The 107,913-nt window shown below is 38.6% G+C and overlaps 1 protein-coding gene across 1 annotated transcript; it reads right to left on the bottom strand.

Moving 5' to 3' along the window:
- Window positions 1-8,236: 8,236 nt before the first annotated feature.
- On the bottom strand, window positions 8,237-96,951 carry LGR5 (leucine rich repeat containing G protein-coupled receptor 5). The gene is made up of 18 exons (XM_075149899.1): window positions 96,740-96,951; window positions 59,970-60,041; window positions 45,272-45,343; window positions 43,593-43,664; window positions 32,508-32,723; window positions 29,653-29,724; window positions 27,013-27,081; window positions 23,925-23,996; window positions 23,026-23,097; window positions 22,850-22,918; window positions 22,630-22,701; window positions 19,601-19,666; window positions 19,317-19,388; window positions 18,353-18,424; window positions 16,307-16,432; window positions 12,311-12,456; window positions 11,235-11,318; window positions 8,237-9,428 (listed from the first exon to the last, which is right to left on the bottom strand). Exons 1-18 carry the CDS (start codon window positions 96,949-96,951, stop codon window positions 8,338-8,340), a joined length of 2,727 nt encoding a protein of 908 aa, XP_075006000.1. The 3' UTR covers window positions 8,237-8,337.
- Window positions 96,952-107,913: the final 10,962 nt, after the last annotated feature.

Genomic DNA, 107,913 nt, shown 5'->3' with positions numbered 1-107,913 from the left:
TGTAGTTTGGGAAGAAAGTTATTTGAAACCAGGAGGTGATATAGAGTCCCCTTCACCGGGATAAATGCAAGCAAGAGCACATGCCCCCAAAACTGCAAAGCTTTCTGGAATCAAAACCAATGTGCCCGAGGCACAACTTGGCTATCACTTAGCCAGAAGCACGAGAGGAGTGGGACAGAGAAGCAGGTAGAGATGGCAGCGAGGAAGTACCAGCGTCACCCAGAGAAGCAGATTTTGTATGAACGGGAAGGTAACAGAGCGTTTGGGTGAATCTATGGCTGATCAGAGAAATTGTCCACAGCTGCCTTCAGGGAGACAGCATTTTGGAGTGTGCAGTAAACAAAGGGGATAGCGCTAAAAAGGTATCCTTACTCTCTGAGAAGCCCCTCCTCACTGGGCTTACACAGGCAGGGTATTTCACCGTATCAGGGCATTTTAAAATATGAACAGGCACATGGGGATTCCTCTTCTCCCACAGGAAACTCCGATTGACTTCAGTTGTTGCTAGAGTTAGACTATACTGTAAACGAAGTGCCTAAACCCTGCCCAAGGAGGGGAGAAGTAGGCCCTGGCCTTAAATTCATACTGAAGTTGAATGACATTAAATGGATTCTCATGAATGTAGTCCTATTTTTGCCTTTTAAAATATTAACAAATTGGGTCAGAATGAAAATTGCTAGATTAAAGACTGTTCCTGAAAGTTGTGAACCGATATGCTTTCTTGCAAACTTTGACTTGCTATATTGTCTTGTTTTTTGGGGTAGGACCCAGTATGATGGATTTTAGATCTTCAAGTGTGAACATAAGTGATGACCATTTTGGCAGCTGGAGCATCTCAAGCCTCTCTATATTCCACAGTCTAGACATAGGTGTTAAATTTGTCTGCAAAACGGAGACAAGTCCCGTAGAAAATTTGATGTTTTATTGTTTTCTTCAAGCTTCTACAGTTTTCAAGCAGCTGTAGGTGAAACATGAGGTAAGTGTATAAACCCCATTTTTAAGGAAATGGCTTTGTGTCTCATTCAGTTCTAGAAATGGGTCTTCCACCTTGCTCATCTATCACACTGAATTTAACAAGTATCAAATATACCATGTCATCACCAAACAAAAGAGTAAACGTGTAGAACTATGGCTACCCTAGTGGCAAGCAATGGCCAGTTTCCTTGAGGAATAGTCAGTTCAGAGAAATCTGTGTATAAAGTTTGTATGCAGTTACACTTTAGTGTTGAGGAATATGCTGAAATCTCACGAACTCCAGAATATTGCCAGTTGCCCAAACCTACAAAAAAAAAAAAAAATCCCACAGGAAAATCCAACAATATGGAGGACTGTCTGTATACTGGGACAAGTATATATCAAATAAAGCAAAACTCCTCATACTTTGCATTCAGAGTAGGGCATTCAATTAAGTCAGAGAACTATTTTCCGACTTCATGAATTAAGATGCTGATGGCTGGCTCTTCCACTTGGCTAGTTTGCCATGGTTTAGACATGTTCTCATCAATCATCTCTTCTATGTACTTCCCTGGAACAATGATCTTGGCTCCTCTTTTGTTTGCTAACTGATGACGATGTTCGGGGAGAGAAGTGCCGAGGCATTTGTTAACGTTGCAGACAAGACTTATTTCATATCCTAGAATTCATTTCCTGGCCACACAAAACTTTCTGGAGTTCATTTTCATAGTTAACCAGAAAAGAGGCCTAGGAGGATTTCACAGAAGGCTGTGGTACTTCCTACAGGAGGCGAAACCTCTGTTTCTAGTAGAACAATCTCCCCAATTACTTTTTTCTTAGAAGGCCAGGAGAGCTCCTTCCTCCAGGAAAAGGTCAGTTCATAAACTGGAAATGCTGATAACAACTGCAGTGACATCTATAGATAGTCCTGAGAAGCTGTTGTTATGCATGGAACCAAATCAATAACTGCAGACACCTGTCAAAACAGTGATTACATATCAAGAATGACACCAGACGAAAAAAGAGATGTTTGAAACTTCCTTCAAGTATTAGTTTTGGAATCCTGAGACTTTCAAGGCCAGTTGGAGAAGACTCTTGGTACGTGCATGCATAATACTTAGTGAAAGTCTTTAGATTCACAGATGGACATTTTTTTCCCTTGTTAATGAAGCATATTTTTTGCTTGACAAGTGGAAAGTGTTGCCACCTGTGAAAAGACTAAATACGGATTTTGAGTGGACTCTTTGTCTGTGACTGAGTTTTTTAGAAATCCTGGCTGTGGGCCAGCTCTCAAGAGGAATATTCTTAATGTTTGTTTTTTCCTATGACTGAGATCGGATCCTTAGATAATTTTGACAATGCCACAACAAATTGTTTTATGGAGGGAACATACTCATATTTCCTATGTCTCCAGAGTCACTGGAGCACAAGTCTGTGATTCTCATTATGTGAACAAGATGTTCTTACTGTTGATACTGTCTTTTCTTTCCAGTACGCTTGCAAGTGTTAGGCATAACACATGGAATTCCTTCTACTTTATTTATTAGCACAGGTAAATCTGCATTTTTCTTTAAAATTTCTGATCTCATGTAGCTGGGACTCTGTTCAAGCGAAGACAGATAAAGAGTTGAATCCATTTCCTAGGCTTAGTTTAGATAATATACAATAATACCCAGATTATTTTTTACAATAACATTGTTGCAGAATGACGGATTTGTCCCTTGGTTGGCATATGTTACTGGAAAAGAACATGAGGTGCTATTGTGGTTGGTGGAGATGCTGGTGGAAGCAGTGCAGCTCTTCTGGAGTTTGAGAGCTACGTTCTCCTGCAGCACCTGAGCATCTGCACAATTACTGTGCCTCATGGATCTGGAAAGGATTTTCTAACACTGTTGTTGTTGCTGCTGTGATCCTAGTTCTGGTCTTTTATTGTTAGCTTTCCCATATTCATGTTCTTACTCTTCTCTCTCCACTTCCGTGACTTCCAATGCTTTCCTGAAGGAAGAACATTAATTTTGCTACAAACATTTTTAATTATTTGGGCCTTTCTTAAGTGGTTGAGTAATGAGGTTTTCAGCAAGACCTTAACTTTCATACAGCAACCTAAACTGATGACAGAGAAATGTCTGATTATGAGATTATTGTTCCAATGTTTCACACAACAGTCAGCAGAAATAAGTGGTGCCCAATACTGTAAAGCTGAAATTCCCATTACAGACGATATAGATAGGAGATAGTTTGACAATTTGTGCAGCAGCATCTTTCTTGCTGTCTAGTATACGTAGGCCACTAAGGAAGAAAACACAGAGCAGCAGCAATAGCCAGGACTGCGCAAGTGGTTGGTCTCAATTTGAGATCAAGTATGACCACCAGATTACCCAGGGATGTTTTCCCCTGTTTTGGGAACAAGGTCAGAAGCCGCAGGCCCAGCTGATGCGGCATTTCTCCTGCAGCGTCATTCTCCGTGCTTCTCTGATAGTGTCTACTAAGGCTTGGCCTTTATCCCCATCCATTTTTCTTACAGATGATCCCATCTTCTTTATGGCTGTCACTTGTATCTCTGACTAGCTCTTTTTCTTTTGCCATTCATGTATCTGCAACTTCCCTGAGGACCGAATTCCCAGATAAAACTCAGTAACGTATCTAGTGTGCCAGAGTAGTGAGAAGGTGGTGTGCTCTGTCTGCTCTACCTAAATAACCCATCACATGAGCCTGCAGTAAACTCTCCTTTAGCTGTTATTGCAGATAACACTACATGTCTGTTGTGTGAGTGCTTTAAGGGAGAAGTCACCAATAGTTATGTGACAGCACATTGCCCAGAACACCCAAGTTGTGACTACAGGCACTACCGTTCACTATTTGGTACATAAATTAATAAAAATCTTTCTTCCACATACCAAGATGTATAACCTTGGTGCCTCTTTTTCCCTTCTGCACTGACGCTTTCATTAACCAGCCCATTCTTCCTTTGTAGTTATTCTCTTTCCCTTCTATGGTCAAGCCATAGTGTTTCCCTCTTCAAATAACACAATATCATTCTTCTCCCTCATGGCCCCCGGCTCCAATATTCCTTACGCTGTCTGGTGCAAATAAGTGCATGTGAAAGCATCTTCACTGCCTGTTTTCTTACTGTTTCAATCTCCTCAGCCATCACACTGCTTCCATCCTTTTGTATCCACTCGGAGCTCTTCATCCCTCACAAAACTCCACCACCCTTCTTAATATCCTATAAAACTCTGCCCCTGTTTGCATCCTGTCTGTTGAAGCCCTCCCTCCTCCCCGGCTTATGCACTCCCCTATGCTATCTTTGTCACGCTTCTGTTTTTATCCTCCTAAAGACAATTAATGCCTTTCTCATTCCCGTTCTCTGCTGGTTCTGTCCCACCTCAATAAGACTATTTTGCAACCCACCCACCAAAATTACTTCTTCTCCACTGGCCCTTCTGGCTGAAATGACCCCATCCACTCTAGCCTCCTCATCTACGATGAGAACCTGCACACTCCCTGCTAAAATCAATTTACATCTAGGATCATTTTACTTCCTCTTTTTTAATCTTCGTAATTCATTGCTTACCATATGGAGTGAATTCCTGACTAAACAATTGCTTTCTCAGAGTTTTTACTTCATTGGTATTTTACATCTTTCTTTCAGGTACTTCACAGAAATGACCTACAATCACAATTTCTGAAAAACCAAGCACGTATAACTGTCCTGTGCTGCAGTCCCTCCTAACAGGAATGCATCCACTGCCTCGCCTTTCCTTGCTGCCTAGGTGATGACATGACTGTGCTTAGCTGCTGCCTGTCTTTAATTCAATGGAGCTGTAACTTCTAGTGCCGCCTGAGCAACCCGACTCTTGCCAAGTCCCATGTTTTAGGCTCCACTTTTCATTTGCCCTTAGCACCTTCCTCCTATGCATTTCATACGTGATGGTGCTACTGCCTCTCCGCCGTGTATCAGGTGACCTTTGCCAGCTGTTTGGTAATCCCCTGACATGCTTCGTATGCCACATAAGGGATTGGAGAGAAAAGGAGGCACATGGGAGAATTTGCTGTCTCACCAGAAGCAGCAGCCTAGTGCAGCAGAACCTCATCTCTCGTGTGGTCCAATACGGTCTGAAGCCCACTGGTAACTCAGGCACGTTCATCGCCTGACCTGATGCATGCCCTGGTCACACGGGCGGAGGTGCCAGTCTCGCACGTGGCAATTGTGAGACGTTGTCACTGGGGTATGGACAGTGTGTGCAAGGAGCAGGATCTGTTCATAAGGGTCTGCGAGTGAAGTTTTGGTAAAAGGCTTTGTGTTGAAATGAAACACTATTTATTTTTTTTTTTCCTCCCTGGGCACTAGTGAGAGCACGCAACCTGTAATTTGTACTTCGCCAAGAATTTCTGACATCTAGGGAGGGTAGTGTAAGTATTACAATAACTTGGGAAGGATTAATTGAGGATGCACGCCACTTTGTGAGGTGTTAGGTCCTGATTAAATGCTCTTTACTGTGTAGTCACATTTTATTACAACTTACATATGTTTGGAACACTGATAGAAAAGAAAGCATGTCACCTATTTACAATCACTACACATTTACATTATATTATTTACAGATAATGAATTTAGTAATATATATGAGCAGAAAATATAGCAAATATCAATACGAAACTGTACAGGGCTTAATCTCACGTCCTTTACTGTGGTTGCATTTCACTGTAATAATAAATACAGTTCTATATTTACACATTTTACTTTAAAAATCTATTAAATGAATTTTAACAATTTCAAGTTTAAAATATCTGATCAAAATATTTCAAACATGCTTATAAAAATAAGACACAAAGCCTTTAGGACTTTCTGCAAGCTAAAAAAGTTCTGATAAAAGAAGCTTTCTTTAACTAGTCTTTAGAATTATAACATTATTTTGCTTCTCAAATCACTTTACAAACTTCTTAAATATAGCGAGCTGAAAGGAATTTCACTGACATTAAGCAGTGCAGCACAGATGGACTCCAGTTAAATTAAAGCTAAGTAAACATGGTAATAGGTATTGTGCAATGGTTGACTGATCCTCTGTTTAATCCAAAGTGGTTTCAGGCATCGCTCTCCAGCTGTATGCTGCGCTGCTTCAAAAGCCACAAGAGATAAAGGATTAAGATAAGTACTCAGCTGACTTTATCATACATAATTTCGGCATTGGTTCATTTTTTTTTCCTGAAGGATGAACATGTCAGCCAAAGTCAACTGATGCCATCTGTAACTGCAAAACTAAAAATATGCCAGTGTCAATGGACAGGAAAATCAAGGCATATCCATTGTTGGCAACAAATTCTTCATTGTGAAAATCCATCCTTTGGGTCCCAGGAAGTTTTATATACAGTAACAGATGAACAACAGAGATCATCTGTAACTGATTACCTTAATTACTGCGCTAGCCTAACCTTGGTAAAAGGTTAGGTTGGTTAAAAAATTCAGAGTGGCCATTAACTGAGCAGTGAGTACTGGGCTATTAAATGTTAGTCCTCAGGGAGCTATTTTTAATGACAAAAAAAAGTAAATTTGTGCACTTTCGTGTCTTAAATGATCAGCTCACTTGAGCAAAAGGTGCCAGCTTTGAGAAAAGAATACTGGAATATCCCCTGATGAGTTGGCCAAGGTCAAAGACTGATATTCTAGAGAAGTGAAGGTGGCTCTGTTGTCTGAGATATTTTGACAGTAGACTTGTCAAAGACCTGAAGTCTCTTCTCTCTAACTGGGATGCTTCTGATGTGTAAACATACATGCCTTGATTCAGCAAAGTATTAACAGATTTAAAGCCAGAGAGGAACTCTGTGTTAATCTAATCTAACCTGTTCCTAAACTAAAGCCATCTGAAGTCCCTGAATTCCAATAGCTGCTCCAATACCTTTTTTGGCAATATATCCAATTTGAATTTAGAGATTTTTGGTGACAGATAGTTCCACTAGCTAGTGATCATCACTGTCAACAATATGCACCTTTATTTTCTATGCTGCATATCCCTAATGTCAACTTCCAGTTGATCTTACCAGATTCTTCTCCTCTTGAATGAGTAGTCCTCGGCTCTCAAACTTGTTTCCAGAAGTAGCTACTTATAAATTGTAATCAAATCACTTCTTTCTTAAGCTGCTTTAAATTTATGATATTCATATCCTTTTCCATTTCACAATGTTCTTTACAGCATATGAATGCAAGAACTGTTTGAAATACCCCAGTAGTGCTTGCATCAGCGCTAAGAACACAGATCATACAACATCTTCACTCCTAATTGGTATTGCCTTGGCTAAGGATCTTGGCTATCCTTAGCCAAAAGGACACAGTGGCCTCTAAATCTTCAACTGACTAGTGATCATGAACTAGAAGCTTTCTAGAATCACTGTTTCACAGGACAGAGATCATGCCATGAGCAGGACTACAGCTTTCGGTCCTAAACAAATTACCTAAAATGAATGTTTCTATGTGAGTGCTTTTGGTGTCCTTTAATTGCCCTCAGCATGCCAGTCTTTTTGTATTGATGACTTTCTATGTAGTGTTTTCCACTCTGAAATTCTATGAGTCATCTGCCAATTTTATCAGCAGTAATTCTGGGAATAATTCTACTGGCATGGTAGCAATTCAGGACCAACCTGTGCAGAACCTCACTAGAAAAATATCCATGTGACAATGGCTTGCCATTTACAATTACATTTTAAGCGCTTAACAGGATCTTGATTAACTTCTTTCACACCATGTTAATTTTGTATGTTTAGCTGACAATTAAAAACGCTTTGTCAAGTCAGATGACTTCTAAAAACCAAATCCAATGCCAGTTAAACTATTAAATCAGCTTTATCAAACATGGAACTTCACCAAAGTCTATTCTGCAGAAACCTTTAGGACTTGAACAGGATTACTCTTCCATTTAGACACCTTGCTGAATGAAGGCCATAGACAGATGCTTATAAAAACAATCATGGCACTGAAAAACTATTATTAAAATCAAATTACAATAAACAGGAAAAAAAAACTCAACCCTTGAAAACAAACTGTATCAGGTGATGCTTTGGAAAAAAAGCTTACCAATTTAACGTGCTATTTTCGCTCTTGACCAACTGATGCCCTTTCTGAGTAGTGCTACTTTAAAAGAGAGCAGCTGATAGAACTGCACAAAATGCAGCAGCTTTCAGTTTCTCTCTTCATCCCAGCATTTTGGAAGCAGGCTGAGAAGGCTCAGGTACTGGGTTTTCAGCCTGCTGCAAGTTTTGTCATTGTCTGTTTTCTGATGTGTGTAACAATAATTCAGAGGCACTCTCTAGCTTGTATGCACACATCCATACTTACTTTTGGGATTAAAAATCTTGTAAACATAGATATTTTCTGTATTGCCAATGACACTAGCGACACGGAACAAATGCAACTGATGAAAGATTGCAGCTTTCTGTCATTTGATAAGATGATGGCATTAGTGAATTGCTGGTAGGCATATCATATGATATGCTGGCACTTGTGAAGGTTACCAATGCTTGTGTTGAGTCACAAGATTGTTTTTCTATGTCTTCTGAATTCACAGAGATCAGACTAGCATGTTTTGATCTCCTCCATAACAAAGTTTGCTTTCGCAGACTTCCCAAGTCCTCCTTAAAGTGTGGATTGAAAAGTATATAAAGGAGTGGGTTTAGGCATGCAGGCAGTGGGACAATCACTAGCAGTATTGACTTAATCACTTCTGGGCTGATAAAAGTGAGGTTTAGTAAGGAGGAAAAAGATAAGAAGGCCACAGGGCAATAAAGAATGCAATTAGTAAAAAGTAGCAAGGCAATATGTTTGACCATAGAGCAATCCCAAATGTTGTCTAATTCTCCCTTTTCTAAACTACAGTAGAGCTTTGTATAAGCAATAGTCATTACCAGAAAACAAAGGGAGTTCAGCAATACCAGTGCTACCATGTATCCCATAGCAGTGGGTTCTCCAAATGGTAGTGGTAAACAAAGCGGAGAAACCCCATACTCACTCCCAGTGAGGAGTGGTATCACTGCAATGATTAGTGCCAACATAAAGCAAAAGAAAATGGCAATTTTTACACTAGCAATGGAGGATTTTGTTTCAAACTTTGTAGTGTGCTTTACAGAGAATGCACGTTCAAGTGCAGCTAGGGTAAGGAGGAAAATGGAAGCCTCTGAAGCAAAAATGGAGAGAAGGCCAGTTATTTGGCAACCAATTCCACTTTCCCACTGTGCTCCGTACTGAGCAAAGCTACCAAAAGTTGATGCATCCACACTAGCCAGTACTCCGCTAGCCAGACCCATCAAGGCATTTACAATAGCTATTAAACCGATCAAAAGTTTTATGGAGGACATATACAATGGAGATCTGAAAACTGTAGCAGACACCAGTGCATTGCAAATAAAGGTCAAACCCACTATGGTCCACACTCCAATTCTGATCAGCCAGCTACCAAACAGATGGTCACATGGTTTGAAGGGACCTGAAATGACAAAACAAAAAAGGCCAGGGAAACCCATGTAAACTAAAAAATAATTATGCGCTTTCTAAAACATTAGATTTCATGCTTCTTGCAGGTTCTCAGCACAACCAAGCAGTGAATTTCAGTCCAAAAGGGGAGCTGGAAATTTGCTCTTCCTTTGGAGTAATCCGAGACTTGATAACATGCTGCTAAATGCATGTTGCATTACTGGTGCACGAGTCTTTGTCCATCAACCCGAATAGTCTGTGGGTTTCTTTTTGTGCCTAGCAGTACAAGTGCAATGTGAATGTCCAGTCTGTAGTTTCAAGAAATGCTGTGATTTTTGTCAATGTCTGAAAAAAGCTGAAAAAGATACCTCTCACTAAACTAGGACAGGTTGCTAATGAGTCCTGGTGAAGTGTGATGTAACGGATACAGACAGATGCACTTTGGCTACCTTGTAACATGTCATTACACAGTCTAAGAAAATTGAGGCTGTCTTTGCATTTGGAAAGTGCTGCCTTTTTGGAGGGGCTTCTGATGACCTGTGGCTGAAGTCAGGTCATTATAATTGAAGCCTGCTGTGTATTCACATAGAATTGAGGTGCATATGCTGTGCGGTTGAAGCTGAATGCTCTGCAGTCTGAGAAACATTATTTATCTTGGTACGAGCCAGCTATGCTCTCCCAAAGCAAGTCCTTCACAGTGGTCCATGAAGACACAAACCCCGCAGCTGAGATGTGTTCCATATGACTACAGCTGTTGCCATCAAGTAGGCATAAGCATCTATTGTGTCAGTTTGCAAGTTTTTCTAAGATACCATTTGAAAGATCAGCATGGAAGCTAAATTTTCTCTTGGGTCTGGTGATAACTTACCTTGAAGACAGAGACGTTTTTGTGAACTCAGTAGTTATATTTAGGCCTAGGAGAATATGTAATGGTCAAATGGTTCTAAATTCTTTGGCTTCCTGCCTTTTCTATTCCTCCTTACATAACTTTTAAAAATTTATTATTTGCTGTTACAAAGAATCATCTTGGCTTGGAATGAATGCTGAAGTACTAGTTGTCAGTTGGGTTTTTTTGTTCATGTTTCACACTGAAAGAACGGCCAGTGAAAATGTTTGCTGAATCAAACAAGCAAAACTTATGATCACAGCTGTTAAAGCTAGAATCGACCTTCCAAAGACATGTTTCTTTCCTTGCCTTAAAGGAAACTTTCAGTGGAATTGGTGGCCTGTAGCTTTGCAATTCAATCAACGTATTCCTTTTTCCTTTCTGCCACACTGCGAAGCCAGGGATGCACTATTCTATAAAGAAAATGACAGTGCTGGGGGTCCTTTGTGATGGACTGAAATACCAACACAGTAGTGTTTGGTATTTCCTAGACATCGAAATAAACTGTGTGTTGTTCAAGAAGCTCAAGTGTAGAATAACTCGGTGAAGTTCAGAAGAATTACTTTAGCTTTGCAAAAAACTGAGTGAGCAAAGATTCTGCTCTCCTTCATCATCTGTATCTTGGTAGAAGTGTCTTTCCCTTCTCATTCCCTTGATAAGGGGATCAATTCCTCCGAAAAGGGGCCCGGAGTGAGGATCTGCTTGAGGACTGGGTAAAACTTTTGTTACACTCATAGATGAATTCAGTAGCTGAATAGTTTTCTGGACTTCAATGCAAAATTTTGTATTATTGTGCAATGTATTTGTATTAATCTCACCAAATTATTGCAAAACATCATGTTACTGTCCTAGTATCAGATTCAGAGTTTCTTCTGCATCTAGAATATCTGGTAATACTGTGCTCGGATTCCTATCTATCTGGCAGTTTCATACCTGGAGAAGGTGAACACTGCACTGAATGATGAGCTTTCAAATCTTCTTCAAAGTCAAGAAAAAAATCTTCAAAGTCACGCTCATCTGTGGGGGAGAAAATACCCAGATTTGATACTGTAATTTTCAGGAAAACTTCTTTTAGTACAAATTGCAAAAATGTCTGTGGTATTTAAGGCCTGGTCTTGTCCCTTTGCCTGCCAAACTGTGAGCAGAAGCAGACGTACGCCTACTTGGTTTTGAATTACTGTACTCGGGCACCATCACTTCCCTGAAAATAACCACTTAGAGGTACATTCTCTATTACCTAATCTGCAGTGTGACGACTGCCTAGGAAGGAGTTTAAAATATGAATTCTGCTGTTGTGCCAGGCTACTAAGAATTAACCCAAGTTTTTCTGTGTTTCCTATGTCATCGCTCTACCATGTATTCTTGGCTCTATTCTTGCTGGGGCTAGCCCTGAACTCTGAGACTTACTGGTTTGCAGGAGCGGAGATGGCACAGAAAGCAGCAGGATGGTGTAACATGTATGTGTGCACCTATGTAACAGGTAACAGGTCAAGTAACAGACCTTGTGCTGAAGGGGAAGAAAAATACAGCAGTCTTCTGTCCTGCAGAGCAGATGCGCTCTCTGGTACCCAGGAAGTGCTGGGAAAAAATATCGGCAGCTATAGCAAAGTAGCCACATAAGCTCTGTGACTAATCCTGAGGCATGTGGCCAGCAGGAGAGCCAAGGATGCGTTGCTACTTCCAAGGCTGGCAAGAAACTAGATCTTTGCTGGCCTGTTCTTGTATGGGTTACATAACATCACCACTTTCTTGTCTCTCACATAATGGGAAGATTTAACTTCCCACATTCTTATAGTTATTATTTGGACAGAAAGATGAGCGAGTGAGATTTTTGAAAGGCAGACCTGAAAAAATGAGTTTGCTAAGCATAGGAATGCTTGATTAACATATTATCGGGCAAGAGAGAGGGAGAGGCTGCCTCTGTGACTGTAAAAGAGTATTGGATTTCTTTAACATCACAGGCTGCTCGCAGCCTTCAGGTAGATTTAAAAGCCAAAGATGACGATTACCTTGAATTTGTAACAATCCAGCATCCTTCCTGTGAAAATCATCAATGCTGCTATTCTCATCTTTGTTCCATTGGCTGGAGATTCTGTAGTGGCTCTCACAAGCTCCAAAGGCACAGCACTGATAAGCATAAGGCATTTCCATGACCCTTTAGAAGAATAAGGAAGCATGCCATGATACTGGTTAGTACCAGAGTTACTGGATTGTACTGCTCCTCTACTGTTAGCACAAAGGAACTTGATTAAATAACCATGACTGAAAGTAAAAATATCTATGGGTAAAAATCAGTCATGATAATACAAAATGAGGACTCACAAATGAAATTCCACATCAGAAACGCAGATGATTTCTAGGCTAGTTTTAGTAAAGGCACAACGAAATTTTCTTATGCATTTTCATGGGAGATATGAAAGTGGGAGATATGTGCCTCGCTGTTGAGTGAATGTTACTCCTAGAGCTGTATTTCTATTTGATGATTTTGAATGATTTTACAGTGTAACTCAACAGTTTCTCCACGTTACTTTCTTAACGGTTTCTTTTAAAAAAGCAGATCCAAAGATCACAACTGCATCTACCTGCCTAACAGGCAAAACCAAAACATCACCTCCCAAATGGAATTTCTCCAGTTTTGGGAGAATGAGATCTTTCGTAATTCAAACTTTATCCACCTCTTTCCACATCCAACTCTTTTCACAGTAAGATGGCAAAAAGGAGATTGTCTTTTGTGCACATATCAAGAAAGCAGTGTTCTAAACCAAAAGGTGAATGAGTCAGAAAGGCACTGTGTGTGAAAACAGATGTCACTAAGGAAAAGGTTTTACTTTATTAATCGTCTCAGAAATGAGCACGGTCATTGCAGGACACTGGATGGCTCATTCCTAACCCTTTTAAGATCATTGGTATTCCTAACACATAACTGGGGATAGGTCAGTGAGTTTCAATGATTTTGAGGGTTTCTTTTGTCAGAAAATTGCTCATTTCTGGTATGTTTTGAATTTAATTCCTTTGGGGATGTGCAAATTCTGGGGTAGCATGGAAGAACTACATATATTCAAGTTCTATAGATGACTGCTTCTATTCCTTAGATATATTTTATACTTTGGAAGCAGAGATATTTAATTTGCACAGTTCGCCAATAGTACATAGCAAAACCTAACAACTCACCTTAATTCCAAAAGCCCAATAAACCAAAAAATTCAAAGATAAAGAGGTGATTAGAAGTTATTCTGACTTAACTTAAAAGGAATAAAATAGAACTAGATCCTCCTATCAGATTACTTTCAACAGGTTAATCACGTAAATTAACATAATGAGCATTCCAAGCAACCTCTAACCCCCTGGGAAATCTGCAAAGAAATCAGTCTGAACCAGGCCCAATGCCAACAGGACTTAAGCTTGTGCGCTAGCCAAAAGCTTGGTACAAAGGGGAACAAATGGAACCCTAAGCTTTAAAATGATTTTTAAATTAGTGCATTTTGGGGCACATACAGTGCTGGAAGCAGTCCTTTTTATGGCTGGTACTTATTTGATGTGGGTGATTAGATTTGGACTTTGTCAAATTAAACTCTTTCAGAAACACTGGCTGAATTTATTTTTATATACTGCTTATCTTACTGATGATATCTGTATCCTTGACAATTTTTTTCCTGCAGCAAGGAATGCCTCTTCTTTCTGTTTTTAGATTAAGCAGCAGAGAACACAACCCCACAAAGGTGTGGGGTTGATGGTGAATGGGAAGGCACAGCTACGATAAATGGAGTAAATCCCTGAGTTCTTTACAGCCCTGAATCAAAGCACCAGATAAAGAAGGAAGGAGTGGCTGGCAGCCTGACTTGACTTCCTCAAAACTTGCCATAGCAGGCTGGGCTCAGCCCTGTAGAGCGCTCTCTTGCCATTGCTGGAGGTGGGGCAGAGGATGCTCAGCTCTTTGATGTGTCTGTGTATTGAACAGCAATGACCCATTTAGATGAGCAGGAAGCTTTTATACAGGAATTTGTCTTTAATGTTGTAACCAGTGTCTAGTTCCAACAATTACAAAGGGTGAAATTTCATTTTGTTTTAGATCTCTGTTCAAGGTTGGTGCTTCATGCATTGTCTGTGCAGTGATCCTGTGTGAAGTCCTGGCCTCATTTTGATTTATGGTAAAAGTCCTGCAAACTCCAGGTCAGGACTTTACCCCATTCTCTCCTGTCTGGATATAATTTGTTCTTACAGATGTTAATCAACTCTAGCTATATTAATCACACTTTTTATACCTTTTTTTAAGACTTAAACTACTGCCTGACACTTCCTTGTTAACTACTTACCCAGACTAAATACGCTGTAGTTGCATTTGAGCAATGTACATAATTTTATTGATGGAAAAATCATATGAAGTATAATTTCGATAAAAGAATTAAAAATCTTAGCTGTACATAATTCAGTTGAATAGTGGATTATTCTAGGACTACTGCAGCACCTCTTATGCCTCTAGGCCATGGTATATACATCACTATATATTTGCTAGGTTGGAGTAATCCATTTTCTTGTGTTTTCATTCTTTTAAAGAACCGTCAGGTATTTTAGAATTGTCACCTGCCTCAACGTGTGGGCAAAGTCAGTGAGAGAAGAAAAACTGTGGCAGAAGCTCAGCCTCAATCATTCATGATTTCTTATGGTACTTGCCTCTTGACCTCTAAGACCCATCTCAAGGTCTCTAGTGTAAGAGAGGCATAAGGCCTCTAGTACTTTGAATGTTCATGTTATAAAATAGTTTCATACACTGTGATGAAGTCACTGCCCAATGTCCTCTGTGACAAACTACAAATATTGCATTTATTAAGACTTTTAAGGCATTGTTTCCTAACCTTGGAACCATTTTTTGCAGCTCTTCTCTCAGTTTATATTAACATGCCATCATAGAAGTATTCTAGTGTGGATCCCTGCAGTGCTGTACGCAGAGGTTTAATCAGCTCTGCACTTCTACTTATGACTCCCTTATTGATAACTCCAAACACTCCAGTCGTTTTCATTAGTGGTGAAGTCTCCTTGAGTTGTCTGCTTGCTAAGACTCATGGGACTATTCCAGTGCAAAAGGCAAATCTAGTGAAGACATAAGGATGGAGCCTCCATCCTTGGAGATATTCAAAAGCTGTCTGGACGTGGTCCTGGGCAACTGGCTCCAGGTGACCCTGCCTGAGCGGGGGAAGTTGGACACGATGACCTCCAGAGGTCCCTTCCAACCTCAACCATTCTGTCATTCTGTAACTATGTCACACTGTTTAATTGTTTCAAATTTTATGATATCAAACTTTTTACAGTAAAACATGGAAAAAATACATGTTGCACTTGGCATCCTCTAATTAAAATATAAAAATCAAGGGAGAGTTAAGGGACACTCCCAAATACCCTGAAGTCAGAGGCAAACTCTCTTTACTGTGATTTCTGTATGGTCATCCAGTGACTGGCAGAGCTGCAAATGATCTCTAGAGAACATTTCCTTCCTGTATCACAGAGCATCCAGCAGAAAATTACTAGCACCAGAATGTTTTAGTAATAATGGCAAAGTATTATCTGAATCTTAGTCAAAAGATTACAGAAAAAACATGTTCAAACAAAAGAGGTCAAATATCTTGGAACTTCAGGAGTATATTCTTCCCTTGATATTTGCTCTGTTCTCATTAAGTATAATGGAAGTTTTGTAAGCACAATCCAGTAGAAGAAGGACATATCGCTAAGCTGCTAGCAATATTGTTTTAACAGCTTTTGAAACATATCACCAGGAAGCAGATGTGGCTCATATTAAGCAAGTACTGGGGTTAATATTTCAAAACCCTTCATAGTTTCTTCAGTTGAAAGTGAGCATAATAAAAGAAGTCTATCATTTTTATCATATTTGCTTTAGTTTTAATAGCACAGATCAAAGACTGACAATACGAAGTAACATGCGTTACACACTGACACACCTTCCATTGCACATGATCACAAATGTGGCTTATTAGTTTTAATGATATACTCACTTGAGTTCTGGAAAATTTTCAGATGATATCAAACTTTGTAGAGCATGATTTCCTGTTAATTTTAAATGAGTTAAACCATGTAGCCCCATCACAGGAAAAGAGGACAAAAGGTTGGATGACACATCCCTGCATAACAGCAAATAAAAATCAGCTTATGAGTTCATTTTTTTTCTTCAGCACTACAAGTGTCACATTGGAAAACCAGGTTACACTTTTCTAACTCAATCAAAAATGACTGCATTAAACAGAAGCCCCAGTCAGCAGAACAAAGCTGCAGCATCACTCAGGAGTATGCACCTATGTGTCCAGGAGAAAGCTAACAGTAATATCTAGCAGTTAGCTAAGTCTCTGTTGCCAAATTTTGACTCCAAACATTCATAGTGCCAGTTCTGAGACTAGCAAATGAGTTTGAAATCTGTTCATTAGATTGTTTGAACTAAAGGGAGCCACTACCAGAACAGCTTCCCACAGTTTAAAGGATTCAGTGGGATGCTAGAGGGCACGGCTGCCCTCAAAGCTCCACAGGGGGCAGGTCAAGTGTACGGGGAAGATGTGTGTTTCAGGGTAGGACGGGTGTGGGCTGGAGCAGATGAAGGTGACAGTTCTAAGCTGAGGTTTGTCTAAGGAGCCGAGGGAAGACAGTGCAGATGAACATGGATACATAACTTGGGGAAAGTAAAACAGGTGAACAAAACAGTGACAGTGATCAAGGAGATATGGTAAAGTAATCAAAGAAGGGGAAGTCCAGAGGTATTCTGTTCTCAGTTTCTCCCTCTCTCTTCCATTTATTCTGTGAGCCTTTTCAGTCCTCTTCACAATTATCTACACTGCAATACTTAAGATCGTCAACAGTCAAGGAGAAGGAAGAAGGGGAGTCTAATGCTTTTATGCCCAAGGCTGAACAGCAAAGTTCCTGTCTCTCGGACTATCTACTGAAATCTAAGGGCTAGACATAAAATAAGATATGTTGATGGACGGGTCTTCTACCTATCTGTCTGGTTTAGTGTGTGTCCTCTTGCTCACAACATAGTTAAATACCAAAGGCGAAATTCTGTTCCTACTGCAATGGTAAAAATGACCACTGACGTCAGTCAGACCAGGGTTAGAGACTAGCATTTCAGGAAACGCTGGTACACTGTGTTGCTGTGTGTGTGTTAAAGGGCTTTTTTCTTTAACCCTCTCTGACTGTTCTATGCTATTGACCAAAGCTACAATTTATTGCTCTCCTCACAAAGTAGGAAAGTTCTGAGGAGGGACCCAAAAGGGATGTCATAGACAATATTGTCTTTATCGACATTTTTCAGTGCACCATTCAGAGGGGAGGCTTTGCACATCGACAGAAATGAATACCCCTTTCCAAATTTAGGTTTCCCAGCAGCTACTGCATTATCTGCGAGCAAATGCCCAGCAGTGTATCTTTGTGACAACCATGCAGCAGGATAACTCTAGAGGAATTTTTTCTCACGTCTTCCCCATACACCCAATGCCTCAGGGATTCACCTTAAAGAGGCATTATGGGAGTGGGAAGTAGGAAAAAGTTAGGAAGGACTAAGAAGTGCTTGTGAACAAGGCCTGCAAAATTGGCTGCTGATGTTTTGACAACTAACTACTCTGGCTGAACTTATTATAGAAAAAAATCTATTCCATCAAATGAGGAACGATGAAATAAAGATGCATACTGGAAAATGTTTCTTATTTATTTTTTAATCCAATTCCTTAGTCCTGAAACACAACTAACAGGAAATATTCCCCATTGCTACAAGAGACTAAACTGCTAACAAATTGAATGAAGAAAGGCAGACGCACTGATATTCTTCATGGACCCCAAATCACTCTGATTACACAGTGTTACATGCAGCTTTGCCATAATACCTATGGGAATTGGTGAAGTACAAGAAAGTAGGCCTCTAGATATGGATTCAACAGACCAGAAGATTAGAATAGAGAAAGCCTCAATTTCTGCTGGGGCACTAAGTTATGAAATTTTTGTATGCTCTTGCAAGAAAAAAGTGAAAATTTGAATGTAAAAGATATACAAATACTTACAGTTTGATCAGAGATGGTAAAGAGGAGAAGGCATTGGGGTGAATAATTTTAATTTTGTTCCAAGCTAAATCCCTACAAGAAAAGTGAGTGGAAAATTACATACCCACTGAGTGAATATGGAAGTTTTCATACACTTGATTAGGAGGCCTAAATATAAAAAAGGTATTAATTACATGCAAATATTTTCAATAAGCTTCTGCATATCTCATAGTGCAAAATCTTTTTTCCATTTTTAAACTACATTAGTCAGTTAATGGTGTTAGTTATTAAACTGACAACTTTCTTAAAACGTCTTAATGTCTTCTACAGCCTAAGGCAGTGATTTTCAGTCTGTTTCAGAGCTTCCTAAGGCAGCAAAAAGAAGAGTGGGGTATATGGACTACTTCTAAGAGGTCCTCATGATGTGACTAAGAAGAGGAAATCCATTGTCAATAGGCTTAACTTCCTAATCTCAATCTTCACCACCCCTGAAAAATCAAAAAGACTGAAAGCAACTCTTAAAAAATGTATGGGTTTGATCCTGCAAAAACTTACAACTATGAGTAATTTCTTGACAAAATTACTCCGCTAGCACATGTGTCTGTGTGAAAACTAGAAACCCGCACACGACTGGACTCTATTTCTTAAGACGCTGTTCTCTATAAAAAGATTTCATGCTCCCTAGAGCTGATTATTACGTGAATCTGCCAACAGATACCAGCTCTGGCTCAGTATCTCTCTCCACCTCCATCAGAAACATTTAGAAGTAACAGCTTTTTTAGCTATAAGTTTACATCTTTGAATTCATTGCTGCCGATGCTAAACTTCACAACGTTTGTTCTCTTTTCACAGTTACGGCCTAATGGGTGAAAGATCAAAGTGAGGAAAAACAGAAACAAGGATGTTTTGGGGCATACAGCAAGCAGACAGTATATACCCCATGTTTTTGAGAACCTGGGTGAATGGCTGTTAGGGCTGTACTCACAGAGACCGAAGAGCAGCCAGCTGCCGAAATGTGTCTGCTTTGATTTCACTGATTTCATTGTGATGCAAGTCACTGAAATAGCAATAAGAATCTCCTCAGTTTCAAAGGCACTTGGAGGACACTTCGGGGTATTTTAGATTGTGTTTATGATCCACTTCAATATAGTGTAAGGGTACGTATTTGGGATATGTCAAATCGGCCAGCAATAACCAAGTTAATGATGCTCAAACACATTTGTATATAGATGCTTCTTTTTAGGCTTTTTAGGGTAGTTTGACGCTTACATTTTTTGGAGTTTTTTACATGCAGTAAAACAGGGTAAATCTTCCAAGAGGTTGTAAGACAGATCCCTGTAATACACAACAAAAGAAAAGATTAACATCAAAGTAAAGTTAAAAGAAAAAGATCTTTCATTGTCTTACTTCATGCTCAATTTAAAATAACTTGTTTTTATCCACACTCACAGAAGAACAGAAATGTGCAAACTCAGTTATAATCTCTCATCTGTCAGATTTTGATTTCTAACTGAGGAGGAGAGAGGAGAGGAAAAGGCAAGATGTATTAACTCCATATCCTACGTTTGCAAATTCCTTGCATTGTCTAAAGATTTCCTGCCTGAAGTCTAGACTTCTGCTGAGCGTTTTCCAGTAACGATATTGGCCATCTGCTCATAGGGAATATTTGATTTACATCACAGACTTCATATTCATATTCATTAAATTCTGACAAATATTTAAACCATTTAAAATAATCAACTAAATGTATATACTTATATTTTTTCAGAGAAGATCCTGTATTTTTCTGGTAATAATCACAATGGACTGTAATCAGTTTTCCATTCTACACTTTTAATTAAGCACTATTGCCTCTGATCCTTAGACTGTTATATCTTATAACTGAGGGAAATGGTTAAAAAAAAATTGGAACTAACTTTGAAATCAATCACTACATGGGGAAAAAAACCTTAAAAAGACTTGAGCCAAAACTCAACAAATTACAGAATAACTGAAACATCTGGACTGATTTATAGTATAACATAACTAATCAAAACCAAGCCCAGGCAATTTGCAGAAATTGGAGGGGGAAAAAAAAAGGAACTAAACACCCGCCCCCACCACCCAACAGTCTCATCCTATATATACATGTTGCTCAGGGAAAACTGAATGGGAAATTTGCTAATGAAAAGAATATAGAAAAAAAGCTTACACCTGTAATTAGGAAAAATTACAGTTATCAGGAAAAAAATTACAGGAAAAATTCCACAGTTATTCAACATTATCACGTAAAAGAGCAAACTCTTTTCACTCCTGTTTCAAGTTCTTTAAAACTGGCTCATCTCCATTCATTTACTTCCTTGGTAAAATTTTATTTTCACTGTTACTATTCCAATAGGGGCATTTAGACTATTTAGAGGTTTGTGGAAGTGGTGCAAGTAATGACCGTGTGTGTTTTTCAGGTATTCTACTCTGCTTTTACTGTGCACAAAGGCTGCCATCAATTTATGTATATTTTTTGCTACAGCAGGGAAGATTACAGCCTCTGTTTTTGTATTTTTTACAGGTACTCTATGGTCCACATCAGACATGACAGAGGAGAATTCAAATGAGCTGGAGGCTTTTAGGCCAAGGTAAAAGATGTTTGGTATGCCTGGCGGACTGTGGCTATTCTGTCATGCACAGATTTGTGACTTGGGTCTTCTTAAAAGTATGTTATCAGATTGAATTTTGTATGTACTGACACTCCCTTTTTACACACAATAAAAAAAAAAACCCAAACCGAAACCCTTCTCCCCTTAGTTTCTGTTAGAGCTCCAGGAAATATTTTACTTGTTTATTTTTAAGGATTTTTTCCACTTTGTTAATACATGAGGCTCTTGGCATCAGCAGAGGGCAAGTGGTTTTGGTTCCCATGTTGAGGTGCGTACCCAACTGCGCTGAAGGTAGTCTCTCGAGGACTGCTGGGACCGTGTTCTCACATACACCTTTACTGCAGGTGCGCAGACACCCACGAAGCCTCCGTGTACATTAATCCACATTTGGAAGTATTGGTGGTTAGGTAGGATGCACAAATTGTCTTTCAAAGCAGTGTTTGCGCTTGTAGTGTTTGTGCATGTATCTGAGCCAGGAAGCCCCTTCAAGATCGCAGTCTCCAAGTATCTTGTGGGGTTCAGCGCACCGTTATACTTCATGGTACAGGCAAAACTAAGGTGCAAACCTAAATGTGGGCTTGGCAGACTCGTTCCAATCTGATGGGAATGGGGAAAGAGCATCTCTGAGTACATGAAATTGCTGTTAAATTGGTTCCCCACCCTTTTAAATATCAGCTCAAATAATACAGGGTGATACTCAAAAATAAAAAATGTGGATTTCCGATGGACAGTCCTACTCTAGTAAGAACTGTACAAGTTATTAATTACTATAGTATTTATTTTCCTTCTGTTTTGAGATTATTCATTGTTTTTGAATAATACAGGACATACTTAAACTTAAGTCTGTGTGCAGACTTTCTTCTGGCAACAGACTCTGTTTCTGTCTTTTATCATTCTGGAAATGATTATATTGTGTTCATCAACTAAAACTTAATTTTTTGTGGAAATGTTCATGATATCCATGCTGGTATTCAAATAATGTGTTATAATTAGTGCTATTTCGATGTTGGCCAGAGAACTAATACCAAATACATTCCTAGTGATGTAATTCATAGAGCAAAGTGCTGTTGGCTCATTCTCAAAGAAGCGGACACAATGATTACTTTCGTTAGTGATTAAGCAAACTCCAAGGAAACCTCCAAGCTAAAATAATATTGGTTATTTATTATAAAAACTATGCCCCAACTATGCCAAGGAATAGTCTATTAAATTTCAGTCAGCTACTTGCGTCTGGTTGGAAAAGAAACTAAAAGAGCAGCATGACAAGGACTCAAAACAGCACTCCTTACTCAGTTATATTTTCCATTCACTTCACTGAATTATCTGTGTCAGTGAGGAAAAAAAACCCAGACTACTCTAGGAGAGATAGAATGAATGAAAATAAGGTAGTTCTGTTGCTTTTTAAACAAAATCAAGAACCGTTTTACCCTTTCCTAAAAATATGCAAAGTAATTATCTTTTTCGTCAACGTATGGGAAATCCTGACTGATAAGTGGGTTGTGAACTTTTTGAGTAACACGGGGGCCCACTCCCTGAACTGAATTCCTAAGAAGTAACGCGATACAAAGAAATAGCAGTAATTGGGTAATTTTGAAATCATAATGATTTCATTTGTCCATTAATCTCTTGCATTAATGTAATTTTAATATTCTTACTGAAACGTACAGCACTTGGAGATTAGGTAACTGGTCACAAGCTGATTTGGGGAGAGAGGTGATCTGTGCTCCTGTGAGTGTTCTGTTGAAAGTATTTATAAAAAAAAGAAAAGAAAAAAAAAGATTACTTTTTAAAGATTGCAAAATAAATATGTTTTTTAGGACATTCTTTAGAGTAAGTCAGTATCCAGAAAAATAAAACAAAGCAAAAATACTTCTCTAGCACTTACAAACTCTCCAGACTTGTAGTCCCTGTCAGATCAGGAAACTCTGTTATCTGTGAAGCACCATTTAAAGTCCTAGAATTTAAAAACATTATTTCAATACAATTGTGGTGAGGGAAGTGTGGGACAACTCTAATATTGCAATATATGAAGACCATTAAAATAAAAAAGCAAACACATACAGAGTTCTGAGTTCTGGTAAGTGTTGAAAAGCAGATTTTCCAACAAGCTGGATAGGGTTATCATAAAAATGTCTGCAAAAAGAGAACAAAAAGACATTGTATGAAAAATATTTTAAAAGATTCTAAATATATTACATTATTATACTATAAGCAAATAAGTAAACACCCTACGATAAATCAAAGACTGTGCACCTCTGGTTGTAGCAGAGGTGCACCTCTGGGCTTTTCTCACCCAGTAATCTATATTAATCAACCACATTTCACATTTTGAATATTCAAGTAGTCATTGTTTTCTTGGTTTTAAAGCCAGAAGCCAGTCAACAAAATATTCCCTCTTCCTCCCAGGTTTGCAAAGATAGAAATCCAAATATGAAGAACTTTGTTATGACCTGAGACAAATTTAAGGTTAGCAGGTGAAGAAGTCAGAACTTTACCTACTCGGAAGCGGTTCCCTTGCACTTTTGAAGTCATGCTGCTTTTGCTCATAGAATAATATTGCTGAAGATGAGTCACTATTTTTCTTACATTTATTTTACAATTTCTTATTTTGACGTTTGCCCATTAAATGCATTCTCATGCAAGACAATGGGAACTCAGACTGGAATCCATCGAGAGTAATTTTTGCTAGCTTCTACATTGCCAGTAATGCTAAGAGACTTAGAAGAAATAGTTCAAATAAAAGGTCAAAGGCCAGAGGCCACCACTTGCTTCCCTTAAACAGGGCACGCAAACTGCCATTCTTTCCACGAAGTTGGAAAGATATGAGCTTGTTTGCTTGTATAATGATGTGCTACACAGTATGCGCACAAGAAGAGCTATTTGACAATTAGCCACAAATACGATACTTAGTTCCACGTTCTTTAATAAGAAGAGTCATTGAAAAGACTCTTATCACTTACATTGTAATAAGTGATGGATTACCCACAAATGCACGCTCAGGTATTGACTTGATGTTATTGCTATGAAATCCCCTATAAAAGGAAAAATGGTTTACAGAGTAAGAAAAAAAAGTCAAGGCGCAATCTGTATTCACAATGCACAACAATTTTTTTTGTTTGTAATAAGAAAAATGTCTGTATGTAAAGGTATATCCTTGTTTTCTGGAATAAGACAGAACGGAGAAAAGCAAAGAAAAGAAAAGCAACGAAATATCTGGAATTCTGCACTTTTCTAAATGAACAAAACCATTGGGATGAAGTAAACTGCAAAATGGCATTTTAAAATTCAGATGCCCTTAGTAGGAAACTGCTTTGTAGCTGTATATCATGTATCTATGAATCTATGTGTGTATTTATATAAATATAATGTAAATATACACACGCACACACATGAACTAACAACATTAATAGTTAAATATTAATAATTAAATAAGAATAAAATAGTATATGTATTTCCCCCTGTATGTGTTAAACGGCAACTATTTCTTTTGTAAGATAATAATGTATTACACAAGTTTATCATCAAGTAAATGATTTTATACATTATATTGTAACATGTTGAGCCTCCCACAACCACCTTTTTGTGAAGTATTTTAAATGTGGACATGAACAAACTATCCAATGTAGTTGTGCCTGCTGGATAGAGGGCCAAATCTTTGTCTCATCATTAATTACTGGATTTTATTCATATGAGTAATTCTCCATTGTGAAAAACAAAAGAAACAACCAAGATTTCAAAAGAACAATGATGATTTGTGTGGGAAACTCCCATTAGTTCAGTCGGGTATGAAAAAGGCTTCCCAGCTTAAATTTATGCATTTACAAAGCCTCAAATTGTTCACTGATGCAAGCACACTTGGTCAATACTTGAACACATCCCACATTATTGGTTTTACTTGTTTAGGCATTGTGCTACTGCTGACGAACTACAGAGCAAGGCTCTAAATCCTTAGTTCTTTTGCATGCAATAAAAACTGCATCCATGCAGATGTAGCCTCTAAGCAATATGAGGATCCTGTTTAATCTAGAACCAGTAAACAGGCTGGTTTTGTGGCTGTATTTAATGGGATTCCTTGCATGGCAGAAAAGCTAAGGAAATGGTATGACTACTTTCCAGGGCAGTATCTGGCCACTCTTCACCATTCTGATTTGAGTTACAGTGAGGGAGCAGCCCCATCATCAGCCAAGAGCAGACGCCAGTGCATTTATGCACAGAAGAGCCTGAAGCATTTCTGAGCTGGTGTGAAGAGAGCACGCTCACGGCTGCAGCCTGTGTCCTGGGGCACTGTACCCAAGTGATACACCCTGTCTGAACTGAAGGCGCTTCATAGCCTGTCAGTTCACATATTGAGCAAAAGAGCAGTAAAATCTACCTGCACCCCTGGGTAAAAAGACTCTATTAAGGCCACACTGGGAAAAATGCTTCTATAGGCATCTTCAAAATCCAGTCTGGAAAACATTATGTATGCATTAACTTTGGCTAACAGCTATACCCACTTACTTTGGAGAGATAACTACTCCTACAGCTGAGACCTTGAAGTACAGAGCATCTGGGACAACAGTGCCCCTGTAGCATCAGTTATGGCCCTGACTCGCTGGCCACTTGCCAGCAGATCTCCATCTCTGACTGGCTGCCTTGGATGCCTCCAAGTTGTAGACAAAAAGCCATAGCCTGTGTTTTCAGTCCAGATGTAAATTCTGAGAGAAACATGAGGTGCCACCCAGTGAGATGGCCCTGCAATGAGCTGAACCTCTGCGGGCCTGGGCTCCCACTTGGGTGAGAATGGCAGGACATGCACAACCTTGTGGGGGACACCTTGTGCTTCTAAGATCGGCTTCCAGGGCCCAAACAAAGCACTGAAGCACATGGTCTCATGGTCTGTGCTGGATTTGGGACGTCAGGTTGCAATTTCACACTCCAAAGATTCTTGCACCTTCAGCTTACCTGAAAAGTTTGATATTTAGAGGTGAAGTCCTACAGGACCAGTAAGTAATCTCAAGTACATCAGGCCGTTTGCTGGACTGGGCAAGGTGCATTTACTGCAAACCTGGGTTATCTACATTTGGCTACTGACTCCAGAGGTCAGCAAAAAACCAATCCTTTGAGGCCACTGGATTTCACACCAGTTATTTTAGCCGACAGATGACGTAACAGCAGCTGAGAACAGTTGGGCTGAGAAACTCATAGCCCCACTCCCTTCTCCAGAGCCGCTCTCTGCCAATACTGGAGGTGCTGAACTGGAGTCAGCACTGCCTGAGGATCCCTGCTTTGGAAAAAATCCCAGGTAACTACTTAAAGTGGCTTTAAGATCAGTTTATGATGTAGCAGGGGTACAGCCGTGTCCAACTCCTATATGATTACCTAGTTTTTTCAAAAATCTATGCTGATGGTACCAGTAACATGGTAAATAATTCAAATGGAAAGAATTCTGAACATACGCACTGATGTGTACATTGCATGTATGATGTGTGAATATAATTTCATTCTTTTTTTATAATTCAGCTGTTTCTTACAATAAACTTGGCTGGTTTCTTTTCATTGTTGATTTTTTGTAACGCAAACTATGTCTGTGCATCCAGAAGTGTTTTATTTACAGCATTACAAAGGACTATTTATATTGAAAAGAAACTGCTTTAATTTAATGGGAGGGAGGGAGGGAGGGAGGGAAGAAGGTAAAGACATTTAAACCTGATGGACTAATAACGGTGCCACGCTTTCTTCTTCTTAGACTAGAAGACTGTGATATATTGGATTGTTTGCAAAATCCAACTGTTGTGTTTGGGACTCAAAGTGTTTATTATTTACTGTATTACAAGGATGAAGTTCCTGGAAAAACCCACTGCACAATGCATTATAAAAGTAAAAGTTGTCAGAACCTGAATGCTCTAAACTGAAGCTTGAAAATGATCTTTTATGCATGTTGGCATGTTTATTAGTTTTTCCTAGGATATCAGTTTTTGAGTATTACTGATAAAATCACCAGCATTAAAAAAAATAATCACACACTAGACAAAACATCCTCCTTCCTAATATGAGATCTGTACTTACAGTTCTTTTAGGTTTGTTAGTGTCCTGATAGCAGTGGGGAACTCGTCCAGACTGTTGTAATTTAAATCTCTGTGTGAAAATAGATTTTATTATTTAGGTTATGCACTGCATAATGGATAGCATAGAATGGTTGGCATTTGTAATGAAATATCATCTTCCATGCATTGAAGAAATACATACAGCCAAAAGCCAGGAAATCCTCAGAAGTGTATGGATGTTTTCCAACAAACTCTATTTAGGGCACATTATCATTCCTATTTTTTATCAGCATCCTATTTTTAGTTATATCTTAGCTATTCTGCAATAAAGAACATAAGTGGATTCAGATACTACTAAGGGATTTGCTGTTTTGTAAATTGCCCATCCTTTTCATTACTTGAAAGTATTAATGGGGAAAAAAATCTTTCAAACAGAATATTCAACAACTTTATACAGTGAGCTGCATTTTACATGGCTAATACATCTCACTCTAAAGGTTTCATTTGCCTCTGACTCACTGTCTAGTTGTATTAGTCTTTTTTTTTTTTCCTGATGAAAAAATCTCTGAAGAGATTTTTCCCAGTGGTTAAGTGGTAAAAATAAGAGATACTGGAGTTTGGAGGGTAAAAATGATTAGGGGAAGTTTTCCTCTGGCTAAAACAAGTGGGAAAACACACAGTAAGTTCAACTTTACCATTAACTGTATTGTTAATTTTAAGATTTGTCAACATTCATACGGAGAATGTTTCTAACCACACAAATTGTAAAAATGGTAGTTTAGCTAGGGTAGTGACCTCTGCTTTAAGAACTGCTCATGCTGCAGCAGTAATTAGACTTTATTCTGGCAGGCTGAATGGCTGCCCTTAGCACGACGTGTGCATCCTTTAGCATTCAGGAGACACCTGAAACTAAAATTGAGACATGTCAGTTTACTGTGATGCTCTCTGGCACTGCTTTGTGAAGAATATAGTCTGAAAAACTTGAGCAAAACCTTTTTGAACAGGCAAAACACAAATCACAGTTCACAATAGATTGAAATTGAAATAGTATCAGGCTGAAGTAATGCAGGCAGGAAACTGCTGTCTGAACTCAACAAGGCTTTCCTTCCTGCTTGTAAATCTCTCTCTGCTGCTTATTGACAAAAAGAGATTACAGGCATGTACGGTTTGGTTTTGCCCTCCAGTGATATGTGATTTCCAGACCTATGCCTCGATGCAAACAAATGACCTTAAAGCTGGCATCCATCATTTACACCAAGATCTCTTTAGATGATCTTGAAACTATCTGGAAACCAGTCTATACAGTATGCAGTTACTGTGCTTGAGGCAAGTGCTACATTCTCCTATTGCAGTGAAGTGGCTGCACCTACACTTATTCCCAGGTTCCTGACTGTCCTCTGTGTTTCCATCTCTCTCATGCCAGGTGGCTGGGACTGGGTTTGCAATTACTTATTCCATTGTTTTGTTTTTCCCCATTTTTGACCAAGTGCCATGTGAATCTCACTTATAAAAACAAAACAAATGATTACATTTTCCTTCTCCCTTTCCAGTCCCCCTTTCCGGTGCTACACTAAGGGACTTCCCCTCAACTCACAGCCGGCTAAAAGTCAAAATTGTAAAATTGCAATTCAGTGCCAAGGGATCAATGTAATCAAAACTAGGGATAAAAAAAAAGCCCAAAACTTCTTGCTTTCTGATCTTAATGAAACATGAAAGTGGGCAGTACATAGTTCTGTGGATACGAAAGCAAATAGTCACTTTTAGACTAGCATTATTTATGTTTGAAACTGTCTATTTGTTCCTCATAAAAGGCCTTTTAGCTTCTGTCCTAGTTGGGTGAAATATCTAAAATCTCTGAAAATGATGCAGTTGATTGTGGCAGGTGCCAGCGGGAAGGATACGTAAGGTTTTACCGTCCCTGTAGCATTTTTGGGGTCTGTGGTCCACTCTAGCAGACATCTTTATTCGACTAACTCTGTATTGAAATACTTTGCGCTAACCATCAGCACTGTGTTCCTGTTTGGTATTCTTCTGTAGAATTATTTTTTGTTAGAAAACTCAAGAAAATTTGAATTGGTCTGAACAGAACTATGGAGAAAACTTGAAGAAATTTCAGTCTCTACCAGTGCTATTCTTTATCAGAGCTCTTTAAAGACAAGAACTTGGATCCAACTGAAACATTCCTCTTCCCCCCCTTGTAAAACACATGCATAATTTGGCTACCTGGCACTTTTGCTTTTTCCAGGGATAAAAAAAATTAAAACTGTCTAATTTTATAACCCTCCTCTATGGCGAGACAGTTTCTTAATGTTAAAGCTTTTCACTGTGACAATTTCCCAATCTAGCTATTAGCTTTATTGATTACACAAGACAAATAAATAGTACATAACTGTTCATGAATAGCCACTTCTTTTTCAATGCTTAGTACAGTTTTCAACTGTCCTTCAAACAATTTATCAACTGACAATGCTTATTAAGAAGGCAAACTAATTTTATAGTCAAAAATAGGATTTGCTACATAGAGTCATTGTAAACCATCACTTAGATCCTGTAGCGATTAGGCAAGCCAAAAACCACATTTGGCTTTTAGGCTATTTTTATTCTTTCAGAATATTAATGAAAACACTGAAAAAAAAAGGAAACAAATAAGAGGTCAACTCACAAAGTCTCTAGGCTGTGGAGCCCATCAAAGCATTTCTTTCCCAGGGAGTAGATTCTATTGTTATGGAGATGTCTGCAGGGGAACATTAAGCACACAGTCAGGAAAGCACACTGCGCACAGTGGACTTAAGCAAAACATTTTGATGGTTAAATCAAAAGAAACTTATTTTCAGGCATGCACTGATTATATGCAAGTCATGCTTTTGCAAGAGCATGTATAAGAGGCACCTCCGCCGCCCTCTCCCCTTTTTCCCGGTATCTCCCCACTCACGCAGGCTTCCATTTGGTTTCATAGAAGGGATTTGTTTTAAAACCACCTAGATTGTTTAAAAAGGGTATATCCTGGAGTTCCAGGTTGGGGTTTGGATATTGAATACTGGGAAATTGTAGACATATTCTCAGTGGTCGTTAATTAACAGGTTGCCTCAAAAACTGTGTGTGGGGTGAGAGGTGTATATTTGGAAGATATATATTCAGAGGGTGTTAGAGGGTATGGCACAGAAAAGGAGCAGGTGAGGAGACGGATAATACGGCAGACAGGGAAGGGGCATTAGGCTTGCAGAATGAAAGAAGAGTCAAAGTCATAGGACAAAAAATTCATAGCTTCACTGAGATGAGTAAACTAACCAATCTTAAAAGTGCTGAAACTTGCCTTCCTTTGAAACTATAACAATGAACAACTATTTTCTCAAATGTTTAGCAATTGAAAGTAATTTTGTTATATATTTCAACCAACCGCCCCGCACGAAGGATCAGAGTGCTGCCTATTTCTAAGACTTTTAGACTGATATGGAAAAAACCCACTCTGTGTGAAGCTCACTAATGTGAGTAGATACAACTTGGAGCCACTTCAGTTTGTTTTTTAAAAAGGATGCCTTTTTCCCAGATTTTTCCTTTTATTTTATTCTTGACACACTACCCTTACAGTGGAGGGAAACTACAGGAGTAGTACTTTAAAAGAAAAGAAGGGTTGTGAATGAAGGGCTGCCAGGCACTTCCCCTTCAAAGCTTCATTCTGCTCTGAAAATAATGTTAAAGATCAGAGGCTCTCTGAATGTTCTGCAGAACCTACAGAAATTGTGTCTACCTGTCCATAAAAGGCAGGGATTCTGACGGCAAAATGCAAATGTTCTGTGGATTTTCCCTTTCCTAGGAAGAAACCTAATCAACTTTGTTTTTAAATGTAGTCACTGACCTTTAATGCTTTAGTTAGCATGAAGAGTGCATCTCCACATTCCAATTATGTTTGATCTTTAATGATAGAGCTTCAAACCTGCTCCAATTGACCCTGCATTTTTGCACTGAGTTGAAAATTTGCCAGACTGAATAGAGTAGTAAACAAAAGAAAGCGGAACCACACACAAAGATTTCGATGAGCCAAAAATATCAGATGTTGTAGATCACAAGGAATGATTGAATTATTAATCAATATGAAGCCCAGAAGATTAGAAATAAGCAAGGCAGATCTAAAATAAGGAAACCTAACTGAGCAGAGGCAATCAGGGCATGAAAAGAAATAATTTTCTCCTGCATTTCTTAACTGTCTTCTTATCACTGTATTTCTGATAGGGATCTAGAGAATGATGTTCAAGACAGTCTTTTGTCTTTAGCATTACTGAGATAAGCCTAGAAGCTCAGTCAAATGACAAGTCCATCCACTCTTTAACTTGAATGGGATTGATACTTAATGTAAACAGAAGGCAAAGATTTTGTGGCACAAGGCAGCTCTTACCCTCCATTTTTGGTGCCCTATATGCTTATATGAATATATTATGCACTAGGCAGAGATAATGATTTTAACTGTCAATAGAGAACCCTGGCGTGTGCCAGGTTCAATGCTTACACTGGGGCTAGAATATGCTAAAATCTGCTAAATGTCTTACAAACTATGGTTTCAGACAGCTTGTAAAGTTTGGCTATATTATTCTCTCTTTAATAATGCTAACATTTTCCAAAGTATCCTGAAATAACTTCTCCACCTCAGTTCTCCTCCTCAGTTTCTCCAGCCAGTCTAAAATTTTTTCCACTTGGTACATTCCCAGAAGATAAAAAGCTGAAACCATGCTCCATAGCATTCCTTCCAGATTTTGGTGCAAGCTACGCATGTTTCATTTAGTTGAACTGGTATGCAAAAATAACAAAATACAAAACTACATATATTTTCTATGAAGGGAAATGCATACTTTTTCTACTGGACGGCATTCTTTCCAAGTCACCCAGAAAGCTTTCAGCTAATTTCCTTTTTCTAATCTTCCCTCATTCAGCGCACACTGCCTTAGAGTCTTAGAGGGCACACAATTCATCTCTTCCTGTTTGTTTTGCTGACCAGATAGGGTGATTTTTTTAATTCCCTTACATAGTTCTTTACTGGAGATGGAAACTTTTAAGCTAGATAAAAACAAGTGATTTAGCAAATGCTAGTTTAACTGTAGGAAGATGTAAAAAATCTGTTTATCCAAGATAATTTTTTAAAATTTTGTTTTGCAGTACATATACAATCCAGAAAATTTATTTTTCAAAAAGAACATTTTCTGCAACAAACGGAATTGATGTCTTAGTAAAGGAATATCACTAAGCCTAGTGCAAATGTAAACGGCAAACTGCAGACTTATAGCCCTAAGATATCAATTTAATACTAAGAATGTAAGACAAAACAGACGTTTAATTAACCCATGTATATACCTCTTTACCTATCATTTGCCAACTGGGGAGGGACTAGGGGTATATTTAATTATTAAAGGTTGTCTCAGGCAACATTTAAATTAAACATTGCATCTTCAAGTAATTTATCACAAAATGGTCAAAGTCCTGCAAAGAAGCGGAGATTGTGGCTAAAAAACAATCAATAAAACTTACAGAACTACCAAACTAGAGAGGTTTCCAAAAGCATAGTCTGGTATGTAATGAATTTTATTCAGTGCCAATGTCATTGCCTGAAGTGCTGGTAAACTTCTAAAAGCTTGGACGGGAATTTCTGTCAAAGAATTATCATCTAGCCATAGGTGTCTAAGAGAGACCAAGCCATTGAAGCAGTTGGGGGGCACATAGTTGATGTGGTTGGCATCCAGACGTCTAGGAGAAAAAGAAATAGAGAAAATTGACTCTGAGAAAAGAACAGTGGACTTACACAATGGATATCAGAAGTTATCACCAAGAACACAAACCCAAAGGATGGACATGGGTTGCCACATCCATTTTTCATTTTCTGGAGATTCTACATTTCCGTCTTGTTTGCAACCTCACGCCTGAGACCTCACATCATGTTTACAAGTCTCCTTGTCAGCTGGCTCGCTGCAGGCAGCTCTCCTTTGGAGCCATCAACTCACTGAGAGCACACACTGATCATTTTTGAGCAGAGCCTCTCTACAGACCAGGTACGAATTTGTTTCCTTTCCCAATTACTTGAAATTATGGAATAAAAAAGTGTAAAAAACTCAGTTAGAGATTCTCTTTCAGAACCTATAAATCACTGAGCTGCAAGCTCACTTGGGTTTCCATACACTAGACACCCATTCTAAGAGCCAAAAATAAAACTCACTTCTGAGTCTCTTCCCGTTTTACCTTTTCTCACATATTGTTTATTCTAACGATTCTAATCAGCACTGAAGTTCACATTTTTTAATAGTGGAGCAAAATGTTTTTAAATAGAGATTAGTGTTGCTAATGCGATGTATGTATTTTGAAAAACAAGTTATTAAATACACTTCAGTTGCTGCAGAGCCAACAGAGGGAGCTCAAGCGCACATCGTACCTCTTCAGAGTCTGCAGGTGATATCCTGCTCTCACACTTGTGTAGGGAAGGATTAAATCTACTGAACCTTTAGCAGATGTGGCGCTAGAAATATTGTCATTGGCTTTTGCTTTTGCTCTGTTTTGCTTTCCCATTGTGATGCTTTCAGAGAAATATTTAAAAGTGTGCTTCAGATTTCTGAAACTTCATGAAACATCCAGATGGTGATCTGTACTCTGATACAGTTTTTCTGCTTTTAATGTGTTGTAGTGACTTGTACCTTGTTTGGAACATGAAAGCCACGTTCTAAAACTTTTCTTGAAGATGTCTGTACAGGGGAGTAATTAAGTGAATCGTGAAACAGAAATAAATTTAAATAGAGTTTGAAAACATTACAGAACAAACAGACACACCCAGGGTACAAAGAAGTAATTCTGTACAACCTAAATTCGGTCTGTTTGAGAGAAATGCAATACTGTTTGTGGCGGGCATATTATTCTTTTTATTTAAAGCTGCTTCTTCATTTACAGTCATGTAAAATGTCGGGTCCATTCTATCTCCTGCTCCATGCTGCTCCTACCTACTGCATGAGAACAAATAATGACTGCTAAGGCTCCGTGCCAGGCTGGCAAATTACTGAGACAAGGTCAGTTGGAACAAATTTATAAAGTTCAGTGTCAAAGCCCTTGTACAATTAAATTTTCAATATAATAACTGACATGGCAGGCAGCAGAGACGGAGCTTCCAAAATAACTCAAGGGTCTGTCAACAAATGGGTGAGGCTGGAAATGTTTAGAAATACTCATGCTGTACCTCCCCCATTCCCCAGGCAACAACCATGCTACGCCTGTGTTTTCAAATAAGGTATAATTTGAATGAGTAGATGGGGTTTCTTTGTGTTCAGTCAGGAGTAAATTTCTTCCCTGGGTGATGCTGGTATGTAAACTAAGAAGTTACAGTTGCCTTAGTTTGACAGTTACACTGATTAAAGAATGGAGGCTTTATTCAACCTAAATGTGTTCCTGTATTACAGTTAACATCTTGTTCAATACGAAGCTTGCCTGTGCAGTTCTGACATCCCCATTGACTTCACAGGAGTTACTCACAGGATGCCTGGCTGCATGGCAAAGCCAACAGTCAGTCATTTATATGTGACCCTGTGGCTGAAATGGCAATACTTCTGCTGTCGTCAGTGAGACCAGGGTTTTTACCTTACCAATATTCGATAGCAAATCAAGGAACTGATTTTGTTTATAGCTGAAGTTTCCAAATATAAACCCACCACTGGCTTTGTAAAGAAAACACACAACATATAGAAAGAAAAACAGGACTGCTGTAATATAAATGAGATTCTAGGTAGCTGGATTATTGTTTAAATAAACTTTGGAAGAAATCAAGAAGCTATGATGATTTGTGCTGCAGGTCCTATAACTGGATTATGTATCCTGCAAGTGCTCCTAAGAAGTACTGCCTGAAGTGCTCTTTTGTTATCTTATCTTTTCAAAATTTCCAAGTACCGTTTTCCCTCTTGCAGATATTAAAAGGTTGCAGCACTGGTTATGTTTCCTGTCATACTGTAGGTAATGCACACTGATGTAGAAAGCATTGATCAAAATCGCTGTTTTCAGCCAATTGTTTCACATGTGTTGATCAAAGTTTTGGCACTTCCAGAACTAAACCCATTAACTCACAAACATGACCCTATTTATAATTGAAAATATATAGATAACACGTGGTAAGTTTGAAAGCTGCTATTATATTCCAGAGAGAGCCAATTCAGGGAAACAGAAACGCTTGATCTCTTCTGATAGGCAGCATGTAAATAAAGCAGCCAGTATGAAATTCACCATGAGCTCACTTAAAATGTCCAAACCTTTCAAAGTAAATGCTTGAGCTGTGTGGACTATATCCCATTGGTGTTTCCTGTGACATACTGTGAATGCTACAACCATGTGCATAAATTATGAAAAGATATTATACATGCAGAATTGTAAACAGGACTCATCTATTGGTACTCTGGAACGAGTGAGGGTAGATACTTGAAAAATGTTTGATTTGCATTTTTTTATCAGTTCAGTATGACTGGATACTTAGTTTTACGCCACTGGTAGGCTTCTAAGGGAATATATATTTTTTCCCTCTTTCTGAGTCTTCTCTCAAGAGCAAGCCCAGCTACAACCTGGATGTATCTTGTGATCAAGAAATTCCTTAATGTCTTCTTGGTGTGTCTTGCTCATCCATTCAGAGTTAAATCAAACGCTAGATATGGGATCAGGAAGGAGATTTCTCCCAGGTCATTCGCCCCTCTGAAATAAACAGCTATTACATGGATTGCCTCTTCTTACAATGGATCAGGGTCTGAATACAACAAAGGGACCGGAGAAGAGCAAAGCCACAATGACAGATAAAGAAGTCAAGGACAAAATATTTCTTCTGACATTTAAGTTTAAAATAGGAGAGGTAAAACCAAATGAAAAGGGGCTATATGTAACAGGCAGGGGAGGCAGAGAAGTGAAAGCACATGGCAGATTAAAGAAGGGGTGTGCTCCTCCCTTTCCTACCACCTTGCTCCTCTCCTGACCTGGTTCTGTTATGCAGGGAGCCATAGACAAGCCTCTCCACAAGGTACAGAGCAATGATGGACAGAGGTTGGGGACAGGGCCTGTCTGGGGAGGGTATAACGGGCAGGAGGGGGTCACCTGCAGCCCCACCATCTTTGCTAGCATGTGGTGACATGGACCCTCTCACGGGTTTGTTCACAGGACTTGGGCTAGACCCCCATTTAAGTAATGGCAAGTAACATCAAAACTGGCTCTGAAAAGTGGATGTAATGAAAATATAGCTGGCTATTGTGAGCCATGTTTTTCAAACATGGCCCTTTTCGCAGGATATCCCCTTCAGTCCACAGGGGAAAATGCTAGGACTATTGTAAAAGCTTAATTACAACACACCAGCACAGCAGTTCCCACAGCTCACTTTCAGCTCTGCCCTTGTATGGGCTTCTACAGGATTGATACAGAGAACCCTGTGTGGCAACAGCAAGACCAAAAAAGAGAAGTCACAAGTCACACTTTAGAAGCATTTGTTTGGTCCCACTGCTCAGTTTTACATGGGGAAGTCTCTGCAGCTCTGGGAGTTTCAATCCTTAGCGTTTCTCTTCATAGCCAAACATGCTGCTCAGGTGTTTTTGGTAAACCTGCATTCAGGATGGTGGGCCAGGATGCTAGCCCATTGCATAAAGCACCAACAACCAGCTGCACTGCTGTTTTTATACAAAGATTGGCTCTGATACTGGGTACCCTCAATCCCCACAGGTGGGAAAAACAGCCAGCAAGAGCTGTTTAGTTATCCTAGGAATCTGGCTGCAGACTCAGATCAAGAGTCCACAGCTAGACTGGCACATTTGGCGTGGCTGAGAACACTCCCAGGTCCTGCAGCCGACTGATTTGGAGTGGCCCGCGCTACGCTGTTGATCTCTCCTAGCCTCCCAAACGAGGTGGCTGTAGGCAGAGAGGCTACTGGGGATGGTCCCAGGGGCGTGCGAACTGCCAGATGGCCCCAGAGAACAGTTCAGGCAAATGTTAGTTGGCACAAGTCAAAAGAGTGCCAAGGACCCTGTTAACAGTGCAGCAGGACAGACGGTCATGGCCGGTGCAGGGGAGCGCTCTGAAGCACTGTTTGCTTTGCTAGGCTGGCTGTAGCAACAGTCTGTGGCTGTATGGTGCCCAGGAGGATCTCCTCGAAAATCTAATGTGAGGCCCCACACTGCTAACCACTCCAACAGCGGTTTCTTGTCTTCCTCCCACATATGGTGTATGTCTTGGTGGGCTTCAGCCATGCAGGATGATTTTTGGCTACCAGTCCTGAGGTTGAGAAATTTGTCTGTCCCTTACAAATATGATAAAAAAAAAACCTCTTTTGAGATTGCTCAGAAGACGGAAGAGAGTCAGATGCCTAGAGGCTTCTACTGGATGAAAGAAAACATCACCCAGTGGGCTGGAATTGCTAATCTAGTTCAGTCTATTTGCTCCCTGCTTTGAAAGCAACTGGCTCTACAGCTGGTTGAGTTAGGGACTGCACCCAAATAAAATAGTACCACATGCATTTTAGGGAACCTTCCACCCCTCTCTTCCTCCCAGCTGCTTATCAAGCTAGAAAAGTGTCTGTGACTGAGAGGGGTGGTCTGATATTGTACTAGTGCTCCATGTTTCAGTCACTCTTCTGTTATCTAGTGTGCCCCAGGGCTCTAGTAGCTTGGATGGTTAAGACATGCAATAAAATGAGGAGACTGCAATGGCGAGTTTTGAGACGTCTTTGCGTATGTGTACAGACACCTGCATGGGTACACACAAACTTGATTTAAACTGTGCAGAATTCCTCCTCAGGGAGTTTGTGGGTACCTGTTGAGGTACCGGGTTTCCTAAGAAGAATAATGTCTTCTGTAGGCTTCATTATCATGGGGTGTGACATGGGAAACCACAACTAAAGCTCCTGTCTTTTCATGAAAACAGTTCTCTTGGGAGAATGTGATTTCATGAAAGTTGTTTCGCCTTTTAACGACAGATCAGTATTATTAACACAAGCATCAAAATGGAAAAAAATTGTTTAAAGTTAACATTTCTGAAAAAAAAGGCTTTTTAATTTCAAGCCTGAACTGGAAGCATTTCAGAACTCTGTGCCTTCAAAGTCTTCAACACTTTGTTCAGATTAAGAATGAAATGTCAAATATTTGGAGGAGTAGGGAGAAGATGAAAAATCCATTTGCTGACCAGTTCCAGCCAGGCAATTATTAAGAACATCCGAGATGATTACTAGATAATCTTCTATGTAAAACTCAGTGTCACCATCAGGTGCTCCACAAATACTGAAATATCTTAAAAATAAAATTTAAGCTATTTACAAATCCTGTTAGGAAATTTAAAGCAAGTGTAATTGATACTATTTTCTTATCTTGTTGCTTGTAAAGTCAAATTAATTTGCTTCACTAAATTCTAACTTTGCAGGTTGTCAAGGGAGAAAAGATAGTTTATTTTTTCTCTCTATCAACTGTTTCCAGCGCTTTGGAAGATGGGCGATGTATTCTGCCCTATTTTCTACTATTAAAGTCCTCTTAAATTTTACAGGAATGAAACCAGGTGATACAGTAAATAATGTTTGCTTTTAAATGTCCTTCATGACTGGTTTGGCATGGGCAGTGAGATAGCGCCCGATCTGTTCTTGATTTTGACTATTTCTGTGTCTGACAACGCGGCACTAAAAGTTGCTCATTAACAATGATGTGTAAACAAGAAAATAAACAGCGAGGGCAGTTTCATCTGTAGTATTCCCTGCAAACGGTTGTATTGCAATAGTCCCAATAAAAGAATAGCAGAAGCTTTGCTTTTCCGTCAGCAATGCCAATTATGCTTTCCTCCTTTATTTAGCAACATTCACAAATGGAGATCTGCAACTTATCAGGTGCTAGTAATATAAAATTTGTGTTAACATGTTCAGGGAAAAAATAAAAAAAATATATTGATATGTCATTGCCTGCTTTACCAATCCTTTCTTGTTCAAAAATACTTAAATTATATGCCAATTCTGGTACATAAGGGATGTCATTAGAAATGACAAGACAATTACACTACAGAAAAAGAAAAAAAACATACCTATTTAAACAAATACATACTTTAAATGAAAAAAGTTGGACAGAAAACAAGCTGTTAATTAATAATGATATTTGAAAAACAAATCAATATACATATGTAAAAGGTTTTTGGACTATACAGGTATATTCAAAATCACTAAGAGGCTTCTTGACTTAAAAGCAGAATGGAGATATTGGTGCTGTGGGAAACACAAAATCCAGAGACCAACTGCTTGTAGTTGGTTCTAAAGAAATACATTTGCTCAAGGTGAGTAGCAGGGAAGACAGGATTCAAGTGATACTTCAAACCCTGCTGCCAAGATCTAAGTTGTGACACATCAGTGATTGTGTGTTTGTTCCTTTCAATCATGGTACCTGCAAATGTATTTTCCTCTTTTTGGCTTAACAGAAATAAATGCCATTTGAATTGTTAGGACTAGTAATCCAGATAATTTGTATTCACACCAGATTTCAGAGGAAAATTGTAAGTTGAAGATATCCTTCTGCTGAAATTGGAGATCAAAACTACATCTCAAAATAACATGTTCTGGTTACTTGCTTAAATCCTCCTGCCACAAAGGATACTGCAGCCCTACGCAATCATTGTCCAAACTCTGGTAGATGAACTCATTTATTAATCAAAATAGCACGTCACTGTTGTTGACTATTGAACTACAAAGTCTTTTATAAAATTGGAGAAGATTTTAATATTGCTTAATCTTATTTTTTGCTTCAGTGACAGAAAAAACACACATTGTTTTGAGGCAATAGTATAAGGTTTTCTCATAGATTTTTGCTGTTGAAGATGAAATTCACAAATCTTAGGGTCTTCTGGTTAATTTTTTTGTGCCCATTTCTCATTCTATAGTGTTTATTGAATAATGTCTGCTGTCTGAAAACGACTGATCTATTCTAGAGGTAGATCAAGCCTTAAGAAATTCATGAATATTTATCACTCAAACTTGTCATGCCATTCCGCATGCCAGCAATATTACAACTTGGACAAGAAAGTGGAAGAAATTGTTGCTTATTCCTGCAATACATCAGTTCTTGTTCTGTGTGCCACAGGCCATTTAACATCAATTGATGTATCTATCGATATTGATACCTATACTGTCATTTTTGAGCCTGGAACTAGATAATAAGGAGAGCATATCATCCAGAAATACCTTTTTGTGCAAAAATTTGTGATGAATTTGCATTATGAGTGAACATGGAAAACTTGTGTGAGCATGTATACACACACAATTATATATGTATTCTTATATAAAAATGATTTTAACATAATCCTCTTCACGTTGATTAAGGTAGCAAGACAGTTAGTATGGCTTGCCCCTCTACATGACTGCCTTTCTTGAGTAAAACCACAAAAGGCAGAGATTTGAGTCCTGTCACCTGTTTTCAGTTTTTCGCATCTAAACTAACCTAAAGCAAAGGGTTAATGAGGCTTCCAGAAATCATGCCACCTGCATAGTTAAACATAATAAATACAAGAAGTTGCTATCTTATAGGAATTGCCTTTGTGAAGGTTTTTACCTCTTAATTACACTCTTGAAAAGACTCCTGCTATTTCAAAGGTTTCAAGAAATAATTCCTATTGTAAATCAGAAACCAATGCAAGAACCACCTTGTGAACAGAAAATTTCTAGACTGTATGAAACAAGAAATTGAATCTGCACACACTTTTATCTGACAGGCACAACCCCGTTTAAGCAAACAAAAGAATAATAGTTTTCTTTTCCTCAGAGAGGTCTCTTTTACTGGTGATCATCTTTCAGGTGATAGTAGCTTTTCTGTACAAACCCGTATCATTCCATCCTGGGTCTGCTACACAGCTGTCTAAAGGTTTCCACTGACCACTCCCACTCTCCCTCTGTTTTAATTCTGTCACAAAATATCGGTCCTTTACATAGACTGCACAAACTATGTTTGGTTTACTTCTTCAACTTCTTCACCCAAGGAAAAATATATTTGCAACAAAGCCTGAGTGAGACTGTCATTTTGTTTAGAAACTGTGCTGAAAATTCAACAGTCTCTTTCAGAGCAACAAAGGAACTCTTGTTTGCTTGGCTTATCGTGTTTTGGTCCAGAATGTGTATAGAGTGATGTGATCTCAGCAAGATTTTTTTTGTTTGTTTAGCAGAAAGAAAATCTAATATAGTCACTAGACCAGCATTTTCTCATGACTTTTTCAAAGATCAAAGGAAAGAACTGCAACCTCAAAAGTATATGGCTGAGATATTTCAGTCTGTGTCTGGTCAATAAAGAAAAAAGGTACTGACCAAATAACAATTATAAGATAATTAATTCTTAGGGCTGTTTCACCTTTAGAAACCTTAACGAATGCTTTGTATATTAAGGAGGTAAATGTTGTTCAAGACGGACGTAAGAACCTGGGAGCTAATACAGTATAATGTGTGTCTGTGTAGTGGTAAGTTATACACAGATGACATAATTTTGCTGAAAATCAATTAATTTCATTAATTCTGTTCTTCAGATTTTGGCTGAATTGAATATATGCAAAAGATGTTAACCTTCTGGTGGAACTCCTTTATACACAAAAAAAGAAGAGCACGTTCAACACAGTACATTTCTCAACCAATACATCTTAACTCTAACCAGACTGGATGGGCACTCTATCCTTGTCATCGCTAGACTTTTACCAGTGACGTTGGTGATCAGTGCACACTGTAGCAACATTTTTTGTGATAGTTATTTGAACTTCCAGATTGAAATCCACATTTGGATCTTGGAACTATTTAGGAAAATAATTGTATTTCAAAGTAATTCTGTGAAAATATAAGGTGGTCAACTAAAGCACAGAGAAGAGTCAGTTGACATTTTCCTCTGTCCAAAGAACCTGCCTGCCTATCTTCAATCATCTAGGTATTTTATGCTGCACATTCCAAATCAGAAAGTTTAGTCTTTTTTTTAATATCAGGTGACAATGGAATTCTGTGGATAATTCAGAAACATACTCTACTTACTGCATCCTGCGTTGAGACAGGAAGAGTGGCCTTGTGGTTGCAAAATATGAACTGCAAGTGCAGCAGAAGGAACTCATGACACTCAATTGACTGAACAAGAACATGGGAGATGAATTTTGGTATAGATTGGTGTCAAGTGAGGCACTTACGGAAAAGGCAATTCAAACGTTACATGACAAACTCTTGAGTAGCTACTAACATGCTAGAAAGAGGTTCCGCAGTTGTAATAAGTATGAAAATAACAGCTCAGTGTTCAGTAAAGGTTAAAAAAATTAAGCAAAACAAAGTTTGGGTAGTTAGTAGGAAAGCGAACAAAAAAGCACCCATAATTCCCCTCTATATATCCATGGTGTGCAAACACTTTAAATATGCTGTGCAGGTCTGATCCCTCCTTGACTCATCTCAAATCAAATATATGAGAACTGAGAAAAAGTTCAGTAAGAGTGACAGGGATGACCCAGGGGAAAGGAATAGCTCCCACATGAGAAACCTAACAGCCTATGTCTGAAAAACATGACTAATGGAGATACAACAGAGGTCTATAAAATCTGGCATACATCAATAAGGATCTGCTGTTTCCACTTCCTCCTGATGCTGCACTTAGGGGGCATCAAATGTTGTGGGAAGTTCCAAGTAAATAACAGAAGGTACTTCACCATGCTACACAGGGTTAGCTGATCAGCAGATAGGCTGCCGCAAAAAATCATGAGTGTTATATTGGCTCAAAAGCAATTGTACAAACTCACAGAAGAAAATTCTTCAAGAGCTATTAAATTCAAAGAAGCCACAATAGGCTCAGTGAGTCCCTGAGTGCCAACCTCCAGCAGCTGGGACAGTTTACCAAAGGAGTATTATTATATTCTTTTCCTGACCTTCTAGTTTTCCTTTGGCATCTGCTGTTGAAGACTGGATACTGGGCTAAGTCAGCTTTTAGCACAATCTAGTACAACCATCCTTATGTTATGGGGCAGAAGCACATCAAAATAATTTCATTCATACCACGAAGCAGCCAATCCTCACTCCTGGTCTAGCAGTTCTGGCAGGAGTTCTGTTAAAACTGAAGCTCGTGGACTGAGTCAGCACAGCACAGTCAAGAACTATAAATACGGAGACCTGCCTGAAGCACAGAATATAATTAAGCATCCTCTAGTACACTTTGTTTCATGAGTTAATAGTGTTTTCCATACTGCTTAAAAAGAAAAAAATTATACCAAATGAAAAAAAACAAGGGAGTCATTTGGGATTCTTTCTTTTCCCCTGTAAAGAATCTTAACAAGAAACCATGGGAAAGACCAGTGCTTAAGGGACCATATTCTTCTTGACAGACACAAAGCATTGCAGGGCAAGGAGTGTCTTCTCAGACGGTGAACCAGTTTATAACGCTGCAAAGAAACTGCTGGTGTCATGAAATTACTGGAATGAAATCAGTCACTTTTGATGTTTAATTGAGAGTACAATTCTCTTGAAAAGCAGCTCAAAGAGAGTTAAATGAAAAAGTTGATTCAGCACATTATTAAGTGATATTAACAGGTAATTAATAGGTAATCGTATATTATTGTTCATGCAAGGTTACAAGTTGATTTATCAAGTATACTCACAGGGACTGAAGGCTGCGCAAGTTCTGGAGTGCTTCAGTAGGAACCTGTCGTAGTTGGTTATTCTGCAGCATCCTACATTTTGAGTAGCACAAAAACCAGAATCAACACAGCAAAGATAATTTCTTTCTATTTTAAATTTTCTTCCAAGCTTACCTCCTTTGTACTTGTTCTACTTCAAGATTACAAACAAAGGAAAGCTACACAAATACTCTGCTCCCCTGCCCCTGTCAAATGCCAGTTCTAAGCAAACAAATATCTGTAACGTATTAGCTTTGTGAACAGCTACACATCAGCTTTGAGCAGGATTTTCAAAGCAGCTGAGGAAGTTAAAAGAATAAATCTGATTTGCTTTCTATAGGGCTTGAGCTCCTAATTGCCTCCAGTGATTCTGAAACGGTCACCCTCATGTACTGATTTTGTTTTCCTTCTGAAGTGCTTCAGTTTCTTATTCTGATAAAGCTGTGAAGGATTGACTCTTGAAATCTTATTCAGCAAAATGCTACTATGGCAAACAGAACTTTTAACTGTATGAGGAGATTATGATTTAGTTGGAACAAAATTTTATCTCTGTAAAAACTGCTTAATTTTTCCCAATGAAATCAATTTTCTCAAAGAAAATTGAGAAGATTGCCAGCAATGACCTGACAAATCTCTTTTCTGAAACATCACATCATTTACCTTGCAAAGATTGAAAAATCACTTTTCATTCCAAAATAGTCTTTTCCTCCCTTTGAATATGGCCTAATATCCTTGTTTGGACCAACTCCTACATATATAAAAGCATTCTATGTGGATAAAACTGAAGTAGTACATGCTGCCTTCAAAATGAGGCATACTCGATGGGACATTGTAAATGAAATCATTTTTGGCAGGCCTAAATCTCCTTAAGCCAACAAGCGCTACAGCTGGCCAACTTAAGAGTAGATGGAGTGGGAAACTCTTCATACTTCTTTCCCACTTAGGTGTTTTTTCAGTAGAGCTTTGTATACTCTTACAGTAGCATCTGGCTTGGCTTGATGCTGCCTAGGAGGTTGGCATTCTTGCTAATAATACAGTTTCTGTGAACTTTACATAGGCAAAGATCCCCTCTAGTATAAATATTGTGAGATATGGCCTGCTAATAATTTTAGTAAATGTATGTACTGTCTTATTACACCAAATATACAGGGTTTTGTCATATTTTTTATAATTTATCTTATAGTAATTACATCACAAAGAACAAGATATGAAATATGAACTGCACTTTAAATTACATGGTGTTCTACAATAATGGTGTTTCCCCCCGGCTCTCAAGAAAAGGAAAAGGCAATTTATCTCCAGTTTTGTGTGATCATGAAAAGTCCACTAAAAGTTTTAGACTTGAAATCAGAACTTTTGAGACAATTAAAGAAACTATTACTGAACCAATTTTTACCTTTGATATTGTACAGAGACATCTACTTGATGAGCAAGTTGTATTTAGAATGCCATTAATGTTTTCCAACCTTTGTGTTTAGGATATTTTCTATATGAAAAAACAAAGATTTAATGATGTTCATATGTATCTTCACTTCAGTTGAATTGTTCAAAATGAGCTGATCAAAATAGGTAATTTACTTGATCAAAACTTCACTGGTTAATTAGTTCCCTGGAGCATTTAGGAAATCAGAAATATATCAAACGACACACAGTTTACTTACAGCACTTTAAGACTGAAAAGGCCAGCAAATGCTCCCTTAGGAATGTATGTCAAGCCATTTCCTGCAAGACGTCTGCAAATTTTGAAAAAGGAAAAGAAAGAGAGTGAATACTTTTTCTCTTCATGTGGAATTAATTTGGTTGTTAAAAAGTGCAATACAGCTATGTTTGAGCGACTGATGCCAGAGGCAGTAGTTTAAGAGCCTTGTTTTGTCATTAATACACTTTTAAAAGCAAAAAAAAAAGAGAAGCCCTTAACTGTACAGTTGATTTACTGACAGCTGGACTGCAGAGACAAAAATGCAATTTCATTGCAAACTGAGCTTATGGTTTAGAATGCACATCTAATTCTTCATATTGTTCTTTTTAAGGATTAAAGCAATCTCAACAACTAAAATACAGATATACTGACAACAATTAGAATAATTGGATTCACAGGCACGCACTTTTGGAATTATCCATTTATGATGTCTGTGCACATTTAACTCATTTACACTAATATCAAAATATATCCACATAATAATGACCACAGTTCATTTAAAAATAACTACACATAAAACTGCTGTACTGGTGGAATCATAGTTTTCCCTGTGAGCAGATGTGTAATAGGTTGGCATAAAGTGTATTTGCTAAAATTTGTAGGGCTTTTTTCCCTACTTCTATTGCATCTTCCTTCTCAGAACGCATGAAAGTATTTTACAGATCTAGGTAAGTACAGCAAATACCTCTGTAAAGCGTGTTACACTGACAAAAAAAGAATGCATTCTGTAAGGTTTATGCCTAGGAAAGAGATCATGTACTTGATGAGAAATAATGGCATTCCTATATTCCCCATCAGTGCAAATCGAGAGCACCTTGCATTTAGCCTCCTGACATCTCAGTTCAGCATGAATGTGCTATGATACCTGTACCCTAGCTGGAAAACTGACTGGTAGGGGTCAGATTCCCAGTCAAGTCATTCTGTGTCAGTAGAGCCATAGTGTCTGCTCTTAGCTGGCAACAAATGTGGATTGATATGATGTAACCCTCTTCTATTTGCAGACCATGTTAAGCCAAGTGGAATTGATAATTCCCATCAACTAAGATACTGCACACCAAAATTGCAGACAGTTACCATAGACCAGCTGATTTGATAACAGAATTGACATTTGATTTGGCCTCTGACTCCTTAGGGAAGACCACAGGACTAGATCCAGAAAATGCCTTAGGTACCAAGCTGCCAGAGAGGAACGTACAGCACTGAAGGTTCATGGAAAAGGCCAGGTGCTTATGACTGCAGTCCCAAAGATACAGCACCGATTGGCCCTTAAATGTTGTCTTCCTTTGGAGTTTAGTTGCCCCAAGCTAACTACAGGGTCCTGAGCACACCTCCTCTTTAGATCTCTCCTTCATATAGAAAATAAAAATAAAAATTGGGCCATAAAGAACAAAAACAGGATTCTAGATCCCAGCTCCAAAGACTTTTCAGGCATTTTCAATTTGTGGAAAAGGCTCTTCCCTGCACACACACACCTGCTGGGCGATGTGACCTGTAACTCTGAGCAAGTGTCTCTTCCTCTCTCTGTTCAATGAATTTAATTGTGCCCTGCAGTGGCGCTGAGCTTCAGACAGAGCTGCTGAGCTTGTCTCACTTTGGAGTACACTGGAGTCTGATGTTCAGACATCTGAGAATTGGGCACATGCTCCTGAATTCCTGCAGGCAGATGAGTGAACCAAACCTGGCTCACTCTTGCTCCAAAGTAAGACACTCAACAGGTTGAGTCTATTTTTTTTCAGATGTGTGAGGGGCTTCTCCAGCTTCAGCTTTCATTCTGAACAAAAATGGCAATGACTTTTGGGTTGTTGCTGGATCAAGCAGGTGTGTGCTAGGTTAGGCTGGGTCCCTGAAAGTAAATGCCATTTGTGGATTACTGACTAGTAGAGGCTCAGGACCTATCTAATGCTGATCTTAGTTTATGATACGATTTTTTGGAAACACTAAAGACTGCTTCAACCCCACAGCACCCTTTTGCTCTGTTATTTTAATGACACGACTGGACATGAGTCTGGACATGAGCCTGGCATGAACCAGAAAGTGAGGAGTCTGCAAAACTTTACTGGAAAAAAAGTAGGAACAGGTATGGAGGTTTTCACTTGTAAGCAGCTGTTAAGTTACTGCTTTCAGCATCATATGGAAAGCTTGATAAAGAGCAGAGGGCTAAACCCACATGTCTAAAGACTCAAGCTGGTGCTCTGTCAGGTCACCATCCCTTCTTAAGAGTGGCTGTGTTGCAGCAATTTTCATAATTGTTGCAGTGCAAACTGCCAAACACACTGCATGTTCATACCACCTGTTTGAACTGGAATACTCTTCATAAAATGGGCTAGTTGAGAAAATCAGACCTGTTTAAGAGCTCCTGGAGAAGGACTCTGGCAATTACCAAGCATGCTCCTCCCTGTTCCAAATGCAGGACTGTGGCAATTTAATTGGGACACTATGCAGCTTTAAAGTTTTGTTTCAATGTGTAATACTTTTCCCAGCTTCAGAGCATCATCATGGCTTTCTGTGGTAACCTTTGTTTGGCATTTTTTGAAAATGGACTGTCATAACTTTAAAGACATTTTTAGGGTACCTCTAATGTATATCTAATATATTTAGAAAGAAAGACCTAAGCACAGAGACACACCTATACATTTACATGCTACACGTCTCACTGACATTCAGGATGGTTTTAGTGAGACTGAACTGCATTGGGCTGTATTTGAGCTAGTCTCTGATTGCTAAAACATTTCCATGTAACTTTTTCCCTGTTTCCTTTTGTGGCCAGGTTTTCTGCCAAACTGTCTTCAAGAGAAGATTTTTTCAGAGTAAACTGTTGTCATTCTGACTGTAAGCTCCATTTGGATCATCTGGCCACCCACAATATACCACACTAGGAGCCTGACCCCTCCGCATGGCCCCAGCTCCAACACCTTTTAGAGGAATATCCTAAGCTGACAGACAGTTGTAAGCAAGGGGTGCTGAGCCATGTTCCTAAGCTGTTCTGAGCGATAGTTACCTGCACTGTTAAACTGACATGTAACTTTTTCCTCTTCTCTTTTTTTTTGTTTCAGATTCCAACCCTTGTTTTATATTCTGCTTCTTTTCCTTTTAGATCACAACTTCTCAATTATTAAATATGTCTTGTACAAACAATTTAGACAGATGAAACCACGTGTTAATGTTCTTTTTGGTAGACACAGCTTCTGCATTTACTCCTTATGAGTTTTTCAAACCTCAGGTCATTCTTGAAGTTCTGCTTTGAATATTTTTCAGTTTGGGAAGAGCTCTCTAATTTTGCAGACAGTGATTAATACTACCTTATATGATACTCCTCTGCTTATGCAGAGGCACAAATGCCAAAACACATGTATGTCCATGTAGTTCTCTCACCAAGCAAACTGACAGTGTCAGAAAAGGCAGACACCTGGTGACAATTATTTTCTACGTAATGATGTTGTCCGACCTTTAGTCACCATATTAAATTCTTTCTCATTACGCCCTTTTCATGATTTTCTGTGGAACAGACTTCAGGCAAACCACCTATCTATTCCAACGATGCTCCATGAGACCGCTTCTCAACACTGGCACAACAGTAGCATCTTCCCAGCCCTTCGGAATTCCCCAGCACTGTGGCATTTGCTGAAAATCAGCAAAAATGATTCATAGGGATCATTGTCTAATTCTTTCAATATTCTTGGATGAAAGTTAGCACACCAGTTCTTTAAGGCATGCTGCAAAGCTCATTAAGTTTGGCTTATTTGTTCCTGACCATTTTTAATGCTTTCCTTGCGTTTTTTTCCTGCTATTTCTGTGTTTCTATTCTCAGTCTTGGCATAGGGGAAAATGAATCCCCTTGTTGACACTACGGTACCTATCAAGTATCTATCAGGGTTTACACTTCTCCACTTCAGGAATTTTGTTTTCCCTTCCAAAATTATTTGAGGGAAGCTGCCCAGCATTTTACTGAACTTTGGATGGACTTTGGGTAGTGATTTTAGTCTGGATGGGTAAATATCCCTGAACAGATGAGGATGGACATACTATCTCTCTCTGTAGTTCAGCATTTAGTTAATGATTTCTGAGAGCAAGAATGAACTAGCTTGTTTATAGTGCTTACATAACCAAATGGCTGGCTTCTATTGTTTGAATAACTTTGAATTTCATTTTTTAAAAGTTAATTCTTTTATTTCCAGCATTTCTGACATTATTTTAGAAATATCTCATTAAGTACATTCAGGCTCAAATATATCATATCTCTTAAATTAAAAAGTAATCAAAAGTACACAGCATTACTGATTTTGGATCATATTTTTGGAGCTATATTATTTTAGAACTAGATTTCATTTATGCTGCTTCATATAATCTTGCAAATTAATGGAGGCTGGAAAAGTTTATGGGGAAGTGTTACCACATGCTTCCCTCAGTACCTGCTACTTGCCACTGTCAAGATACCCGGGTACTTTTGGCTTAAGCATAGGCTAAGTTTTTATACTACTGCATGTTTCTTTCTAAAAGATGTAAAATAAATGAGCTGAGAGAAAAGCATGTTGCCTCCATCCTTTCAAATGGCAGCAATTTATACAATATCTTTCAATGCAGTTCAGCCCAGCTGGCAATCTCTGCTCACTGTTGGAATAGCTGCAGTGCTGCAGGTCAGGTTCATGGCCTATGGTCGGATCTAAGAAAAGGTGTGCTGGGGTCTCCTTTGAGTGCTTCCCATCTGTTTACCCCTTCGGTGTATTCTGACCTCTCCTGCAGTGTCATAGTTCTGAGAAATGGTGGTCATCAAGTCAGGAGAACATTCCCAAAGACAAGACAACCAATGCGACACCCACAGAAAGCTCTGAAAATGATCGGAAACTTTTTTTTGTTTTCCTCTGATTCTTGCTCGTGTCTGAAAAGAAAAACTTCATTCTTCAGAAAGAAGCAAATAAACATGAAGTTGTGACTGAGCACAGTCCACTATTTCCTTTATGGTTCTAGTACAATAATTTTTCTTCGCCAACTCAAAACTGCTTTGTGCGTGATGTTTTCTGCATCAGGGCAAGCCTTGCCTGGTACCAAGCGTCCCCTCATTATCTGCTGGGATGGAAGGTGAACTTGAAACACTAAAAACTTTTCTCTCCATAGCTAACAAACTGTGGCATTTAATATAGAAAGCACCTCTCCACTACCTGTGGAAAGAAGCTGTGGCAAATCTAACCCAGCTACTCCTCATTGTCTGCAGCAGACAGTGACAGTACGATATGGGTAGTGGCTGCTTTTCTTCTTTGCTTGAGTAAGATTCAGTCCAGCAAATGCTGAACAAGCACCTGTAAAGTGTATTTCAAAATCTAGTAGTATCAAACCCATAGGAAGGACATGAAAGGAAGATAATAGTCTCCTTGGGAAAAAGTGTATGTTTACATTGATTAATATTCATGCCGTGTTCTAACAGGATTAGCACAATGGAATTTTCTGGAACAAGTTACTGATCAAATCTTGCAAGGTGCTGAAATGTAGAAGAATAGACGGCACTCTGGATCTTGGTGTGGCTCAACATATGACAGAAATAAGCAGTGTAAAAGGAGTCAAGCTCCACTATTAAGAAGTGAAAATCCAGTGAAATCTGTTGTAATTCTGTTTCAGAACAGATACAGTTAAGTAGAAGTTCATTACACTCAAATTTATGATAAATATATTGGACTCTCATTATTATGCCAGTAAACTATAATAGCAATACCAGAGTGACTCAATGTTTCTACACTAGTGCCAGTGCAGGCCCTTTAATACAGATTAGGTTATATATCATTGCGTCACTTGTGTTGCATTATATTTGATCAGTCCACATGTACTGCAATATCGTATACAGAATGTAATTGTGAGTGCAATCTAAAATCACCCTTCAACTGTGCAAAGATACTGAGGCATTTCTACAAAAATAATTGTGAATACAATTTCTACAAAAATAATAGTGAACTACTATCTTGCCTTGATGTCCCTTTGACTCTGCATTTTACTTCTGTTCGCTAACTGGTTTGCTGATTTTATTTAAGGAATGAGAGCAAAGACTGCACATGCTAAAAGAATGCTATAATGAATTTGGTTATATATATACATACATGTTTAAAGATGAGTAGATTAACATCAATAATGTCACAATTCAGTCAGTTTTACATTTGCCTGTCTTCTTGGAAAACTGATGTTTAATTCCTTGTTTGCTACATTATATACTACAACTAACAAACTCCCCGGACACAGAATTGAAAAGGGATTATATAGAAGAATCTAGAGACTGGTGAAAAAAATCTTTGCTTTTGTGAATAGAAATTGAAAGCACAGAAGGCCTGAGACAGTGAAAAACCCCAACAGCTGGGACACTTCTGCTGCTATGCGGTACTAACCTTCCCGAATTTGGTGCTAAAACACTAGTATGCCATGTAGAAAATTCCATTAAAATTCATGTAATCGTGGATTGTGTCTTTAATACCTTGGGTACAGATAAGAAATTCTCTTTTGTAATTTGAAGCGTCTTTCTTAAAAGCCTGATCCGCCTCTCCAACTGCCATAATTGTTCTGAATAACTGATAAAGATCCGTGGTGAAATCTTAGTCTCATTGATGTCTGTGGAAAAATTTGTGCTGACACAAGTAGAAATAGGATTCTTATTTGCATCCTACCTCAGTATCGTATTTGCCAGTAATCTACCTCTTCTCTGAGGAGTTGTACCAATAGCACTAGTACCAATCCTAAAACTATTACCTCCATTTCTAATAAAGGAAATGGTTGTTTGTGGAGGAACAACATGGAAGTACAACACGAAAACATAAATTTCCAAATCTTCTTCTAAAACAACTTGTTCTGGATATAAAAAATTGCCTCTGTTCAAGGAAGAATTACCGATCTTGAATCTTTTGCTTCAATTTTGTTTCCTGTCAAATTTAATCAAAGATACACAAGCACACAATTACACATATATTTAATCCAACTATATAAATATATAGGCAATATATAATTTATATATTTCTATTACCATAATTTTCTTCAGCTTACATATACATCTATAAATAGGTAACACGAAATGTTCTTGCTTCTAACATCAAAAAAGTTTTGACAATCTTGATACTCATCAAGCACTTACCCAAAGTCAACTAAAATTTTGAGATAAGAGTTTAATTTGATATTTATTAGTGATTATTCTTGGGCCAATGCAATAGAAATGTATGAATTAATGGGTCATTAATTACTGTGTTAATTATTAGTTAATTAATGGATGATATCAACATATATATTTCAAAATGTTTTTGAGGAATTACTTTGTTAGACTAGGAATTTAAATGTTACTCTGTATTTTAATTATCTTTTTATATTTCAATCTGTCATGTTAAAACTGTAATCATTATAGCAATATAAAAAGAAATGTGGGTCAAATGATATAATAAAAAATCTGATGCTCAGAGAGATCAAAGAAGAAAATATAAAGATACTCTACTTTCTTTAAAAAAGGGGAGGGGAGTGTGCAAGTCGTAATTGTGCTGTATATTATATTTATTGCTACTTACAGTTTAGTTGGAAATTCAAATATAACATAGTCTGCTCTTGCTTTAGGGCCTAATTGCCTTTTAAAATGCATGTGCCAAATTCTCATAGGGTGTAAACTGGAATAACTCCAACTGACCTCAAGCAGTTGGAATGAAATCAGTGTGTACTTGATCTTGAGCTGGCTTTGATAAAACAGATCATAGATTTTTGTCAGTTAAGGATATGGTCTAAAATGCACTATTTCTTTCTCCACTTACAAAAGGCAGAGACTCTTTCTGCACCTGGCATGAATGTGATCCAATAACTGCTAAAGACAACGTATCTCTCCTTTCCTGAAGCTGTCCACGGCCAGTGCTGAGAACAAGCTGTTTTGCTCTCAAGCGCTGCAGAAGGCAGTGCCGTTCTAGAGGGCTCTAACATCACCCTTCTGTTAAACAGGCAGCCAGGCAGCCTTCTGACTGCAGCAAGGCCAACTGTCGGGAGGTACTCCAACATCAGCCAGGAAATCCCATGCTGATTCCCAGCAGCGGATCCCAAGGATACCACCAATAAGAGACATCACTTCTGTGTTTGAAGAATGCTGTCATGAAATCACTACTCCCAGAACAATCTTAGATTTGTTAAAATTCCTTTCTCAGTGTTTAAATGTTACAGCAAGATGGAGCAACAAATGGTGGATCATATACATTACATTTCCTAAACTGGGTCTTCCAAGTGTCATTTACACTTCTGATGCTGGTTTTGGTTTTATCCCAGCAGTGCCAGTATCACCAGAAAGGGTAGGAAATAATAGTAATAATCATTACTAACAGGAATTGGCTGCACTACAACACACCATGATCAAACTATCAATAATGAAAAATGTGTTAGCTGTTTTGTCATTCCTGTGTGATAGGCAAAGGACACAAATTATGTAGATCCAAGTTTCAAGGTTACTACCCGTTCTCTGAGTGGTACAATGAAGCAACACCAAAGAATTACTGGAGAAATTACTGCTACTCTTGTTTGGAAATTCAAAAAAAAACAACTTAGAGAGAAGAAGTTGGTTTTACTGTGCTTGTGAACCTGTTAGATGTAAATGCGACATTGGCTGAATTCATTACCCGTAATCCTAAGCAAGTGGAAAATTGAACAGTGTAGGTATCAGAAGTGTTCACTGCACTGAAATCAAGCAGTCTGCAAACAGGCTGAACTTCCACTGACAAAAAAGGAAATTATTTGTGCCTACTTGCTACTGCAATAGACACAGAATGTGTAAGACAAATTAAAATCCTGCCTCAGGATCTAAAGATATATAGCACATTTAATAAAGCATCGTTTCACTGTAGTTTAATTAAGTATAATTTCACTATCTGTATTGATCGCATAACACAAAAAGCTCTTCCTATGACTTTTTTTGATATTCTAAACTAGTCATAACGAATATTGCTGGATAATAAATTACAAGTTCCAGAAAGCATTTACAAGCTACAAGACAAAAATAAACTTCAACACACGCTCAGTAAGAGCAACGCAGCAGCACTGACAAGGTTTCCTGGATATCAACCTAGAACATTTATTGTTTCCGCTTGCATGAATATCTTATTATTTTCACTTCTCTTTTATCTTCTTCCTTCCTCCATCTTCTCCCCTTCTGCCCCTTTACACCACAGATGCACAGCAGTTCCAGTGTCAAGGTTGCTTCGTGCAATTTGCATTAACATTTCCAGAATAATTGTCTGTCAGCACAAGCTATTCAACAAGCAATGCAAGCAGCTCTAATTTAGTAAGGCATTTGCTCTGTTGTTTCTCTTTTTTTTGTTCCTCATTTTGTCATTCTTGATAAGACAGCAAAAAGGGCAGTTTGGAGGGTGCCAGGCTGACACATCCACATGGGAGAGTTCTTTGTCGTTACTCGCTTTGGTGGCATCAAAGGGACAGCAACAAAGGCAGTGACAGGTCCAGAACATCAGGGCCCTTGTTTTGTGAATGTAGAGGTTACAAGTCTTTATCTCATACAGTAGGAATCTTCTGCGTTTGGGTTTGTTCGTTTCTAGTAAATCAAGCTAACTGTATGCAAAAACTAGGGGAGAAAACTACTGTAATGTCTTCCAACTGATTAACTAGATAAACATCTTCTCACTGGTTTTACCGATGTATGGTTAATTTCAAGATGACCGGTGCACTTCCCTCTGTCAGGACTTTGAGTGCCTCCCTGGCGGTATTAAAGGAAAGTTGGGGAGCCACAGCCGAGTTATCAACAAAGTCTGTCTTACAGCAACAGAATTTACAATGTGCCATGGACCACTTGCCTGGCTGGTGACAGATACTGACAAACACCACGCATCGAACACAGTGGCATAGTCTGAATGGATTGTCTCTACACGTATGCATGTATGAAGTGAAGAAACCAAATTCACAATTTATGTGTAGAAACTGAATTCACAATTTACGTGTTAGATTGTGCGCAGCTCTGAAATTACCTATGGGATCGAAGTCATTTAGCTGTGAAAGTTCTTGAAACTTTAGCTGACGGAAGTGGCACAAGCCAGCTTCCACCAGGAACAGCTCCACTAAAACCTCCTGTGCAAGAACTGTAAAACTGGTATTTAAGTGACATCGGAAGGAAGCATGTGTGGACAGTTTGAGACCACTAGATTATACTCTATTTTTACTTTTGTTGTGCATGTCAGTTGCAGGTATTTTTACTTTTTTGCCTTGGAGGTTTTTAAATCTATGCAGATTAATCTTTGGGAAAGATTTTAGTATTTAAGCATCCTGTCCAAAGATTGAAAAAGTAAATTACAAGATTCCCCCACTTTCTCCAAAAAGTTTTGGACTATGGCTGCAGGACTTTCATGTTTTCTACTAGCTTACAGAATAATAAAAAGTAGACAATCAGTTTTCAGTGCTAGCCGCAATGAGCCTGCATGAACACAAAAATAAAGACTGTACAACACCCCAGGAGCTAATGCTCTCAGTTTTCAAAGATGTAAATGACCAGAGAGCTCAGTCCCACGGCTCAAAGTCAGTGGGGAAAAGAACACCTAATTCCCATTAACGGCTTTGAAATCCTCTTTGTAGGAAGAAAGAGCAAACAGAGAGAGAAGTAAAGGGAAAACAATAAATAAGAACAGATGGTAATGGATTGTGCCCGGTAATTTAGGGCTTCATTTTCACGTATACAGTGGCCTCTTGACCACTTCTGCAGTGTAAAGGGATTTCCACACAAATCATGGTGAGATTCACATAATATGTCTGTTTTATATTGTCTCTGTAATTCTGCACTTCAGTATTGTAGTAAAATGCACTTTTAAAGGCACTTCTGCCTGAGTAAGCGCTGTAATAATACGGTGATCAATCTGAAAAACTTTGTACATATATTTAATTCCCTTCAAGGTTATTTTAAGAAATAACACGGGTGTCAGTAAACTTTCTTGCATCTGTATGTAGGTTGCAATTAATTTAAGATGGCTTTGTTGCTTGATTTTGTGAAATGGAAGTTATTTGGAACTGTCTTACTCTGTAAGTAAAATAATTGTAATAAAACAGTCTTTTGTTGTTTTACTAAAACACCTATTTTAAGTTGCTGAAAACTAGCAATGTACTAAAAATCACTTGGAGTTTTGGTTATCCGTGAAATATTCCTGTGTTTAAAATTAAAATAAAAGCCTTATATATGTGCATGCGTGGGTGTGTGCATATATTTATGCATATGCATATGTATGTATGTGTGGAGATATATCTAGTTGGAGATATTTGTAGTTAGGTCTGATTCAAATAGTTTTAAATTATTATTGGCTTTCTTCCTCACTCTTCATAGAGACATTAATTTATAAAATAAAACAGTTTCAGGCACTGCTTTGAAGTGTTACTAATCACAAAATGATATGTCTACACTCAGATGTAGTTGACTCTTAAACTCGTAAGAGTCCTACCCTAGGTAATTCTTTACACTTTTTAAAAAAACTTTTTTTCATGCTTTACTGTAACTTACTGCTCTAGTAATATGGTCATTCTACACATACTGTAGAATGACATACGTCTAGAAATAGTCCGCATGAGATCGAGTCTTGGACTCAGTCATACTGATAAATATCTGCAGTTATTTTTAATTTATAATGAAGCATTTGACTTAATGGTGTTGTACAAGTTCATGCAGAGCAACTTGCTGATAATCAAGCAGCCGAAGCATATTTCTTTCTTGGTGGGAGTTCCATCATACGCACTTTAAGAGAAAATTAGGCCTGAAAGGCCCATCATTTTCACAAATAAAAGATCTTGTTCAAAACTAACCTAAAAGGAGCTAAACCAGTTCAGTTTTCAAAGTACAATGCACCTCAAAAATACAGCATAGTTTCAATATATTGTACTTCAGTGATCACAGCCTTTGGTTAAGGATAAATACCAGGCATGATCATCAGGATTGAAAGAATGCTGCTTGCAGAGGTGTCTAACCTTGGCTGGAAGAGTGGATCAGATTCAGCCTAGAAAGTCAGAACTGGCTGAACAAACCTGGCTTATACATCCTTGCTTTGGAGTAAAAACAATTGGTTTAACTGTCTTAATAAAATCTCAGTTCTTTTGGGGTAATGACTTATCAGTATTGCCAAACCACACATCTAGAACATAACATCTAAGCTAAAACTCAATGGATCAATCGTTAGCTTTTATCAAATTTTGAACCAGACCTCTAATAAAGGGATTAGTAACACTTTTTTCAATACCAAAAAATCCTAAAAAATGCATTTTAAGCTCCTGTTGTTGTTGTATTTCAAAGAGCAGATAGACATTTCTACAATGCATTTTAATTTCATGGAAACATTGCTTTGGTGTAAAGATCTCGTAAAATCTTATTTTTACAATGTCTGCATTATAGGCCAAGTTATATTTTGCAACAGTCCCCTTTAACTGAGCCACATAAACAAAACACAGAATTCCTAGGTAAGCTGGGAATAAAAATCATGTTGCAGTGACTGAATGGGCAAAATAATTTTCATATGTACAATCACTGCTCAGAAATGAACACAGGGGAGCATGGGAACTACAATGGCTGTTACACCCTACTTCAAAATTGAATATCCAGTTCCCTTTCCATTGTCTATATCTTTTCCTATGTAATACTACACTGAATTGCATTACATGCCTCTGAACACCGAAGAATCTCTCAGCACAATGGGTTTGAATCTGCATTAAGAAGAGGTACTCAGTTGCCTCACCTCTTCAAAGGCTTCAGTTTTCTATGCTTATTTGAAAAGTGAATACGAACTGGAAGGGTTTCACAAAACAGCATCACAATTAATGAGAAATGGAAATGATTGGTTTGTGTGAAACAAATGGAGGAGCTGACTGCGTATATGTAAAACAAAACATAGTAAAGCAACAAAGGACTGGAATTACTTAATTTGGAACAGAGGGTTATAAGGATAACAGTTTAATATTTCCAGTGGAAAAAGTAGGCCCAACACAAGAATAAGGTAAGAACACTTTCAAAGGTCTTGATCAGGAAGATGAAGTAGACTGCTGAACAGTTTCTCAAACAGCGACATAAGTCTCACTATTTGGGTCATGTAACTTCGGACCGTAAAATGAAAGAATGAAGGTAACTTGGCTTAATGTATTAGAATTTCCTTCCAGGAAAAGCCCAAACTTTTGTTTTTCTTCTTTTCTTTAATGGCTGGAGAGAAATCGTTGGGTTGGAAGCTTTTAGTAGGGTTATTACAGTTGACAGGAGATTGGACAAGCAAACATGAACATGATGCAAAAATCCACAAGCAGGGTCTTTGTGGCATGATTCACTTCATACGCACTTGATACTGTTAACACTTGATGTGTGACATCTTTCCTTGTTATGTCCATATCTATATGTTATTTGAAAGCACCAGCAGCAATACAGATAATGATAACCAGGTAAAAGAATTAAGTAAAGGAAGAGAGAGAATTAAAAGAAAGAATGCTTTCTAAATACAAATGCTGCCAGTTATAAAAATAAGACAGGAAAGGAAAACCTGCTTGCAATAGGATATTGTTCAAAGTTAGCGTTACCAAAATGGTTTTCTTTTTTTTTTCATAGATGCCAGCTGAAAAGACCAGGTGGCAAAATTCAAATGAGCATTAGCATGGACACCAAAAGTTGTCAGTGCCATACCCACCTAAATTGCAGAGGACTGTACACATTTCATAGCTTAAACAGATCGTGTCTTTGCAAGAAGGGCAGCACCATGACTTTGCATATCCTACGTGGATTTTATGGTGTGTTAGCAGCTAAACTTACTATAAAAAAAGGAGGCTTTCACTTTTAAAAGCTTATAAACCACGTTTCATAAGAGGCTGGATGCCTAGACAATTCCTTTAATCAACTTTTAGAGGTACTCATGCAAATGCAAGTGCCAGCTTTTTCCCATAAGATCTACGGTGCATCAGTTACAGAGTCTCCATCACTCCTCAGGAGCCGAAAATGTCTTTTAAGCCTGGGCCATTATAACTAGGGTCACTGCCAAATCCAGGTCTTGTGAATGCACAATACTTTTCACTTTTGGTTAGCCACCATCACTTCAAACCAGCATTCCTCTTTTGACGTTGTGCTTGATTATCTAGTTTTCGCAGTGTACTTTTTCCTCTCAGTGAACGTACTAGATAGCGTAACTAAACTTTTTGCAGGATTCTGCATTTTACAGTCAGCCTTCAGGGATGCTAAATTTAAGAGTAAGGAAACAGTGATTAAAAGTGATTAGGACAAGAAGCCTTGATACCATGAAATGTGGACTCAATTGTCCTTGACACAGGCAGAACGAGGCAGCAAGTTTTGGTTTTGATTATAGCCTTACTCGCGATTTTAATAAACATGAGCCAGTATTCAAACTTTTAATATCCTGCTGCTTAACTATTTCCAAAAAGCAATCCAGCTCTTTTAAACAGCCCTTGTTTAAAAATTTTAATTTGTTTGGTTCTGTCTCTGCTTAGAGAAGCTGTAGCCTCACGGTAACTCTTTTATAAGTTCATTTCCAGAATCACAAGCAATTGGTTTTTTTTCAACTAAGTGTTTCCGCATGTGCCCAAAGTGTCAGGCTGACAGCTTTCCTGCACTGTTTTATCTGGTTCCCACAGTAAGTATGAGAGACAAACACAGGAATGTGTCTAGTGCTGACTATGCCCGTCAAGGATACAATGATACTTACAGCTCTTCCAGGAAGCGGAGATTGTGCACAGGGTTTGAGGGCAGCTTAGTAATGTTGTTCATACTGAGATCACTGTAGGGGAAAACAGACAGAGACTTAATATGGCATGCCACAACTGTGGTATCCAGCTGTTCATTCCACACATTTTTAAGTACTACATTAACAAAAATTAGTTCCTCTGCCAGAATTGATGAATCATTATCTAGTTAGCACGTTAAACATTCTTCCTTCATATGAACACAGCTTTGTCAAACCAAACACAGGCTGTAGCATGTTCCTTGTTTCCAAAGATTTTGGAATGTTTTATCACGCTCTATAAATCAGCTGGAACACTAAACAACCCTTTTAGTCTACATAATTTTAATAAACCGCTCTACTGTATTAAAATTTACTTGGAGTAGTAAAGGAAAACTACTACGATTTTTGTTGTTGTTGTAGCACCGTAGCACAATTGGTTTACTAAAGTAGACAGGCAAAAGTGTACAGATATAAACCATCTGCATCATTCTTTACGTTTCATGAATATGGAAACATTTTGCTTTTGCTGTACAACCTGCTGCATGGTCGTACTGATTTGCCTTGCCTTACATTAGGCACATCAGGTGTCCCCAAAACCCAACTTACTTGAGTCAAAGAAATGACATATTTTGAAACAATAAACATCCCCTTTTTAGAGTGCTCTTTTTTTGCAGGTTCTCAAATTGCATTAAGTAAGTGAAATGAACCATAAAACAAGGGTGTAATGTGATCCTGCTCTGTAGCACACTTCCTGGTGGGGTTCCACAGTAGTTCCTGGCACAGGAAACAACCAGCCATATCAGCTTTGTCAGAGCTCATTCAAGCTATATTTTAGACTAAATTTCATGTAATACCGTTTTATTCTTAACATTCTTTTTCATTGTTTTCCATTGTCTTCCCCATGCCCCACAGTATCATTATAATTGCTTTGCATTAAGTATAAAAACTGTAAACAGACCGCATAATAAAATTCTGTGGGGAAGACATGACATACACCACTGTATCAGAATTCCTGTAGACTGTTAAAATAAAAATAGCAGAGACTTGCACATTTTATGCAAACGTTATGTGATAATTTAAAACGCCCCACTATTTAAACATACGTATATATACTTGTAGCGGCGCTTATAGTTTCCAGCTACTTTGGGTAGTATTTAGATAACTTTATTTCTTCCAGCTGTTGAGAACTTACAAGGTAAATAAGTTATCTGTACTTTGGTGGGTAGACGTCCTATTCCTACTCCATCTAGTTCTTATTACTCACAGTCTGTTTCACATTACAGAATATATGCTTTTAGTCAGCATAGTTAATTTTGATGTTTGATCTTTTGCTGAATTTTAAAATGTATAATTTAAAAACATACTTCATGTAGAGATTTTGAAATAAAGGAAATGTGTTAATACTTTACAACAATTATCAAATCACTGTTGGGTAAGGTCTCTGCATTCACTTCAAAATCAAGGTATAATTTGAGAACTGTGTACTTATTAAATTCATTCTTTAGTGTAATACTTTATCACCTAATTCTTTCATACCATTTAGCAGGTTATTACCCTTTCACTTTGATAAAGGCTCAAAGGATTTATTCTGGCAAAGGAACAAAACCATGGATTTATTTGGCAAAAGAAAAACTCATCCAGGTAGTGAAACATATACTATTGAATATTAAGATAAACCCAATATTTTAACAATACTATTATGATCATGAGATTTTCAACACGTCTTAATGGGGTTTTGTAAATGTACCAAATCACATTTTAGACTTAAAAAGCCAGCCTTGGTGGAAGATGGGAGTGATTCATCTTCAGATAGATACATATTTAGGGCATTCTACAAAACCAGCATTAACTAGTGCTATGGCTGACCAGAGAAACTGCTTCTACTACCCACAGGACCCCACGATGACACCAGACACAAGCAACTTACAGACTAGACCCTAATATCTTAAAAGCATCAGAATAAGACAATGTGGGTTTCATTACGTGCTTTGACGCCCAATGAGAAAATCAACAATACATGCACTATTCTTAAAAACATCTTTAGACCCCAGCGGTGGATTTACCAACAGCGAACTCCAATGTCCTACTCTCCTTTTTGGACTCCACTCATGTGGTAAAGTATGTGCTCCACATCATACAATAGAGAGGAACCTTTTCTTTTTCCCAGTCTACACTGCAACAATTGCTAGCTCTTTTTAAACCTACCAGTTAAATAACCTCATTCTGTTAGATAGATTCCTTTTTTTCCAGATTACTGGTTTTTTGGAACATGAAGTACAAAGATGTTTTTGTGTAACAGAACTACTAAACATTACCTATGCATATTTCATAGAATCATAGAATCATTTAGGTTGGAAAAGACCTTTAAGATCATCAAGTCCAACCATAAACCTAACACTATCAAGTCCACCACTAAACCATGTCCCTAAATACCACGCCTACACATCTTTTAAATACCTCCAGGGATGGTGGAGGTAACAGTAATTATTTCCAAATTTGCTCAATAATGTTTTTGCAAACTAGTTTTTAACACACTAGTAACTGATACACAGGCCATTCCAGTCTATGCTGGCAATGTTATTGTTGTAGCCATAAGAGTTTACGAATATAAGGGAGACTACTGCAGGGAGAGGTAGTATCTTTGATTAGGCTAGCTGATACAGCTGGAAAAACTGAGAAACCTTCAGGCACAAAAATCAAAACCCTCTACTTCTTCCAACTATATCAGTTGGCTAAATAGGCGACATCATTTGTCCCTAAAAACCTCACATCACTTATACTGGCAAAGCAGTAGTTCATCTCCGCTTACAGTTTTTAGATTCAGAATACTCTTTTGGGTCAGAATCACCATGGATGCATTTCTTCCAATTTTTGTTCACTGAAGTAACTAAGGGACTTATGAGAGAAGTCCCATGACCCAGAGCTACTTCTGGGGGGATGTTCAGAGAAGTGAGACAAACAAAAAGAGTTAATGCAATGCAATCAGTCACTGGGTCTCATGTGAGGAATACTGCATTTGGGCTGCTGAGCAGAAATTCCTCACAGTGCTCCAGCGACAAATAAAGGAGGTTCTCAGCAAACTTGCCAGCCTTTGGATTGTATTGCCAAGAAGACATACCTAGGATAAGATTTATGTCCATTAGCTAGATCAAGCACAGCTAACAGACAGAAAGAGCTAGTTGGTAAATTGTAGGCTTAGATATTATTACTGTGAAAAACAGTGACAATTGTAATGGGTATGTCTTATGTCCTGCACCTGCAATGATTTCTTTCCAAAAAGTGCGTCAAATGGATTTTCTGATTTCTCCTTTCAGTGCTAGCCTGTCAGAATCAGCAATTTGCTCTCTCTAGAAAAGAGGAGGGGATGAAAGATGGCTTATATATCAGGATTTGTAGTGTAATGCTGAAAAATATTAAAATCAAGGTACTAGATCTTTAACTATCCTCAGTGGAACAGTTCTGGTTTTGTATCAGATCCATTCCCCAATTTCCTTTGTGTGCCTGTGCATGTATACTCAGAACCAAACCAGCTGAAACTGCAAACATTTCTTGTCAAACTTGGCAGACTCTTACAAGCTACAGTGATGAAAAACTTAAAATTATTAGAATATTGAAAATCTTTAAATAAGTTAGTGTAACAGAACTACTCCTATATCCCACCACCAAAGCACATGCAAACCCCACCAATGTCAGTAGGAGCTGCATAGTAAAAACACTCTGAGTTTTAAAATCCTCCTAATGTGAACAGCAATAGTACCAGATCTACCTTTATGAAAACTACCTGCATCATGAGCTGAGGTACTGTACTGGAAAGGCAATAGGTTATTTTGAACAGTCAGATGAACACATCGTCTGTTCTCCCATCAGCATTCCTGCAGCCTGTTTCCAACTGCTGACTATAAAAGCAACATACCAGCAAACTAAACTTCTATGTTTTCGAAAGATAAAAAGTTTTCCTTCAATGGCTGCATTGACAAGACGTCTCACTATAGTGATACCTTAATTATACTCTGTGCCAATCAATCACCACACTGTGTCTCCGGTGACTTGCAAAAGGAATCCTACCTGTGATGAAATCTTTGAAGGATGGAAAATATTGCAAACTGCACCATGCACCTATCTGTTTTTTCTTGGTCACTATATGGGCAAATTCTGAGCATTTGCAAAACAGAGTCCAGGAAGGCAAATACAACAGGTCTTTTTTCCCCCCAGTTTTGTTGTCCATGCATATACATGCTGAAAAAATATCCAGTTACCATCTTAAAAATGAGTAGTTCACAATGAATTCCCAAAAGCCAGTAAAACAAGTTAAGTGAACTAGTTCTTAACTTATAATAGATGAGTCTGGAGACCAAGTTACTAACCTATTATTAGCTGTTATTACAAGAGATGTTTCAGTGACTATTCATCTTGGAAGATCAGTTTTCCACATTATATTTATGTCTTTTGAAGGAGAACAAAAATCTGTCTTAGAATATATGCAAGGCTTCTATTGGCTTTCACCAACCTGCTAATCTACTACTAAACTTCCATTATTCTGAACGGTACAAACTTCTCTACCCATTGCAGGGCTAACACAATAATAACCAATATTAAGACAATGAATTTTGTAGCCTATCTTTTTTTTCACCGTTGCTTTCTGGTTGATTTTTTAGAAAATGATCAAGACTTATTATTAGGATTACTAATTATGTTTCCTCTAGGCTTGCGTTAGCCGAACAAGATGTATTAATGATTATTTTTATGGAAGTCTTTGAAAGATAAAGCACTCATATAAAAATACTGACAAAAGACTGAATGCACTCCCTGAGTTCCTACCATCTGAGAACAGCTCCTAAACTAAGACAATTTCCTTAATCCATTTACAGCAAAATTGGACACTATCTTATATGTAGTAATACAAAATAATGAAAAGGGGTGAGAATTACTACTGCTCTTCCCCTATCTTTTTAACACAAGCACTCTTGTTTCTGCTGTTGGCAGAATACTTTACTAGCTCCACTGTACGATGGAAGAATATGCTAGCTATTAAGTGCATGCCATCTACTAATGCAAATGCTTCACTATGGATATTAAAAATAAATTCATCTGCTACAGCTACTTAAAGTAGATAAAGCTATTTGCCAACACTGTAGTAGTAGTAGTTCTTACAAATAAATTCCTATAGCATGTTTTCATTCAAGGGTCTCAATAAATAAATAGAATAATAATTACAATCATTTTACAGAAGGGAAACTAAGACACCTAATGGTGAAGTGACATGCTCACAGTCAAACAGCAGGTTATACACCACGGAGGAACCAAACACTGATGATGATTTGTTCAGTGCCATTTTCATGAGATCACACTCTCCACCCCATGGCATTTACACTGGTTTTCCAAATGGTGATGCATAAGCTGTCAATAGCCTCAGAAAAATTTTCATTTTAATGGTCCTAGATTACATTATCTTCCAAAATCAACATGAAAATTGGTAGTCATGTATTTCCATGTTTAATACACCCACACAGAGCAGCACAGGGCAGAGTATGAGCACGCATAAATAAGCATTGTAAGCGCTTCCTGACAATTAAATCATAGCATTTCTTCTCACAACTAGCTTCAAACTTCATCTGTGGTTCTTTGAAGGACTCTATAGTAAACTATGATTAAGATGTGAATTTCCACTAAATGATTCACATTTGGAGCAGTACATCTTTGTATTTGGAAAAATCTTCTGGAAAAGAAGTGATAGATTTGCAGGAAGAAGCAGTAAAGAGAAAGAGTTATAACAGACATTACACGGAGCAGGTAATCTCTCTATCAAGGTATTCACAGTAAACAACAAGTGGCAACAGCATGGATATTTCTGCCCTTCTGCACACTGATAATGACAAATGCTAAAAGTAAATATTTAAGAATTCATTATCCCATGTAATATTATTGGTAATAGAAAATTATCAGCAACTGATCCCATTCTATACTTCCAAAATTAACACAGAAGTGATGCAAGGCTAAAACAGGATTGCTTGTTACTCATTTTTTACAGAAAATTTCTGTAACTTGACATTGAAGTTCATTGTTTCCAGAGACCCAACACCTTTGTATTAAAACATGCCCTGCAAAAAGCAAATGACGTGTGGTCGCATGAGAATAGACCCTGCAGTGAGAATATGTGTGCCTCTGCACCTCACGAAGAGCTTTATGCCAGTAAATGGACAGTACTCTCACCGTCCCCCTCACACTGTCCATCCCTTCCTTGGCACACCAGTGGTGCTTGTTCCAGCAATGCATTTTGCTTACAGAAGATACAACCACTGCAGTTGTAGATATCTATGGGAAGGACCAGGAACCTTGAACTTAGGGAAGCCTCAAAGATGATCCAGCAAGGTCAGAAGGGCTCTGCCTACACCTCTTCTCTGCTGTTGTGTATTGGCCCATAACCCTTTGGGTGAATATTAAACATTAGAACCCGGCAAACCAGGCTGATAGGCCACGTCTGCATTCAACACAAACTAACAAAGTGCTTTGGCCAAAATTCTGCACACCCAACACCTGTCAGTGGGTTCCTCTAACGTCACAGACAGCAAAAATTGGCTTATTACTGCAAAAACTCTGTAACACTCAGTCGTTTTAAACAGCATGCATTATTTCTGAACATAGTAGGCAATTTTGTCATATAAACAGCCATCAAAGACTTAAATCTAGACTGCAGAACATTTGTAAAGCAAACAGTACGTGCATGATTAATCTTTTCAGGAAACAATTTTGCCATTCAGTTTATCCAAGACTCCAGCAGAGGGAGCAGGGCAGAGCAAACAATTAGGGTCAAAAAGAAAGTAAAGATCAAAGATCAGATCAAACACACACAGTGCTGAATTAATCTGACAAGTACCTGACATTTCATTTTAGGTACAAAGATTCTGGTGCTCTGCTTTTTTTGTATATCAAATTCATGATGCTCCCTAGATGAAATTATCCATTTACTTTCAAAGCTGATTCATGGCTGTTCATTTGGCGCTGAAGACTCACTTTGCTAAGTAATAATTACCAGGGTAAGTTACAAAAACATTCCAACATGTCAATCATTTACTGTACTTAACTCACATATTTTAAAGCTTAAATAACTAAAGGAATATTTTATAATACAAAAGCCAGCAGAAGCAATTAAAAGAGGACTGAATGGAATTCCTCTTCATAAAGTACAACTTTCCTAAATCAAGTATTATGGGCCACACAGCCAATTGGGCTGAATACCCAACTGGAAGTTATGCACAGCATAGATTATATGTTACACAACCCAATTTTAAAATGCATCTTCACCAAAATATTCAATATTACTTCAGCAAGGCTGCTGAGGGTGGAAATGAATCAGGATTAGCCTTATTTCATTTGTAACAGGATACACTGTAAGTTATTTATTCTGCTGGTCTTAATTTGCCTCAACTCAATTCCACAGCACAGACTTGAAGAATTAAAAAGCAAACAGCTTTGAGAGTGTCTGCTACAAACACTTTCTAGCAGTGATGGTGTAAGCTTGAGTATCCGGAAATCTGTGCACAATATACCTGCATTTAGAGCAGGAAATATGTATCCTACATTGCACGGTGCAGAGGTCCCCAAGGTACAGATAAGTGGCTGGCTCCAGGGCTGGAAGTTACATTATCATGTTAGGTGCCCTCAGAAAGGCTAACTATCCCAGGTACAGCAGGATGCAGGATGCTGCTATGACTGTACTAATTTCACAATGCAGGGTATCTGCACAATGCTACTTTGCATGATGTAATTTAGTAGCTGTCGTATATATAAACTTGGTATTCCCAAACTGGATCACTGCAAAATACACATAATCTAGATTGGGTGAAATTCTGGCTTGGTAAAGGAAATGGCAAAAACCTAATTCTGCAAAGACAAGAGTCCACCTCTTTGATCCCAACTGATCTTTTTATCTCAGAAGAATTTTCAGTAAAATTCTAGTTAGCTTCTTCATTACTCTTATTCTATAGGTTCCCATTTTCCTACGCATTGGTGCTAAATGGTTGGACTTGTTTTAACACAGCACTGTCACTTCTGTTTTTATTATAGTTTAGTTGGACCTTGTGTTGTTGAAGAGTAATTGAAGAGTTTCAGCAGAGCAAATGATGCTATGCTATATCACAACTACTAGAGTTCTACTCTGAATTACTAATTTGATCATTTTTGTGTTGTTGCTTAGCTGAAATAATTCTTTACAGAATCTTCTCTTTATTACGTGGACAACTCAATTGATGTCGTGTTACCAGCATGCTCAGTTTCATCCAACGTTGCTACCAAAAGAATTACTCCTACTCTACCCCCAATCCCAGCACAGCCCATTCCTTTTGAGGATGCTGTTGAACCAGAGTTGGCAATTGATCTGGATTAAAACAAATCCAGCAGGAAAAAAAATTGTTTTAATCCAAGTCAGTTCCCTGAGCTGGTTCATTGCATTGCTGTTTGTGCCACCACAAGGTAAAGTATAGAGGAGAAACTAATAAGGAAGATGAAGCGGAACTGTTTTTTTTCAGTTGGCAGTGTTGGCTTAGAGTAATGCTGGGTGATGCTACACATAGGATGTAAATATTGTAAATCTACTTCAGATATACAAAGTTGTGGATTTTTCTTTATATGCACGTCTTCCCTTTATGTCTGACAGAGCTTGTTTGCTGAAGTACAGTAGGGCCTCCAGATCTGCCAGCTCCCAGCTGGCTGACAGCCTCTTCCAACACCTCCTGCGGAGCTCAGAGGAATGACAGAGCTGTGAGATTTTTCACTGACAGATTGAACACCCAAACTTCTGCAACAGTAAGTGCCAGGAAATATGTATAGCTTGATTCTTACAAAGATAATGCACTTAAAACCACTGTATTTCTCCGTCAGCTAAAGTTTTTTTTTGCTTAAGCGTTCAAAATTCACTTTCATCATGACATACCTTCACATGGGCTGGTATAAAATAATCTGAATATACATAAACATCAGGTCCTTAATCTTACACTGCCATCACATATACCTGGTCTCCACACATTTTGTTTGCTTGTAACTGAACAGCTGCCCTTTAGATAGGCAGAGTACTGAAATACCCGAGATGATAGCTTTAAACAATTGAGGTCAAGGAGCAGGGTTGAGATGCACTAACTTACCCTACCAAGGAGAAATCTCCGGTAGAGACCTCACATGTTGGATCGGGCTGGCATGTATTTTTCATGTGGTTATACCAGCACAATTTTCAGGGGAAAGGGCTGTGCTCCCTCTAGTATAAAAGTGTCTTCTCTTTGGATAAATTATTCCCCTTTCCAATAACTTAAATTACTGGGATCAGAGCTGTACAATTAATACATGGAGACAAAATACTTCAGGACTATTTCTACTGAGATCAGCTGGGCTGTTCAGAGGATAAGCTAATAATTAGTATCAGTAGAGGCAGCAGACTCTGATCCAGAATAAATGATCCCCGTTTCCTTCCTTTTATTCACAGTGTTTACATAATCCAGTGTTTGCCAACTTCATTTTGAGGCCAGTGACCCACCACTTCTTGTGGTTGTTATGATGATCAACAGAAAATCTCTTCAGGGCAAGCAATTAACTGGTGCTGTTCAGTCAAGTCCACTGCTGTGTCTCAGTTTCAGGTTTCAAATATCAGTTTTGGGTCTTCCTGGAGACAATATTGAGCAATATTACAAAACCAACCTTTAACAAATGTAAACTGTTGCTGCCAACTCTATTGCAACTGTGCACAGGTGAAATAAGTATGTCCCCTATACTGCACCTGTCTGCTCTGCTTTTTTTGCGCATGAAATGAACTTTCCAAGATCTCTTTTCTTTAGCTATTCCAAATGCTATAAAAATGCTGGAAAGTATCAGTCGCCCTATTATTTACATGTCTTAAAACTTACAACACAGCAAGTCAATGTCAGCACTAGAACAGTGCCTGGGGGTAAACACCTGGCTCCACTGATGCTGGTAGCAAAACTCCCATTGACTCCCATGGGAGGAGGACGTCATCCCAGGCCTCTGAGTGCCTAATGCCAGGTTCTACCCAATAGGCAGTATTTCACAGTTGTGGAAATCATCAACAGCACATCGCTTTGCCTGGAGTAGTGAATGTAGTACTGCTGGGTTCACTGGGAAGATTTCTACGTATTTTTTCCAGTCCTTTTATCTGTTTCTAAAATCTGTTGAATTAAAGGTGGGATGCCTTTGGTTTGGGTCACTAAGAAGAGGAAAGTGTGACATTTTCTGCTTACGAAATCACCCTTATACCTTTTTTTCAAGTGAGTAGGTTCAAAAATCTAAGGAAGTGTTTTTTTCAGTTTCTTTTATTTCCATATTGTTCACTGTTAAAGCTTTTCTTTCTTTTCTGTTTGGTTGCCATGTCTGCTCCAATTATTTGGGTACTTAAGTTTTCATTCCAGGTCTTCTGCTTCCAAACTGATGTGCTGACTCTGCTCATTTTTCCTTCCTCTCCCTCTCTTTTCCATAGCCTTTGCTCAATTTTTGTTTCACATAAAGTTCAGCTTTCCAGTCAGCTCCACCAGAAAAACAGAAGAATTGCTCAGAATAACCTGCATCGTGATGGTTCTTTCTGGGTGAAGATGAATTAACATTTTGGAACTAGAAGGCTTAAACTCTCTGACACTTTGGGAGACCTCTTAAAGGCTTAATTTGCCTTGCAATGAACAAGCAGCACAAACGAATACAGCAAGGCCCACCACCTACATGACAGCAACTGCTGATGACCATTGGTGTTACCTTGCACAAGGGTGCACAAGACAGTACCTGTTACATTGCTGCACTCCTCCCCCAAATGGTGACAAAACAGATGCCAGCTTGAAAATGGAGCAGGTAGAAATGAAATATAGGACAGAAATAAAGTTCCATGCTCTGCAGAATCCAGTCAGCCTTGCCTCACCTCCATGAGAGGTTTGGAGTTGGTGGGATGCAGACGGATGTTCCTCCTCACACCACACACAGGTAAAAAGAGACTACCTCAGCCCACAGGCTGGCTTCGTTCTCCCGTCCTGTGTGGGGAGTGGTGTGAAGATTAGAGAGGTGAAGGATGCCCCTCTCAGTCATGGTCTTGGCATGTGGATCTCAACTTTCATACACTTGCAGCAGACTGAAGAAGAGAGCACGCCATGGTTCTACATGCATTAATACTGTTGCTATTAAAAGGACTGCAAAGGGGGTTTTATGAGCATTCATTCTGACTGAAAAACACAAACCCATCAGGAACTTTCTGAATAAAGCCCCAGTATATCCTTGCATGATCCACCGGAGATTCCAGAGAGATCTTTCTCCAGAACTGTCCAGCGGGTTCTGCCACTTTTTCATTTGTGCGGTTTTATTAAGCTCTTCAGAATTTTCATCTTGAATCCTGCAGATTCAGCACAGCACAGAAAAAAAACAGGACTTCAAGCCATCCTGATCTTAAATTAAAACCCTTTTAACAAAAACATGATCATCTAAGGTGTCTTTTTTTCTAACCTAATCCCATAATGGACATTTTTTAATAAAGGCATGTGGTTTGAAAATGAGCTTTTAAATAACCAGAGAAAAGAAAGAACATAGAAACAGGTTTTAAAATGTCTGTGGAAAAAAGACAGGGCATTATTTTAAATAATTAAACTCTCAGCTCAGGTGATTTGTCTTGTCATATGTATAATGTATGAGGTTACTTTTCTTTAAAAGACGGTGTTAAAGAAGGAAATGCTAGCATCATTAACAAATGCTGTAGGGCAGAGAGCCTTTTCTGGGCAATTTTTCAATTCAATAAAATTTTCAAACTTGTATTTCACTATTTCCAGCTCCCATATTAAAAATCTATTAGCAGAAAGCCTATTGAAAAGCTGACCATGAGCACAACAGACTTTTTCTGGAAACACTTCTATTCAGTTCTCATGCCTGAACAAAAGCAGATTGGCACATTCAGTTATATACAAATGCCTTTGAAAGGGACCTCCCCCCCCTTTCCCATAGCCACGCGTTTCAGGGCTCTATATGCTGAAGGAAGCCAGTGAAAGGTTTGAAGGGGTGGGGAGACCAAGGGCTTCCACCGAGATCCTTCAAAGTCCTCATCTTCTATAGTGGGAGGATTTCCCTCTAAATCCCTTTCAATAGCATATTGATGGCTTTGAAAGCTTAAATGGCATTTGTCAACCATCAGTAAATCTTGAAAACTGTTTCTGCAAATAGCCCAACTCTGAGTCTCAGCTTTTCCCATTAATCTGTACGTAAGGCCACTGAAGACTTTTTCAGAGCCTAGATAATGCCTGGATTAAAAGGTCCATTCAGAAGGGAAAACTTTAGCATTCACCTTGTGTACATAGCCATTTCACCAGTGGTATTCATGGGTTGTTATTTCAACTCTGCATTTGTCCTGCAAACAAGACATTTTGCCACAAAGACTTGGTAGAGACATTCTTCACTGAATTACTGAAACCTAGCCCCACTATTTGTCATGGCTTGTTATTTTTATCAAGTGTAATCAGTTCAAATAGGAACCCTAGACTGACAACTTTACAATTACGTTACTATTTTAAGAGTGGAAGGTATGTTTCTTCTAATTCAACAATGAAATTGATTAAAGCACAACCTGATTGCTTTATCTAATGAAACAGTCTAAAATTTCCCTTAGTCAGATGTCAGAAGACTTTTTGTTTGTTTTATGTTAAAAGTAGAGACAAGAACTTTATAAAAATCATTATTCATTTTTACTTTATGGTATTTTATAAAAACTTTATACATTTACAAGGCTTAACAATTTATAATATGGTACATACTGCCTTGTGTTTGGATTTTAGGGCAATACTGTATTAACTTACCTTTCTCCAAATAAACCAATGGACAGACTTTAAACCCTCGGACCCTCTGCCCCTCACACACACAAACTCTTTTTTTAGGCTGTTCTTAGATCCTAATAATGTTTGTGTTGTCTCCTTTCTAATTTTTTTTTTTTTTTTTGCATTTTGCATCCAGTAAATTATACCAAACCCAAGGTATGAGCTATTTTGAAGGGCACAAGGCATTTCATTATTATTATTATTGAAATAATCAGGTCAAAATGTTAATGCATCACAGAAAAGAAGAAAAACAGAAGATCACACATTGGAGACTCCAGGCAAATTTTGAGGTGCCAGTGCCACAATGCTAGGCAAATTTTTTAACATTAAAAAAAAATCAGACCCCTTTCAAATTTCCCCCAATCTAGAGAGATCTCATTGTTTGAACAAATTGACCTTTTAACCACACTGGACAATTTACTGTGAACGTCAAGAACACCCAACCTGGGGATCTGTGAAGTTCACTGGACATGCCTCACAAGGATATACAAAGATTATCCTTCCCTCTAGTACTGTTGAAAGGGAGAAGCTTAATCAAGGATTTATATATGTGAAATCACGTGAAATCACGTGGCTGAAGGCCACACCTTACAACTGCTTCTTTCGTTTGCCTTATTGTCCACCTATATGGACATGTCCCACCCAATTTTTGCTATCAGTAGAAGAGACCTCATAATTTAAATGTGAAAACTCTCTGCAGCTTGGATATGGCATAAGAGATCATCCACTCTCAGCCCAACTCACTGTAAAACTAATATGAAGCCTATTACACAAGTTTAAACAGAAGGGTTTTTCTATTGCAAACCTGCCCCCTTTCCCCACTGTGTTAATAATACTGCAATTCTCGGTGTGCCTTGAAGATTTCTAAGGGAACTATGCCATGGCTTTTGGCTGATTAAAAGTAAACTAGGCCAGATTTTTTTATCTGTGGGTCACTTCTTGAGACGACTTAGGGTATCCTACCTGGCTTCCAACCAACACCCTCCATACAGTAGGGGACGCACTTCCTGTAGAGGCCGTATCATATGTACCCCATGGAGACACCTCAGATAACCTGGAGTACCTTAAATGGCATAAGGCAGGTATGTGTGAGCATCTAAATGAAGCTCCAGCTCCATTAAAGAATGGAGACTCAATTTAGTTTGCTGAACATAGGCATCTAGAGTAATTTGAAACATCCTCAGTTACCTGAGACATCCACATGGGCCTGGCAAATATAACATTATGACCTATGACAAGACCCGTTGTCTTTGGAAGGGACAACTGAAGGCCAGCTAAGGCCCTAAGGCAAATCGAGTGCACTAGATACCTATGTTTAGGCAATTGCATTGACCTCTGAGACTCGAATTCAGCTCCTAACACCCCTAAGTTAGCTGTCTGCCTGTGAAACAGGCTTCTGGGCTCCTAGTATAGTCAGTTAAATCTAGAAAGATTTATCTCATCTTCAGGTAAGTGACTTTTTTGGTCAATGTTCTCCAATGAGTAGGACTACATTGACTGATAGGAGAGTGAGATACTGCTTACTCTAGACATCTGCATTTTAGATCAGCATGTGAATCTGGAGCTGAATACCAGTTCAGTTGACTTCAGGAGCAACTAAATTACAAGATAAAATGCATGCAAAGTATTTATACTAGTGGTGATGCAAGGAAATTAGATGAAGAAATCTGTTTCCTTGATTCCTTCTCTGCACCAATACAACTTAAGTTTTCTGACATCTGAAGCATACTGTAATGCCTGATTGCTTACTCAAGCTTTTCTTTTAATGAAAGAAACTAGTTTTCTTTATGTGGGGAAGTGAGAAGTTGTCTTTACTTTCATCAGTATATGTTAAGACTTGTGACTTGACTGTTGGGCTTTGTTTTATAAAAATATAAATAGGTAGGTCAATACTTAGTAAGGACGATTTAATAAAAATTAGTAAAACCCTAACGAAAGTGAATGCAAGTTAGGCTGCAACAACACTTGAACACTTTTGAAATCTTTCTTTTCTGTAACTCAGGACGTGTTTCAGGAGAGTAGAGCTTACGGAGCCCAGCTTCATGTGAGTTTCTATCTTGTAGGCAGACTCCTCTAGGTTCAATGAGATGGAACAGGTTTCTCTCCCATGCAGATTCTTAGGTGTCTCTAGATAAAAAACATCCTTTTTGGTAAGGTTAGTGCTCAGGTAAAGTCAGGCTCAGTGCTTTGCTGATGGTTTCCAGATGGCTCAGAACACAGGCAGAGCTCATACACATCTTCCTAAAAAATTCTACATAGATGTGACTTCAGATGTGTGTTGAATCCTTTGGGACTAGAAACGAGTGGTATCACAAAAGTGTGAAGTATTCCTGCAAAACTATTTTTCTGCACCATTTTAAGAGTTGTATATTTCCGTATTACCACAAGAATATTATTTTAAAAACCCTTGGCCTTGCAATAGACAGAACGCCATGGAAGAAGGACAACTTTCATAATTAGGGTCAGTGTTTTTTCCTGCTGTAAGAGTCACAGAACCTCTGATATCCTCATGGTTTTCGTTCTGAAAAACTCTAAGGATTTAGGAAACTAATTTCTGTGCAACTTGAAAAGAGGGACAAAAGCAATCCCCTGTCCTTCCTCAGGTTTGTGAATGACAGCTGTAGGAACCTGCACCCTAGCTCACATCCTACAGAAAATGTGATATAATTCAAAGCTCTGAGACAGAATTGCTATCTCTTTTCTTGGGAGTGCCAGGGCAGCAACTTCTGCCCACCCATACCCAAGAATGCTTGTATTGGCAGGGTATGGGGGGACAATTTTCTGGACCAAAGTAATTATGTGCTTACTGGCTTTTCCCTCCCGCACTTTTTGTACAGCAGTATTCAATTATGCAATAGTTTTCAAAGAACAACATAAAGAAAGAGTTAACTACTATTTAGGAGTTGAGGAGACTGTAGAGTGGGAGACGAACTAATTTTGCTGTGGCACTAAGCAATGCAATAAGGAAACGGAAGAAAATACAGATCTGAATCTCAGATCAATGCTTTATCTATGAGGTGGTGCTGCCTCCCTAAGCAAAACCAATAAATATTCCCAGGCTAACTGCAACTCTCCATGGCATTTCGATGAATGCTTCTACTTTTCTTTATAACTCTTCCATCAATTTTTATTTTTGTGACCATGTTCTCACATTCAAACTAACATTGCTTTTGCAGCTGACATCACATGGGTTGGAATACAAATACTGCAGATGTTCACAGTGCCAACATATTTTAGGACATAGAAAGACAACTGAAAAATCTGTTATCTACTTGCAGTTTAAGAATGCTATCATACAGGAACATAGTTTTTCTCCCCCACATACTATTCAATGCATTTTGCTGGCAGGGGAAATTAATTTTCCAAACTCAGTCTTTAAAGGATATTATTTTTTTAATAGGAGCGTCTTTGAGATAGAACATATGCCCCTGTTTCTCTATCCACACCATAAAACGGTTTTCCCATTCATCACAAATAGCTCTTTTTTTCCTACGAAAGCTTTTATAGAGCCTGCCTCTCTATTTTAACTGTTCCTGACACAGTGGATCCACAATCGCAATTATGGCTGTAGACTGCAATACAACCGTAACACAAATGATAAATAGAGTCCTTATGCTTATCTGACTTTTTAAATATAACTTTCAAAATACAAAGAGGTAGGTAGACAGAATTATTAAGCAGACTGGCTGTAACTGCCTGCTGAACTACTCAGTTCATACAAAAGATGGGGAAACCTGGGGGAAGACGTAATCCTTAACCTTCATTTAGTACAGGCTAAGGTTACATGACTCTTCTCTGCATTATTATTGTATAGCACAAAAGTATGTACAAATGTGAGAACCTAATGCTTATGGAAGGTCAGTCTGGCCTCCGCAAGGAATGGGTGTTTTAGACCCCTAATGCTCCCCCAAAATACCTTTTATATCCTTGTAAGTCAAGCTTGTGAAAGTGAGATAGCTAAAAGCTGAACGATGCAGTCCAGTAATTTCACGTGTGATGGACAATTTAGAGATCTGTTTGCTTATGATAATAGGCATGTTACTGACAGAGCACCAGACTGCTGATTGACAGCAAACATAAAAAATTACAGGAACGCATATTCTTTGAAAGCTTCTTAGTATAATACCAGTCAAGACGGATACAAAATATTTCCAAAACAATCTTCAGTTTAAAGACAGGGATTAAAAATGGGGGATTCTGCAGCCTATGGACTTCATTAAGATTATCTGAATGAGTACTGTTTGCCTGGGTAAAGATGGCAGTTCTGTGTCCTGGCATTTCATCATGCCTGCATATTAAGGGTTTTCTAGTGAACCTTAGTATCTTTCACGGCATCTTGATTTATACTTAAACGGAATGGCCAAAACCAAGGAAAACAGGAGTAACAGCTCCCAGAAAACTTAGCTGAGGCATACTACACCATAGCACATGTGCCAGGCTAACAGTCACAGTTCGGGCCCACAGAACCACACAGTTGTTACCTAACAGAACCAGGAGACAGGGATATCCAGTAATTTGGCTTTGGCTGTGGCTGTGGTGTTTTTGATTTCACTCTGGGGCCTTAGAAACCCTCATCTTAAAGCCTTATGGTAGCAGCAGATCCAGCCTTTGACGAACCACTGAATTATTCTAATGCGATTGTGGCGAAAGATACAAAAATGCCTTGGGAAATCAAACAGCATCCTCAGAGAATGGCAGACATACTGTTTACATGGGATATGTTTTTTCCATAAAAGAGAACAGAACCTAAATATACTAAAACTCATGTGAAATTAATCTTCAGAAACGTTTAGCTGCGTAGCATTATAGATCATGGTGTACAAAGACATCCCAGCCCATAAAACCACCTTAATCAGGGCCTCTCTCCTATGGCACCATCCTATTTTCAACTAACAATGCTTTCAGATGAGCCGAAAAGGGGTACTTTGCTCCCACCATTACAATTTCTGCTCTTCTTTTCTTTACCCTTTTCAAAACCATGAAAGCATTGGATTGCTAATTACTTTTATGCAGCGTATAGGAAAATTAGTTTATCTTCCTGATCAAAGCAAATTAGGCAGATCATGGCTGATTAGAATGCAACAGTAAAATCTCCATACTTTCTATTCCACCCCCTTTTCTCTCAGAAATGGGGCCTGTGTCAAATATGTAGGTATTTCCCACGGCCAGTCTGGACTCTATTTCCAACGGGCTCTGGGGCTGGGACAATGGTTCTTACACAGACACTGAAGTTCTTTAGTTCAGTCATTGTGCAAGGAAAGAAGTGGTAACCCCTTAGCTAGCATATGATGAAACATCTAGATTTACATATTTCCCTAATTGCATTTTTTGAATGTGAGTGAGATTTATCTGACCAGAGTTAAATGCCCCTTTTATTCTACTACCCAAAATAAAACCTTATGCTCTCCAGGCAGAGTTGCATTTGGTTCTGATCCCAGCATTAAAATTTTGATTTTCACTATAGTGGGACAAAGCAATGTCTACCTTTACTTCTCAAAGCACGATCTAAAGAGTGGCTTGGCTACTTGCTTCCAAGGTGGTTGCTGCATTACACTGCAAAACTGAATACCATTACTCCTTCTAAGTAACTGCTTCAAGCAGCATTTTCTATCACTCTAGTATTTTACTATTCACTTTCTACCCTTCATAACTCATTTCCCTTAAATTTGTGTTCTATGGCTTTAATAGATGAAAGTCAAGCTATACCGCTACTTTATTTATAACCAATTACTATAAATTAACAGTAAATCTCACATTTAGCTCCATTTAAACATCACTATGCAGCTGCCCATTTGAAAATAAAATGGTTGCCTTCTTTCACTTCAGTGGGCACAATACAAAACATCCATTGAGCTTTTCCTTTATTGCAGCTGCCAATGCCCAGCCGACTTTTAACAAACCAACCAAGCGGAATAACAATGCAGCTGCAACATTTTATGGTATTTCTGTAAGTTCTCTTTTGAGACTGAAGGTGTTAATTAGGAATCAAAGAATACAACCCTGCCAGCTTTCTTTCACAAACTATACACTGGCCACTGCAGTTTTCAGAAGAAAAATAAATCTAATAAAGGGACAAAAATGTTGTTTGTCACACCAGTAACGTGTATTTAAGACCCTTTGATCATGAGCTTTTTATGTAGTCTTGTCAGACAGGCTGAAAATATTTTTTCCTCTCTTTTCTCCTTTCTTTAGGCTTTTCTGAATACTGATTCTAGGGTTGTCTGGAAAGGTGAAAAACCCGATAGTAACTGGAATGCTTTACAGGTTAAAATGGCTTTGCTGAGCAAGCCAGCTTTAAATCAAATCAAACCATAATTGTTCACTTTCCTGATTCAAGTATAAGTTGCTTTGACATACAAATGATCTGTTCCTGTTATAGAGCTTACTAATTCTGTGTATCATTTAATATTTCAAGCATTTAAATATATGTCGGTGTTTTAATATTAATACATCAATTGTTTTTGTGGAATCTCATTTTAAACCATCAAAAATGACATTTACAGGATGCAAAATATCTATTACATATATATTTTCACATGTGCACCATACAATATATATATTTGATATTTTATTTACACTTATTAACCATAATCATATTAGAGTATCATATATTCAAAGGTAGCAGCGTGAAGTCATTACCTTTAATCTTTAGTCAAAGTTAAAACCTTAAAATAGGTTTATGAAGTTAGCACAAGTGAGAATTAGTCAAGCTTGCTAGCTTACCCAGCAAGAGCTTTCCCTGTTAAATGCACAAATCATGCCAAAATCCATTAATCCTGCCAGGGAACGGCAGAAAGAAGCTCTGGTTGTTGATTTAATGATAATGAACTGAACAGGCTCTTAAGGCTACCTGCAGAGTTTTTTAAACTGTAAAACAAATACAGTCAATTTTAAGAAACACTTTTTACAGAAGTATATATAACACTTTGCCTTAAACACTATGTAGGAGAAGCAAGGTTTTAAAATACAGTTCTACTTATCTTGTTATCCATTTAATATAACTCCTTATAATGTTATATATGTGATTATAAAACATATTTGGGGAATTTGCTATTTGGTAATCAAGAAATACAGAACTGGCTTGAAAATGTTAAAATACAAATCTTAGTAAAAAAAAAAGTTCTGATCAACATTGCCATGTTGTATGTCTCATGTACAGTGCAGTCTCTGGCTACTGTAACAGACACACAATAGGATGATTCATAGTTATAAAGGTACATTTTCTTTAGTGCCCCAACTGTACCATTTCTTACATTCCTGAATCTTAGAAAAGTGAAACATAAAATTGGAGAATGGTTTAAGTTTTTTAGAAACACAAACGTGTCTACCTTTTGGGCTTTTTTTGGTAAAGTGATATATGAGATGATAACCTATTAAATGTGACTGACGTATTTTTATCTGTTTTACATGTTGTTTATCTGTTTTACATTGGTTGGGGATGCATAATTTGGCTTGATTTTCAAAGCAAGCAATGGCAGCTGGGAGGCAGAAGAGAATATTCCCTTTCTGCATATGGAATAAGGTAAAACCAGCAAATATATTCGAAATTGGCTGCTGCAATCACTTCTTACAACGCTTTTTTTTCTGTTATTGCATCATAATAGTGCCACAGTGTCTAAAGGAATGAAATTATTCTTATATAAAGATGTCAAGTATGTACACACAAGCCATACTGCTCTCCACACGGTTAATAATAATTATTAAGAGTCTTGTTGCTAATAATTTGTTGAAGTTCTGCTCTGAATGATCTATTTCATAGCTATTTCAGGGTAAGGAGGCATTTTCAACTGTAAGCTCATATCTGATGAGTCTTCCTTCACTCTCTTAAACATGGTCTCGTGTGGTCTATAGGCGAAGGATGTATATACCCTGGGTGAAGTTTGCCATTAAGCAGACAAAACGTTTTACTAGTGGGTACTTCAATATGCAGTGGAGGAGATATTTTTTTCTAATTTTGGAAAAGTTTTTTACCTAGCCATTATTTTGAAATTATTTGGTGTATAAACTTCATATTTATTTGACTCACAAATTCAAGAACTGCTCTATGCAATTGTTTTTATAGAGCTATGTCTGGGTGAAAAATTTTCTCTCAGTTGACTACTAAATTGAACCACTGTAAATGAACTCAAGTTCTCTGAGAATGTTTACCTGTTCAGTTTTGCTGAATTCTAGACTCATCTGGAATAGTCTGAAGAATTAATCTTGTGTCTATTATAAGCATTTCCAATAGAATTTTTACAAAATGCTATGTTTATCAACTACACCCAATTAATCAAGGCAAAATACTTTTGCTAATGAGCACATGACTACAACTAAATCAAAAATAAGAAAATCCCATCCCTATGGTTTTCTCTATGTTCATTTTTGCATTGGAAACTGCAATGGTACAAGGCTACTTGAAAAGTTTTCCACTCCCCTTCAGTTGTTCACTGAACTCCCGATCAGTTGTCCCTGTCCCTTCAGCTGCACTGGTTCTGTGGCTACATTCTAAAACAGATCAGTGAAATGAGAGATGTATTTTTCAAAGACCAGAAATGTGTTTCTTTTTAAACTGGATTATTTCACAGATCTGCTTAGGAGCACAGCCCAACAAACAGCTGAGTCAGCACAGCTGAAAGACGAAGCCTAGAGCAGGAGGGTGAGAACAACTGGCTTCGAGGGGGGAAAGCCAACATGAACATCTTAAACTGTCTCTGTTGCAGAGGGACTCTTAATATGGAAGCACATTTTTCCTGAGTTTCCTATTCCAAATCCAATCTTCCAGAAAATTCTGAGCACTATCTTCTTCCAATTCTGTGAATTCAGAAACTTAACTAGCACAGACAAGAAGCTCCTACTCAAGGAATTCAGCTGCAGAAAGCAAGTTCTTTTCAGAGTGCCCTGCCCTGCTACGTGAAATCAGCAATTGTGCTTAAACTGGGAGTGTCAGGAGTCAGCACACATGCTGGCACCTTGGAAGTTCACTTTTGGTGGTCTACGTCTCCTAAATTGTTCTTCCTCATAGATCTAGCAAGTCCTAAATCTGTTACCTTTCACAGCTTGGAGAAAAAGTCCATTTTCGTTTCTTATGCTTTTGTATGAGGAGATTCTGTGCTGACGGGACCAGAAGAGAAAGTGTATAGATAAAACTTATCAGAAAATAAAGCATATAAATCAAGCTTTTCCTGCCCTCTTTCTCATCTTTTTCACTAAACCATCAATGTTATAAGATTTCATGACCTACCCTCAAGTACAATCTTTGGACCAAACCCAGCATGCCCACTATAGCCTCATTCTGTTGTCCTTTCAGGCACAGTAATTACAGCAAAGAACAAAACTGGCTCTTAAAGTTGGCTTCTGCAATGGCACTGATTTTTGATTACTCTGTATTTTTTTATTTTGCTAAGCAAAAAATTGGAAAAAAAAAAAAGAAATGTTGTATTCACTGAACATTCACTTATTTATTTTGATAACTCTAATTTAAAGGAATTTTAAAAAACTTACCATAAGAGCATACAAAAAAAAAAGATTAAGACTGTTTTGTTTAGAGAGGAGATGAATACAACGGTTAGACTACACATATATCTCCTCTTCATAATGAGAAACAATCCTCTTCATAATAAAGAGATTCCTCTAATAATAAAGCTATCAATATTTAATACTCTAAAAAGCACTCTGTATCTGTAAAAACCGTTGTCTTGAGGCAGCTGAAATTAGAAAGGGTCAGTGTGGTCTCAGGAATAAGAATACTCACAAGTATATTAAAATACCATGGAACACAGGGATTTGTTCTCACTTATAAAGTAGCAGTTCAATATCCGCCAAAGCAGCTAGGTGTGGTTGCTCTGAGAATGAGACATAATCACCTTGGGTCTGATCCATTTTGCAATCTCTTATTTTGCCCTCAGAATACACGTTGCCTAATAATTCAACTCTGATTTTCCTCATTTTTATTGCTTTATAATTTGCAGGCACTTCAATAATCTGATTCTATTTTATCAGAGCTTACACAGTTCACTGTGATAACAAGACCACTCAATTTTCAGATTTATTTGACAATAATTACTTCCACAAAGAGGATGGACCTAGGAACATGACAGAAATCTAGACAGTGATCTGAGGATCAAATTTAGACAGTTGTCTTACTCTCTACTACCCGTACACTTGCAGTCATACTCTTGTTGTTAATCAATGTAGTTGTATAGGTTTGCAGATTTCCAAAGTGACTGCCAGGCACATTTAAATGATATAGCATATAAAAATTAATGTAAAAATAAATATTCCAAAGCCCAAATATTTGCCAGAACCTCTTTCGCAGGCTGTATACAGGCACACACAATATCTGTATGTGTTCTACCAACTGCAACTTCAAAAGAAAATAATCTTCTTCATCTTATCAGTTCATGTCTTAAAAAGTGAGAGATGTAATTCAGACTCAATAGCTAGAAAAATCTTATGAAAAACCTCTTCCTAGATCTGGAATAGTAAGCTGAGAAGCTTGAAAAAGCTTTGTTTTCCTGCATAAGGCATCTCTTTCCTACTTTAATAGCTTGAAGATGGTAAGGATAGAGGTCTTAAAAGCTGTATAGGCACTTAGAGATGCAGATAGCAAACACAGACTTACTAGGAAGGGACCAGGCTCTGAGCAGATTATATGGAGGTAATAGTCCCCGCAGTTGGATTGCCTGATGTCACACCAGTCACACCATGATCTGTCCTTCCTTCCAAACACAAAACAGCTAGGTCTGCAGCTGCACCCAAAAGTATGTAACTGCCAACTCCCATGAATATAGGATACCTTGGCACCCAAGAAAAAATTTAATATATAACAGAACTTCAAAAGTATTTCCACTTTGACAGAATGAAAGATTCAGATACTGAGAAAAAAATACACTAATGTCTATATCTTAATATATTTTACACTTTAAGGGTAAGACAATGAGTGTATGGAGGTTCTGCACAATACAGAAGCACTGCAGCTGAAATCATTAGCCTGAAGATGCACACACTTGCATTAGCCTGCATTTGTTTATGTCTCCAGAAACATAATAAATCAAATCATTTTACCGGAGACCTTTTCCTAGAACCAGCAAAGCTTGTAGTTATATTGTCAGGTCTTCTACCTGTGAACATAGGTCCAAGAAAAGATCCAAGAAAAGCCAATGATTTCAACTACTGAACTAAATTGATAGTTCTGACAGATCTTCATCATTTTTAACAGAACTGGGGAACAGTGCTTCACTGACTCAGCTGTGGATCAGTCCAAATGGGGCTCACTTGCCGCTAAGTAGCCCTCTCAGGACAAGGCAATGGTATACAGCAAACCTTCTCAGAAGCCAGAGAAAGGCTTACATTTTACATTCTCTGCTTGACAGTTCTGACTAGTGGAACAGTTCCCAGGATATTTATGAGCTGACTGCTTTTCTAAAAAGCAGCCTTAGGCCTTTTCTACTTCTTGAGCTGTGTTGCTGTCCTAAGTAACCTACAAAGGAAAATGTTTTAAAATGGCAAAAGGTACCTCTAGCCACTCCTGCCAGGCCTGGATTTTAGAAGCAGCTTAAACTCTACTCCAATAACTCTTACTGAATTCTTAAGTTTACTTCTTTCAAAGTGAACTGCATCATGCACTTTGTGAAATATTGGAAGAGTAGCATGAGGTACAGACCTGGTATTAAAATCAACCTTTTATTCATTTTAATATCACTCAGCCTTATGTATATACTTAGATGGTGACATCTCAAACTTGCTTCTCTACAGCGGGAAGCTTAAGTTATTTATTTCTTTATTTAGAGAAAATTGCAGGTCTGTTCCATGTCATATGTTTGAAAACATTATTCCATGGTCTAATGTGTTCTTTCATTTGTCTAGTTTGAATTTTTATCCATCAATATTGTGTCTGATGTTAATATATTACTACTTAATATATTACGTTAATGCAATCTGTGCTCCGAGTGCTTTACAACAATTTTTAAATTAGTTTATGATGTCATGCCAGCCGTAAACCTAACCATCACCTTGCCTATCAGAACATTTAATTATGTATTTTTACTAAATCTGGCAGTCAGAGACAACCCTGTCAACAAAATGATTATGAATATGAAAGAAATAAAAAAATATTCATAGGATATATAACTCTTGATTTTACATGAGCTGCATTATCTATTCTCATGAATGATGACATAAAGGGAAAGACAGATATCTGAATGTTGTTGGGGTTTCTTTCTCCACATTTAAACCACTGTGCACTGAGATCAATCTCTCTGCGCAGTTATTTCTTTATACTTGCCCTGACACATGAAAAAATATTCAAAAACTGTTCTTTTTTAACTAGAAGTGAAAAACATACGTATATTACATCATTAAAATACTTACTCAAGAATGATATGCTCTGAAGCAGCGCTGTAGAATCATCTTCAAAGACTTTTTCTCATACTGTAACCACTGAGAAATTCCACCTCATATTTCATCTTCATCAATAATGGTGCCATAGTGCATAAAGAAGAATTTCGAGCTCCCTTTGTTCTGTGTCATCCTTCCCACCTGGTGCAGCCCTGGGCTGCTTCTTTCAGGTCAGCTTACATAGTCTTGAACCATGCGTTCCCAAAGTGCACCCAAGGACACTGCAATAGCAATAGGCCTGCTCTAATGGCACCCAAGTGGACTGACTCAGGCGTTTGCCTGTCACACTGTTTGAGGACCTCAGTTTGGTTAATAAGCCAGGAGCTGCTCCATGAGTTAAACAGCAAACAAATATACTAGTTGCTTTGTCAACTCTTTAGACCCGTCTTCTAAAGAGTCACATTGGTTAGTACTGGTCCAAGGCATTTCATGATGAACAGACTTGATAGCACAGAGGAACACTCAGATTAGTGTCTAAACCTGCTAATAAATGTTAGATTACCAAATGTTTTAATTGCTGGTATGGTTTCTGATAAATAACACCATTTTACAGACAGAGAACAAATAGAAGTCATGTCTGACTTTGTTCCATCCCATTACAGCTAAGTGTGTATTTCATTTATCTTTAATGCTAGTAGTGGTATTACTGACTGAAAGAATATAGACATCATGCTTTGCTGCTAAGGCGTATTTTTTTTTCCCTTATGTCTTTCTGTTATTATTCTTGGTGGCTAGGACATCCATCCATTTACCAAATTCATATTGTTACATGATGATACACTGAGTGCTTATTTTCATTTGGTCTAATCTTGATCAGTGCATATTTATTGAACAACCACCTTAATGCTGCCTTAGAAAAGCTGTGAACACCTCAATGGAAGCTCTCCGTCCTGAGATAATCAAAACACTAATGAATGTCACTTACAATTAATTACAATCATTGTGTACTTAGGTAATTATTCATTCACCAAATATGAAAAACAAATCTGTTTGTGTACTCAACATATGGTGATATTTGGATAAAGAGTGAGTAATTTCCCTTAGATTAGGCTTACCATGGCCCAACAGAACCCTCTACAATAAAACTAACTGTGACACACCAGGAGCTCAAGCCATATCACCAAAGGAGTTTCACTTCTAGTTTCATTGGGAACCAAATTGGCTCATAATTAGTTTTCACAAACCCTTACCAGAATAGATTAAACTAGCAGCATGTTGAGAGCATGCAGCATTCCCCTATATACTTCCCACACAGAGATAAAACGCTGTAAATAATACCATCCAGTGAATCTGGATATTACAAATTCCTTGTGAAATCTGATGCTCTTACAGCACTGCTCTATGGTCAGACAGGCAGGAACATAGAGCTACATGACTGCAAGATGCTGTATCCATGATTGATGATAAATGTAGAAAACAGACCACATCTGGCTTCAGGTTTACAGGATTCTTCACAGATTGACCGGAGACAGCCATTGGAGGCAGAACAGCTGAGGCACCAATATGTACAGAAATGTGATTTTGATAACTCTATTTGGTGTGACAGTCTGTCTGTGATAAATGGAATGAATGTATCACAGCGCTGTGTAAGCATCCTCAAAAAAACCCTCTTGCTCTTTTCACTGAATGCTATCAACAACAACAACAACAAGACTGAAAACCAAAAGAAAATCCCTCCTTCCTCAAACTGCTGGAAAGTCTGTACAGTTGACCACAACTCCCTGACACAACACAACACAACTTTCCTGCCAGAGTCTACAACCTGACACAAACAAGGCAATAATGATCACTTGACTGATCATTAAATCTCTTTTTCTAAAAAAAAATTTGACTTTTATTTATTTCAGAAAGACAGACACCATGCACAGTAATGACATATTAGAAGCTTTTCTGTCAAGAGTTGGCATGTTAAAACTGAAGTGAATGCTTCATTTTAATTGTATTAATTAATGCTTTTCCAAAATCTTTACAATTTTCAAATTACATTTATTTTAGCAGTACCAATTCCACAGAATTAAGTCAGTTCCATTAGTATAAGCAGAGCAAAAGCTACCTAAAGTCTTTCTTGGCATAAGTCTATTAAATTACACACATGGAATGACATGCAGAGATGAATCTGGCACTGGGTCTTTTTTCTCCATTCCCTATAATGATTTATTTTAAATATTCCATCCAAATAACCTAAGAAGAACTTCTGCTACAATATTCTTCCACATATATCTGTTTCTACACAATGGCTTTTTGTATTCTAGATGAAAGTTTTTCGCCTTATCAGTATCTAGTAACCATTTGTTTTATTCTAAAAACATGTACTTCAAGATTTCAGGAATGTATTCAGCTATGTTCTGTACTGTCTCTGGCTTTCAGGGATATAGGATGTTCCAAGATGCTTGTCCTGCCCTCTCTTTTCACATCTTCTGTCTTGGCCAGAAAGAAATAAAGTTCTGGCACTTCGCAGTTCACACTACTCTACATATGTACAGGCAACAGGTAAGAGGCAACTTGAAGCCTCCATATGCTGAGGAACTTACAGCCTTCCCAGATGCTATTCTCAGATTGTGAGCTTTCACATTATCCCTTTTCAGTGTAGGCCTAAATTACACCACGTGAACCCCTTATTCTGCTACCAATTACTCTTCCACAGTGCCCCACACTCAATTTTTAAAAACACCCAGCAGCAGTACTGCAAACCCATACTCTTCACCCCACTACAACTATATGCTTAGGTGTCATCTCCACTAGGGCCAGCTAGTCACAAACGTTTCTGATAATAACTATGCCAAGGTAACTGTACCCTACGAAGTCTTATTGCAGACACATGGCACTAATGTAAACTGTGATTTGCATTACTGCCGCTTCTTCTGAGGGTTTAAAATTGGTTGAGCTGCCTGATGAGAGCCACATTTCACTACTCTGTAGCATCGATACAGACGGATTCCCAAGCTATCTGCCATCTACTTTCTTCACAGTACACTTTTTGCTTCTCTGTTAATCTTCCTGTAATTGTGTGTGCCTGTTGCAGGTTAAAGTCAATATAGTGAGGATTTATGCAGGGACACTGTATTTACTCCCCGAGACCCTTGTCAGGTCACAAGGTTGAACCTGCACTTCTTTTGGCACTCTTCCAAATCCTTGTCTTTGCACAACTTCAGCATGAGTGCAGGCAATACTTCCATATTGCACCAAGCATATGGATCCTGTATTTTCTTGTCAGCAGGTCAAATATTGCTTTCAGACGCCTGCATAGACTTCACTTGTTCCAGTAAGAATCTTATATGTCACAGAGTTCAGCCCACATAGACAGCCATGAGCAAAACTGAAAGGTGGACATACATCCTTATGAAGAGAAGAAAATCCTTTGGGATTTCACCTTATTTTACCATGTCATACTCATAATTAGCATCTCATTAAAGTGTTCTTAATCGACAGATCTCCAGCATTTAATAGGCACTACCAAATTAGTCAAACTCAGATGTAGGCAGTTGTCCCAGCCATCACATATATACAGAAAAGTTGCGTGATTTGCTTGAATTTGTAAACTACTTCATTACTGTATCCAGGAGCAGAACTTAAAGGTCTCACGACCTACATCCCAGCTATAACTATCTGATCATAATCCCTATTCCCAGAAGCAGTTCCTGCCCTTTCCTCATGCTTCCAAAATGGCAATCTCTGTGAACCAGGGTCTTTAAGAAACTTTGGTTTCTATGCCTTCATAAGGATGAATCTCATTTCTGGACACTGGACAACTTGGTCTGGCCCCCACCACAAACATAACTGCAACCTCATCATGTGCGAGACCAAAGGGAGAAAGACTTAATTTCTGAGGCAGCTTCCACACCAAACTGATCAAGGATCAAGCCAAAGGCAAGTTACTCATCAAGGTGGTTCACAACAGGTAACTTTCAGTGACGGGTGAGAGAGAGCTTTGTCTTATCTTACTTGCTTCCTTTGCCAGCTATGACCTACTTCTCCCCTCAGGGTAGAGAGAGACTCATTTACAAACTCAGTGAATGCCAAATCAGTGTAGTTACACTTCCCTTAATGCTGACATCATCTCACATCTGTTCTCTCATTCACTTAGACTAGCATTTATATTATCACAGGATCCAGAAGACATGGTATAACTGGCATCGTAAGATGCCTACTGCTGCAGAAACAAGGGCTAGGGAAGTTTTGTTTCTGTGTAAGACCAGTGCTGTAACTATTCCATCCTCAAGCAAAAGCAGACTGAAGTGTTTGGTAAAGGAACTAACAGCAAAAAACCTGAAGAAAATAGAGAAGTAGTAGTACTAAACACCAGCTTTACTTTCCTACCTCCTACCTCCCCTTCATAAATACCAGCATCAAATTATTGTACGCTTTTCATGGGAAAAGTTGTATGACACAAGCACAAAAAAAAATCATAAGCCTTAAAGGGTTAAGTTTATACCTAACCATTATACAAATTAAGTCCCAATCCAGCAAATACTTCTGCATTACTTAAGTACTTAATGCTTAAGTTTGGTAACATTGGTAAGCATGGTTACCCTCAATACAAAAGAAAGCATTTATTCAAGTGTCTGCAAAAGAGGGGAGAGATTTTGTGTGGTGGGAGCTATAGCTGCCTGTACTGCTTTAGGCTTTAATTTGCCCAAAGCCTGTCTATACACACACACCTCCACACACACAATATCATATCTCCTGTACAAAAAGACTATACTTGTATACTACCATGTAAAAAGTTTTAGCAATTCTTTATCAAAAACATGTCCTTAAAATTACTTCATTGCAATTACATAACTTAATACTGTTGAAAGACAGTGCATTCCAGATCAAACTAAATACTCATTTTATGTAAGGTTTTGAAAAATTGTGAAAGAAAGGCTTTTAAACTATCTATGATATACATAATGCTTTAGATAGTGTAGCAGAACATCTTAGTGAAACTATTCCACATAAACGAGTTGATATTTGGGGAAGGGGATAATTGTTTCAGAATGATTCAAGGCCTTGATCCGACACACATTTGCACGTGTGATTTCAGTAGAACCATTCCCGAAACTGAAGTTAAGGATCTGGATAAGTATTTGCAGGACTGGAGCCAAATAATACAATTGGGCCCAAACTAAGACCCCATTTGTTACCAATAAAATCTTAATTTGGGAGAGGCTGATTATTATAATTATCATTGCTGGATAACACTACACTTCAGAATAATTTTTTTTTGCAGCAGTGTCTAGCCATGAAAATACAACTTGTCCTTTCTGGCATGGACCTTAGTGCTGTGGCCACCGCCCCCAAAACCCAAAGCTCATAGCGAAAAATTAGTAAAATACAGCAAAATAATAAAACAGGAAGGTGATACAGAATGCGCTGTCTGAGCAAAGGCCTTATCAAGCTGGGAACATACTGTACCAGTTCCTGGGGATCTGCACTGCTATCCTATTTCATTCCTGCTTGGAGTTCCAGGTATTGCTGGTGCCTAATATAATAATAGCTGGCTCGCGCAGTCTCAGCTTGAGTGATCACATCTCTCTGAGCAGCAGCTTACAGGGGTCTTTCTCATCTAAATGGCAAAGACATTCCAGGATGGTATTTCTATTTGGATGCTGCTGCTTTAATACTCATTCCAAGGTCTCTAATTCAAAAAGTCCAAGCTGCTGTCCATAGGCTTTTAGAAAAAAAGCAAGCTTCTTGGGAATAAAAACAGAGGTACCATGAGTTACCGTCATATATAGTTGAAGCTGTTCATTGCCTTAGTTTTGTGCATTTTTCATTTAAACCTTGATTCCAAGAGAGAGAAGAGGGTAGCACTCCTTCAACAAGTAACAGTAACGTCATTTCAGGCCCTACCCCTCCCCAACTACATTTATTTCTTTTAAAATTCTCCAGGCATTAAATTTCTCATATCTGATCAGTAAAATTGTACAGAAGTTTCTCGGGTGTTCTCGGCAAACAGTACAGAGCATGCAGCATAAGGATTTGCCACACGAATTGCTAAATCTCTGAGGAGTAAGCATGCTTTGATCACATCTCATTCTTTTTAAAGATGTTAGGGTATTTTCTTCGAACTGAAGTCTAAAGCCATTTTGGTATGTCAAAAACACCACATCATGTTCTGCCCTCAGTCAGTTTACTTGGAGCCAAAGGAACCACACCTTATTTACCATGGTTTTTACTGGGGAAAAAAATGCGATCCGCTGGACAGTTCAAGGAAGGAACTCAGGGAAAATACCATAAATTGTATTAATCAAGACCATTTAAATAACCAATAGAGAATTAAGAAAGCAGTGCACACAGATGAAATATTATCTTGGCCAACAAACAGAATAAAAGAAAGCGATCTGGACTGCTGCAAAATTGGTAGCAATTTTAAGCATTTGAAAGACAAATGACATCGGAGAAAAGACTGGGTTAACAAGGGAGCACTTGAGGAAAGTCTAATCTCTGCTGGCATGATGACTGGGAAGGTCAGCCCAGTGCACGCGTTCTCAGCTGGAGTCAGGCTCCCTCTGCCCGGCCAATTGTCCTATGCACTTCAGATACCAAACCACATTGAAGATCCCTTCACCCTGCCAGCTCCTTATATTCTACCAGCTTCAAGACAGCTTCCTTTTCCCTGTCAATTTATGCAGCGTTTCCACAGAGGAAATGCTACAAAGGAGAGAGGTAGTGTGTGAGTGCCTCTTTTCCCCCTCCTGAGCAGCACAAGGCTCTTTAGGAAGCAGTGTAAAGAGTTATTTTTAGTACTGTATTCTCAAGTGGGAAGAGTGACATTCTCTTCTTAAATACATTTTTAATCCAAATTTTTCACAAAGAAACTAACTTTGAGTTGACACATTATGTTTTGAAATTTAAAGCAAATCCCTTAAAACTGGCAAACATGAACTTTAAATAGTTTGTTAGTTCTTCAGGTTTTGTGTACCTCTAATTTATCTATGCATACATTTTACCTTTGCATACCTACTATTGCCATGAGTAGAGAGGAAATGCTCTGTTTTCTTTTCAAAAGGTGGATTTAACACTAAATTCTAAATCCAGAACCTAGATTCATCCTCAACTGGGACAAGACTCAGATTATTAACTGAAACCACATGGCAATCATTTAATTTATTTCAACTAGAAAGGCGCAAAAATGGTTTATAAAGTTTGTAACTATGTAAAAAATACTTTCTAAGAAAAGGCAGACATTTTACTAACTACCTAACACCTAAATCTTGTCAAGGGATCTGGAAGTTGTAAGAGACTTTATAAAGCTTACTTCTTCATAAGAAGATACCCTGCTGTTTGAGCTCTTTCAAAAACTACGGTCATTCCCAAGATACCTTAGACAAGACTTGAGTTTGCACTGTGAAATCAGAATGACTAAAATAGTGCAAATTTACCCCAAAAGGTTGGTCTTAATGTTTTTGGGTATTCCTGACACAGAAACAACTATCTTTCTTATTTCAGAAGTGTAGTTAATTTTTGGGGAAATACTTTTTAATCTTCAAAAAGTAAATACTTTTTTTCCCAAATTGTCATTTTTTTTTGTTTAGTAGTCTTAAACACTTTCAGATACCCTATTAAGTTCTAACTGTGCTCTACAGGAATATTCATCATCAAATACAATACTATGGCAATGGATGAAGCAGAAGGCCAAAATTTATTTGAAGACTAATATGTTAGGAACCTTATAATATGCACTGATCTCTTCTTCATAGGTTTTACTGTAGTACTATCAATGTCATCATAGTTTTGAAAAATAATTTTTTCTTAATCAATTATTTCTATGAAGAATTAAAAATTATCTGAATAAGATTTTCCCAAATGTTACTATGCATATTTACAATGTACTCAAAATTAAACTTTTTTTAATGCAGATAACCCATAACCCAAAATAACTCATTAAGTAAACTATAATGCAAAACGTAACGTACCATATGCTGCAATATTTATACATGTATGCATGCATGTCTATGTCAATCTAAGATGGTAACATTATGAGAATATTCTGCTAATATTCCACTTAAAATATTCCACCAAGTTTATCATTGGGAGTTTTTGATCACAAAGAATACAGCATCTGAGCTGGTAGACAGTTTATAATAAATATCCTTTTCATAATAAATTTACTTTTCTGTGCTATCCAGGCATATAACAGTGACCCTCAAAATCTTTAAGAGCTATCATCTTCTATATTGTCATCACATGAAATATGAAACCAGATTTTTTTTTATACTCGTCATACTAAATATTCTTCAAAAGGAGTTGCCAGATTTTACACTATTTTTAATGAGTAATTATTTAGGAGAAGTAGGGTGAGCCTGTGGTTGAAGAATGGAGTTAGGATAAGGCATTCTGGCTTTAATTACTGGCTTTGTCATAAACTTTACCTCTAACTTTGAGCAAGCCCTTCTTTGCCTCAGTTTTCCACATCACAGTAAATGGTAATATTTCACTAACTCACAGGCTTGGTTTGAGAATTAATGAGGGTCCCATATGCAAAAGACCTGTAGATCCTGGCTTCTTCTTTTCACTGTGTACTGATAGGAAAGTGACATGTTCTTAATTTGAAACAGAGACTCAGTGCTGCCCTTAATCAGCACATGGAATTCACATTTATGTCAACAGGAATTGCATTAAATACATTGAGTACATTATTTAGCCTAAAAGTAAATGAAGAAAAAGGAAAGGAAAGAAACTCCTGGATGCTCCTTGTCTGCTCTTAAAAAGTCTAACAGTTCATGGCAGCAGACACATAAGCATAAATAAAAAGATTTTTGATAGGAGGCAAGAATTGCTGCCTGGGAATATAAATGAGAATGGAGAAATGTGTAGCAGGTCCATCTGTAGACTACATTTAGCTCTGCTGCAAGAGCACCATCATAAAAAACATGCAATCACCATAATATATCATGCTCTGTACACATTTGTCCCAACATAAAACAAACCTTAATGGCCTCGGCATTTCAACTTTTCACACAATTTCCAGTGCACACCAAGAAAATGCTTACCTTTTTTTTTTCTATGTGAGTGTCCAGATAAGAAAAAAAATGACAGAAATTTAGAAAAAAACTTTAAAAACCGAAACTTAACACAAGGTAGTACCACAGACCGTTTTTGGCCAGATATGTCAACTGTGCAAGAACAGAATCGACTAAAGAAGATAGGTTTTTTTGCTGGAAAGAGAGTTAATGTGAGTACACAGCTTTAATCTCCTGCTTTGATCTGAAGTAAAAATTGTCACAGCACAAAAAGACATTTCTGTTTTTCTGGGGGTAAAAAAAAATAAAATAAAGAAGGAGCATTTGGTTGGCCACTACCAAGCTCAGGGAGGCGAACATCTCTAAAACAAGCAGGCATGTTTTAAAAGTTGCCATTGCTTAGCCATCTACAGAAAATGAGACTTGACAGTTCTTTACGGAAGGCAGGCAGGAGCTACAACTCTGCATAATTAGGCAATAATTAATCAATCCAAGGATAACAGCCTGGTAAACTTAGAAAAGGGTAAGTGTAGCTGCCTATGTGTATGAACCAGTCTTTTATACTGTTACACTGCATGTCTTCTATACTGTTATACTGCCTGTACGCAGCCTTGATCATTTAAAAGTCTGCCTGTCCCACAGTGAGGTTTTTTTACTTCGGGGTGTACGCTACTGAACAGCACAGAATTCTTGACTGGAGAAAGACATTCCCCTGCTGAAGGACAAGAGGATTTAAAAACAAAAGTGCAGACCAGATCACAATCATACCGAGAAGCAGGTTACTGGAGGTACGTATCTTTTCAACAGCAGAAGAACACAGCAGTGGTGTTTTGATATATCATCATGCATATCATCATGCATATTTATGTTCTCTTTTTCTTCATAGAACAGTCAAACAGTGGGTTCTCTGAAATTTTTAGCATTCCTCCAAGCAACCATGAATTTAGGGCATCTACTTCTTGACACAGGGTATGTGCAGCTTAAGTATGCCTTTATACCTTCATTAACTATCTTTCTGCTTACGACTTTCCAAAGCACAAGAAAACATTGTGTCTTCCGTATACCCCCAATCCTGACTTGCTACGTTTGAAACCAGTGGCAGAATTTGTATGTGTCTTAAAGATTGTATCTTTACTATGCATAGCCAAAGTTCTGCTCTGCTGTAAATGGTCATTCAGTAACACTGACTCCTGCCTCTTAACGTTACTAATAGCTTTGACTTTGACAAGTTTATGACAAAATAAACTACAACTGATCTTATTAAGATAAATTTCAGAACAGTATTTACATGCATAATATTTAGAAAAGTCTTTCAGCGGCACATCCTCTTTCTAAACCAATGGTATTTTCACTAAACTAAGCTTTTTCCTAACTTATACGTAGTGCTTAGATTTTATTGGTTGCACTTCATTTCTACCTTGCCTATGTTGTCATGTTTGTACTTCTCTTAGAAAGGTAATTTCTAGTTTAGTTTCATCTACTTTCTCAGATGCAACATATGTTTTATGTCCTTTGAAGTACGGTATTAACAGAGACGTGAGTGCCCCAGACACACAATACTGTTGAAAGCATCTTTACAGTAACCATAGTAGCAAGCACGTCAACAGCATGTCAAAATATACAAATGGACAAACACATTCAGAAATTGACATACTGTATGCTCGATATGGAGGGTAAGTATTAAATTAACAAGCTACTGGCCATGCAGAGACAAAGAACGGTATGAAATCAGTAAGAAGGGCACTGAACACTTTTAGTGCACCAACACTTTCAACACACAAAACCAGCAGAGGCTAAACGATGACCCTTTTGCCAAAAAGAAGGAAACAAAGAAAAAGTTTCCCAACGGTTTTGGGTGGTTTTTTGTTAACACAAAGTTTCTCCGTTCTCGCCGTCCCTGTCCCTACACGCTGTAATTCAGCGCGCCCGAGGTGCAGAGGAGTTTCCAAGCACCGCAGCCCGGCCCGGCGGGGATGCCCCGTGAGGCGGGTACTCTGAGGCAGAGGGAGGGCTCCGGCGGGCTCCCGTGCGCCGGCCCGGGCCCGGCTGCGGGGCACAGCCACCTGCCCGCCGTGGCGGCAGCGCGGAGCCGCCCGGGCACCGCACCGGTCTCCGTGGGCTGCCCGCCTCGTGGGAGCTCGCTTTATTTATTGCCTTTCCTCAACCCGAGGGAAGACCTGTTAAAGATTAAATCAGCAGCAACCGCAGTTCAAAGCCCTGTCCCGGGAAGCAAAGGTGAAGATAACGTCCCTGCAGATCTAATCGAGTTTCTGCTGTTGCAATCGCTTTTAATTACCCTCTAAACGGCACATCACACAGCGATCCTCCAGGCGCCGGACCGGGCACCGAGATAGCGAGATACCCATAAACGCTTTACAACCCGCCCGCTGATTAAAAAGCGATTAGAAACTTATTTGAAGTCGGGTGTTTTCTATAGGCAGCGGCGCAGCAGCGCACCGACCCCGCGCGCCTCCTGTCACCGCCGGGGGCCGGCCCGGGCCCTCCCGCGGGGCCGCCCCGCCGCTGCCGGCGCGGGGGCGACCGCCGGTGCCCCCTCCCCGGCCCGTCCGCGCGGGCTGCCCACACTTACAGGTAGGAGGTGAAGACGCTGAGGTTGGCGGGCACTGCCGTGAGCCCCAGGTCGGAGCAGTCGGCGCGGACAAGCATGCCCTCCTGCTCGCAGCGGCACGGCACCGGGCAGCCCCGCGGGCGCTGCCCGCCGCCCCGCGCCCCCCGCCGCAGCCCCGGCAGGCAGAAGAGGAGGAGAAGGAGGAGGGCGCGGGCAGCGCGGGACGTCGCCATGGAGCCCGGGGGGTACTTAGAACCGCGGGGCGGCCGCTCTCATGCCCCGCGGCGCGGCGGGGGCGAAAGGCGGGCGCCCGTCTGGACTCGGGGAGCTGCTGCGGCCGCCGCCGCCGCGCCGCTGTCTGTGGTAGCATCTCAGCTTACACGCTGCTTTAAAGCCCTGGAGCCGGCACCGCGCGCCCGCTGACGCCGCCCCAGCCTTGCCCGCCGTAGCGCGGCGGGCCCTGCCCGCGCCGCCGTACGAGCGGACGGGCGGGGGCGGCCGCGGGCCCGGCGGGCGGGCGGGGAGGCGGGAGGCGGGGATCCCCCTCCCGCCTCCCCGCCCGCCCGCCGGGCCCGCGGCCGCTGCGCCTCGGGGCTCGCCTCAGAGCGGTGATCTCCCCTCAGGGCGGTGATCTCCCCTCAGGGCAGGGGCGCGCGCGGTGGACGTTTCTGGAAGGCGGCGGGACGGGCCGTTGGGCAGCGACTGCGGCGGTGTCGCGCGGCAGAACCTTCTCTCTCCCCCTCCGCCCACCCATTTGAAATCAGAGCGTCGGGGGTATGGTCCTGAGGCAGTGGGGTTAGCGGGGGGGGGTCTCGGGGTGGTGGGATAAAGGCTTGGGTGCTCCTTTGGGCTGGAAGGGAGGTCTAACCCAGATCTTAATTACGGTCAGGGAACCCGCTCGTCGGTGAGCGGTCCCAGCTGCGGACTGAGCGATGGTCCTGTTCAGAGATGGGGATCCACTCGCTGCCCTCGCTCCCAGTCGGTAAAAACGCAGGCTTGCCAACAGGCAGCAGTTTTCTAAAGGAGACCGGCTGCCAAGGGGGACTGACTTTGCAGCGAGGTTGCTGTTGAAGGCTCTTGAGCTGTCCCTCACCCAGCTTCTTGCCAGAGGTTTCCACTCCTCAGGTTGTGTGGGAAGTGGCCTTTGTGCTACTCTTCTGTGACTGAATATGCCAAAGCCATTGGTGAGGGAAAGGTGAGGATGGCAATTTTTTTATACCTTTTTTTTCCTCCAAATCAGTTTTCATTGCGAACAAAGTTGACCACAAGCTCCAGATTTGAGACTAGCCACCAGTTTAATAACCCATTCCCAGCCCAATTCCTGTTTAGACTGGTGACTAAATTGTTGGTCAGGCTACTCGGTATGCGTTGGAGAGCATTAGTTAAAGGTTTTCTGCTACACTGTCTTTGAATCTACAATTAAGTCTACAATGAGAGCCTAATGAAAAGGCCAGGAAAATACATGCTTTTATATTCTCCCCAGTTTGTAATCCCTATTCCCACCTCTGGACCATCATTTGATGTAATCTGAGCTGCAGAAGGATCTTGTACTGGAGCTCAAATGCTTCATTTAAAATAATAAAAAAGGAATCTGCTGTCTGGCTGGTTCGACAGGCCAGAATGTTTTGTAAATCTAGGCCTAGGGGGCTGCTGGGAAGCTTTTCCCCAAGCATCACCTTATCCTAAGCTAACAAAAACAATGGTTGAAAGCATAGATTGTCCAGAAGAAATGCCTGAGGAGAAAAATTCTGCAGGAAGCAGAGTTTTCATTATGTACCATGATATCTGTCCAGGAGACCTGTTCTCCCAAAACCTCTGACTGTTTCTTCCACATGTCTAATGTCACTGCGAAGCAGCAACACTTTCGTCACTGAATTTCATGGGTTTTAAGAAGTTTCGCGCTGTGCTGAACAGGTACATGCTAATGGTTTGATAAATTGTGAATACTTTACTTTCTTCTATGGTGAAATAGTTTCTCTTAGGCATCTGTACTGCATGATATTACAGTCCTTAACGTGCGCTGCCGAAAGACATCAGAATAGTTGTAGTTAACAAATAAGTAAATATTTTTCATAACTAGTGAAATAGTATTTGTATAACCTGAGGCTATTGCACACATATTTTGTTTGTTCTAGAAGGCAAAGTGTATACTGTTTGTTCATTTTCTGTTGAGGATTTATCAGCTTGCACAAGATATCTGAAGTTAGACAGACATAGATTAATTAGTAGTGAGGGTTTAACTGTAAAAATCCTCCTTTGAATGTTGTTTATTTTGCATTAATACATTTGTTCAGCTAGTGACTTTCTTCTGAATTTTAATGTACTTGTATTCAATTTTACTTAAAGATTTTTTGAAAGAAGAATAGCTTGAAGATTAAAAGACGGATTTGATAGGAATGGATATGGATAATTCCTACCTTTGTACATTTAAATTAGGCTGTATGATTATTTCCTTTTCATGTTTCTCATAGGTCTCTGGTTCTCCATAAAGAGAAAAGGAAAAACATCTGTCAGTTTGGTAGTGTCTCTGGGAGGTGCTGTTACTGTTCCAAAAGGCCATTGGGACTGTAAGATTTCGTGCAGGTTCTGATGTCTCAGCATAATGTCCTGGTCACTTGGAGTGACATCCATGGTACAGCCATCAGTGGTCTTCGGCTTTCATCAAGGTAGTAAACAAACCCCTTAGGGATCTCAGCAGAGTGCTCTCTTGAATCTCTTCCTGTCTTCCTGATACTCAGGCAAAAAACCCTGTCTTCTGAACGTGATACATAATGTAATGACTCTCCAGCCTAAGATTCATCAGTATAAAAAATACCTTTATGGAATGTTATGTATGAATAAACAAAATTATATGTTGTGTTATATATTGTTAGCACACAAAAAGCATACCAATTCATATGTCAAGAATGCACAGCAGATATATATTTAATATACATCTTTTAGATTGTTACTTATAGCATGACAGATTTTAGACTTTATGTGAAATCTGATTTTAAAATACAGGACTGTAAAAAGAAAATTGGGTATCCAAAATATTCACTGCTATTTCTGTTTTGTAAGCTTCAACTGGATGAATTGATTTCAAAAAAGTGTGGCTAAAGCATTTAACAATGGAAATTTGTGCTTAATCCTGAAATGATCGGTTGTCCCAGCCAAAATGGAGTTTAAAGCAGTAATGTTAAGAGATCCTGCACTAACAAAGTAGCAGCTAGTGCTTAAATATTAAGGCAAGTCCAATACAGCGCCAAAGTAAAAAGCACAGCAGGAAAGGACAAGGTAGTTTACAGTTGAATGTACCTTGTTTTTCCCTTTCCTGTCCGTGGATGAAGGGTAAATTCCTAGAAGGCAGTACAACCGTGTGGTTAGGCTGCGGAGAAAATAAAGCTCTTGTGCAGGGTGGGATTTCTTTTTCTGCCCATTGGGAGAAGAAATTCTTCATTGGATGTGTTGAAGTCATTACATTGAATGAGTTCATTAGGCAAGTGAAGCTCCGCTAGCCCTTAGACTGTGGGGCTGTAGAGCAGTACTGCAACTGCCCAGTGATCTGTGCAGAAGGATCCTTTCCTCTTTGCAGGACACCTGATTTGTCCTTTTATTCTGGCTAGCCCTGGAGAATGGTGCATGTCTTTTAAGATTTATCACTATATAGGGTTTTTATACATACAGCAGAAGGCTATTTTTATACTGTGTTCATTTGATTCCGTATTTACCTATCGGTATACGTTCACATTTATTTGCATCATGTATCTGTCATGTTTCACTGAGGATCTTAAGCTAACACATGTATTTACATCTCTTTATTAAGCCATGCAATGTTCTTCAGACAGATACCCAGGCAGATAGCACCATTTCTGTTTTACATAGTGATAAATGCTGGTACCCAAAATGTAGGATGTTTAGGGCAGTCACTCCTAGAACCAGAAGAAAATACAGGAGTTTTAATGACCCTGGCTCAATTTACCATATGGCTACAGCTTGTCAGTCACAATAATATTATGGATTATGTGACATCAACTTGTTTTTGTTCAGGTTTTCATGCTATTTAAGGCATGCTATGTCATGCATCCTTAGAAATCGTATTTTTATATAAATTCTTTTGTTTGGCACACTGCCACCTAGCTGCACTCTTCCCTCCACAGTTCGGTAGTTAGTGTGATGGTGGGACCAAGATGAAACATTTTACAGCTAAGATTTATTTGGGTTCACCTGAAATATTCTTCAATAGTCAAGTTGCTGATGGGAAGAACAGACAAAAATAGAAAAACAGTATTATTATTACTGTTACAATTCATACAGTGACAGTTGACTTATCCATATAATTTTGAAGTAAATGCTGACATGAACATTATTTTTAGTCTGAAAATATCTGATAGTAAAGCTTGCAACATTAGTGGAAAAGTCAGGATTACCCAGGCACATTTTAATAGTTAGGCATTTGGGAAAAGAAACAAGGAAAACATGTAAATACATAGGATGCAGATTTACTGAATGTTTGTTTGGAGAGAATGAAAGCTGATCATTACAGTAATTCTCTGTTTAGGAAATAAAATCCATGTGTTAGAGTGAAGATGTGGAAATAAGCTATATGAAGAGAACCTCCTATTATTGTGAGTTGAGGTGGGTGTGACATCATTTAGGTAATTATAGCCAGGCTGAAAAAGCATTAAGTGGGTATTTCACCAACATAGAAACTATGTGCTTTAAACAATACTTTAAATGATGCTTTTTAACTCTGACATTTACTGGTCTGTTACTTTATCCTTGTATGTCTCACGTAAAGCCAAAAGAAGAAAGAGGAGAACATTGAAGCTATGTCTAAAGGTACATGAAGAATGGTAAGGCATTAGATGAGGAGTAATACCTTTTATCAGAGCAACTGATATTTGAAAACAGACAAGAGCTCTCTTTTTGGCTCATTAGTCTTTTTTCTCAAGCTATATCTAGCTGCCCATTCAAAGCTTGTCTCACTTGTGGTCCTAGAGAATCATATCAACAGCTACGATACAGTTTCTTAAGAACTGTGCCACACAGGAGTGTGGCAGCAAGGCAGGTCAAATTGACTGTAGCCTTTCCTCTAGGCAGGTGTTTATACTGTGGTCTTAACTGTGCCTTCTGATAGACAGTAAATCATTGCAACAGGTCTCTGAACTGATTTGTCCTGTTTTTATGTGCACAGAAAAACATAGCACGTTTGAACCCAAATGGCAAGTGGGCTCAAATGTTTCTCAGAAAGGACTGAAAGAAGGATGTGAATTTTGGAAGGATATGTTGTGATGGATGAATCCCTTTGACCGTTTCCTGAATTGCACAGTCTTGGGACTCTACTTTCTCACCCCACAAAAATAATCAATAGCTACTTGTTCCATATAATAGCAGGTGTCAGAGCCAAACATTTAAAAATGCATTACTGTGCATTATAGCACAGTAGTAATTTCAGAGAATGCTGCATTCTGTAGTGCTTGTCAGTGGGACTTTGAGGAAGGTCTCCAAAATATTGTTCACTTAATGCAACAAAAGTTCAGCACTCTCATGGAAAGTCAATACCTCCACATCTGTAAGGAAGTTAACTCCAGTTCATAGAGAGTTGCAAGTTTTTTTTTTCCTTAACACTTGTAAAACATAAAACCTCTGAATATGTGTGCGTGTGGAGAGGTATGATGTATTTCTGCATCCTCTACATGCTGTGGTGATCTGCATTCTTCTCTGGGTAAAAGACAAGAGTTGATACATACCATGTGCATGCATAGAGTCATTTCTTAATTTAGCAGCTCATCTAGAAATTCTGTCCAATTCTTTCATCCTTCCTTCTCTCACTGTGGCTGTGTGGCAAACACCCTGGGGTTCCTGTGGTTTTTGAAGTGTATTTGCATGATGCTGTATAATGAGCGATTACACTGTTTTGTAGTTGTTTGAAGGAGGTCACAATAATGTTTTTTTTTTTCTTGTTTTTCTTTTTTGTGGTGGTTGTAATAGTTTTAGTCATTTTGGGATCAGCTGCTGTGCAAAAGGAAGAAATGTATCTAAGAAAGAAGCACCTAATTGTGACAAATTGTCGGAAGGCTTTAGATGTGGTGTAATACCTTGTTTTCCTGTAAATTCCTCTCTAGAGGGGGGGAGGGGTCTATATTTTTATTTCTGTCTCTATGTATTTGGTTTCTGAGGTGTAAGCTAAAAAAAACAGATTTCTTTGCGGAGAGGGAAGTCAAGAATTTTTCATTAGTGAGTAAGACCAAAAGATTTCAAACATCTTTATCATCTTCATAGCAGTACTTTTCCTATTCTTGTCTAGGACTTTGGAAAAATCAAACAGGAAATACCTTATAGGACTTCATTTTTCAATAAGTTTTTGAAAACTATTTGCATATTGCCCAGTGCAAAATTAATCAACAAAGCTTTTTAGTACATACTTAATCAGAACAGATGTTGAAGTGTCCATGTTTCTGTGGCTCACGTGCTTCATCCTCACTTTGTACCACAGTGATAAACTGGCAGGATACGTTACCCGCCTCTGTTGACTCTTTTAGGTTGATGCAGTCCCATCTGCAGAAATGCAAAATGACACAAAGTGGGGGAGGGAAGGAGCAAAATACAGGTCTGTGGCCTTCAACACATGCATGAAGCCTCCACTAGAGCCTGCCAGTGACACAGGTCATGTAGAATGCTTACATGGATGTACAAGAAATGCTATTTCTTCTGCATGGCTGGAAATCATGCAGGGCCCCTGCTGCAGGTGGAGGGAGGAAACTGGTTGAGAATTTGGACAGAGCAACCAGCAGGAAGGAAAAGTGGGATTGTGTGCCTACAGCTGCCAAGGAGCTGAAGATAGAAGGAGCCTTATGCAGGGGATCATGGAGCAAAGGGAGGAAGAATGATTGCAGCACAGTTGTTTATAGAACGATGAGAGTGGGTGAGTTGGTGGAGCGCTTGGATTTGAAAAAAGAGAATGGGGACACTTAGAACTAATAGGAGATTTAGAGCAGGGAATTGACAGGGAAGTCTTTACAGAGAAGAGGTGGGAAGGTGGCCCACAAAAAACTTGCAAGAGAAAGAGGCAAGAAGTCTTGGCACCTGCAATAAACTCAGCCAGTTGAAATACACAACTCTGAAGTCTCTATGCCCTTTCTTCTATGAACACTGCCCCTGATAGTGTTAATACTCTGTGAATTGCTATGTCTTTGCGTTAAATGTTTTTGAAAGATATAGAGATATATTTCTGGACTGAATGTCAGAATCAGGGCCTTACATAACATTAACATGTTTATAACATGCATTGGGTTGCTCTTCTGTTCTTTGGCAAGGCTGGTTAGCTGACTTTAGGGCAGGCACATTTATTTTGGGATGTGTTTGCCTTTGAGGCAAGCAACTTATTGGAAAGAATTTTATATTTATAAATCCCACCTTAACAGAGTGTCAGCATGGACCCATGGCATGTAACGTCTTTACAAAAGCGGGGAGCAGGGAGTTGTATCGCTTAGCTTCTGTCATCACTGAAGATAAAGAGGTACCTGCAGAAGGCACTTGCTGGCCCCTGGCTCCAAGCTGAGAAAACTCTTATCGCTGTCCATTGAGATAACACAGGGAACCTTACAGCCTCTTACAAGGCTCATACAGTTGCCCATGCTGGGTGGTTTGAATATCCCTTCAATTGCTGTCATTAGCACTGAAATTTCCAAACGCATGGTTGCTGCAGGAGTTTCTTTTTAAGAGAGTGTCTGAAAGAAGTTCGGATTTATAGTTTATAGACCTGATTCAGATCTGTTAAACTCTTGCAAATACAGAGTAAGGTTCGTTTTGTTGTAGTAGCTGAAAAGGCAAGATTCTCAGCCATACAAAATTAGTACAGTTTCACGGAAGCCAATATATTTATTTCTGTTAATAACTCAGGCCTCTGAGGGTTTGGCTACTTTTCTTTAGTAATTACTGAAGATGGTAGGAGATGAGTAGAGAGTGTTCATACCACCCAAATTTAATCTCTCAAGCATCTCTCTGAAGCTGATTAAGAGTAATAGACTCCTCCAGAAGGTGGTTCAAAGCAGCTATATTAATTTTTTATGTATTTGTGGATAGTTAAATCAAGGTTGCTATGCAAAAGTATCTTGCATTGATTATGATTAGAGTTGCTGCTACAGTAGAGCAGAGCCCTGAGAAGTTACATGCAGGAAAGAGGAAACTTTGGCCAACAAGGACTAATAAGAAAAGCCCAGGCTTAGTATATTCTGTTTATGTACATTTTTTGGTCTGCATTTGGCTCAATATGTGAGTCCCTGAGATAGGTGAAACAGAAGGTTGAAAGTAAATCAGTACTAATCATTTTGGTCTAATGCCACTTGGAATCTATCAGAAGCAGGAGTGGTATAGAAAGCAGCATTTGGTCAAGTTTAATTTTTCTCTGAAATATTTCTGTGAACTATGGTAAAAACAGATGGAATTTAAAATATACAAAGAGAAAGAAAATTACTTTTAAGTTTGATCACTTGGAATGGATATCAAAAGCACCAAGTCAAAAGCAATGTATTTGTACTTTTTCACTTCCATTATAGGTTTTCCTTTTCAGGGAATACATCTTCACCTGTAGAACAAATACGCACTTAACGCACTTAATATTAAGAATAATAACGATTAATGCAGAATTTTAGAAAATGTTACTATGAAAGGAAGTCACAAGTGTCAGGTCTGTTGGCTGATGATTTTAGGGAGTATGTCTTTGAACATGGGAACTTAACACAATTGAAATGATTTGGGGAGAGAAGACGACTTCATAAGGGATGCTGTGTTGCTTGTGGGTGGCCATGCAGAATTCAGCTGTCCTCTTATTTTGCTTGAGACTTCTGTCCTCTCAACAACTTGCAGCTTGACCCATTTGTAACAGAGAGCAAAATCTGCCCCTTCCATACAGTGTCAGAGTTTTAGGATAAATTGTCAGATTATGCAGTATGTTACGTATATGTATGTGTGTATACACTAGCATTGTATTCAACTTTTTTTAGGGCAGGAGCATATTATTCACAGGTGAATTTGAGTTGAATCAGATACTATTCTTTAGTAATGCTCATTTGTGCCCAGAAATCTTCAGAATGCAGTATTTCTATTTATTTACATTTTCAAAATGTAACTGCTAATTCTGAGACACCAGTAGTTTTTGCTGTCCTAACTTTGCACAACTTAATTACAAATTGGGAACAACTTAAAAACAGTTTGATAAGTTCGACTAAGTAAGCTATTTTGAAATCCTAAATTCAGATTTACTGTGGTGATCAAAGAAGATTATTTATGGTATATTTCACTTTGGAGCTTTAATGTTTAGAATTTCCTCCAGTTTTACAGTTGTCCAGCAGTATATCAGCAAAGTTTTTCCAACTGCATTTTTTAAGAGAACCCTTTTCCATGCAGTAAGAGCTCTTAGTTTGTATTTCTTGAGAATATGTATCTGAGAGACAGCATTAAATTCAACATTAACTTAATTTTATCATTAAATTATTTTGAGGTGTACAAGTTCAGAGTAATAAGATGAGACTAAGTTACTTCATCTCTTATTATTGCTGTGGGTTGATAGATACAAAGAAAATGTATTATCAGGTACATAGATGTTTCTCAAACGCAGCTTATTATTTACTGTGGTCTATCCAAATAATAAAGGCTTTTGTGATAGTTCCATTGCATTTAGCATGCAAGGCTATTCTTCCCATTTCTGTCTTAGTACCTTGACCTAACAAATTTAGAATTGTGTTCAGGTGAATTGCAACTGTTCAGAGAAATTTCTGTAAAAACATACCCATAACACGTGAAAAATACGGTACCTTTTATTAATGCTTTTGTACAAAGAGTAATTAACGTGAGTTATAACAGAGCTATTTGAAAACAAACAAACAAACAAACAAACAACCCCAACAATTAGATTTCAGTAAGATGTTAAAAGGACAAACTACTCTTTGGAAAAGTCACAGGTATATATTATAAATGTATTTCTTGTACATTGCACAACTTCTTTGGGACTCTTCATATGGACAAAGTAAGTGCATGTATTTGTTTGCAATGCTGGAGTCTAAAGCCGTGGTTGAACTGAAGAAGATGAAGCAGTAGATGAAGACATTATTTTGACTTTTGAAAAAGTAGTGACAGACAAAAAGGCATATGAGGCCAAGGGTTAATTAAAAGATTCCAACCGTATCTACAAGTTGATCTGTGAAGAAGTTGAATGGATTCCCATGCATTTGTGTATTCACACCAAATAACTTTTTTACTGCTTATTCCTGGAAGGTGTGGGTTTTATTTATTGTTTTGCCAAAAGTACGCACACCCAAGAGATAGATACTTCTGCTTGAATTAAAAAGTAACTTGGCTACCATCTTTTCTCGACACTTGAGTTTATCTGTATGGAAGCTGTACGCTTGATGTGGCCCGTTTGCATTGCTCACCGGTTTCAGTAAGACAAGACCAAGCTAAAAGCATGGGCTCCCTCTGCTGGCTGCTGCTGTTGCTCTGAGCCCTTCTCCGGGACAGTCGGCAGGCGCTCCGGACTATAGAATTGAGAAGACACGAGTTGCAGCTTATTTTAAACAATTACACTTTGAGACAAAAATACAATCAAGTGGCTATTAAAATAGATTTAATCTAGCTTTTAAAATACAACAGCAATATAAAACTTGCATTTGAAATGCCCAGACACTCTGAAGTAATAATAGTTTTATGGTGAAAGAGCATTAGACAGACCAGAAAATAAAATACCAGGTGGAAACAAGTTTTTGCTTTCTGTGATTTCAGGTACTAAAAGAGATGGGGGAGTGGAGAAGTGAGGATGCAGTGTAACCAATCCTAGCTCCTGTGTAAAACCCAACGGAAAACTAGTATTTCATCTCTCACTTCTTTTTGGCCATCCCCAGACTCTGGGGCATAATTTATTCCAAGATCCTTTGATTTCTTTGCAGATCTCAACTGGATAAGGCCTTGAGCAATCTGATCTGAAGTTGGTCCTTGAGCTGGAGGTTGAACGAGATAACCTCTGTAAGTCCTTCCAGCATACATTGTTCTATGTTTCTGTCCTAAATGTGAAAGAAAGGTTAAACTTATGAAAAAGAGTTTGTATAATATAGCCTTTAACCCCATGTTCATCTTGAAAGGCCTTTTATATTCCAAGGTAGAAAATGGCATTCTACCTGTGTAAAGAGAGGGGCCTGGATCTACTTTCTGCATTTTCA

Source organism: Calonectris borealis, chromosome 1, assembly GCF_964195595.1.
Source record: "Calonectris borealis chromosome 1, bCalBor7.hap1.2, whole genome shotgun sequence".
NCBI lineage: Eukaryota > Metazoa > Chordata > Aves > Procellariiformes > Procellariidae > Calonectris > Calonectris borealis.
The sequence above is the reverse complement of the archived record's forward strand: the minus strand, read 5'-3'. Positions and strand labels throughout refer to the sequence as shown.

Excerpts from the sequence above, each read along its gene's own strand:
- LGR5 (XM_075149899.1), bottom strand. The coding sequence starts at position 96,951 with ATGGCGACGTCCCGCGCTGCCCGCGCCCTCCTCCTTCTCCTCCTCTTC. Across the intron at positions 23,997-27,012 it reads CTAACAAACCTAAAAGAACT|GGGATTTCATAGCAATAACA; the intron begins GTAAGTACAGAT and ends TTCCTTTTATAG. Across the intron at positions 16,433-18,352 it reads TTACCATCTCTGATCAAACT|GGATGTGTCATCCAACCTTT; the intron begins GTAAGTATTTGT and ends GCTGTTATGCAG.